This window comes from Barbus barbus (genome assembly GCF_936440315.1).
Source record: "Barbus barbus genome assembly, chromosome: 18".
NCBI classification, from domain to species: domain Eukaryota; kingdom Metazoa; phylum Chordata; class Actinopteri; order Cypriniformes; family Cyprinidae; genus Barbus; species Barbus barbus.
The window spans coordinates 20727695-20846476 of NC_136746.1; the positions used below are offsets into that span (position 1 = coordinate 20727695).

Below are 118782 nucleotides of genomic sequence, written 5' to 3' on the forward strand. Positions count from 1 at the left end.
GACAAAATTTTGTGTTTTACATTTACATTTAGTAATTTGGCAGACGCTTTTATCCAAAGCAACTTACAATTGGGGAATACAAAAAGCGATTCATCTTGAAGAGGCAATCAGACAGAGGAAGTGCTCGTAACACCAAGTCTCAGTCATTGTTCAAATAAGTACAAGCTAGTAAGGGAGGGAGAGAAAGATAGAGGGAAAGGATAGGAGTTTTTTAGTTTTTTGAAGACCCTTAGCTATGGTAAAATCACTGTAAAATTTGCAGAATTTTCTCCTCTATAAAAGAATATTTTTCAAAGTTGTAAATTAAGATTATTGGATTATGTTTTATAAGAAACTGTTTCAGTCTTTCTACTTCTAAATTTTATGCATAATACAATGTGCTACTTGCCATTTCTTTGTTACCATTTATAAATTTGCAACTATTTGTAACTATTTTCCTTTTCAGGGAGAACAATTAACAATTAAAAAGCCGGTTACCCTATTCTTGTGCAGTATCAGACTAAACCGTCAATGAATAAAAACACTAGTAATGAGTAAAAAAAAAAAAAGGCTAAGAAAGAAAAATACACTTACTACTACTGACTGATACAGATATTTTTTAAAGTTTAAAAAGTGTTGGAAAGTTGAAAAATGTGCTGCCAGACAGTTTCCAGTTACTGCTGTGTTGCTGCAGCGATACAGAGTGGGGGAAAGATGGCACAATCTGTCTGGTGGAAAAGAGGAAATGTGAGATGCACACAAACAAAACACTCTGCAGGGCTAAGACGTCATATTGAGAGAGAGATTGAGAGATATGTGCGTCTCGTGTCGTTTATATACTGTATTGTGTATCTGTACCTTGCTGTCTACCCAGGGCTCTGCTGGATGATCAGGCAGAAGTTTACACACACAAACAGACACAGCTCAGCTACAGGAATCTGCCGGCACCCATAAAAAAACATTCGCACCCCATTGAGCCAACAAATGCTCCCCAGAGACCTGCTGCTCCCGGTGAGTATCAGGTATGTCTAAAAACACCTGTAGATTTCTGAATGTTTTTGAATTGGTGATTAGATTCTGGGACACAAAAGTTTAAGACCACATTGTTGAAATCAATGTTTGTTTGTTTTTAGTAATTTTTTTTTAAGTAAGAAAAATACATATTTTTAAAATAATTTAAACTGGGAATAAATAAATAATTTTTTGGAAGATTTAAAATAAATATGGATTCTACGAATATTTGTAACACTGATATGAACAACTCTGTTGAGAAGATGTGTTTCAAGATGCGTTTCAGTTTCGTGCAAACTTGTGGAGTTCGTGCAGTTTAAGTGCTGCTGTCATTAAAGCAAAAGAGGGACAAACCAAATACAGAGACATTTTGTAATTCATTAAACATTTTCAGTTCCACTTCACTCAAACGGTCATGCTGATAATATCATTTGTATGTTGTATTAAATTAAAAAAGATTGTAACAGAAGCATTTTCACTAGTGCTCTCAGACTTTTGTAAGTCTGTCTGCTCTTTAGTAATGGGCTTAGATTCTTTAAAGAAGATTTCTACACAAATCATATTTGATTTGGTGTGAATATAAAGCAATACACTTTTGTTAGAGGAAAGAAAGGAGGACGAAAAACCCTGTCATACACACATATACACCAATCAGACCACTTGCTACCAAGAAATAAATGTGCATCAGGACAGACAGAAAGCCTGCAGGCAGAACGGCTTCAAAGCCTGCTCACAGTGTGTGTGTGTGTGTGTGTGCGTGTGTGTGTGTGTGTGAGTGAGTGCTTCCGCCCCCACACTGTCATTTTCACACCTGTTTCTATGTGATAAGACTCTTCTCCTTTATTTTACTCTCATGATAATAAGGGCTTGTGCCTCCTAAAACTCACACACATGCACACATACATTTACCTAAATTAGGACATAGCTTCTATTGTTTTTATATAAAGCTAACTATAATGACTCGAGAAAAATTCTGACCTTAAAATTATTTATTTGGTTATTTTTTGTTGGTTTCAGAATTTTATAAAAATTTTGGACCTGTGGTACTGTGGACTGCACATTCTCTCAACACACAACACAAAAGCTGTTGGCTCACAGGGATTCAGATTTGAATCGGACCTGGGCCGTGACCCAATCCCCCCCCCCCCCCCCTCCCTAAAAAAAATGCTGGGTTAAATAGAACCCAGTGCTGGCTAAAATATGGACAAACCCAGCGGGAAAAAAAAAATCATAGTTCCTTGAGCTACAGACTATTACTCAATCCACATGTTGGTGCACACATATTCATGCAAAATAAAATAACACACACACACACACACACAAAAGCCTGCAAAATCCACCAATATTTCTTCCTTGCGCTATTCAGGATAAACACAAAAAACAAAGACATTCTCACACACATAAACACAGACACAGATAAATGACAAACTGACCACACACACACACACACACACACACACACACACACACACACACACAGAGACTCTCTTATCCCTCTGCTTGGTTATGATACTTCCTGATTTAATCTAACATCAGCTTCAACAGAATGGGCAGCACATGAGGTTCTGTGTGTGTCAAAGAGATTAAGAGTGAATCAATATGAGTGATTGGTTGAACTTCTCGCTCCGTTAACCAGCATTAATCTCTGTGATTTATGAGTCTCTAACATGCACACACACATTCATGATTGTGTGTTTTGTCAACATCACTCTCTGATTAACGCATATGTGCCGCTGCTGTCCTACATCAAGCTCATTTATGGATCACACAAGTGAATCACACATAAGAAGCGATACCAATAAATGACAGAATGGAGAGATGGATGAGGTCAACACTTCAAAGGACGCCCAAATACTTGTCTAGGCTTGTGATTAAGCAAATCCATCTCAGTCCATTCCTGCAAATAAAAAACCAACACACTCTGAGGAGACGTCTGTGTAACCAAATTACAGATGCATTGTAGCTCCCAAATGGAAATGATTCACTGAGCAGACAGAAGCGGATCTACACCGCAGTTTAGAATCCAAACAATGGAAGATTTCAAGAAAAAAATATGAATGGAAGATCTTGAATTTCTGACTTAAACACTATGCTACAGCTTTACGGGCAACAATACTGCATATGGTTCAAATATTTGGGGTCAATATGAGAAGTCTCTTATGCTCACCAAGGCTGGACGTATTTAGTGATTCCATGAAATATAACTATTTAAATTACTTTTTTGTTTTAATATATTTAAAAATTGTATTTATCCCTGTGATGGCAGACATTATCCTTCAGAAATCATTCCAGTATGCTGATTTAGTGGTCAAGAAACATTCAACAAACACTGAAAACAGTTGTGCTGCCCAAATATTTTTGTGGAAACCACATTTTTTTTCAGAATTCTATGATGTAAATAAAGTTATTTATACAGCCTTTATTTACAATAGAAATCTGAAAACATTGTAAATGCCTTTACTGTCACTTTTGATCAATTAATTACATCCTTGCTGAATAAAAGTATAGTATTCAATGTACTTCATTGACACAAACACTGATGATTTTCTTACCCACAGTGCAGTGGAGGGTATGGGATAGTGTGCTGAATTACTGCAGGACCTCAAGGACAGAGGTCAGACGGAGAGGGAATTCCAATCAATCAGTTGGCTACAGTGGACGGAGACTGACCATGGGGAGCACCGGGACTTTTCCCACGTAGGCTGGTCAACTTGTGGTTCAGCTGTCCTGACTAAATTTAAGTAAAAGTTAAACAAGGTACACAACGATTTTAAAGGGAAAAGGTTTAAAGGGAAATATTGTCACACCAGCCCATTTAAAACAATGTGGCCACATCTGTTGGATTTTAAAACAATGTATTTCTCATTCTAGACATTTAAAAGATGTATTGTTTGCTGTCCAGTTTAATTGTGCTAAATGTGTGATGCACACTACCGTAAAGGTTTAAAACATTTTTAAAGAAATGTTATTATCAAAATAAGATTATTATAGGCTAATATTTCTAAATATTACTGTTTTTACTGAATTTTTTAATCAAATAAATACAAACCTGGTAAGCATAAGAGACTTCTTTCAAAAATCTAAAAAATCTTACCAATCCTTTGTACGGTAGTGTAAAAATGTTTCAGACTAGTGTTGGGAGATATACCGGTTTAAATGGTAAACCTGTTTGAATTACGCACACGGTATGGATTTTATTTTATTTTTTTAAACGGCATTCTGTTACAAGTGGCTAGACAGTGTCCTGAGTTGAGAGGAGATCCCTGTTAACTGCATACACTTCTGACTACCGGTTAGAGAACTTTTAAAAAATATTAATTACACACAACTAATTCTTAAATGGGCAAGTAAGCCAACTGTAAACGGACATTAACAGAGGCCGGAGAGAAAAGAGGAGAGAAAATGCTGTAGCAGGCAGAGCAAACTCACTTCATCATGTGCCAAATATTGGAGGAAATACTGAATTTGATTCAGGTATATAAATGTATCTCTGAGGGGAACTGACTGTCTTAAGGAAAGTTTAGATGGTATTTCCTTTTCATTTAATGAGGTAGCCTATTTAAAAGCTCAATGCTACTTTGTTTACAGCAGTAACAAAGGAAACGCTGTGCTGCTGTTCCATAAGCGCCACCTGCTGTCAGAGAGTGAATTTGCATTCTCATTTAGCCTGTCTACTGTTTCTGTTTCATGCAGGCATGTTTTATGTAGCATAATTTTACAAAGGTGAGGTCAGACTATTCTGTTTTTGATTCAGATTTTGAAATTATACAACCTAATTTATATCAAACTGCTCATGCTACATGTAACATGTTTGTTTGGATTTTGATTAAAATGCAGTGGTTCTGAAACCGTTTCATGCATTCTGATTCATATAAAGGGACAGTCAGCAAGCCCTTCAACCATCCTTCTCAGTCTCTCTACTCAGAATCTACAAACACAGACACAAGTGTAATCTTTGAAAAAGGCTGAAGTTGCAGATCTCAATCTAGAAAAGGATTATGGGATGCTACTCTACTCGAGGGGCAGACTAGAGTAAAGCAAAGGCTCAGAGAACATCCAAAACTTTAACCCTTAAACATGGCCAGCATGTTAACAAAAACCATAATAATATATCAATGATATAATGAAATAACACTGGCTGTGATATAGACGACTATTGCTTTTCACCGTCACAGCATGTACATAAATGGTGAATCTATACTACATGACTCCAAGAACCAAGTAAAAGCCATTAAACCAGCACTCAGAATCAGTGAGAGTAAAACAAACTGATATAACAACAACTGAACAAAAGTTTTTATCTAAATTCTAAATAGATTTTATCTAAATATTGTCTCACTCGAAAACTCTGGAAGTCTAAAAAAAATAATGAAAAGTCCTGCTGGTTGGTTACGAATGCAGAAACACTCTGCATGTACATTACGTGCTTGTGCATGTGTAAAATGAGCAACCTGTTGAGTCTGTCAGACTGTATTGATCATCATTGGATTAATGGTTCCCAGTGTGTAAACTGTAAGAGACAGACACATGCAGGAAAAAGAGTGATTATAGTGAACAGCATAAAAGTGACAAAGTGATAAAATGTTGTTGCAAAAATGAGTACACCCTCCTGAAAGTTACTAAATAAAACTAAAAAAAAAAAAAAAAAAAAAAAACGTGTATAGGTTTAAGGCTATTTTTGATCAACAGGTAAGTATATTGAACCAAAACTTTTAAAGACAAGTAATTTCCTGACAATTAAAAGTGTTATATAGCCCACTGAATCATAGGCCGACTTAATGCTGGCAGCAGTGGAACCACTTGGGAGAGAACTGCCAGTTGACCCATTTCTTAGCATAAAAGAGGACAATGTTACAAGAGGAATACTAAATTATTGTTTTAAGTGTGAAAATACAGCAGAAGTAGCACCGACATTCAAAAACAATGGACTTGTGACAAGGCTCCAGAAATAATCAGGTCTTCACTTTAAGTTTTCATTTAGTGATGAGTGAATTTTTGCTAGAAAAAGAGCAGGAGAAATAACATACAAGTGTCCCAGAGCCTGCAAAAGCTATGAAAAAAGTGACACTTTATCTCACAGAGTATGACGCAGCCTGCAGAAGTGACATGCATGGTTGTTGTCACCATTAAAATTACCTACTGTAGGCCAAAGCAAAATAAACTCATTTAACCACTTCCAAGGCCCATATTTACAAAATCGAGACTTCTGGGAATCCATACTCTAGTCTCAAGAGACCAAGTCAATCATTTTGGATTCCAAAAGCATCCAAAATTATCTGGTGTACAGCTTTTATATAGGGATGAATGAGTGCTGAAGGTGTGAGGGAGTTGTGCTTTATCAATACGGTCATGAATTCACACACTACTGTGTGATGGAATACAAAAACTTGAAACGGAAGATACTACCCTCCCCTCATTCCCTGCATTATTGGGCATTTTTTCAGCATGACAATGAAGATATTCATTCTCCCAAGGTGAAAATCCTTCAGTGGGCATGTATTTCACTCAATCTTAACACTCTTGAGCAGCTGTGGGGGATTCTGTAGAGACGAGCTGAGCAAAACTACCCATTAAAGAACAGAGCATTCAAGGAGGTCATCCTCCAGGAGTTAAACAAGACAGATGTGAAAATTTGTCATGTACACTCAATTTGACCATCTTTTCAAGAATAATATTAGTGATCATTAAGAAAATACATATTTTATATTTATTCAGAGGGGGTGTACTCATTTATGCTGTTCACTGTATATAACTGCATCAATCAGCCCTGAACATTTCTAAATAAGACACCTATACCTTATTATGATTGACAGATATGGCCCATCCACTTCCCCACTCCTGCTAAGCTCGCCTACTGTGAGTGTTTCTGAAACCAGCAGCATCTTAGAAAGCAGAGCTCAGCATCCCTGTGGCTGTGTTCATATATCGAAAGCTGCACTGATATTTCATGCTCTGCCAAGTCTAGGCAGTTCATAAGACACCTGCATGCTGTTCAAAAGTTATTGTTGATCTCAATGTGATACTTCTGTCTTTTTTTGTCCTTTCTCTATGGCTCAAGAATCCACAGTCAAGACAAGATGCTAGCAGAGTACGGTATTATTATTTCACCATTTTCTTTGCAAGATTGTTCACTGTCTCTTCTTGTCAGCTGGGTACCGAAGCAAGTAATCACATTGTCCTCGAAACCAATTAAATGTGACTTCCCATCATTTCTCCAACAGTCTCACTTCCTGCACCACTAAACAGGTTAATTGAAATGATCAGTTATTCAATGTTCTGTCCATCTGTGTAACATTCTCTCTCCTGCTCCTCTTTTTCTAAAGATACCAGATTAAATTTAGATAAATAATGAATCCTCATCAGTCTTCTGCTGCTCGCCATCCAGGCAGTGTGTCAACAAACACCAACATTATACTTTGTCTGTCTGTCCAGGAATCAGTCAATAAATCCGTGAGTTGAATCTCCTGACTGTTTTTATCTCACAGCCCACACACACTCACATTCATCTTGCCATCTAGCATGTTTTCTGTTCTCTCCACTACACAAAAACACACACATTCTATTATAGTGCATGGGGACTTTACTTTGGCTTCCAACTGTTTTCATCTGAGCTTTTTATATTTTCTATCCCTTAACGTTTAACCAAACCCTTGCAGAAATACTTTTGGATTTTAAAATAAATGTTTTAAAATTAAAGTGGCCATGTAAAAGTAATAAGGATGTAAAAGCCATGTCATAATATAAATTACTATTAAAAATGTAATTACTTCAATAATAATTGCAATTAATCATTCAGAATTTTTGAAGAAAATTATTATTAATATTAAACCTATCAATATTCAATATAACAACAATAATAATATATTCTATAAAGTTCAAATTAATGGTTGAATTCTTCCATGGAACACAAAAGCATACCCTAGTGAAAACTAAATATATTAAAATGCATTTGAAATACATTTATTTCATGCTAAAGATACATGCTAAACATACTACAAATATATTTACATATTTATGTGCTTAATAAAAATACCCTGCAATTGTACTTTAACAGGTAGGCTTAAAGTCTGATAAATTTGAACAACTAATTTCTTGCTTAATGCATTTTAATTGTGTGAAAGTGCTGAGGTCCAGCTAAAGATACACTGAAGTACATTTGATTGTTCTAAAGTGGAACTATAGCAAGTATACTTTAGGTACACTTTAAATACCTTGCATTTAAAGACTGATATTATTCAAAGATCATAAAACTCTTATTATTATAGTGACATTAAAACACAATTTAGGCTTAATATTAAGAAATGTGCATTGTGCACAGGTAATACTCTAAATAAATATTTAATTAGAATTTTATATCAGTAGCCTAGTCTCGAGCGATATGTCAGTAAATATGCTAATAGATTTGAACTATACATTTTTTCCACTATAGTTCTCAAATCTTTTTCATGTTTGCACACATCAACCAAACAGCAGGTTTGATATCAATGACCATAAATAATTCTCATAACCAATCGCAACATGCCAAATTTCAACATTGTTACACACAACCGCTTCAGAAAACTTGGAATGTGGTGTACATGACATACAGACCACTTTTCTTGTCTTTTTTTGGACAGTCCCTGGTCACTATTCACTTTCATTATACAGAAAAGATTTGAATGAAGGTCCTGCCTTTTCCTTTTGTGGTGTACATTAAGAAAAAAATTAATTCTAAAAGATATGAGGGTGAGTAAATGATGTAGATGACAGAATTTCTTTTTTGGGTGAACTCTCCATATAAGGCATTTTTAAATATCGCCTTTTTGCTGATAGGGATCATTAGCTGTTCTCAGCCATGCAGGTAATTACAGGTTGTACTATCCTTGTGGGCACAATTTGATCCTAACAACGATGGCAAAAGCTGACCCCACACACATCCTGCATACAGATAGATATAATGCTGAGGAAGTTTATAATGATGATACCCACAATGCCCCTGTGGAGTACCTTTTGCCCTCTCTCCAGGGCACAAATACTATATACACAACATAGGTGAAACAGGAATCATTCAAAAAGGGTTTCATCCATCCAGCTTTTCCTCTATTCATCTAATCATTTCCTTAATGGGAAAGGTGGTTAGGAGCACAATGTGAAAAGGCAGGTTTTTTTCGGTCTCTTAAAAGACAATCATTACTTGTTTTCTCTCTGGCGCTCTTTGAAGTAAAAGGTCAAGTTGTTCTGTCTGTGTGAAGGACTGCACCGTGTTTAAGTAATTATCTCGGACTGGAATTGCCAGAGTGTTGGACTAATTATTTTTGCTGTTAGAACCCTAACGAGCAGCAGAACTGTAGGCGTAAGCTGGCGGCTGCTGGCAGAACATGATCAGTGCTTACAAATGATCACTAACAATCAGACAGTCTCCTAAAATTTGCACTAAAACACACACATTGAGCCAAGGTCTAAATCACAAAACACCCAGCTGTGCTCCTAATGTAACCTTTGCTGCAAGAACAAGCTACAAGAGTGCGGCTGAACCAAAGTCTGGTCACACAAACCTTTCACATCTGATTGCTGTCTAAAGATGGAAGAAAAGGGATCTCATTTGAGCTTTTCTTTTCATGAGACTGAAGACGTTGACTAAAACTTAAGAACGGATGGATGAATGATTTCACCCAAGACCCATTTACCTTTCTTAGCAACAGCAGAATTCTGAGAATCAGTTCTTATTAGACATCTCCGTTTATACTGGAATGTTTTTTTCTTTATCCAGCATAATTCTGCAAAATTAGCAAATATTTTTAGCAAATCATTAAATGCCATTAAGTGCTTGAGATTACACCGAATTGGATGTTTAAATGTCAACAAACACTTGAGTCACATAATGGCAGTTACACACCCAGAGGATAACGGAATGGATGGAATTAATAAATTGCATATAGATAAATGAGTGAAAAAATGGTTCAGATTCTATCAGCATGGGAACATCACTTTTAGCAGTGTATTATTCTCTTTCAGCATTTGTCAAAAACACTTATTCTCTGCTGTGAGCGAACAAAATTGAGCTGAAGTTCAAGTAACATGACAAAGTATCAATACAAATATTTCATGAGCAAAAGTTACAAAATATTAAAAATTTAATAATAAAAAAATGCCTTTAAATAGCCATGCATTGCTTAGGTTCCAAAACAGCTCAGGTCATTGCTGTCATTGACCTGTAGAGTAAATATACAGTAGCTACTGTCTTTTTTTTTTTTTTTTTTTTTTTTGTCTCTCACAAATACAGTTCTCATTTCTAACCTGTGTGCATGAGTAAAAACTTTCTGGTGAAAATATACTAGGCTGTGAACACGCAAGCTCTCAAACTATTTCAGCGAGTGGAACAGCTGTAATCATGTTAGCACTAAATGGAAAGTGTAATCTTGAGCTATAAAGCATGCAGTCACTCTCACACTCTCACACTCGATTACAGCACAAAAATGGCCACTCAATCTCACGGTTCAATGCATATCCACTCACACATACAAAACTTCAGCCATATGCATACTTGCAAATATGTTCACATTGTAGACAGAATCTCACTAATTCTCTTAACTGCACTGTAATGCACACATACACTGTAAAACCTGAGAAGCAAAATGGTTTAAATGTAAATGTCTTTAAATCTTGAATTTGGTAACACAATACGGGTGCACTAATAAAAGCATTCATTTATTCTTAACTAATGCACAGATAATCGTGAGTTAATGTATGACTAATGAAGAACTAAACCATTAATTAATGATTACTACATCAGCAACTAATAGAAAGTTTATCTGATTAATTGATTAACTAATATATAAATTGCCAATAATTAAATGTGTCATTATGTAATTCCTTAACAACATAGTCTTAATTAATATTGTAAATACAATATATATCATTACAAAGATATCATTATGTTATGACTTTACTTGTTGAAGCACATGACTATTAACTCATTAAGTAATATTTCATTTTAGTTTTGACATCCACAATGAGAGATGGATTTCAGTCTCCAGCCATCTGCAACTGGGATTCCGCCGTACCAAATGAAATGGCATTTAGTCCCTTTCAAAAATGAACCAAGATTTTGCTACAACTTTAAAAAAAATAAATAAATAAATAAATAAAATGGTTACTATAGTTAAACCATGGTAACCAGAAATTAACCATACTACACTAATTGTGGTATTTATAGTAAAACTGTGTTTATACAAATGGTAATTAATACACCAAAAAGCTACACTTCTACTATAATAAAACAATGGCAATATTTTGCAAGGTGTGTCTTGTTGTTCAAGAATATGTCTGCTTGAAGCTTGAGTTCTACAATTCAAAATGCCGGACACTGAGAACATGCGGCCAGGCACTTTATATGAGACGCAAGCGGCACGGCACAACACAAACAAAAGACAAAAAAACCCACTATGATCGGTGACACTGTCTACACTAAATTTCAGCACGATGCCACATGACACCATAAATCCTAGACCGTAAACTGATGCCCATTTCTATTTCTGACTCACTCCAAGTGCTTGCTTTACTTCCGGTATGAAGGACAAATAGATTTGCAATGCTCTATCATGTTTAGTAGTTTAGACTCAGGTGCGCTAATGTGTGTAGCCCAACTCACCCATCCTTCAAACATTTTCTCTGACATTACATTCACTGTGCAACTGTCCAAACAGTCCCACAGACCTCAAACTTTGGTGGGGATTTCAAAACCCCTAACCATAACGACTTATTACTTAATTAGTTCATAGTCATGTACCTTAACAAGTAGTCATAACATGATATCTTTGTAAATCTTTAGCTAATGATTAATTAAAGCAGACAACTGGAAGTTGAAATGCATAGCTTTGACCCGTTGAGGTAATTAAGACATTAATTTACAATATTAGTTCAAATTATATGTTGTTAAGGAATTAATACATGATGGCATTTAATTAAATGGCAATTCATATATGAGTTAATCTATTAATCAGATAGACTTTTTATTAGTTGCTGATATAGTAATCATTAATGAATGGTTTAGTTCTTAATGAGTCATACAGTAACTCATGATTATCTGTGCATTAGCTTTATTTAGAGCTTTGTATAGATCCTGTTAATTGGCATAGATGTTCTCTAACCATAGTGATGGGGGCCCAAGAGAGCTGATTGGAGGACAGCACAGGTGGGCTCAACTCACTATGCAAGAATCAAAGCTTCAAACCTGTACATGTACAACAATATTCAATATAAACTTTCAGAAACACTAAAACTGTTATACAAAAGAAGTACACATTGCAGAGAACAAAATAAACGTACACCCAAAAGAAGCCTTTCAACTATTCAAACAAACCCACACAGAAGCACACCCATACTCCTCGCGATGCGAATTTAAACCATGTCAGCTATCTCATCACGCTTGTAGGTGCCAGGGCAGCCATCTTGTCGGAGCGTTTCGAGGGTGTATGTGAGAACCCCCTGCCGTGCAGACATGTTCAAATGCTTCTCTATATAACAAACACACACACATTCCCTCCATAAACACTCAGTATCGCTTCTCATGACTGACACTAGCCCACATCATGCTGGGGGTCCTATTCTTAGCCTCCAGTGGCTCTTCGCTGAATTCCGGCATGTTTGGGTGGATTCTGTGACTCATTTGTTTTTATCTCGGTGCTGGAATGTTGAGTCAGGAATTGGACATCAGGAAACGGCAACATAAGGATGAGAGTAAAACTCTCTCAAGATGTAAAGCAAAATGGTGAAAAAGCGACATTTCAGAATCTCAGCTCACTCAAACACCTGTTGTGCTGACCGCTTGCACAGGAGCAGTGTGCTTTTAAGCAAACCTGAGCAAATAGTGCACTTGTGAACAACACTATAATAAAAGGACAAATACTGTTATTTTACACTATGAATGCAATGTGGGTACATGCATTTCTGAGTACCTCCAAATGTGCTGCAAGTAATCACAATTTGTTTTGGACCCCATTTACAACTTTATATAGAACTGACCACTTGAAATCTGATCACTGTGCAGAGGTATAAGGAGACAGATATAGAGAGGAAGGGAGAGAACCAAAAAGTTGAGGACTGTGTAAATTATTTAATTTGAAGATTCATTGCTTAAAAGGCAAGACTCACCTGTAACTCTGCAAACACCTAAGTTGCACACTCTTCCTTCCAGAAAAAAATGTCTGAGAATATCTCTCTAGTGTCTACATGCTTGTAAGTCCTTATAATACTGAGAATGAAAAAGAAAAAAAACCACCAGTATTATAAAAATAGACAGACGGGTGGTCTTTTTCATCAGACAGTTGCTTCCTAGCAACCAATAAAATCTAAAATCTGCATTTGAGGAAAAATTTATATATTATATATATATATATATATATATATATATATATATATATATATATATATATATATATATATATATATATATATATATATATATATATATATATATATATATAATAGAAATTAGTCAAGTTCAAGGAGTGATCTTCTTAAAAATCTAACCAACTGGGAAGAGTGAATGAATGAACGAATGAATGATGAATGAATGAATGGCCTACACATGTATACAAATTGAATTTCTCTTATTGAATTCTCTTAATTTTTATGTTACACTCATCATAATTTTGACTTGACGCCAATTCATAATATCAATTTAATCATTTACCATTCATTAATATTATCTAAAATAAAATGTAAAAAAAAAAAAAACATCTCAAATTTGGTTTGTGTCCTGTAAATGCTTCATATTTTTACACTTACGACTTCTACAGTCACCTCAGGAGGTGATCATACATGATACTGATTTCACACTTGTAGCTCATTGTACGTGTGTGTATGTTTAGTATGATTCCGATTACGTTGATGTAAATGTTTTGGTTATCTAAAACACATACGCGTGAAGTTTGACATGCACTTTATTTAATAAAGACAAAATAACACTATTGAAGAGGAACTGACTTTTGATGTCCCGTGAAAACACCACAAACAGCTTGACGGTCACACTGCAGTACAGCAGTTTATAGCGCACAATGACCAAAATAACACAAGCTCTCGTGAAACGTAAAGTGCTTTGCAAGTTTCTTTCACTTTTGGCCTAGGTCAGGCTTCTCTTCTTCACGGGCTCCCTCTCAGTCCTGTGCGCTCCCAAAAGGAGCGGGATGTATGTATCGCTACGCGACGCGCGCAAGGCACCTTCCCACGCGTTCCCGGGCGCGTCAGACCTGCGCGAGGAGCTTTTCACCGCGAGCTCGAGCGCGCGTAGCTCCATGAGTTCCAGCTCGTGTTTGGCGGCGGTTTCTAGCACCTTCTGCTTGTTGTAATAGATGACGAAATTGTTAATGATGGGGTGGATGGGCAGCGCTATGGCGATCACCCCGCACAGGAAACTGATGGCCGCGTTGCACCGGCCTAGGGTGGTTTTTGGGTAGATGTCCCCATAGCCGACGGTGGTCATGGTGATGATGGCCCACCAGAAGGACTGCGGGATGCTTCTGAACAGCGTCTCCGGGTGGCTCTGCTCCATGGTGTACCCTAGCGCGGAGAACACGAAGATGCCCACTCCCATGTACATGAGGAGCAGCCCCAGCTCCTTGAAGCTCCGTTTGAGCGCGTATGTGAGCGTCTGCAGGCCAGAAGAATGGCGCGCCAGCTTGAAGATCCGCGCAATGCGCATGATGCGGAGCGCCTGCACCGCCTGCTGCACGTTGACCAGCTCCATCATGGCCGTGCCGAGATACGTGAGAACCAGCACCACGTAGAACGGCAGGATGGCCAAGAAGTCTACCATGTTCATGAAGGAGAGCGCGAAGCGCACCTTGTTTGGGGACGATGCGAGGCGCAGCACGTACTCTACCGTGAACCAGACGATGCACGCCGTCTCAATGGCATCCAGGGTCGGGTGCTCAACGCGGTTCCCCTCGGAATCCTCCACCTGGAGGTCCGGTATAGTCCCGAGACACATCACCACAGATGACACTAGAATGAACAGGAAGGACACGACGGCAATTACGCGTGCGGGGAGCGAGGACTCTGGTTTCTCCATGAACTTCCAGAGAAACTTCTGCCATCTTTCAGTGCGGCTCATGTTAGGGTCACAGTCCAGATCATCCAGGATCAGTTTCACCTTGTCTGCAATCTCTGCCAACTCTTCCTCTTTCTCAGTCAAGTCACTCTTGCAGCATTCGTCCAAGTAGCCCAAGTCGATCTTCCAAAACTCCATCTCTTTGATAAAACAAATAGGGCAGATTCCGCGCTTCATATGGATCTCTCCAAAGTAGTACACTTCCACGATGCATTTAAACGAGTCGGGATCTCGGTCAAAGTAGAATTCTCGTTTTCCAGGGTCGTAATCATCGCAGAGCGAGGAAATGACATCAAAACTCCGAGTTGAGCAGTTCACTAGTTCGGCGAGCCTGCTGTCCGGATAGCGGTTCAGAATGTCTCCGCACAGCACCAGCCGCACACCCCCGATGTTTACGGCGATTTCTTTCTCGTCGCTGCTCGACGAGCCGTTACAGTGCGCGAAACGGGTCCTCGGTAGCGTCCACATCCTCGCAGCCCTAGTCTCTAAACATTTAAATCGCGTTAAATGTTAGGAACGATGAGTTGTAAGAAAAGGCGCATGGAGACGCAGGGTTCTTTTATGTCAAAAGAGTGTGCTGATTAACTTCGTAAATACTAAAGGCATGCTAAGAGAGTAAAATTAATACATTTTGTCTTGGAAAAAAAAAAGCTTTGAAAAGAAAAAGAATCAAGCGAATGCGATCTTGATTCAAGCAGATAACATTTCTGTGCGCTTTTGCGCAGTGAAAGCGCGCAGTTGGCACAGCAGTAACAGGTCTCCCCCTCCTCCCTGTGCACCTCTGTCTTTCTCTCTCGCTCGCTCTCTCTCCCTCTGTAACCCCCGATGCTTTATTAATATATCTCGCCTGGTGTTTCCTGCCATTTCCAACCTGTTTTTAACAATTCTTTTGCCCAATTTACAAAAGACCAATAGTAGTGAATAGAGAGCGAATTTAAAGGGGAGAGGTTGACTTTTTCTAACGATTGATATATATTGTTTCGGGCTCACTTCTGCTATTGTTATTTATACTTTTTAAAAGTTTTTCTCGCGCAAGGAAAATTTTAATTTTCCATCAATGGTGCTGTAACCAAAACATTGGTTATAAACAGGTGAAAATGGGCTTTATCTTGTCATAAGGTTTTGTGATTACAGCTTGACAACTGTGGTAAAAATATATAGATGTGAAATCTTTTTTCTCTTTTCACATGCAATTGTTGTGAAGCTCCGAGTTAGACCGTTTATTACACCAATAACGTACTTAAATCACATGCTTGTGAAAAGACAGTTGTTCACTCACCTGTTACTTTCCTGTAGCTCAGCATGGCGCTAGCAACGCCAAGATCATGGGTTCGATTCCTAGGGAAAGCAAGAGCTGATAAAATGTAAAAACTGTAACTTGAATGCAATGTAAGTCGCTTTGGATAAAAGCGTCTGCTAAATGCATAAATATAAATGTAAATGTTACTTGCACAGCCCACGAGATACTGGACATTTCCATAAAGTCCAAGCTGAATCCCAGGCCTTTTTCACAGGAAGAACGTATGTGCTAAATAAAAACACTGAATAGAACGTTTCTGAATTAGCATTAGTCACTCAACATTTAGTTCTGTTTGTCGGGGAGAGGCGCTCACCGGCATCCATGAGTAATTGCGCCACCCTTAGAAATTTCACTAGAATTGCAATATAGACAACAAAGATTGATGTGTTTTTAATAGCTTTTTTTTTTTTAAACAATTGACTGACAACTGAACATTTCCATCATTACCTAAGGAACTTAGGTACTGACACGCTGAATATTAATTTGTCACAGTGGGAACCTGCTATTATATAGCTGCTGTTTAATGTCTTTTAAGCAAATTAAACTAAAAAATATGAAGGACAAAACAATTAATGGAACTGCAAGATTAAAAAGAAAATCTATAGTTTCTACTGGGCAAAAAAAAAATACGTTAATTAATTTGTCAATTGTATAAAACACACATGACATTTATGAATATTTCTTTGTCCAGAGAACAAAATTAGAGAAAAAGTACTTTAGTATCTGAACCTTCGACTCAATCTAGTTACCCTGTGACAACTTGCCCTAGTCTCCCCAATTCATTGAAGCACTGATTTGTTAAGCATTAACCATCAAGTAATAAAAATACATTATATAATGTTACTTGTTTTCGGTGACTCCTGTGGTCAGCAATGATTTCATGAATTGAATTGAGAATTCTGAGAATTCTAAAAGCAAAAAAGATGAAAGTAGAAACAAAAGTGGTTCTAGTTTAGAAAATCAGACATTTTAATATTTCAAAGTCAAATCAATCACCATGGAAACAAACCTTCAGATGGGCTGGTATGTGCAAAATACACCACATTCAAAACCACTGCCGCAAAACCGGACAAACCTGGAGAAAATCCCATATCTCCACAGGTATGGCTTCATTCAGCTTGTTTACAGTGAAATATTTAATCCTTATTCAAACAATGTTTGTATAGTAATACAGCACAGAAAAAAATCTTCATACTTTCCTGTAACGAGGCAGGTAGACAGTAAAATCCAACTGAGTTTACTCAAATAATGAAAGGAAAAAAACGTAAGCTGATTTAAATTGGTTGTGCTAAAAATTGGAAATAATTAAATAAAATCTACAACTAAGTCAAATGGAAAACAGCCAGCCAAACTATACTCCCCATTTAATATGGGCATGAAAGAAGCTTTCGACTTTTACACGGTGTTGGCAATGCAGTCAGACCAACTGGCACATGCCTATTATACACACACACACACACATCAGTGTGCACATGCACACACATTCATACACTCATTCATACCAGTAGCTGTGCAGTTAATCCTCTGGAGTATATAGGAAGAGCTGAAGTGCATCAGTCTGGGTGTTCATCCACCATACTTTAATTTAAAGGCTCTAAAGCAGGAGAGTGATGTCAGATTCACGTCATCCTCTCTCCGGCTTGTTTCCATCACTCTCAGTTCATGTTATTTCACCAGACCGATTTTCTTGGCCTCTGTTTCATAGATCAGAAGCCTCCACATTTTCACTATAAACACTTCTGCTTCCTCATCCAGTACCTGTAGGAAACACACCCATGATTTTCCACACAGTAACACACAGTAATCTAACAAAAACATTAACAAAATCTAGGTCATAATTCACCTCAAAATGAAAAGAAATTTTTTTTTGTAAAACTACTCTGGTAATGAGAAACTTTGGCACTTTGGTAATGAAAAATGTGCTTAATTGTCATGAAAAGAAATATGAAGGTATGAGATATGATACTAACATGACAGGTTTTGTGAGATTCACCCAATATTATTTATTAGGAGTATGTGCAAATATCAAACCACTTTTAAATGAGCTATTTACCATGGCAACGTCATCCAGAATTCCCTCTGGCGTGCTGTGAGCCATGACCTGCAACAAGACAAAACACATTAATACAGAGAATGGAAAACAGACAATATTCCCACTAAGATACAGTCACAAATACGCACCTTTGAACAGACAAAATCAACTAGTGTGGCTTCCTCTTCTCCAATGTATTCTATGATTTTCTTATTGATCCAGGGACGGATCCTCCTGTCCATCAGTGTCTGTGTGGGCAAAAGAGTCATCAATACATTACATGCACACGCATCTACATAAACTTTTCAATATCTATTATGAGCAATTACAAGCCACACTATACAAATAAACAGCCATTTAAAGCAGTCACACTAATAGCTTGTCTAATAGCTTTTCTCTCACCGTGTCCACCATGTTCCAGTCAAGCGGATAATTAAACAGCTCTTGTTTGACTGTGGGAATTTTCTCAATCAGACTCTTAATATGTTTTCGTTTCTCTTCTGTGTTTACACCAGGCCGTGACCCTGTGACCTCTGCTCCATCTAGGCTAAGGCCTCCCCTCTCATCCTCACTGTAGTCGAGAGGTACCAGCTTCCTCTTTTTGGGCGCTTCCTCCGCCTCCTCCTCATCAAACTTATTAAAGACGCTGTCCACTGCAGCAAGAGCCTTTCGTCTTCCTGCCTGGGGCAATTTAGGACTGCCTGCGGCACCTGAGAGACAAAAAGCAGTTTAAAACCAATGGATGCAAAGGAGATGAAAAACTTTCTGAAAACAAATGTATGACTACTGAATATCTTATCAATGTACACAACCATTTTTGTTTTGTTTTTAAAAGGAAGTCTCCTATGCTCACCAAATCTGTATTTACTTGATCAAAAATAGAGTAAAAACAAAAAATATTATGAAATATTATTACAATTTCAACTGTATTCTATTTTAAAATGTGATTTTTTTTCAGGATTTTTTGATAAAGAGAGTTCAATAGAACAGAATTTATTTGAAATAGAAACCATTTGTAACATTATAAATGTTTTACTGTCAATTTTGATCAACAATGCATCCTTGCTGTATTAATTTCTTTAAAAAATAAATAAAGTCGCCAAACCTTTGAACGGTTGTGTAAATAAAAATAGACAGACTAAATAAAAATAAAATAGATAGACAGACAGATAGATAAAATTATGCCAAATTTAAGTATGAAATCAAATTGTTCAGTGGTTCAAGCTGAAGTAACTACTATCAAGGGTTAGATGTTTAAAACAAGGGTTAGGGGTCAAGCTCAATCATAATAATAAAGTAATCCCGATATTCTTATTCCTATGTAAGAAATGTCTCACTAAATCTGATTTTGTTGCACATCAGCTCAAATGCTTTTGTCAATTCCTTACAGAAAGAGCTAAAAAATCGTTCAAGTAACACACTGACCTAGTTTGAGACTGAGGCCTATTTTAGGCCTGAGCTCTTCTGTGGGCGGGGCCTCATGTGAAGGGCTCTCATGCAACGTGACGGTGTGTGGGGATTCGCTGCCAGGTGTGAGGGGCGTGGCATTGCCACTGGCTGAAGAGATAGAGGGCGCCTTTGGAACAGGTCTGAGTGTGGGCTTCAAGCATGGCTTGACCTCTCGGTCATCATCGTCCTCCTCTTCGTCTTCCTCTCGGTCTGTGATGTTATTGTCTGAGGAGTACGCCTCCTGCTCCGCGCCTTCCTTTCTCTGATGCTCCTCATGGGAGATGCTCAGCACCTCCTCGCTCTGCTCTTGCTTTATAGGAGGCTGCCGCTGTTTCTCGGCCTCCTGCTCTATCTTTAAGGCAAAAAACTAAGTTAGATGCACAGACACAGACGAATGCAGACATAAAAATGCACACACATACGCACCCTCTGAAGTTCAGCATCAGGGTCTGGGTGTCCTTCTGCTAGGAGTCTCTGTCTGATCTCCTCCAACTCATCTTTCTCTCTTTTTCTGTCCCTCTCATCTAATTCCAGTTCTTTCTCTCTATCTCTCAATCGCTTCTGCAATGCACTGCCCCTGAGAGAGACAAAAAGAGAACAAGACAAGAATTATAGACAGGGCGAGATAATTTAAACCAAGGTTATTTTATTTTATTTTTTGGGGGAAGTTGTGGCCTAATGGTTAGAGAGTCGGACTCGTAATCCAAAGGTTGCGGGTTCGAGTCTCGGGCCGGCAGGAATTGTAGGTGGGGGGAGTGAATGTCCAGCGCTCTCTCCACCCTCAATACCACGACTGAGGTGCTCTTGAGCAAGGCACCGAACCCCTAACTGCTCCCCGGGCGCCACAGCATAAATGGCTGCCCACTGCTCCGGGTGTGTGTTCACGGTGTGTGTGTGTTCACTGCTGTGTGTGTGTGCACTATGGATGGGTTAAATGCAGAGCACGAATTCAGAGTATGGGTCACCATACTTGGCCGTATGTCACTTCACTTTCACTTCACTTCACTTTTCGTAAACGAAAACTAAGACTAAAACTGTTGGTCAAAAAAACATTTTCATAAACTGAAATAAAATTCAAATTTCTAAATAAATGAAAAACAAAGTAAACGAAACTAACAACAGTAACTGAAAAACTAACTAAATTTAAATAATAATTAGCAAAAATAAATAATCCTGTTCGTGATTTAATAAGCTCTCATTCTGTGTCAGAAAATCGGACCTGTGGTTGTTTAGGGAAATAGAGCTTCTTGCACGCGAGCTGCGTCCTAAGCGGCTATACACAGAGATTGCGTTTTTACATTTAAAAAACAAGACACGGGCTATGAAATGGGAAATAACTATAAAATATAACATGGGAAATAATAATAATAATGCACACCTTACAGCGCACGAATGTTTAAAAGCGTGCTTGACGTGCGAGAACAACATGAGAGTGAGTTAACAGCGGTGGAGCGCTGGAGCGGCTCGTCAAAGTAAAGTGCAAACATCATTTAAATCACCATATCGCATTTATTTTTGAGTAGTATGAGGTTGCAAAGCATTTTAGATTGTTTCTTCTTATTGTGCACGTTCATAGAGAGAGAGACGGGACATATAGTAGTAGTGTGCACCGGTGGCTCTATGCAAAAGATCCAACAAATTAATGCAATGAAAACACAGATGGACAAAAATAAAGTTTACAGAGTTTCAATGACGATTGCAAAGAACATGCCTGCGTCCCAATGTGCACACTGTCCATGCTAAATTCTGTGATATCAGTCATTTTTAATATTACCATATTGACCCGAATATAAGACAATGTTTTTTTTCTTGGAAATACATCTGAAAAAACGCGGTCGTCTTATATTCAGTGTCTAGACTTTGACATGTCTATAATGCACCCACAACAATAGGTGTCGCCTAAAACGAGTGTGCCGTGAAATATGTAATGTAATGTGTTTTGTTAAGATCGCGAGTGAAAACAAAAGAAAAAGAAAAGCTTACAGCGGCATGAGTCGTGACTGTCATGTTAGTCTGATGGGAACAAACTTCCTCTGTAAGTGATTTTAAAACATAAGAGAACCCAGATTTTTTACTTTCAAAACAAAAATTAAAATAGGAAAAATATGCAATATTAATTTTTTTAAGTGTTTTACAGAGAGAGAAAGAAAAAACAAGATTTGGTTTTCAAAAAACCTTTTTCTAAATGGTTCATCTGGAAAAAGGGGGGTCGTTTTATAATGAGGGTAAATTCGGTATATAGAATTTAGCTCCAACCCTGATAAAAACTCAACTGCCTGATACGGTCTAGTAACTCTGAAAACCTTGATTAGCTTGTTGGTTGTAAACTATTGGCATATTAAACAAGATTACATCTTTAATATGAATGAATATGAACTAATATGAATTAATAAATTGTATACATATAAGTTGCATATTTTAGTTTTTTGTTGAACTGTAAAGAATTATTTTCATTAAGAGGTTAACTGTAAGCTGCAAGCATTCAACTTAAATATCTTGGTTTGGTCTACACAGGAAGTGTTCCATTAACTCTGTTAAACTACAATTACTAAAACTAAAATATATAAAAACTTAATAGAAATGTGTTCACAAAATAAAAACTAAACTAAAACTAACAAAACCATTAATAAAACTAACTAAAACTAAACTGAAATTATAAGAAATTTGAAAACAATATTAAAATAAAAACTAAATTTAAAAATATAATATAAGATCCTTGATTTAAACAACAAAATATATGGGTTTGACTATGGTCACCTAATATAAAATGATAAATTAAAAAATCTTGCAGAATAAAATCTGCATTACTCTTATTGAACTACCTTGACATTTAAGTATTTGCATCATTTCATTGGGTTTGTACCTGTAGTATTTGGGATCATCTCTGTCATCATCATAATCCTCCAGGAACTCTTTCAGGCGCTTAGCTTCTTTAGTCTGCAGGAAAAAAGTTTTATTTGAATAATTTTCTCTTGTAACTAATTAGAGCAAGACATATATTGATGATTTTGTGGCCATCAAGTTTCCTACAGAGTGTGTCATTAGACTAATTTGCTTCCTTGTGCTATGACTCAAAAATATGACAAAAATGATCAGACAAAAAGATGGCAAAAATGTTTTAGTAAAAATAGTATGTACACCATTCAAAGGTTTGGGTACAGAAATATATTTTTTTTAAAAGAAATTATATTTTGATTCAGCAAGAATGCATTAAATTGATCAAAAGTGACCGTATATACATTTATAATCATATTACTTCTTGCATTAAACAGTTTAAATCTTTATTCGGCTACAATGGATGATTGCTTGAAATTATGGTTTGTCCAATTGAGGAGAATTTTTTTTTTTTTTTTTTTACCATTTCTGCAAAAATACATAGCTAAAATACATGTAAAATACATGTATAAATAAACTCTGATAGGTAATAGTTTTTATAAATTTATTCTTACCATCTCTCTGTGTCTTTCCTCTTCTCTCTCTGTTTCTTTACTGTAATCCCTTGCTTTTTTCCTCTCTCTGATCTCCCAGTTCTTCAGGCGCTGTAAAAGACAGACATCACATTATCTTACTGTGTTTGGTTACAAGCACAGATCTGTTTGTCCTGCATTTGAGAATAAAAGAGGGCAGATCTAAAAGCAGGACACTACAGAGCTCCAGTGACAGTGTCTTTCTGCACTTTTATTGACCAAACCCTCATACATTAGTTTAACATGACCATTTAGAGTAGATACATTTTTTAAAGTGCAAAGAGCAAGGAAATCCATGATGTTCCATTATAATCATCTAAAACGGTACATTTTTGATTCCAAACCTCCTGATAGGCTGCTTCTTTTTCACGTAGCTTCCTCTCCAGTTTCCGTCGTTCATACGCCTCTTCCTCATCTTCCTCACGCTCTCTTTTCTTCTCTTCTCGACTCTTCTCCCTACAAAACACAATGTGGCCACACACAACATTTATTCTGTACATTAGAAACTAGCAATTACACTACTTACAGAAGATAAACAACACTTACAAAGGATATAGAGACAAAGATACTCGCTGAACCTTTTACATGGTTCCAGAAATGTCTAAATATTCTACTTTAGAAGACTAAACCCCATGAAATTAAATATCACAAATATTAGCTTTATCTAACACCTTTATTCTATATTTTATAATCTTTTGATTTATTTTATGTAAAACACGTTACATTAATATTTTATGATGGACTGTTTTTGTTTTATTCACTCTTTTCACTCTTAGTTTTAGCTAATTGTTACTTTTAAAATTGTCGCATTTCTTTGAATTATTTATAAACTACAGTTTTGTGTGTTCTGCGCATCATGTCATATGAAGCAACATGAGAAACACTACTTGAAAGGTGCTATACAAATAGTTATTTTTCATTTGTTTTTCCCATAACTTTTCAAATGTGTACATAGCTGAACTTTCAGGAATGCACTAAATGCCATAAACTAATTCTGATTCCATGACATTTTTTAAAATAACATAGAATGTTTTTTGCTATGAATTTACTAGTTAATGTGAATTATTTCAAAGTGAAATAATTTAAAAATAAATAAAATTTTGCACATTGTCATAGTTTGCACAACTTTATTGTGCAATATTTTGGTCAGGTAAAAAATACATATGTTTGTACAGATTGTATAGTCATACACACCTTGATCTGCTTCTGTCTTTACTGTGATCACGACTTCTCTCTTTCTCCCGCTCTTTCTCCTTCGTTCGTTCGCGGTCTCGCTCTCTCTCTCGCTCCTTCTCTCTCTCTTTCTGTCTCTCTCTCTCCCGCTCCTTCTCTCTCTCCCGGTCACGTCGCTCTTTCTCTCGCTCTCTCTCTTTGTCTCTTTCTCTCCTCTCTTTCTCAATCTGCTGCCGTTCTCTCTCCTTCTCCTCCTCTAGTTTCTGCAGGGTTCCGGTGGGGAAAGAGAGATATTAGTTCATGTAAGTGTGAGAACATATATAGAACAAGGGCAAAGTTCCAGAATCTCCCTGGAAACAGAAAGAGGTTTAAATAATGAAGCCAGTGTCTCAGTATGATGAAAATCTCATGATTTCAACACTTACACTCAAACAGATGCACACAGAGTATTCCTCTCCCACATAAAGTTTCATCCTTCTACACATGATTTTGGAGAAACCATGAAAAAAAAAATCTGAAATATTTAAAATAAAGCAAATAATAATTTTCATGGTAGGATAAAAAGGCCACACTGCGCTAAAGAGGCTTTCTATATGAATGACTTGAAGAGACCACACATTTGTCTGTGGTAGACATCTCTTTTGTGTTCAGAGATGGTTTCATTGCCAGGCCTTTAAAAGAGGTAGGGTGGATCAGTTCACATACATACAAATATACTTAAACATACTCCCTACCAGGGTTGCTGTGATACAAAAAAATAACCTGTAATCTGTACCAATACGAGTAGAATATCAATTTCATTGCAACAGCAAAAACTAATATGCTTTATAAATTCACTATGTTCAAAAGTGTGGGGTTGGTGAGATCGTGTTAATGTGTTCTTCCAAAAAAATAGTATGTGTATATATGCATATGCAGTCAAATAGATTAACCAAGATTAATCGAGTTTAAAATAAAAGTTTGTGTTAACACATTATGTGTGTACTGTGTATATTTATATGTATATGTATGTATATATATATATATATATATATATATATATATATATATATATATATATATATATATATATATATATATAAAAATATACACACATACATGTATATATGTAAGAAATACATGTAACATATTTATAGTTATGTATAATATAAATCATATGTATGTATATATATATATATATATATATATATATATATATATATATATATATATATACACACACATTTAAATATACACAGCACACACATATATTGTGTAAACAAACTTATAATAGATGTGATTAATCGCAATGAATTGATTTGACAGCAGTTTATATATTAATTTGGACAGTAAAAATATGAATATAGATAAACAAAACTTAAAAAAGGAAAGTAGCAAACAGCAGTGTTTGATTAATAATAACAACACAATGCACAGCAACAAATCTATTTGGCTGCATTTACACTTCAATGGTATTCTTTGTCCATTCCTTTAAGACAAACTGACCCTTTACATGAATCATTCTTCAAGGCCCCGTTCAGACTCAGAAATACGAACCTGTCAGTCAGACAGTCCTCAGGAACCAAATTGACTGATACTACACTTCTTTATGTTAGTATCGAACTTGTACATCCTTACTCCAAACAAACTGTGCATTTCAACATTTTCATAATTCAACATCAGATTTTAAAACGATGTTCATTATTTCCAATCACTGATTTATTTTTAAATCAGTTTTGCAGCGATCCGTAATACACTGTATCATCCAAATAAATTCACTTTTGCAAAATGAATGAAATCAGAGAGGTGGAATCTCACCCAAGTGTTGTCTTCTGTTGTCCCTCTGGGCTCAGTAACCCAACAAATACAAACAAATAGAAATACAGACGCTGACCATGCAGAGACAGAGGTTACAGAAAAAACTTTTAAAAGTTTAAAATAGCTAAGTACAAGAACTCTCTGCTCCGAATGGTGAACGCTGACAAAAGAGAGGAAATGTAAGAAAAAAACAGAGAAATGAGGAGCATGACCAAAAGATGTGCACAAAGAAAATTGGGATTTAAAAGATGTTGGACTGATGCTAAAATTTAGTGAGCAAAAAAATTAATATGCAAAGTATATTTTTAATGAACTTACCTCTCAATAAAAAAATGAAAATTGGTTGAGAAAGTAGCTTTTATTTTATCTCTTATTTTGAAGGGGGGGGGGGTCATAGATAATACCTTTTATTATTCATTTTTTCCACTTACACATTTTGCAGGAAATTTGATTCCTCATAATATGACTGTCATACACAGAGAAGGGCAAATTCTATTCGGATTACATATCAGAGTTGTACTGTATTATTGTATCAAATGTAATGTAACAACAGAAAGAAAAACCAACTACAGATAGAATCAGAGAGAAAGGAGGAATGGGATAAGAAAGAAAAATGACTTCTTACCTGAGGAATCTTCAGCTTGGTGCGTGCTGTGAAAGGGCGCCCCCTTCAGACTGCAGTGAAAAATACTGCAGTGGTTATTCAGTACTGCATTTCTCACCAAAACCACGCTTTTACACAGAGGACTCACAAAGGTTCACTGAGCTCTGCCCACACAACAACTTCCAAAAATATGGTTTATTGAGCAACTTCTGCTGAACGCACACACTCAGGATTACAGTTTGTCTCCTGAGGTCAATACATCAAAGTGTGTTACATTTCAGCGGGTCTTTATAACACTAGGGCATCCTCAGTCACACATTTCTGAGACCCAGAGCCAGTTGCACCTTTGTGGATCCTCCAGAAGGGGGCGCCCAAAATATGAAGAATAGAAAAGGAAGCTCATACTTACATCCTCTATTCCAGCAACTTTTTCCAAAGCTCTGAGATTCATCTTGCTTTAGTCACCATATGACCTCTACCGTAATGGTGGGGTTTAATGAACAGATTAGCTTTAGAGGGAGGTTTACAGTTCGTTCATGCACTTCTTGTGTGGTAAATCTAGCCTGAACTTGTCCTGCCCATCTGCTGCCATTGTTGCCACACAGAGAAACAATCTAAGAGGCTTCAGCGATCTCTTTTCTATAATCATTCTTTCAGAGAACAGCTTCTAAAGTTGTAATCGGACCAATTTGTAAGCATTCGTTTTGTTAGATCTTTTGCTTGGATGCTGCTAGGTGAAATATCTCAACAAAAGAGGCATTCTTTGTAATAAACGTGAACAATGTTGTTTCTTGGATTTAAAAATTGCCTCATGCAGCTTGTCTAAAATGGGCAGGATATCTCAAATTCCTACAGATTTATGTGTGAATTTACTCTACTGAGGTGTATTCTCAGTTATAATAATGTGAGTTTAGAGTACTCTAGATGTGGCCGTCTTCAGTCCACAGACTAGGCTAAGAAAAGGAGAGAGAGAAAAAAAAGAAAGTAGTGTGTTACCTTGTGTGTGTCTCTGAACTTGCTAATCTCTCTGGAAATCAGGTCTCGCTTGTCATCTTCCAGTTCCATGGCATTTATATCATCCTGCGCGGGGGGGGGGGGGGGGGGGGGGGGGGGGGTTTGGGGGGTAGTAAAACTGATTAGACCATGTGAGAAGATACATTAAATCTTAATAAGTGACCTTTAAGAGCAATAATAAGATACTTCTTACAAAGTACCAGTTACACCAAAAATGTTAAATTCTGTCACCATTTATTCATTTCTATGTTGTTCAAAACTGACTTTCATCTGTGGAACACAAAATTAGAATTTTTAATAATGTATCAGTTGATGTTTTCAATACAATTACAATAAATGGAGACTGGAGCTTTCAAGAAACAAAAAATGACTACTGACTTCAATGCTATATTACTCTTCCGAAGTCATATGACAACTTACTGTCATATGATGTCTTTTGAAAAAGCAAGCAAATAAGTAATACGGGTTTGAAACTACATGAGGGTGAGTAAATGATGACAGAGTATTTCTTTAAGTAAAACTTTCTGGAGAATGTCCCAGTATTTCAGTTAAGTCATTATGACAGGGCTGCAAGGTTAGTATGGTTATCATGGTGAGAGTAAAAATACCTCCTTCTTCTCTTTACGTTTCTTGCGTTGATGGGCTTCAGCATCCTGTGAGGAGGCTGAGAGCTCACTGGAGTATTCCCGGATCAGACTGTCTATGGCACCTTTCACCATCTGATCACGCCGCTTCGTCTCCTCATCCAGAACCTCTTCTTCCTCTTCATCTTTAGCCCCTTCTCCAGTCTGAGGAGCCTGTAAAGGGAATATGTATTTGTATGTGACAGACAATTATCATGGTTTACAAACTCCTTTTAAACTGGGACGTTCTCTGAGATTGAGATGCACCAACAAGCTCTTTCAAATCAATGAATCAGGTAAGAAGCAATCATATGAAAGATGTGTTAAAATCGATGTAGAGAACACTACCATTCTACTTCAGTTTGAGTTTTATGTTTTAGAAATTATCTTACGTCTGAAACTATCTTTTGCATAACACTTTGTTTATTTAATCAAAAATACAATGAAAACAGTAATACAGTGAAATATTATTTCAATTTAAAATAATTGTTTTGTTATTGAATATATTTTAGAATATAATTTATTCCTGTGACATCAGCAGCCATTACTCAAGTCTTCAGTGTCACATGATCCTTCAGACATCATTCTAATTTGCTGATTTGGAGCTCAATCACGCTCGTTATTTTAATTAATGTGTCATAGCTGAATAAAAGTATACATTTTTTGGTTTACCCCATTTCGTCTCCTCTGACTGGCCTTCCAGGTATCCAGCTGAGCTTTGGTCTTTGCGTCCACCTTCACAAGTAACTTCTTATCACCCACTTGCAGCTCATGAAGCAATCGGAGAGCTCTCAGCGTGGACTCTGGCTCTTTGTACTCACAGAAACCAAAAGCTACACATACAAACACACACATAAAAATCTATGAAGTTCACGACGTTGGGTCAGACAGGGCTACAGAAGACAAGTTTAGAAATCTGAAGGTCTGATCTTTTTAAACAGATTCCTGTTTGCCTAAGACAGCCCAGGTTAACAATTACTAGCACAATCCTGGATAGAGATCATCTGGACTACTAGGCCTAAAGTAGTCAAACTAAATTTGAAAATACAGATTCTTTAAAAAAAAAAAAATTGCATTGCTAGAACTTACCAAGAAGATCTTTTGTCAATAACAGTGGACTACAAAAGACTGACACACTATGCACTGGTGATTAATATAGTCTTTCTTTATACCTTGCAGTTTTCCAGAAGCCCCCTGGACTCTTTTCCAGCTGAGGACTAAACCACATTTCTGCAGAAGAGAAGAAAAAGTATGTTGTGACAAGCAACAATGAAAACATTCTAAGCTAAATGCTACATAACACAGACATTCCCATGAACATCAGGTCAAATAATGAATGCATTACTCAACTTAAAAAGAACATTTAAATTCTGTCCTTATTTACTCACCCTCATATTGCTCAAAACTCACATGACTTTCATTTATCTTCGAAACAAAAATGAGGATATTTTTGGTCAGCGCACATACATAGAGCACATCAATCAGCAACAAACCTCACTGGTTCTCATGTGTCAAGCAAGTAAGTTTGAACTTCCGTTTACCATATTTGATGTGCTCTATAACATAACAGTGAGTAAAAGATGGCAGAATTGTATTTCTGGAGCCAACTAATTCTATACAGGTGATGTGTCTGAGATTTAATATTACTGCGCAGATAAAACTTCCAAACACTCACCGCCAACAGCTGCCGCACCAACATGTCAGAGGCCTTTTCTGAGATGTTTCCCACAAACACTGTAGTGGTCGGTCCTGTGTTGTTACCCATACCTTCCTCTGAGTCTTTGTTACGTGTGCCAATGGAGTCCTTAGTCAGCTTTTGAACCACTGGCACTGCAGTTTGTACCAAAACCTGCAGCATATTTCAAGAACAAACAGTAAAGTACAACTGCACAGAGTTTAATAAACACAACCTCTCTGACAGTTCCATGCATCTGGATTTGGATGCATAGACTTGCATGCTTATTATTTTAAATGGTCAGGGGTAAAGCACTCTGTATTTAGGATCTGTGTTTGGCATGATACCTTACAGACTTTACGCATATATGGCACATTGTAAAACTTGATTTTCTTGGAAATATTCCAGGAAATGATTCTAAGGCTGGTAACTGGGTTAATATTCAAAACAAACGTTTAAGCAGTTTCTTTACACACCGCTGGAGAGGGAGTCATCATTCGCACAGGGACTGGGATTATTGGACTTGCTGAGGAAAAATTAAAATAAACAAAGATTAAGAACTCCAATGTCAATATATAAGTATACATATTTCTTATCTTCATGACGTACCTGTAGGAACAGTGGTGGGAAACCCAGCAAACTGTGAGGGGGAAATGCCAGGGGGCAAATGGGCTATCTGGTTCAGATGAGGGAAGGACATGTCTGCTGATACACCGATCTGTCAAGAGAGATTTTATCAGCGTTTGGCCATACAAAGTCATCTTAACTGTGATTTAACCCTGGGTTTAATATGAATCATACGCATCAACATCCACAATAAATCTCTACACTTCATTATACCAAAATTGAACTAGGAGGCCGGCGGGAAATAAAGATGTTTCCTCTGTATTTACTATATTATTGATTAAGACTCACCCAGTTCGGTTTTAGTATCAACGCCGCTGAAAATAACAAGACCTCCTATCTGCCACAGGAATGGATATATAACGCCACGTTCAGAAAAAAAAACATATATGTTTCTCTTTTGATTTGGTCATGCGTTCCTCTGATAATAAAGAGCATCCATAAAATATCTTCAACGACAAGAACAGCAGTTCAGCATGAAACTGTACCCAGATGGGCGGGGCTTAGTGACCTAGTAGTATGGGTGGAGGGTTAACAATTATATTTCTCAAGTGTTGGCTGAGAATTTTCTCTTTATCGATTACTAAAAGTTGTAAATGTGTAATAGTTCGGGTTGAAAATACTGTCAAGAACGCTGCTGAAGCAGACGGCCTTGTCACGTGGTACCTGATACTTTTCTCATCGCAAATCAGGACCAATCACGTTTATGGTTTATTAATTTTTATGATAGATTATGGTGTTTTTTCAATGTCAGACACAAAAATCGCTTAAATTAATTAGTTCATTTTAATACTTTTTTTATAGATAATGTTGGGCAGTATAATAAAGCATCCTGACATGATTCTGCTTTTTGAGCCAGCAAGCGCCCCCTAGAGGAATGAAACTTTTGTGATTTGGAAATAATACTAAAAACATTCCACCCAACGAGAAAATATCCCGGAAATGCTTTTATATACAGCACACAACATCACATCAATGCTACAGCGCCACCAAACGTGCAAGCTGACTTTCTTTTTGCAGAAATAGGTAACTATTTTAATGCATTACCAAGGCAGAGACATCAACACAAATTCAACCTGACATTAAATGCCAAATATGGCCATGTAACGCTGCCATATGAATATGAGAGAAGCGAAACCATGTGTTAAAAAAAACCCTCAAAAAAAGCTACCACCAGGTGGATCCAAAGTGCAGAGAATATGGACTCCATTTACTAATTACTCTCTCTATGTGTAGTCATTATTAGCTAAACTAAACTGATCAATCAATAAATCTCAAGTAATTATCTATAATTATAGTTATGTTCATAAGTCAACCTCTGTGCATTTGCTAGTGCATATAAACACTGAAATTAGGCCAAAGATGTCAACAACTTGCCACATTTCTATAGAACATAAATATTCAGTCATGCTATGGACACTGGATCTGTTTTGATCCACTGTATCTGTAAGTTGGGAATTTGTTGACGAGACACTAGGCAAGCCAAAAAAAAACATGCAGTCGGCAGTGCAGAGATGGAAATTTCCAACGCCACAAAAAAGCACCCCATCTCTCACGCCACTCATTCGCCCAAAGCCACGCTCATCGAAACAAACCCACGCAGGCGGAGCTTCTGATTGGCTGGAAGGCGGAGCTTCTGATTGGCTGGAAGGCGGAGCTTCTGATTGGCTGGAAGGGAGGTGTGTCATCGGGTGTGACGCAGGGTTGCCCGCTCTATGAATAGAAAAACGTGGTTCACGCCGCACTGAGCGGACGACCTGTCTAAAACAATTGGATTCTGGAGGACTGTTAGATTTAGGGGGGGGCGGTCTTGAGATTTCACCCAAAGCGTGTGGCTTTGAGCTCTACCTTCCGCTGTTCACCAACTCATGAATATGAATTAAGTGGCAGATTTAAAGAAAAACGTCGTGGCAGTTATTTGAGATTCAACAGCCAGTCTTGAGCCAGAAGAGGAAAAGCCATATCGGGCGACAGACTATTCGTTTCAGATTTTGTATTTTATTCCAGACTTCTCCGGTTGAGTCAGCATGGCCTTGAGAGGACCACTGTCTAGGTTATTGAGATCCTCGTTGAGTTCCTGCCAGCAGAGCCGATCGCAATCTGTTGCTATTTTGGGAGCTCCGTTTTCCAAAGGACAGGTAAGAAATATAGATGTATTTAATTAGAACTCACTGATGTATAACATAGTGATGTGACGATATTTTTTTACGATTTTCATTCAGAAAAGGAGAGGGGTGGAGCATGGACCCAAAGCCATCCGGGATGCGGGTTTGGTGGAAAGACTTTCAAATCTGGGTAAGTACATCATTGGTTTTACTATGTGTTTTTCTATCTAGATAGATATAGGTAGATAGATTTATAGATAGATATGGATTGGAACTCAAAGGGTTAATTCACCCAAATATGAAATTCTGTAAGTTACCCTCCAAAAGATGGGGACTGACCGCTTAAGTAACCATTCACTTTATTGCATCATTTTTCGATGCATTGAAAGTTACATGATGTCCGAGCAAGGTTGTAATTTTGCTTATTAAATAATTTTGTAAAGAAGTCATTCATATTTAAAACAAGAGGGTAAATATATATTAGACTTTTAACTGAGTTTTTAGGGTGAACTATGTCTTTAAATAAATTGGTGGCGGGCTCACCGCTGCGGATCAGAAAGAGATTAAGTGTTACATCATCCAACGCTCCCAACACAATCTGTTTGATGTAGCAATAATAGTTTGGATGTATTATTTTATGACTGGAATACAGTACGTAAAGTGAAAAAGTATCGGTCAGTGGAGAAGTTTTGTATGTTGTCTGGCCGCAGTGAGAGAGAGGGGGGTATATTGAGTCACTGCAGTTCCGCCACGCATTCAGAGATGCTACGATACGACCTGCAGCTGCACATAACAATAGGCTATTATCATTCACAATAGACTTTAGTGGGGATGGCGCAGTAAAGCTGCAAACTCCTCTATTCAAAGCAGCGTTTAATTCAGGAAGGATTTATTGGTCCATTCGCACAGAACGCGCCTTTTCTTTTCACTTTTCTGGGTAAAAACGCGGCTTTCAGCTGTTAGTAATGTGTCTATGGGACTTAAGTTTTAAGTCATGTCCCTTGCCTGCATCTTGCTTTCTGTGAATGACCCTTAACTAAATGCATTTATTACAGAGGTACAGCAATGAGAAGAGAGAGAGAGAGAAAGAGAGGGTGCAGATACGTAATGTTAGGTGAGACAACAGGAAGAGATTAGACAGGGGCTTAAAAGTTTAATGGCCTTATTAATGTTTGTGCCATTAGGGTTGTAGAGTGTATAAGGTTTCAGATGACTCGTGTAACAAAGATGATGCAGTTTTAATACAGGCAGATGTTATTTTGGGTCGCTCCAGCTAGTCAGAAATTAACCTGAGTAAATGTGAAAGCAGTTCCCGCCAGGACCCTGGAACAAAAGCCCTGGGACGGCTGGCTTCAAATTACCGGAGAACATTCGTGGTTTTTAATTACAAGTTTCCATAATTAATTATTCCTTATGAACTAAATAAGCAATGAATGCGTCATGCATTATGGAAAGGAAAAGCTTCGTCTGTCTACAGTAGTCACGACAGCAATACCACTAAAATGTCACGATTTTTGACACATTTTCTATATACCTAAGCAAAAACTAATACTGTTTTTAAATGTTTAAGGCAAGCACTTAAGAGCAGTTAAACAAAATACAAGAAGCAGAACACAAAACAGTGCTTATTTATTTCAGTTATAAGCATTCATGCATTAAAGGTCATGTATAAGAAATATTCTATTCCATAAACGACTACTATAGTTTTTCCTCGATAATATTGTTATTATACATAACCTACCGTGTTTGTATTAATACACGAAAAAGATGAGCATTTTCACTTAATTTTGAAGTGTATCTGTCCTTGCCATAGACTGTAAAAAAACCACGCGAGCATCCATGTTACTGCGCGCGCATTTTCCACTACTGGTGCTGTAGAGAGAGAGTGATATCGTTACTTCTTTTTAATTTTAGTATCGACTTGCTATCAGAGTATTACTTTTGACATGCCTAACAGCTACTGCTATTACAAATAGTAATAATAAAATAATCAAATAACAGAAAAGGCGGCGTAATTCGTCTTTAAAGCCAAATGCTTCGGAGTCATGACATTGCAGAGCTCCTGGTCGGAATGCGCGAGTCACTTTGTCAGTCTCGCCTGCAGTCAGTCAGCTGTTAATCACATAAACACCCTGCCCAGCGCAGGCTTGCTTTACGTAACTCCGTGTTCTAAATGTAATGCGATAGTTCCTGCTATCTTAAGCCTGAGATTTTTTCCGTCGGCGGTTATGAACAAATGACCCCGTTTCACCTTAGATGTTATATTTATTCATTCATTTAATTTATTTATTTTCTCATAAACTCTTCTACAAACTTATTTCTCTTGCCCCTGGTTTCACAGACAAGGCTTAAGCCTAGTCCCAGACTAAAGTGTAAGTCTGAGCTGTTTTAACTGAAAGAAACTTGCACTGACTGATCTTAAAATATATCAGTGTCCTTGTTTTGTCTCAAGATGCACACGAGTAATGTTTTTTTTTTTTCTAAGGCATGTTAATAAAAATTACTTAAATTTCCTAATTGAACAATGGCCTAGACCTGGCTTAGTCTAAACCTTATCTGTGAAACCGGGCCTTGGACTTTTTATTGGGATTGTTCTCGGGACGTTGGATTGCTTGAGGAAAAAAACATGATATCAGAATATATATATTGGGAATAAATGAATATACACACAGAACCTAATGAGGCAATGATGATTTACTTTAACATCATTTTAGCAGGCGCTTGGCATCAGGTGTTTGGAGTTGTCAAAATAACCATAGCACCATGTATGGCAAGCATTCTTGACTAAACTATATCAGAGCTTACCTTATCCAATGCAACACATATAGATGTCTTGCTCTCTTTACAACTGTTGGTTGGAAATGTCTTGCATATGGCAAGGTGTTAGATTAATTACACAAAAAAGAGCTTGTGCTCACTCTCAAAATCCAAAAAAACTGGTTGAGCAAAACTGCACATGAACCTGAAGTCTTCAAATGCAGTTAAGTCAATACAAACTTAACCCTTACCTCTGTCCTAGCTTATGATGACCATCCCTCATGCTTCTGTCATGGTCAACTCCTTAATTCCCTCTTGTATTCAATCAAAAAACATCTAGTATTTTAAAAACACTTATTTAAACTTTAACTGGGCCACGGTGTTCATGTCTATTCCTGTTAAGAGGCCACTTGATGGTATGCTAGTCCATCATTGGTCATTTTAAAATCTGATGAGTAATTCAACACTGTCATGAAGTGGCTGGTCTGGTTCTGTCATCCTGGGCCCCATCAGCTGTTTAGACCTTCATCAGTGTCCACCTGTGGGGGTTCCTACCTACATTTCTATATGACACTACATGGTCAGATTAATGCTGGGATTCAATGACTGAACTTTGACCTGTCAGTCAAGCAGTCTTAGAAAGAAGCATAAGCTTGGTCAGAGTAGGCTAAAAGTATGGAAGCTTTAACACCAATGTTTATTGTAATGGTCATGTGAAGAAAACCTTGATGTCATTAGTTTATTTATATGTCCTGTCTTGTTGTAGACTACGCTGTGCATGATTTTGGAGACCTGACCTTCAAGCATCTGGAAAAAGATGAGCACTTCATGCACGTGCCGTTCCCACGCACAGTTGGACGTGCCAATCAGCTGCTGTCGGGAGCTGTGAGTGGTGCGGTGGGGGCGGGACACACCTGCATCATGCTGGGGGGAGACCATAGGTACACAATTTTTTTTCTTTATCTAAAGTCTTACATTTTTTAATGCAAAATCCTGGGCTAAAATACACACTTTTATCTACAAAGCCTTTTATCTTGGTATATAGTTATGAGTGCTTATAATTAGTTACTTATTCCACTAGTCTTTCCATTTATGTCTTTTTGGCACAAGCACAAATAAATGTTGTAGCGCTCTGGCTAAACTGAGACCAGCTTTATTACTTTGTTTCTGAAAGGTCACGGTTTGTCTTTTAGCCTCAAGATGCTATTTGTATTTCCAGCTAGCTTAATCGAGCAAACATTTTCCAATCAAAACTGGTCTGACAAATGAAAAAATTCAATGTAATCTAAAACTGGGTTGAATTTGTTCTATTAAAGGCCAAAATCATCAAACATTAACATTTGTAATGCTTTCTCCCCTGCAGCTTGGCGATTGGTTCAGTAGAAGGTCACGCTCAGCAGTGCTCTGACCTGTGTCTGATATGGGTGGACGCTCACGCAGATATCAACACCCCTCTGACATCACCTTCTGGAAACCTCCACGGCCAGTCTGTAGCATTCTTACTCAAGGACCTGCAGAACAAGGTGATTAGCATTCATGCATAAAATTGCGTCAACAGTTAAAAGAAATGTTGACATTATGGAATCTCTGACATGATTCCTTTCTCAAAGGAGGTAACGCTTGTATATGAATTTCCCACTTGCAAGTAATTTGGTGCCAGAAAACCATTTAGAACGTCTAAATCCATTATCTTCTGCTTTCCTACCTGCAGATGCCAGACGTTCCTGGATTTTCCTGGATGAAGCCCTTCCTGTCTGCCAGAGATCTGGTCTACATCGGCCTCAGAGATGTGGATCCAGGCGAGCAGTAAGCACACTATGTTCTGTCATCCAGGATTTGGAACCTGTTGCCTGTTCTCTAAAGCCTATGCTACTAAATCACCAATTGTGACAATCCATAGGCTATTTATACAAGTGACATTACCTGTAACCGCCAAGAGGGTTAGTGGTTAAAATCAAATGTTTATGATGAAGTCAACATGAGACTCGGACTAAATCAGACACAATTCAGTGGTGAATCCACTATAGTGCATGAACTGTGTATGTGTGCTGCATTTATAAAGATAAAGAGAAAACACTATCACTACTTTTATTTTACTAACCAATTTGATTTTATTGCTCTCCCTCTTAGTATAATCCTGAAGACCCTGGGAATCCAATATTTCTCCATGCGGGATATTGACAGAATGGGCATTCAGAGGGTAATGGAGGTCACTTTGGATCACCTCTTGGCAAGGTATAGTGATATTGCGAAAAACATACACGCTTATTTAACTAGTAGTGGTGCTTCTGTAAACAGCCAGCAGCAAATTGAATGTTGCTGTTTATTCTCTACATAGTCCTCCAGTGTGCTATTGAACCCTGTAAATGGGGGCAAAGTAGTTTTCTGGGGTAATACAAGCTCACAAGTGGCCTTATTTAACCTGACTCGCATGTTTAATGTCAACTTTAAATGAAATGTAGCACTTTATCTCAGTTTAATCGGTGTACACTATATCACAATCAAACAACCTGTGGTAATTTGTTACTGTTATTTGATTTTATATCAGGAAACAAAGACCAATCCATCTCAGCTTTGACATTGATGCATTTGACCCGTCTCTGGCTCCCGCCACTGGAACTCCCGTTAATGGAGGATTGACCTATAGAGAGGGCATCTACGTAACAGAGGAGATCCATAACACAGGTACAGATCTACCATTCACATAACGGATGATGACTTGGAAATCCTACAATTTTAATGCTAATATTTTGTTTCGTACTACACAGGTTTACTCTCTGTGATGGATGTTGTTGAAGTTAACCCCACACTAGGAGCGACACCTGAGAGTGTGGAGGCCACAACTAGCCTAGCCGTTGATGTCATTGCATCTGCTCTTGGTCAGACACGTGAAGGTGCACATGTCGCCTTCCCAAAGATTCCAGAACCAAAAGAAGACACCGAACTGCGGCTTTAAGAGCACAAGATATTCATCGAAGACTGACAAACCAACCACTTTGCATTCCAAAGTCTAAAAGAACGACACTGAAGGATTTGCAGAGTCTGAGCACCAGACTAAAGATTTAATTTGATGGTTACTGTAGTCTTGGTCAAAACATTGTCACCTCACTGGTGAAGTGCTGCTATAAGCACGAGTGAGATTTATTTTATTGTACCTACCACTAATTTTGCTTTGGCTAAAAAAGAGCTGGGATCTGGATGCTCTGTGTTTGAGGACTAATCTAGCAGAAACATTAATATTTTTAACTTTAGTCAGCAGTTATGGGATTAGTGGGTAACCCTGATCATGCTCTGGGACTTACTGCAAGAAAAGGTGATCTAAAAGAAAATGTGCATAACATATTTTTGCAAGCTGAGGTGACTCTTTACTATGGTGGACTAACTGATTTTCCTAGAATTTGAAACATGTTTGCACTTTTGGACCAGAACTGGTTTTTATTGTATTTCTATGTTTGTTTGTTTTGTATAGTAGGACTGCTTTTAATGGCTAATTTAATCCTACAGTTTTGGTTAGATTGAAACTGAGTGATTTTTTTTTTTTTTTTTTTTTTTTTTTTAAATGGCGCATTTGAAGTAAGTTATTTTAGTAATTTTTGTATCTATTTAAATAAACCTTTGAAAAATCATGTACGAATGCATTTTGTACACCCTTTCATATCTGAATTTACCACCAGTACCAGTATCTTCTTAGGGAAGGGCAGTTTGATTTGTCACATTTTCCTGTTTCAGTAAAAATGTTTTGTTGCAATAAACAAAAGTACTGGAGACAGACTGTGACTCCTCTTTGATTCATTAGATTGACTGATGACCACATCAAATGAAAATATTATATATAATATTTAATTATAATCCAGATCAGAACAAACATATCCACTTGACAAACAATCTAATATTTATATGAAAATAAAAAATTCTATATCTCACAAAAATGGAACACGTTTCACAGACATCTGATGAACAATATCAAATTAGCAGTCAGTATGTGGCTTGTCCACCAGCTGCTTTATGTACAGTGTAGATCAAAATTAGAGAACCATTTATGAAGACTTAGAAATAATGTAATCTTCATAGTTCAAAATTTGAAGGAATTTTAGTTGTGGCTATACCATGCTAGTAGAACAGTGTTTTACAAAATAGCCAAGGCATTTAAAAAAACCGCTACACCTCTGAGAACAGTAACCACTAGCATGAAGAAAGACAACTAAACCTTCTGAAGATTACAGCAGTCAAAAATTAGGAAGTGTAGAGGCCCTTGCATTGAATGACTTCAGCACATCTGTGGCCGCAGTACATCGCTAGTTTCTCACACTCTGCTGGTGTGATCTCGGTTCACTCTTCTAATCTCTGCCAGAGCTCGGTGACTGTAGTGGGTTTCTTAGCCATAACTTTGTCACCAAGGATTTTCCAGAGATTTTCAGTTGGGTTTAGATCAGGACTCTGGGCTGCCCATTTCATTATTTCAATGTTTTCAGCTTCAAAGAACTGCTTTACCCGTTTTGCTGTGTGACGGGGCAATGACCTGCATGAGAATTTCAGGCTGATTGGGTCATGAACACAGGGAAGGAACTGCATGTTGCCACAGGGGGTTCTGATAAACATTTGCATTCTCTCTGCTCAAATCCTGCTGCAAAAAACATCTCCCAAACCATGACACTACCTCATCCACCTTTCACTGACTTCTTTACACACTTTGGGTTCAGTCTTTCCCCAGTTTGACACCGCACATAATGTTTCCAATCTGACCCAAATAAATTAAACCTGTTTTCATCACTGAAGTGACCTTTGGACCAGTTCTCCTCCGTCCACACAGCATGCCCCTCAGCCAAGGTTAGTCTAGCCTTTTGATTCTTTCTGCTGAAGAAAGGTTCAGTCACTGCAGAGTGGGCTTTCAGTCCAAATTCTGCATAACGTCAGGAGAATGTGATGGGGATTATAAACAATGTATAGCAGGTGAATGACCGGCCACACCTCAGATCAATCACAAACACACAACTGTGTATGACTGCTCTCTACTGACACCTCTGCTGTTTTGCCCTAACATGACAAGACATGCTGGCAAAAAGTCAGTATGTCAAGGTGACCTGATAGTCCTGGACACTGGTATTTCCACTATAGCAGGTGTTGGTGTCACTTTATTCTCAGTCATGTTTACAGTAATCTCTACCCGCTGTATCTGAAAGGCTAAACACACCCCTTTCTCCTCCAACCAGGGCTTGTGAAGCAAGTGACGTGCATGTTTATAGCTGTCATTCTCATGACCTGGAATACACTCAGCTTTGTTTTGACTAATTGGAGGAAAAGCTAAAGGAAAACACACCCATTTTCTAGAGCGAAACTCTGTTCCTTTAATTTAACACTTGTCACAGAAAAGTCTATTACATAATTTAATTCATTTTGTTAAAAGTTCAGTATTATTTAAAGGGACAGTTCACTCAGAAATGAAAAATCTGTCATGATTTACACATTTACTCACCCTCATATCATTCCCAGCCTGTGAGAAAAGAAGACATTTTGAAGAATTAATTTTTGTTCATACAATGAAAGTCAGCAGGGTCCAGTGCTGTTTTGGACCCCACTGACTTTCACTTGTATGAACAATGAAAGGTTTGGAAAGGCATTAGTGTGAGTATATGACGACAGAATTATCATTTTTGAGGGATCCATCACTTTAAAATGATTGAGGTGTGTAAAAAATGCAGACAGGTTGTATATATATTATTTGTCACTCCTTTCGCTGTATCCTTCTGTTTACACTGTCCATCCATACATCCACTAGATATGGCACCTTGTTCAAGACAGCTAAAAATGGGGTGAACCCATCACGCTATCTTTGTACAGGTCCTTATCCTCCAGCAGTCTGAATGTGACACGGTAACCATCTTCTTTTCACCTTGAGAGCAGTACTTGCGCTAATACAGTTTAGCGCTTAAAATAACCACCCATACACGTCCATGTGACACTCACAGTCACAAAAGCATCCAGCACACTGTCATTGGGCCAGACACCCGTGGTCATCAGAAATAAGAAGAGGGAAAGGTGATGTCTTATACAGTCTTGTGTGTCTCATTGCCTACTTGCGAAAGAACTTCAAGTAAACCACCCCTGCCAAGATGGCCAGCTCCATGATGATAATGACCGATAGTAGCAGTTTGTTTGTCACCAGTCTGTAATGTCAGGAAAGAGAGATGTTTGACACAGTATATTCTCAGAAAGAGATTTGGAAACAATTCTAGTGATGTAAAATGTTTCGTAATAGTGTAAGTCTCACCGTCTGGACATTGCGCGCAGGATTTTCCTGCTGCGGCTCAGGTTCTCGCCAGTGTGAACCAACTGATGATGGAGTAAGAGAAGGGAGGGTAAGAGCAGAGAAAGAGAAGAAGTGAATTTATTGTAGACATTTTGCTTGTGCAGTTTATTATCTGCTTGTTCAACAACAATAACAATGGGCGCTGGTCTAGATATCTCTCTTTTACTCTGTCTCTGGTGCGGTCCAGTTGTTCTCTCTGTTCTCCGAGCTCCTCGATGATGTCTGTGCCAATCTGGTCTGTCTCTGCCGCAATCCGTTGACTTCGCTCAATACTCTTTGACGCATTATTTAGAGACTCTGTCCCCTGGATAAGCAAAGCACGCTGAGACTGCAGATGAGTCTGTAAAAACAAACAAAAATTCAAAAATGAGTCGCTGTTTAACTAAGACCTGCAGCATACTCAGTTATAAAAACCAGTGTAAACCATATTCACTCATAATTACAGACATAAAATACAGACATTACTTCAACAGAGCACAATTTTCAGTTTTTTGTTCAAATTTTTTATTGAATGGAAAGTGACATTCATAGTCATAGCAGTCAAAAAAATTTAGTCGGCGGGCAAGGGAGAGAAAATATGTTATGAAGCATTGGCATTTATAATGGAAAGAAACAGAGCTGCACTACCAGGAACATCTTATCTTTTCCAGCTTCAGAACATACATAGTACCTACAAGCCGTTGACAAACACCTGGAGGTTTGGTAGACTTTCCTAGAAATAAGATCTTCTATTTAGATAATAATGAAGAGAACGCTAGTACATCTAACTGACTAGAAGAAAACCAAGTCCAAACTTTGGGAATTCTAAATATTGCAGTCAAGGCAGGCATCAACCTTGACTTTAGACTAATAGTCTTATAATGGTTATTCCAATAGTTTTTAAGCATTGTAAGTAAAGGTATTAAAATAGACCTAGATAGAAATGATAAATTATAATAGACTTATATATTAGTGTAATTAAGAACATTATATAATACGTAATATAATATAATAGTTATATAATGTATCCTTGTTCTTGTTCCATTTACTTTATTCACACTGGATCACGGGATGAGTCTTTGTACTGTTTGATTTTCAAATACTTTTTTTTGGCTTGGATTCAAATTATGCAATGCTGACATTTATCTCAGTGCTGACTGGTGTGGTTCAAAACTTGTCTCGTCTAGAATGTCTTACAGAAGAAAGACGACATAAAAAAATGAATCTGAAAAATACCGAACTTCAGACTGATGAAAAAGTGAGCAGTAACTGTGGCTGACTATTGGTCTTTTAACTGCTATTGAATCAAGTGCTCAAACACACACACACACACACAAAACCTTCTCTTATGCTCTTCTTTTCAGGTCTTTCTGATGACCTTCACTTCCTCAGTTTCAAAGAGTTTAGAAACAGGACTCTTGGGACATAATGCATGACCTTGCTCAAGGCAACCTTGTGCGTATGCAACAGAGAGAGAAAAAAAAACTCCATTCCAGTGCAACAGGCATCTTTGTTTGTAGAGTGGTGTTTTGTGTGTTTATGGCAATCCGGGTGGATCTGTTTTAGATCCTAGGTAACCAGTTTTATTTTTTTAGAATTACATAACACTGACACTAACATTTGATCAACACACACAACTCGAGCTATCATTTCTTTTTTCAATCTATCTGAAATACTAATAAACCTACGTTGTTTTTCTTGAAGTTTTGTTACTTTTTCTCGTTTAGGGTCATGAACATGCATACAAGTTTCAACACACCGATGTGTTGTGAAATGTACATAAAGAAAACCATCGATTTTGTGGATGCAGTACCAAACCTTTCCACTAGGTGATATACAGGAAATCTTGATTTCCATTTATTGTTTGAGTATTCTAAACTATATATTTCCATAATTTTAAAAATATTTATGAAGTAGACATCCTATTCAGAAATAGTTTGGGCAGTAACTTTAATATTTGATTTGAATTCTCTCTCTAAAACACATAAAAACATACGTATAGAATAAAAGTGTGTTTGACATCACAAATGAAGAATCTATCGCTATGTATCTATTGCTCTGTCATTTCTTTGAAAAACAGTCAACAAATATGAAAACTAGAGTACAGAACCTTTCAAATTATACATAATTTGTCAAGATTACTTTAGGTTTAGACCAAGATATTATCATTAAAAAAATGTGCATTGAATCCAATACGGGTCAATTTGACTCGGACCATACAGGAAGTCACCTGTTTTTGAACAGTACATGAGGGTTAAACTGCCATCATAACTGCTTTCTATTTGAATATATTTGAAAATGTAATTTATTCCTGTGATCAAAGCTAAATTTTCAGCATCATTACTCCAGTGTTCAGTGTCACATGACAGTTATAAACAGTTATTTTAAATATTAAAATTTTTTCAAAATTGTACTGTTTTTGCTGTACTTTGGATCAAATAAATGCAGGCTTGGTGAGCAAAAGGGACTTCTTTAAAAAACATTAAAAATCTTACTGTTCACAGACTTTTGGCTGGTAGTGTATATATTGTGAAAAGCGCTATATAAACAAACTTTAATTGAATTTAATAATAAATAGATTGACAGTTATTTTGAATGCATATTTATGACTCAGAATCACTCACAACTGGTTTCATAACAGCATTACATGTAGCCTGAGGTGAGCAGGCTGTTACTGTGAATCACATAACTTGTGGAATGCAAGCAACTTTAAGGTGTGTCATTAAAAAACACACAGGGAGCATGGAGACCTAAAGAGGTCAACACATCTACGTACTTCCTGTAGGAATACCCATTTGTGGTGGTACAAACGGGGAGTTGGTTTGTAGCCAGTTCTAGCTGGATGAGAACTAGATCCAACTTGAAAGGTGCTGACAATTTCTAGAAATCATCATTGTGCAGTGGAGCAAGTCATGACCAAAAAAGCGTAAATTTAGCTTGAAATCAAACACAACAGCTGCTTTAAGAAAGAAGTTCAGTTCCTCATTACATAAATTTGTTCTCTGCTGTCTTTAAAGGGTCAGTACAACCAAAACATAAATATGTCATCATTTGCTTAGCCTCAATGTATGACCCTTCTTCCACCACAAAACATTTTGTGTTCCAGAGAAAGCAGAATAGCGTCACCTTCTAACCATAACCTTTTAAAATGTACCCAAGTGTGTGCAATTCATGACAGAATTTTCATTATCGACTAGATAGATAGATAGATAGATAGATAGATAGATAGATAGATAGATAGATAGATAGATAGATAGATAGACAGACTACTCCTTCTTTTAGTGAAGGTCTGGTTAAACTCAACTCACACTCTGGTCATTCTGAGTGGCATAAATCCCTTGTCTGTCATCTCCAATCTGACTAGAAAACCCTGGTGTTGCTGCGAGGCGTATTTCTCTCTGCAGTTTGGCCAGATCTCGCCGGTACAGTCGAATCTTTGTTGACATGGGGGTTCTGAAGGATGATGGAGCACCAAACAGCTCCTGTTCCATGCCCTGAAGCTGGGAGAGACATCGCATATACACTGATAAACACAAGAGGCGGTCAGTCGGTTCTCATATTACTGTGCATTTACAAACACTATTGTTCAGAAGTCTGGGGTCAAAAAGCTTTTTTATGTTTTTGAAAGAAGTCTTATGTTCACCCAAGTCAGCATTAATTAATAAAAAATACAAAAATAAATATAAATTCTTTATAACATTATAAATGTCTTGACTGTATCCTTGCTGTATAAAAGCATTGAATTATTTTTTAAAAACCTCACTGACCCCAGCTTTTTTAACAGAATAGTGCAAGAAAGAATGAGCTAATGTCCTGTGTAATCGTTTTGTAGAGTTGGATGTACTTACATTTTTACAACAGTAATGTCATATACAATATAACAGCAGTACAATGCAACAATAGTAGCTTGTACAGACAATGTGATTGATTCAAAATACTTAACGCTGACTGGTTTGTATGTCCTAACAAGGCAGACTCACTGGTTGCCTGATGCACTACTGCCACCTGGTGTCTAAAATGCAATAGTACAATAGTCTATAATTCAAATGAAACACAAACTGAATGCAAATCATTCAAAACCTTCACCTTCTCTGCTCCTCTCTGGTTGAATGAGCTGTCAACCTAAACCCAATCTGCTGAGACCATCACAATTTTGTTTCCTCATCTATATTTCTAATAAACTTGGCATGTTAAACTACTATGAATACAGTTGGCTTTGTGATCAATTGCTTATTATGTTTCCTCATTTGATTGTCGCACTGGATGAAAGCATCTGCAAATGTAATGCAAATGTCATCAAGGTTAAAAGTATATTTTTTTAATACAACAGTACTGCGTCAATGCCAAAATATTTTAATGACAGAATATCATGAAAGTTTCCCATTGTTAACTATTGCTTAAAGCTAATGACAGCTGGCAAATCAAATGTCATTTAATATATATACACACGTGGTCAGAATTGTTGGCACCAGAATTGTTTCTTTTCTTGATTTTTTTCTTGAAGCTCTCCCAAACAACATGTGGTGGTGTAGGAGCTGTTTGACAATTTGTTTAAAGGTTTTCTGACCCCGAGACTCAACTATTTTCGCCAATTCTCCAGCTGTGATCTTTGAAGAGTCACTCAATGCATTAGGATGATATAGACATGTCCTCTTCCGGGCAGATACATGACATTTTATGTTATTTGGATATTCTTAATTATTGCCCTGATGGTGGAAATGGGCATTTTTGCTGCTCTAGCTCTTTTCTTAAAGCCACTTCACTAATTTGTGAAGCTCAATTATCTTTTGCTGCACATCAGAGAATCAGGGAATTTGAGCTTTGTTTCCCCTCATATTTATATTTCTGTGAAACAGGAAGCCATGGCTGGATAATTTCATGTTCATAATCACCCTGGAGTGCTCAAAATTGTGAATAAGCATGGGATATACTTCAGCGATATTTTACTCATAAGAATTTCTAGGGGTACCAGTAATTGTGTCCAACGTGTATTTGAGGAAAAAAACATTTATTTCATAATGATTTTTGCCCCATTTTAAATTTTTAGTCTCCAATGAAAGCTTAGATTTTTTAAAATAAAAGATTATAAGGATTAACAATGGCATTTATTTCCACAGCCTTCTTTGATCACATTTACCAAGGTTGCCAACAATTCTGACCACATGTGTGTATATACAGGTCCTTCTCAAAAAATTAGCATATTGTGATAAAGTTCATTATTTTCTGTAATGTACTGATAAACATTAGACTTTCATATATTTTAGATTCATTACAACACAACTGAAGTAGTTCAAGCCTTTTATTGTTTTAATATTGATGATTTTGGCATACAGCTCATGAAAACCCAAAATTCCTATCTCAAAAAATTAGCATATCATGAAAAGGTTCTCTAAACGAGCTATTAACCTAATCATCCGAATCAACTAATTAACTCTAAACACCTGCAAAAGATTCCTGAGGCTTTTAAAAACTCCCAGCCTGGTTCATTACTCAAAACCGCAATCATGGGTAAGACTGCCGACCTGACTGCTGTCCAGAAGGCCATCATTGACACCCTCAAGCAAGAGGGTAAGACACAGAAAGAAATTTCTGAACGAATAGGCTGTTCCCAGAGTGCTGTATCAAGGCACCTCAGTGGGAAGTCTGTGGGAAGGAAAAAGTGTGGCAGAAAACGCAGCACAACGAGACGAGGTGACCGGACCCTGAGGAAGATTGTGGAGAAGGACCGATTCCAGACCTTGGGGGACCTGCGGAAGCAGTGGACTGAGTCTGGAGTAGAAACATCCAGAGCCACCGTGTACAGGCGTGTGCAGGAAATGGGCTACAGGTGCCGCATTCCCCAGGTCAAGCCACTTTTGAACCAGAAACGGCGGCAGGAGCGCCTGACCTGGGCTACAGAGAAGCAGCACTGGACTGTTGCTCAGTGGTCCAAAGTACTTTTTTCGGATGAAAGCAAATTTTGCATGTCATTCAGAAATCAAGGTGCCAGAGTCTGGAGGAAGACTGGGGAGAGGGAAATGCCAAAATGCCTGAAGTCCAGTGTCAAGTACCCACAGTCAGTGATGCTGGTGTTGGTCCACTGTGTTTTATCAAGGGCAGGGTCAATGCAGCTAGCTATCAGGAGATTTTGGAGCACTTCATGCTTCCATCTGCTGAAAAGCTTTATGGAGATGAAGATTTCATTTTTCAGCACGACCTGGCACCTGCTCACAGTGCCAAAACCAGTCATTTTGGCACTGTGATTTCTGCAAAAGGTCATTTCTGCAAAAGGATTCCCGACCAAGTATTGAGTGCATAAATGAACATAATGGCCATTCTTTTATTGGTCGGATGAAATATGCTAATTTTTTGAGATAGGAATTTTGGGTTTTCATGAGCTGTATGCCAAAATCATCAATATTAAAACAATAAAAGGCTTGAACTACTTCAGTTGTGTTGTAATGAATCTAAAATATATGAAAGTCTAATGTTTATCAGTACATTACAGAAAATAATGAACTTTATCACAATATGCTAATTTTTTGAGAAGGACCTGTATACAGAGAGAGAGAGAGCGCTTGCACTGTCAAATAACAACTACTAGCCAATTATTTATATAGGATTTCAGAAGTTTACAAATTACTATAGAAATTTTCACTTGACTTTTCTAAGCCTAATAATCATAATTTTAAGATTGTGTCCAAACTTTCAACTAGTAGTGTCAATCCAGACTGACAACTAACTTACCATTTCTTCAGCCTCTGAAACACGCTCATCAAAGTCCCTGACAATCCTCTTCCTTTCCTCTGGACAAAAAAAAATAAAATGAGAGAGTAAATTAGTCTCATTAATGTCTTAGTATTTACTGCATATCACTAATACCATAATAGCACAATGCAGATGACACTGAGACTGACATTGGTTCATAATGTTGAATCTGTAGCCTTTTAAGACGGCATACTAATAATAATAATTTTGAGTGACAAGTTTGAAAAGAAAAAATTGATACTTAAAAAAAATATCAAAACCGTGTTTCTGTCTACACTCTTCTATGCACTGTCTGAATACTCTCTGTGAGTCCAATATAAACATCTGAAACGTCAAATCCTGCTGTCATGGTTGAGTTATAGATATAAAGAGTTTATTTACCTCCCTGGCACCTCTGCGCTCGGTCAGGCATCAACTTCACTTCATTATATAGAGATTTGTACATCTCATGCAGATTTTCCATCTCCTCAGAAGACATATTGGAGCGATTATATCGAAGCCTAAAGCAAAGAAACGGTAGTTCTCGAAGTCAATGAGAAGATAATAAAAGAAAAGCAATTTGTTGCTTTTGATGTTGTCTGTAAATAGTGAGAATAATCGGCTTTGTAAGCAATAACAAGATCCTCGGGACAGCAGCAGACGCTTCCTTGTCGGACCTCGTGATTATAGGTGGCTTTGTTTTTGCCTGAAAATAAAAAAAGGGAAAAAGGCCCAAGAAGTTATTTTAAAAAAACATAATCACCTACACCGTAGTTAAATAATATTATTTATGTGTATTACATATACTTTAAGATACCTGATATTGCAAAATTAACAAACGTGTGGGACTGTTCAAGAGGGCAAACATATGGACAGCTTGCGTCATAAATACATTATGGGATCTGTAGTTTACATTTTCCAACAAACCTAAATAAACTGGTTTTGGAAAAATGATCGGCCAATCTACTCTTCATCTGAGTGACATCACATATCTGTAATTAACTTGCATAAACGACTTATTAAGATTATATTATGGCTTTACCCAAATAATTAAATAATAGATATAATATTCGTTTTTACAATTTTCGTTACTGGGGGAAAAAATATTTAATTTAATTTTCAACACACTTTATTGCCATTTTTTTAAATCACACACACACACACACACGCACACACGCACAGACGGACACACACACACACGTAAAAAAAAAATTATACATATTACAAAAAAAAGTAGTAGTAAATTTAGATGTAGTAAATATAACAGAAATAATAATTTTAAAATAAATAAATGTTTAACAAGAATGACATCCATGACATGAAAATCCATACTATGTTGTTGTCCAGACCACGGAAACTACAATCCCATCATTCCCTGGGATCACAGCTGTGGATGCGAGTGGGAGGCTGAACACATTTCACACCGACAGAGACAGACAGGAGTAAAGCAGGCAGTTTCATGATGCTTATGCTCGTGGTTATTGCTGCTAGTTTAGGGGTGGTCGCGCTGATTTTAAGGTTGTTTTCTCCTCAAATCAGGTAAGCAATTCTGTCTTTTTTGTTGAGAAAGATTTATGCTATTCAGCCTCATTCATTTAAAAAAGACTGCATGCATGCATTCAGTCAGGCGAGATTCATACATTCACAAGAGCATAATGTGCAGATTGGATGAAAACATGATGTGAGGGACTAAGACAGAAATCCCAGTCTATGTATGTAAAAAAAGCAATTGCAGCCACTGAAGCGTACAGCCCAGAGCAGTATGAATTACATTAAAATCCAGTTAAATAGTCACAACTGTTAATCGAACCGAACACGACCTTTAAATAACAGGTAGCACATTATACAATTAATACGATTTTATTTATCGAGTGTAAAATGCTCTCGCCACTATCTTGATGAAGGACCCGCCTCCACTTGACATGAGCTGCTCTAGAAACCGACCAATAGAATGGCAGCCTGGGCGGAGTCGCCCCGCCCCTCTGCGTTTAGGTGCTGCGTCATTGGCTCCAGTGGTTTGGTGAAAGCTTTCTGCGTGGGATGGATCCCTTGACAGCTAGAAGTGTTGGCTGAATACATATAATCATTGTTTAGGACTGCCTGTTCTGAAAAAAAAAAAAAAAATACAATAAAATAAACTGAATACAAAAAAAACTTTTTTTCTGTAATTATACTACTATTATATAACTGTATATATATATACACAAACACACATAGTACAGTTATTTATAGTACAGTTCTCAATACACATAGAAAGAGAGAGAACTGTAGAGAACATGGAATAACAGAACAGATTCTTGGATGAGCTGTTGGTTAGGCTTTAGATATTTGAGCCCTGAACAATCAGACAGCCATGAATAAATGTATTATTTTCACCTGTTTTCAGTCTTTCTGTGACGCTCTTTATGATATATTTCAATGTTTGTCTAGAAAATATGCAGCAGGAGGAGCGTGTGGATCCACAGCACGGTTAGATGGAAAAGTTGCCTTGATCACAGGAGCAAACTCAGGAATCGGGAAGGAAACCGCTTTGGATTTAGCCTCTCGGGGTCTGTCTGGCTCTTCAAAGTCTTTATTACATACCTTACATCTTTAGAAATGCCTAATTAAACCATTTTAATAATTCAGTTTAAATACACATTAACACTTCAGTTATGTTTGCTGACAGGCGCACGTGTGATTCTGGCGTGTCGTGATGTGGAGAAGGGGGAAGAGGTGGCGACAGAGATCAGTATACGAGTGGGTGGAGCTAAAGTGGAGGTGAGGGAACTGGACCTGGCCGACACCTGCTCCATCCGAGCCTTCGCTCAGAGATTCCTGCGAGGTATTGTCTTATGATATCCAATGCAATGCAAGCAACAACCAAGATACAACAAGTCTTAGATATTTGAGTTTACACCTAATGACTTTTGTTTCTTCATTCAGAGGTTGATCACCTGCACATACTCGTCAATAATGCTGGTATCATGATGTGTCCTTATATGAAGACAGTCGATGGCTTTGAGATGCATATTGGGGTCAATCATTTGGGTAAGTGCAACTAATACTTATATTTATATTAATACGTCAGCAAACTGCAACATGAATTTTTTCTTACTGTCAAAAACAAAAAAGCAAATGCCGCACACCTGTGATTTCAGGGCACTTATGGTCAAATCTGTCAGTTAATTGGCACATTTTATGTATGGCATTAAGAAAATCAGGAGATATGATAAAAACTGTGTTTACATTTTCTGTTATGCAGTGTTGTTACTGTTCAAACTAAAATGATTATGAAATTGTTTTTGTTTATTAAAATAAAGATTATATTACACTAGTCTGAGTACACTTGGTTTTATGCATGGCATTAATAATATGTCAGGATAAATAATAAGTTTAGAAGTTTAAAAATTTCCAGTGTTGTTAATGTGAACTAAAACAATTAAAAATGTAAAAATGTTTTTGTTATATGAAATGGAGCTGAAATAAAATTAAATATTAGATGAAAAACTTGCCTTGGCAACTAACTGAAATAAAACAAGTTTAAGATTAATTACTGAAACCAAAATTAAAGCTTATTAGAAATATTTTATCAAATAAAATAGTGCTGTGAAAACTATTAATCGCATCCAAAATTAAAAAGTTTTTGTTTACACAATATGTCTGTACTGTGTATATTTATTATAAATATATAAATATACACATGCATATATTTAAGAAAAAATATGCTATGTTTATATATTAAATATATTTATATATGATATAAATTATTAATATAAATATATACGTGTAAATATTTTTTTAAAAATCCTGTATGTGTGTGCATTTATATATACAAATAAATATACACAATACATACTCATTATGTAAACAAAAACTTATTTTGGATGCGATTAATCATTTGACAGCAGTAAAATAAAACTAGAAACTAAAAATGTACAAATAAAGTTTAGTTCAAAATATGAATAAATACTAATTTAGTGCATAAATATACAAAAATAAGTTTTGGCAACTCACTTCTGCACCTCATTTTTATTCAGGCCACTTCCTGCTCACATACCTCCTCATTGGCCTGCTAAAGCGTAGCGCTCCTTCACGAATCGTGGTCGTTTCTTCACTGGCACATAACTTCGGCTGGATTCGATTCCATGACCTGCACAGTCAGGGCAGCTACAACAGTGGCCTTGCTTACTGCCAGAGCAAGCTGGCTAACGTGCTTTTCACACGTGAACTAGCGCGCAGGCTCCATGGTGAGTACTGCTGCACATCAAACAAGAATCTAAAAAGAAAAGTGGAATCCCGCCTTGCAGAAGATGTCAATTTGACTTGTATTTCATTAGGGTCTAACGTGACAGTGAACTCTGTGCACCCGGGAACGGTGAGGTCAGAGCTGCTGCGTCATTCTACTGCGATGTCGCTGCTGTTTGCTGTCTTCTCCGTGTTCCTGAAGACCCCGAAGGAAGGAGCTCAGACGTCCGTCTACTGCGCCATCGCTGAGGAGCTCCAGTCAATCTCAGGCAAACATTTCAGGTACAGCAAACTTTAGAATGGGTTATAGTTTAAAGGGATAGTTCACCCAAAAATGAAAATTCTGTCATTAATTTCTCACCTTCAGTGGTGGCTCCAGGATTTTTTTTGTTGGGGGTGCTATATAACGAATATAGAAAAGAGAGAAAGTTGGGTTTTTTTTCTTTTTTCAATTCAATAAAAACTATTTCCAAGATAAGCATCAAGAATTGGCAATATTAAGAGGGTTTAGCATTTCCATTTAATGCAAGCCTGTTACATTCTTCTTATTATTAGGCCTATTATTATTATTATTATTATTATAATTAGATGACTTTTATTATTAAATTACTTGAAATTATGATGCGCTGTGAGGATAATAAAACAGGCTATTAGATTACTCCTCATTGAAAATGATTTTTAGAAAGATTTTTTTAAAACTGGTCTATTGAACAAATTGACAATTTAACGTTATGTTTAATCAAATATAATTTTATATACACTATTATTCCAGCCACAATTACGCATAATGTAAAAATAGTTGCCTGCTGAAATTGAAAAAAGAATAGAGAGTGCTAGAGTTAGATGGTCAAATAAAGATGGAAGAGATGTGTTTTTAGCAGTTTCTTGAATATGGCTAAGGATTCAGCTGCTCTGATAGAGTTGGGCAGGTCATTCCACCAGGTGGGAACAGTTAATGTAAAAGTCTGTGAAAGTGATTTTGTGGCTCTTTGGGATGGCACAATAATGTGTCGTTCACTTGCAGAACGCAAGCTTCTAGAGGGCAGGTCTGAAGAACTGAATTTAGGTAAAGGGGTGCAGAGCCAGTGGTGGTTCTGTAGGCAAACATTAATGCCTTGAATTTAACGCGAGCAGCTATTGGTAGCCAGTGCAAATTGATGAACAGAGGTGTGACCTGCGTTCTTTTCGGCTCATTAAAAATGAATCTTGCAGCAGCATTTTGGACTAATTGTAAAGGTTTGATGGAATTGGCTGGAAGACCTGCTAAGAGAGCATTGCAATAGTCAAGTCTAAACAGAACAAGAGCTTGAACAAGGAGTTGTGTTGCATGTTCCGTAAGAAAGGGCCTGATCTTCCTAATATTGTACAAAGCAAATCTGCAGGACCGGGCAGTTTTAGCAATGTGGTCTGAGAAATTTAGCATATCATCAATCACAACTCCCAAGGTTTCTGGCTGTTTTTGAAGGCGTTATGGTAGATGAGCCTAACTGGAAGGTGAGATTGTGATGAAGTGATGGGTTTGCTGAAACTACAAGCAGTTCTATCTTAGCTAGGTTGAGTTGAAGGTGATGGTCCTTCATCCAGCAAGAAATGTCTGTTAGACATGCTGAGATGCGAGCAGCTATCGTCGAATCATCAGGATGGAATGAGAGGTAGAGTGGAGTGTCATCAGCACAGAATACAGAATTTAAATTTTGGGGTGAACATTTCAATACATTCACTATAACCCAAGTCTTCTTAAAATCATATAATAGCTTTGTATGTTAAAAATCATCCATAGCTTCTTAGGTACTGGCATGTTATTAAACCTCTCTCTGTCTCTCCCACACAGTGATTGTGCCCCTGCTTTTGTGGCCCCTCAGGGACGGAATGAGGAAACGGCACGGAAACTGTGGGATGTAAGCTGTGAATTACTAGGGATCGAGTGGGACTGAAACATTCATTTGACCTGCTTTATTTCTCTTCTGTTTTTTTTCACCCTTCAGTAATTAGACTTCTTTTGTCTTGTTTGGTTCCGTTTAATACATTTGTGTACATTTTCTCAAATCCATGCTAGCACAACCCACCTCGGTTCTTTCTGCCAGTTTTCTTCTATCATGCCCTTGTGACAAGCAAGTATGAGTTTCTTTGACTCGAGAACAAATCTGTAAAGAATTTTAAATTCAGTTTTATTCTGTTTGTATTTTGAAAGCAGCTTTAACTCCCATCTCAGTATTGTCACATGATTCTGCATATTTGAAGTCTTTTATACAGATGTGCTTTTAACTACTGTGGTACATTCATGACCAGAGATGAATATTTAAATATATACAGTAAAAAAAGTATAATGTTTGTATTTTCCTTTATTTGCTAAAATATACAAATACACAAGGACATGTTGCAAATAATATTAACAGACAACTGATAGATCGAGTTCATTATTAAAAATTATTTTAATTTACTCAAAAAAAAAAAAGATAATTCATTATTAGACTGAAGTATTGTTTTGTATAGATTTTTTTTGTACATAATTATATTTTAATAACTTTTCATTATAATGTAATAACTTTATCACCCTTTAGGAGGCATTTGTTTGTGACTAATTGGATTCAGACAAGTAGATCCATTTCTTTGGCAACATTGCTGTAACAGTCTTATTGGTTTTAGTACATGCATAGGCCTTGTAAACAGACGTAGTTCCTAAAGGAATTGTCCACCTAAACATTTGAATTGTCATCATTTACATACCTGTATGACTTACTTTCGTCTGTGGAACATAAAATAACATTAAAGTCAGAGGTTTTGAATAATATGAAGATAAGCAAATGACATGACAATTTTAATTTTTAGGTGAAATATCCCTTTTAACATCTCTCTAATAAAGCAGAAATCCACCTCCCTTTTTAAACTGATTAACTTTACACAAAATTTATTCACAAAGTTCACAATATGAAACATTACAGGAGGGTCAGAGACAGTTTAATCTGATTAGCATACTGTAAATTATATACACACGTGCACATAATTTCAGGGCGTTAATTGTAAGGTAATTGTGTTATAGACAAACACGTAAGCAACATTTCACTGATACAGTATATTTAGAAAATTGCAACGTTATACCCAGAATCCCTTACTTTCCAATTGTAACTTAGTTTAGAGTTTTGCAGTATCTAAGACACTGCGTATATTTGTTCTCAGCGCTCCCTCATCATACTGCCTGTACACCTTCCCTTTTAACAATACATTTTGTAGTTCAACCATTTCTGATTGCAATCTCTCACTGAGGACCAAAATAAACTGCCTATTTTTTTTTTTTTAAAGAACTGAAGTGACACTAAATTTATAGTGACACCATTGTAAACTTGCCATGAACTCAGAAAATAATTAAATTTAAATGGCAGACTCCAGATAACTTCACTACCATATGACCTTGTTCCATCAGGAGGAGATTAATCACAGTGATTAGTCTTTTTGACATAGATGAGAAGAAAAATCCCTTTTCCAGAGGTAAGAGAATAAGCTCAGTCAAATACTAAAGAACGCAGATGTAAATGTTGCCATAATTGTAAAATGTTTTGTAAAGTTAAGCAGTTTTCTTTCTGATGGGGACCGGTAGATCGAGAGGCCTTTTTATCATTTCATCAGATTCTCAGTGGATGAGGTTTAGTAGTTGGACTGGTCCCAACTTGAGCTAGATTGTGAATAGACATGATGTAACAAAAGTGGCACCATGGTGATTCATTTCCTGGCATATTATTTCACTCCAGCCAATCAAAGCAGAGCAGAATACTTCAGTGACCAACAGGAATTAGAGTTCACAACATGGATTGGTAGTGGTTAAGAGTTATTGCCTTGTCATTGCCGTGACGATCGTTCCTGATGCTCCGAGAGCCACTGGCGGCAGATGTCGTGCATGACAGAGTCACCGGAGCTCTCAGCAGCCCGCATCACATCCTGTACAAATGGAGCCGCCTTCACAAGCTCAAGCTTCACAGCCTGGAGATACGCTGCCCGCAGCTTACTGCACTGAAGATATGCTTTTATCTACAGAGAGAGAAAGAAACGAGTGTGAATAAGGGCATGAGAAGTGTGTGAGAAAAAAAAAAAGAAACTGACTGCGAAAGAGAGAAACCACACCTTGTTTTCTGGACTCTTAGATTCCAGAATCAGGCCCTCCAGTTCTTTAGCCTAACCAAAAGAAAAACAATTTTCAGGCATATACACATTATATAATTATGTAATATAAATATATAGTGGTGGCCAAAATTATTAAAACACTAGTATTTTCACCAGCTAAAAATGGTTTCAAGTCAGTTATTTCTATCTTTTGCTATAGTGTGTCAGTAGGAAATATCAGTTTACATTTCCAAATATTCATTTTGCCATTAATTGTAATAATCCAGTTAGATTTTTGTTTTGCACAAGGTGTCTGAGAACAGCCAGTGCTCCACACAGAGATCTGTGTTTGTGTGTGTATGCAGTAATGCAAATCCAGAAAGAGATCATTAGTTTTGGAACTCACATCGCCTGGACTCTTATCAGCCACTGAGACACAGCTGAGCACAATAGCATCACAGTCATGTTTAGAGGCTGTCCCAGACTCCCCTACACATTTCAGAAGCTGCCGCACAGACGAGTACTGACGCTGCCGGACAAGGCGCTGTCCGACCCGTATGTACACTGCCAGTGCCTCGAGCTGGAAGTCCTGCATCACATTAAGGAAAAAGAGAATCAGAGTCAAATGTGAACGAGACAAAGATTCAGTGCGTAACGACTGTGTCATAACTGCTTACCTGTATTACTCTATATGCAATGCCAAAACCTTCTTCAATGTTCTTGCCTCCCAGCATCACCTGTGCAGTTTGCAGAGAGTGGTTAGAGTGTTTGTGAGATGTATTTATATTGGTTTCATTTATATTTCATCTTTAGTCTCCGTTAGATTTATGCCACAATGCACTGTCAGCCAGTTTTGACTTTTTTTTTTATATACACTGCCATTTAAAAATTTGGGCTCAGTAAGATTTTTATTTTTTATTTAAATAGAATTCATGCTTTAAATTGATCAAAAGTGACAGTGAAGACATTTATACTATGTTACAAAAGATTTTGCAAAAATACTAAGCAACTTTTTTGATCATCATATTAAATGTTTCTTGAGCACCAAATTAGCATATTGCAACGATTTCTTAAATATCACGTGACACTGAAGTAAAGGCTGCTGAAAATTTGGCCATCACAGGAATAAATTACATTTTTTAAATATATTCAAATCAAAGTTATTTTACATTGTAATATTATTATTATTATTATTTCACAATACTGTTATTTTCTGTATTTTCAATCCAGTAAACTTCTTTCAAAGAAGACCCCTTAAATCAACCCCAAACCTGAATGGTAGTGTACATATCTGGCACAGACCAGATCTTGTTGCATGCATGTAAACAGCAAAAGCATCTGATCTGGGCCACTTTCAAATAAATTAATAGATATTAATTTATATATTAGCACACATTTTCAACACTGCTTCTATTTCAGTATTCTGTAAGGTTAATGCTGTAAATCATATCCAAACAGTATCTCTTTTCCCACAGTATGCATTACTCATACACACTTAGTCTCGCGGAATTCAAAACAATCAGCTCACGCAATCAGTGTGAAATGCATTCAGGGAAATACTTACAGTTAAACACTTACAAACATAATATACACACAACACAAACCAGAAAAGAGCAGAAATGTATTTTAGTCATCCATTTTAAATAGTTCATCAAAATATTTCTTACATTTTTTTAATAGATATGCAGCATTTCCACTCTCCCCTCACTATAATATATTCTATCCTATAAATGCAAGACGTCAAGAACTGTCTTGAATGCAACCTACAGTGTGGTTGCGATTACTGTTTTTCTGTGAATTTTCACAGGTGAAATCTGGTAATATTAAATCCATCCACACCTTTAGAAACAGAGATATGGAAGGGGATGCTGCAAAAGGACTAGATTGTGTTTATACTGAAGAGCATGCTTTCCTAGCTCACCTTGCAGGCCACATCCACCTTCATGGTGCTGTTTCCAAACAGAGTGGGTGGGGCACTGTTCCCTGTCAGTACGGGGCCTACAGCTGTCCTGGATGGTGAGCTTTCACAGCGGTGTAAGAAGCGTGTCACCTCAAGCTGCAGCTCAATTGTGTGTATGTGTCTGCAACAATTATGTTCCATAACCACATTAAAATAGCCCAAAGCCAAAATACTGAGGAACATAATGAAAACTCTTTATCAGTACTGACTATATCATTTTAATTCAGTGTATATAATTAAATAGAAGTAAATTATATGAACTACAAGTTGGCTTGCAGTTTGCATCTGGCTGTTTCATTTCTCCCAAATAAATAGAATTCTAAAATCAATTTGACTAAGAAATTTAAACACTTTAATACCTGGAGACATCAGTGGAGCTCATTTTCTTTCTGAAAGAGGAGCTGTGTGATTTCCTGCGACTCTGTTGTTCCTGCAGGTAAGTTCTCAGGTGCTCTTTGGCTCGAATCAGCCAGCGCTGTTGTTCTCCTAGCTGCAGATATGACTGAGCACCATGAGAAAAGAAGCGGATACAGGTCATAGCGGCACGAATGTGATCCTGCAAAGAGAGGGCAGAATATTATAGCAGCATGCTATAGAAAAGGGAAAAATGTGTGCATGTGTATTTTAAGCACCATCATGAACTGCTGGAGTTGGTACAGAGAGTGGTAGTGTCCCCTGCGCTGGAGAAACTGACATGCTGAAAGAAGGTAACGGCCCCAGGTCTCTAGTGTGGGGTCCAGAGTTTCTAACAGACCCTGCAGAGCCCCCAGCCGTCCACGTTCAAGACAGGGCTGAAAGATGCCCTCCAGAAACACATCCTCTGAACACTCCTAGAAACAGACAGAGATTTTTAAAAAAAAAAGAGAGAGAGAGACAGAAACTTTATAAATATATGTTCCTTGTTTGTTATATAAAACATATTTCTAAAAAAAATAAAATCCGATTACATATACAAAGCTGTTCATAAACTTGGGATTGGAAAAGGTAATATCAGCAATATTGTGAAATATTATTAATAATTACAAATTTCAAATAATTATTTTCTATTTTAATATATTTTAAAATGCAATTTATTCCAGTGATGGCAAAGACAGTAATTAATCCAGTTTTTAGTGCCAAAGATACTTCAGAATTGATTCTTATATGCTGATGTATTAGCAATGCTAAAAACAGTCGTGCTCCTTAATATTATGTGGAAACCATAATAGATTTGTTCAGTATTTACTGATGAATAGAAAGTTTAAACAACAGTATTTATTTGAAACAGGCACTTATAAAATGTTGTTACTATCACTTTTGATAGTAGAAAAAAAAAGTATAAATTCCTTTCTTTCAAACTGTAGTGTAGTCCAAATAATAAAACCATGAGGTGTAAAGTGCTCTGTAACTTTGCAGAACCTTGTTCTGTATGTGAGTGAGTGCGTCTTTCAGGCAGTCATGGCGCAGGTAAAAGCTGATGAGGCTTAGGTGTGTGCCGTAAGTGAACAGGTAAAACAGACACTCCGGATAATAGCTGCACTGCTGAACTCTGCCTTCTGCTCCATCTAGAGGAGCAGAATCAGAGAGAGCCTCCTCCAGCTCACGCAAAGAGGCCAGGATGTCCTCATCCACCATCTAGATTTAAAAAAAAAAAAAAAGACAATAAGTTAAGAAACACTGCGTAAGGAAAGTCAAGGACCTTATGAAATCAAGTCTGTGTCTTCTAGGTCTGAGTGTAGCATTACCGTGTTCAGAGTGGGTTTGACTGTGGACTCCAGGTGCTGAACGATCTCCTGCAGAAGTCTCACTCCATGGTTCAGCTGGTTCCGATCTACTGGTGCTTTCAGACAGCGGCCAAACTTCTCCCTGGCCCCACTCAGATTTCCAGCCTTCAAAGACGCCATACCCCACGCCTGCCAAACTCCGTTCGGGTCTAGTCCACTCTTGGTCGACACCTGAGCATTATAAACAAAAACTAATTGCAAAAAAATAGCTGAACTCAAAATTACGACAGGTCACTAGATTTAGAAGCCACATTCAATTTTATTGTATAAAAAAAGAGCAGCATGAACTTTCTGCATGAAATCTCCTTTTGTGCTCAACAGAAGCAAGAAAATCATGAATGTGAGTGAATGACGTCATGACAGTCATCTTGGGTTGAATCTTTACTTTAAATCTCACCTCCACAGCTAGCTGGTAGTGTTCGGCCTCCAGCAGCTGGTTGCGCAGACGTGTCACTGCAGTCATTTCCTGAATATCGTCAAGAGATGGAATGTATTTGTAGTTTGCACTGACAAGGATCTTCAACACATCCACCTTACTGATGTAGCTGTGGACGAAGAGAAAAGAATGAGTTAAAAACAAGTGAAAGAAAGATACATTAGATTTCAAAAGTTTGTTGTCAGTAAGATTTTGTAAAAATAAATTTACGCGGTTATTCAGTAATGACACATTAAACTGATCGAAGACAAACAATGTATTTGTTACAAACAATCTCTGTGATTTCAAATATGATGTTCATTTAAATATTCTATTCATTAATGACAAAGTATCCTGAAAAAAGTAATGTGGTTTGCACAAAAATATTAAGCAAGCCACACAACCATTTTTTACACTGATAATAATAATAATAATAATAATAATAAGAAATATCTCAAGTGCCAAATCAGTATATTAAAATGATTTCTAAAGGATCACGTGACACTGAAGACTGGAGCATTGGCTGCTGAAAATTCTGCTTTACTATCATGGGAATAAATTACATTTTAAAATATATTAAAACAGAAAACAGTTCATTTAAATTGTAAAAATATTTCAACAATATTACTGTTTTTCCTATGTTTTTGACCAAATAAATGCAGCGTGGGTAAGCATAAGAGACTTTACAGAATCAATTTAATTCTCATCTCCCTCACAGTTTATGCTTTTAAAATTAAAATACAGAAAAAAGATACTACATTCAGAATACACATGTAAACGTGTGTGTTTCTCACCTGTCACAGAGTGCAGGCTCATGGGAGCATCCTGCATTTACGAACATGAGTTTGGCACTGAACAGCAGCTGACGCATCACATCTGTCAGCAGACGCGCATCCACCTCAGGATTGGTCAGTTTGCGGGAGAGTAAGCGGCAGTGGCCAATCAGCTGCTGCCCACAGGCTGCGTGATCACTGTGTTGTGTCAGTATAGCGACACACAGGGATGCACTGGGTGCCTTTAACATAAAGAGAGAAAAACTTCAGGAAATATAAATGAGACAATATAAAAGAGATCACATTTAAACCAATCACTGTCAAACAAGCAATCCTTCAGCTCCATTGTGAGTAGAGAATCACACCTGCTCATAGTAGAACTCGCTCTTCAGCTGCTGGTTCTCTGCTGGGTTTGGACTCAGGCGGTACTGCTTTCGTGGAACCTCAGGCAAACTGAGAACCCCATTTAGGACTCCATCAACAGATGCAGGGCTGCCAGCTACTGAGAGAACTTTAGTTTACAATCTTGTAATCATCATCTGAGTAAAGGCACCAATATTTTGCCATATAACCAAAAAAAAGATTTGTAAACCTCATGAGATGAGAATGAAAAATAGCTTTTGTGTGAGACATGAACCAAACAGAGACCAGCTTACCTTCCCCCTGATCAAGCTCCTCATCTGAGCTGCAATAAACACAACATGAGAAATCAAGGTACATAAGAATCCTAGATTAGGGCGAGAAGCATCAAATTTTCAGCTGTGCTACAACTAGATCCTATTCTGATTTCTCTTAATGATTCTTTTAGTACTTTTCACTAAAAGAAATACACAGAAATAGTAATGTTCACTAAAATAAATGTTAAAAAGTTTGGGGCCAGTAAGTCTCTTATGTTCACCAAGACTGCATTAATTTGATCATAAATACAGAGAAAATAATAGTAATAATATTTGTAAATATTTAATTTAAAATAACTATTTTCTATTTTAATATATTTTCAAATGAAATGTATTCTTGTGGTGGCAAAGCTGAATTTTCAGCAGTCATTACGTGTCACATGATCCTTCAGAAATTATTCTAATATGCTGTTCTGCTGCTCAGAAAACATTTCTTCTTATTGTCAATTTTTAAAAACTACAGTTTAATATTTTTGTGGAAACATTCTTTTTTCAAAAGTTTTTGATGTACAGCTTAATGCATAAATTTAATGCATCCTTGTTAAATAAAACTATTCATTTTTTAAATCTTGCTGACCCCGAAAAAAAAAAAAAAAGAAAATTTCAATTCCATTTTCTCAAATAATCAGGTGATTTAGACAATAATAAACATTATAAAACAATTCCTGTTTACACAGACTTTACAATGGCTCTTCAGTTTGTTCAAATGTGGCACAAATACAATCCAATGATTTCCCTTAATCAACTATTATGTAGCAATATCAAATTAAAACAAAATGTGGAACAGTGTTCCATTTGTACGCCAACAAAATTAGCTGCTGTTCAGTACTTTAAAATCAAACAGCTGGTACAGTAACTAAACTGATTTAAGTCTCATAACACAAGTAAATTTTAAGCTGTATGTGTTTTATTCACTAAAACAAATCAGCTCATGAGAGTCATTCACCAGGGAATCATTATCAATACCCATCATCTGGGTAACTACCTTGAAAAAGGCTACTAGCCGAAACGTTGGTTAATAAATATGCTTAAGTGAGTGTGCAGTTGTTCTCCTCTTAACTGACTCATATATTTTTTACTTCAACTTGCACCTCATAAGGTGTGCGTTTGCCTTGCCTCACTTGTTCTATTAAGGACAAAATCCCTATGACCACTTATGCACTTATGAAGTGTGTTTTTTAAAAAGGTGTTTGTGCATGTGTCTTACTCCATGTGGAAGAAGTTGAAGCACTGGTCACAAACTCTGACAGGCTCTTCAGAGCCCTCTACAACCATCTTCCTGCTGGAGCAGGAATGACACACCAGCCTGCCACAGCGTCTGCAGTGGTGCCGTCTGTTAAACTGACACAAGAGAAGATTTATGTTAAGACTAAAATTCTTAAAGAGAGGCCTAATAGAGAGCAGGAAATCATAGCAGGAGCACATCACATAAGCTTATTCACAGCCCATTTCACTTATACACTCTGCCTCTCTCACCATGGTGAATCTCTCCCTCTGGCAGACCATACAGATGTGCTTTTTGTGGTCTGGGATCCAGTCCTTGCGGTCAGGTGTTTTTTCCGGAGGGGTGAAAGGTGTGCCCAGCTGCCGGATCCTCTTCCCACTGGGGCGTCTCTCACTGGAGGGTGTATGCATGGGTGTGCTGCCTGAAAAATAGTGCGTGCAAACATGATTTATAAACTATAAGGTCTTTTATACCTTCCGGGTTGCATGCTAAATAGAGTGTGGCTAAGAAAAAAAAAGCATGGTCAGTTAAAGAGGTGTGGCTTATACCTGCTGATGGAGGAGGGGTGTGGCTTGGAGAAGAGGGGCCGCTCTCCTGGGCTGGACACTGCAGAAATGCGTCTTGCAGACTAATGACAGAGTCTGAGACAGAAAGAGAGAGGAAAAGAAATAAGTGAAAAGAAGAATTGCAATATAATGATTTCAAACCTCTAATAACACAAACATTGACAGGAATGTTTGTTTTCAACAAAGGACTGATCCACCATTCCAACTCACCAGAACGTGACCACTCTCTGGGTGCATAAGGAAAATCAAGAGCCTTCTGGGCGTAATCTGCCAGTAGGGTGTCAATGTGTTGGTTGGTGATGCCGGCGTCCTGAGTCGGCAGAAGGCTCCGTAGAGTACTGATGGCAACAGTAGCCCAGTCTACCTTCAGATTCATCAGCAGCTGCTCCAGCATGAGAAGTGGATCAGACAGCAGGGAAAAATAGTCCTGACGGGATGCTTCCGGCAGAGTGAGTAGAACCTGCAACAGGTACACACACACACCATGCTATTCTGTAACAAGCATTTTTTGTTGCATCTGAATCAGTGTGTTATTCGATTAGGTCAAACATTGTTACCTTGGAGCCAAGGTGAAGGGCACTGATGTGGCGCCTTCGCGCTGGGGACATCTGACTCTGGAAGTGTAGCGTGAGGTAGTCCGACAGGAAGTGGCAGGCAGCTAATCCAGGTCTTCGATCCAGGGCTCGCTCACTAACCTCCAAACCCACAGAATCAGAGAGAGCCTCCAAGAGCTGCATACAGAGGGACACACAGAGTCAAGCCTTTTTTCTTATAGGACTATTCACAATTAGTTTGTAATAAGACTTACAAAGAAAATCACAAAGCTAGTCGATATCCATATGCATATGTATAATATGGAAGGTCCGATTTGGGTTCAAGTCATTGACAGCATGAAATTAATTTACAAACCAAGTTTGTCAACTTGATATAGATACAATGGAAGCCAACAGAACACATAAAAACACACATACACACCTGAAAAGCATCTTCTGTGTGATTCTGTTCTAGGAGGTGTAGCAGGTGTTCGGTTTGCAGCTGCATTCGAGACTGATCGGAGACTGAATACAGCTGTACCCACTGGGTACACAACTCAAACTCCTAAAAACACACAAATTTATCCTTCATAATATATGCATTTTTTCATAAAAATTAACAAAATGCTTTCAAAAATACAAAACACTTTATACAAATTCACTCTGATGATATCTAATTTCCTTTGTTTCATACTCTACTCATACTCATTTTGGTCTGCTCTAAACAGCTGCAGATACAGTGCAGTGTTGCCAAATCAAGGCAGCATAACAAAAATGAGCTCTCTCCATTTCACACAGAATGGCTGTTACCTGAATTTCCTCTCATGATACAGCAGGGTCACAGAATCTGATAGCATTAGAGGTTATAGAAATCCATTACTTCTGTCTCTTTCATTAAAAATGGCTTTAATGCTCTCCAAATTCATTCTGGGATGTTTCGTACACATGAACAGCTGCTGATATACAGCAGGGTCACATATCCAATGAAGAAGATAACAGACTACCGAAAACTATTACCTCTCTCTATTTCACACAGAATGGCTTTAATGCTACCTTCTAACCTCCTCGGTTTTATATGTTAGAAGGTATATAGAGCAAATCTGACAGGACGGCATTACAGATTACCAAAACTGTTATTCCTCTCTATTTCACACAGAGCTGTTTTTACGCTCTTCAAATTCACTCTGGTGATGTCTAATCTTCTCTGTTTCATGCTCTAGAAAGCATTTTGGTCTGATGTGAACAGCTGCAGAAACACAGAATGGTGAAAAGGGCTAATTGTTCCCATATTACTGGCACAATCAAGTCAATACTACAAAATAATTCAGCACCAACTGGACAATTCAGTCACAGTAATGCAGCATCAATACATCATTCAATCATTATAGGAGATATAGCCATGTTTCCACTGCAATTTACAGTAGGTTCACACAAAAGTCAGTTGTACTATCCAATGATTGTTTTTCAAATCTTTCCATAGACTTACCCTGGCCTCCAGCATTAGACTGAATACAGATTCAGGATTTTTTGTAGACTCCTCCCTCAACTCCTGCCACGTCTCCCATGGCAATGGTGGCTGCAAACTCAGCATCTAAACGAAAAAATTATGTCAACAGCCAACTTCTACAATATGGACATTACAGTTTATATGTGCACAAAAACTGGCAGTGATTGTAATCCAAAAACAAAACAGTAATTTCAGCCTCTGTCTGGAGCTTATAAAAACAGACAGAAGATGACATGGTACTGCAGTTTTTTGTTTTTTTTTAATACTTACTGGCATGTTTACGCACATTAAAGTGTCTTAACATAAAGATATTATTTAAATTATGGGAACACAGTAATACATGGGTAAAAATACAAGTACATAGCAAAACAGAATTCCTTTTGCCAGTCTAATACTGATACAGTAAATAAGTAGAGCATTGCTGTGTCAGACTGACCCGCTGGTACATGTCCAGCTCATGTTTCCTCTGCTGAAGCTGCTCTCGGAATGGATCCTGTGTGTTCTGATCACTGAGACAGAATTGCAGCAGCTCTAAACACTGTTGTAAAGGCCAGCGGTCCAAACCCTGCAGAACTACACGTCCACGCAGCTCCCAGTCCCTTACACGAAACAACTGCTCTGCACTGCTAGATTCTTTACAAAGAGACATACACAAATATATCTGTAAAACATTCTATTTATGGTCTTGTCAAGGACTGTCTGAACTGTTTAATTTAGATTATTTATGGGACAATCCCCCCCCAAAATTATTTATTTTGTACTTTTTTTTTATTTATTTATATTTAAACAACAAGCTATCAAATATTTCAACCGAATAAATGAAATCAATTGATTAAAATGAATTCTCTGTCTGAACAAGTATTAGCTACAAAATTAAATTGACAACAAATACAAAAGATGCTGTAAATAATGCACGTGATACCAATATAACCCTGTTTTAAATAACTTTTAGTCCCCACTCCTTGAAGTTCCACACCCATATCTTAACATCCAATGAACAACTGACACAGAGTCAAGCTTCCGCCCTGTGTTTTCTTTTTTGATAATTCAGTTCACTCAGATGTACACCACAGTGCATAGAAGACAAGAAGAAAAAGAAGAAAAGCTGTTATCACTCCCATTTCATTGCAACTTTACAACAAAGTGAATAAAGATAATAAAGAAATCTGACTGTTACTGGTCACTAAACTGTCTGCAGAGGTACAGAAAGAATAGAATAGAATAGAATAGAATAGCTTTTTTGCCTTAAAATTTAATGCATCCAAGATATGTAACTTTTGACTATTTTTTTTTTTACTCCAAGATATATAACTTTTGTCACTGTCACTTTTGATGGTAAAACTGGTAAATCCAAGGGTAAAAAAAACTGTACCAGACACTGTGTCACCCAGGTAAATCTTACCTTGCAGGGCAGTGCATGCCAGTAGTTTGTCCCGGAGTGCCCCCTCCTGACTGCAGGGTTGTGCATACAGCTCTAGGAGGTCTAAGGCTCTGTTCAGATCACCCATGTTTAGGGCTTGCTGGAAAGCCTCAGCAGCCATTGCTTGTCCCACATTGCTCTGCAAGCCAGAGAACAACATTCCCACCACAGGCTTCCCACAGAGAGCTGCCCCAAGACCCTCATCTGCTTCCAATGAGACCCCTAGAACTGGCTCAGCCATGGTCCGTAGGTACATTCTCAGGATAGGGAAGTTTTTAAGCAGGGATTCCCCTTCCTTTGAGATCTGGTCTCCATCCAAAACCACTTCTTTACGCCCCGATCCGCGAAAATAGCCAGACCAGCCAGAGGAGGTTGCTCGGGTCACGCCACCCCGACTGGCACTAAGGCAAGCCAGGGCGGCGACGAGGGGGGAACGGGACTTCAGGAAAGACAGCGCAGATGGAGTGAGGAGAAAAGAAGAAGGCGGGCATGAAGACGGTGAGGGTGGGGAGGTGGAGAGACTGGTGGATGTAGCAGACATGTCCTCCACAGAGACCTCAGACTCAGAACTGGGGTCAGAGGTTGTGGCAGGATCAGAGAGGTCAAGGGAAGGGGCGCACTCCTGAGCGTACTGCTGGAGAATTGAGGTAATGCTGGCTGGGCAGAACGCACCACTGTTGAACCCTGCAATTCTCGGCTGCCCCTGAGAAAAGGTCATGGTCCTAGAATCCCAGAGAGGGAGAGTTTCACAGCAGCGCTGAACTACAACCTGTTGCACACTCAAACGGAGCCGCTCCTGCTGCAGGAGAGACAGAACCCTGCAAGAAGAGACATATATGACGGATATGTACATTTGTAAAATGCAGCACTTTAAGAAAGACAGATCCTTATTTACCTGTCAGGTGACACCTGTCTGTCAAACAGCAAGAGAGAGAGAAACTGGGTTGGCGACTGAAGCAACAGTAAAAGAGGATTTCCGAGTTTCACTTCCGTGGACTGATCTAAGGTCAGATCACAAATATCAGACTCCGAGCTCTTAATACTTTAAGGACTCCAGTCAACAGAATTATTGAAATAGCATGTCTATATTCTTACCTTCTGACCATTGACTGCGCACCAGTACTGAAGCCAACACATTGACATAATCAAGGAAGTTGCGTATGTAATCTGGCCTGCCAGGGGCACTATCAGGCTCAAACGGGCAGAGCTGGTCTAGATACTGTAGGAGTTGTTTCATAGCAGTCCGCACCGGGTGGGAATCGAGTTCAGACTGCTTAAGACCAGCCTGTTCAGCCAGCGCCGTCAGGAGAGAGCTCCCCACCAGACCATCTACTACAGGGGAATAGAAGAAGCCAAAATTAATAACATAAATTACATTTTAAAGGCTACAAAAAATGGAAAAACCTTGGAATGAGAGTTGCATTTGATGTAATATGGCATGTTATTGCATCAAGAATTTAAAAAAAGTCCCTCCGAAGTCAATCCAAACCATTTAATGAATATAAGCTGCAAAAACATTTTTCAATGAATTATAATTATGACATGGTTTTAAGAATTGAAATTATGACATCAAAAATAAAATATGACTTTTTATGTTGTGATGACTTTATCTCATAATTTTGAATTTGTAAATGGGCTTCCATTAAAATCAGCCAATGAGAATCAACAAAAAAGAATAATATTTATATATTATATACATATATTGAGTAATAAAAAGACTACTGAACCAAATTTAAGTGGACTTAAAATGTGGCCCCCTTAAATGTCTGTAGACTACAGAGCACAGAATAAAAAAAAAACAATTTACTTATCATCTCCAATGTTTTAGACAAGAATACATCTTACATTTCACTGCTGGTTATACACTGTATAATTGTGTATCTTGAATTCTATAAGGTACTTAACAACACAGTGAGCACAAATTTGAACAATTCTTGGAAAAAAAAAAAAAATCAACTAATATCATCATGTTTTGTGCCAAAGAGTTTAAATGGGTGCTGAAATGAGCACAAAGACAACGCCAAGCTCACTTTGCTAATACCTGATGTGTTGGTGGCAGAGGTCAGGGTTTGAAGTGTGACCTCTAGGCGCTGATTCAGGTTTAGCCGGGAGGCGATACTCTCCTCTGTTAATGTTGAATGACAAGACAGCAGCACTTCCTGGGCACTACAGCCAAAGGGACTGTAGACAGCATTCTCCTCTCCATTACAGTCTAGAGTAGAAAGATGTTAAAATAAAGAGGTTATGTAAAGTGAAACAAAAATATAAGTGAGCATGCAACTGTAAAAAAAAAAAAAAAAAAAAAAAAAAAAAAAAAAAAAGTTTTACTTGTTCCTTTGCTGGTGGAGGTTCTATTAAGGACCTTGCTGATTTGTTGCAGTACTGAAGTGAAGCCTCTAATACCACTGGTGTGAAGAACCTTTGGATCTACTCGCATACCTGCGGTAGGCAAAAGAAGTCAGGACTCAGTAATAAAGATGGCATAATAAAGTTGCTTGATGCAAACTCACCTCTGGTCTCCAGAAAGCTGCTAAGTCTTCTTTCGGCAGTCTCGAGCAGCTGCCTTGAAGTTTTCCACAGTGTGCACTGACAGCAGGAGAGGTCAAAGGCCGCCATAGCTGCAGGGCTCAACTCTTCCAGCAGGGGTTGCACGAGATCTGGGGAGTCTACAGAGCGCTGGGAGAGCCAGTAATTGTCCTCTAGACAGGGTATCGGCCGGCTCGAGGTACTGAGTAAACGTTCGGCCACATCAGAGATGGAATAAAAGGCCATGCCTGAAAAAAGACAGCAAGTAGGTCTATATATATCATTAATTCCCAAAAATGTGACCCACTTTATACTTTTATGGGTTAGCCTTAGGTAATTACACCACCCTGTATCATATTTATTAAATAAAATCCAATACTGTCTTACTAATTTTGTGGTGCCAGTTCCAGGTCTATGAGCCAGGTCATAACTATTTGTTCAATTCTAAACTGGTTTTTACATGTATGTCTGAAGACATAATTTATGCCAAATTCAGGGTTGTTATAATTAACAAAAACTGACACTAAAATTAAAACCATTAAAAAATTACCCGAAAAACCATTTTATTACCCGAAATAAAATAAACATTAACTGAAGAAAAAAAAATAAAAAATTAAATCATTCTTATTTTGTGAAAAAAAAAACCACTGTATGCAATATAGTTTTTTGACATGTTTGAACTCGGCATCATCAAATTCTTTTTTTTTTTTTTTTTTTCGGCTAAAAACAATCCTACAAGTCTATGGCATGTCCTCTTTAGATAGTTAAATGTGTTTGTGCAATACCTGCGGCTGCTGCGCTCCCAATGCTTTTAAGTGTTAATCTGCTGCTGCTGCGCTTTCTGGTCCTGCCTGCTGGAGCAACACCCACTGTGCCCAGACCCTCTGAAGACGAGGAAGATGAAGAAAGTGACTGGCTCTCCATCTTCTGCTCCACCTGAGCCAGCTCGGTCAGGACCTCCCGGTACCGGTCCATAAAGATCAGTTCACCTGCACACTCAGAGTTCTCCAAGCCATACATCGCAATCACCTAATAAACACACATAACACAAACACATGCCATAAGAAGCCCAAATGGATGGATCTGAACCAGCAAAGGCTAATGAGGCCCACACAGAATAAATCAGTGCAGAAAATGCTAAAAATGTTTCCCAGATTCCTTTTAGATCTGCTAATATGCTGTCTGTAATCATGATAGAAAGGGGTAGTAATGTCAACATACAGTGACTTCATCATCACTGGAATGACATCATCTCTGGGGTTTTATGGTAAAAAAAAAAATGACATCATATCTCACCTGCTGGGCCTCTATGTAGTTGCCTCTGCGTATGCAGGCGATGAGGAGAGACTCAGGTGGGGAGAGCATCGCAGGAATCAGCCAGCTGTGGGGTCCCCCACACGGACATACTTCACTCCCGTGGCACACAGCCCCAGCACACACCCCGCCATCTGCAACACAAGCAATGATCAATGTGAGTGTTTAGCCCGGATGTGGGAAGAAGTTTTAGTAGGTGTGTGAACTGACCTGAGGTGCTGGTGCTGACCTCCTCGTTCTGTCGTTCAGATGAGGCTTGACGTTCAGAGCGGTGCCGATGGTTTCTTCTCTTCCTCCGAACACCTGAACTGCTGCTGCCACTGCCCTGGCATTTCAGAGGAAGTGCCGGACTGGGGAGTGGAGATGGGAAGTATAAGCCATCTATAAACAAACACACACATACATTAATGCAGTGTTTTACTGTTAAAAAATTTGGGGTTAGTAAGATTTTTTTGTTTTTGATGCTCAGCAAGGCTGCGTTTATTTTATCAAAAATACTGTAAAATATTATATTATTATTACTACAACTTAAATAACTGTTTTCTATTTTAATATCTTTTAGAATGTAATTTATTCCTGCAATGGCAAAGCTGAATTTTCAGCACCCATTACTGCAGTATTCAGTGTCACATGATCCTTGTAATCATTTTAATATGCTGATTGGGTGCTTAAGAAACATTTTTTATTATTGACAATTGTGCTGCTTAATATTTTTGTGGAAATACTTTTTTAGGATCTTTGATAATTAGAACGTTTTCTAACATTATAAATATCTTTGCTGTCACTTTTGATTCATTTTAATGTATCCTTGCTGAAACAAAAAAATTACCCCAAACTTTTGAATGGTAGTATATGTATTAAACCCTTGCAACATGAATATCAAAATACTACATCACATTTCTCACCATTCCCATTGTCATGGTTGCTAGTAACAATCTGCAATCTCCACTGGGCTTCTGCCGTGTATTTAGACAATCTCTGTAACCGGGCGCTGAATGTTTCCACTGTAACAGAACATCCAAGACTCTCTGCCAACTCCACATCGGCCGCAAGAGCCCTGCCATCCTCCTGCCCGACCCCACACACACCCTCCAAGCCCTCCTTCACCAGCCGCAGAATCCCCTCCATAACACTCAAATCCACCAGAAAGCCCTGACACCCTGACGTCAGGTGACCCAGGTCAGGGTTCATCTGATCAGAATCTCTACTTTGGATCTCTTCTCTCAATTCCTCCAACTTTCCACCTTCCTTTTCTGCACTTAAGACGCTCTCAGCCTTGCTCATACTTATAGCACTGTTTGGTTTTATTTTCTCTATGTTTGTGTCTGCTTGGGTTTCTGTGGCAGTGCTGATCTGATCTGATTGTGGGCTGAAGTCAGAGTCAGAAAGGAAGAGGAGGGAGAAAATATTCTCCAAGAGTTCCAAACGGAATAATGCTGGAACAGCTTCCAGGTACAGCTGACATTCTGATAGGTAGTGCTGGAATAGATCAGAGCATCCTGGGAAGAGTAAAGAAAGAGTAAAAGGTAAACTATGTTATTACATTTATTTAAACTTTGCCATTCACATTTACATGCTACAGTGATGTCTACAATGGTAATTACCAAATTCATGGCATCACTATGGCATTTAGCAAATTATCAAAACCATTATAAAACCTAACGCCATGGTACCTTTTTGTTACTGCATTAAAAACAAAAGGTTAAAAAAATTTATAAAATAAAAATACAACAAAAACAAGTAAAAAGGTGAGACACTTATGAGGGATCTTTATTTTCTGGATCTTTAAGGTGAGGCATCTTTATTTTCACTATTTTCCACATTTAAGAATAATGAATTCATCAAAACTATGAAACAGGAATGGGAAATAGTAGATTATATTTTTGCTCACTTATTGTGACATTTAAATGAAAGCATTATGTTAAATTCACTCAAAAAGTTTTTAACTGGTTTATTATCAAGATCATCACCTTTGGGTGGCTCCTCCCCCTGACCCGCCTCTGTCTGCTGCTGATGCAGTGGCTCACAGTCCAGGCAGCCGGTGTGCATGTGTGCGTTCACACAGATGGCATAGAGGGCATACTTCATGGCACAAAAGCCTCGAAACAGAGTGATGTTCCGCTGGACAGAGCTGCTGAGTGAGTCCACTAATGAAGGATCTCCTACAAGCATAGAACAAAGATTTAAAGTTTCTGCAGATCTGTGTGAATTCAAATGTCCGCTGCGTCTTATACCTGTTCTTTGCAGCAGTTCCAGAACTCCGTGTTCCTCGTATTTGGCGAGGGGTGTCAGGGAGTGCAGCACATACAGGGCAGAGTGATGGTCCAGCATGTGTAAGTGACTCAGCAAGGCATCGTGGGATATCCCTCTGTACAAGTATGTATACCAGTAAATAAACAAACATATACTCTACCATTCAAAAGTCTGGGGATTGCAAGATTTTTTTTTTTTGCCATCACAGGAATACATAATATTAAAACAGAAAGCAGTTATTTTAAATTGTAATAATATTTTTACAATGCTTTTTATTGTATTTTTGATCAAATAAATGCAGCTTTGGTGAGCACAAGATTTCATGGTAGGTCAATACATAATATATTCATTAGGTTAAAACAACCATTTCGCAAAAAAGAAAGCATACAACTGTGTTTTAACTCACGGGTTGTTCTCGTCGCACCATTCCAACACACCAAGTTGAGAGGACAGAGTGCAGGCTAACTCACTCAATACGGAATCATTTTTCTGGGGCTACAGAGAGATAGAGATAAAGAAAAAAAGATAGATATACACACACAGACACACACAGTCATGGCCAGCAATATCTGCACCCTTGGTAAATAGGACCAAAGAAGGCTGTGAAAATTAATCTGCATTGTTAATCCTTTTGATCTTTTATTTAAAATTCACAAAAATCTAACCTTTCATTGGATAATAAGAATTTTAAATGGGGGGAGATATCATTATGAAATAAATGTTTTTCTCAAATACACATTGGACACAAGTATTGGCACCCCTAGAAATTCTTATGAGTAAAATATCTCTGAAGTATATTCCATTCATATTCACAATTTGAGCACTACAGGGTGATTATGAACATGAAATTATCCAGCCATGGCTTCCTGTTTCACTGAAATATAAATGGGAGGGAAAGCAAAGGCCAAATTCCCTTAATCATCCATCACAATGAGAAAAAACAAAGAATATATTTCTGATGTGCAGCAAAAGATAATTGAGCTTCACAAATTAGTGAAGTGGCTTTAAGAAAAGAGCTAGAGCATTCCCATTTTCACCATCAGGGCAATAATTAAGAATTTCCAATCAACATAAAATGTTACGAAACTGCCTGGAAGAGGAAGTGTGTCTATATCGTCCTAATGTATGGTGAGAAGGAGAGTTTGAGTGGCTAAAGACTCTCCAAGGACCACAGCTGGAGAATTGCAGAAAATAGAGTCTCTTGGGTCAGAAAACCTTTAAAAAAAAAAAAAAAAAAAAAAGTCAAACAGCACCTACAATCACCACATGTTGTTTGGGAGAGCTTCAAGAAAAATTATCCTAGCTCATCCAAAAACAAACTCCAGCATATTCAGTTGTCAGACACGACTGGAACTTCAAATGGGACTGGCTTCTATGGTCAGATGAAACTAAAAAATGAGGTTTTAGCAGCAAACACTCAAGATGGATTTGATGAACACCGGGATAAAAAGTACCCCATGTGTACAATGAAATATGGTGCTGTATTTTTTATGTTGTAGGCCTATATTTCTGCTGGAGGTCCTAGACATCTTGTTTAGACACATGACATCATGGATTCTATCAAATACCAACAGATAAAAAAATCTATAAGTGACTGACTCTGTTAGAAATCTTATAATGGACCATGGTTGGATCTTCCAACCGGACAAAAGCAGAAGCACCGTCATGGAGCTGTGAAACTGAAGGATCTGGAGAGATTCTGGATGAAGGAATGGTCTCTGATCTCTTGTCAGGTGTTCTCTAACCTCATCATAGGAGATTATAGGAGAAAATTTAGAGTTGTTAAACAAATGGAGGTTTAAAAAAATATTTAATAAAAGTGTGCCGCTAATTGTGGCCAATGTGTATTAGAGAAAAACATTTATTTCGTAATGATATTTCCCCCATTTTAAATTCTTATTATCCAATGAAAGATTAGATTTTTGTGATTTAAAAAAAAAAAAAAAAAAAAAAAAATCTAAAAAGGGTTAACAATGCAGATTCATTTTCACAGCCTTTTTTGATCATATTTACCAAGTGTGCCAATATTTTTGGCCATGACTGTGTGTATATGTATATGTTGCATAAGCAAACATAGCACATTTTAGAAATGCTCGTCAAGATCACACCTTAGCTGGAGGGAATTTTTAAAGTAAATATGGACTTCTAAAATTAGACTGTTCAAACTGAACATTAACTATACTGAGCATGAGTGGCCCCTTAGACAACAAAAAACTTTCTTGTAACATTAGGTTTATTATATAAAATCTTTCAGGAATTTAAAATCTTTAAAGGCTATTATTTAAAAACACAAAAATGGTTAAATCTACCTGAAATGACCATTTACAGACTATGGTGATTTTTTGACAATGTTATTTTACAAAGTACTGGGTTGCTAATACAACAAATGCTTTGTTGGTTTTTACTGTATAGCTGGTTATAGGCCAACATTTCTGTACAACTATAACCAATCTATTATTGTTCTAACAACCCCAAAGCACCTAAACTACAAAAAAATAATAATAATAATAATAATTTGTCTTGAATAAGCTGGAGAAGGGATGTGGCTTTGTACTGACAGTCATATACTGTATTTGACTACTGACCTGTTGGTTATGCAGGACTCTTAAAAGGATTTTGGCAGAATCCAGGCTTTGACAATGCATCCAGCCCAACAACAACAAGAGGCGGGACAAAGGCTGAAACTCAGCCTGCAATAGTGTTTCCAGTTTGGCAAACTCCTCTCGCTTTATGAGCTCTAAACCAGTAAGCTGCAAACAACAAGGATGTATCACTGCAATTATAAAACTAGAGGAAAAATTGTGTTGCGTTCATCTACACACTTTTATAAATGTTGTTTTTAAATTAATGAAACTTCTAATTGACTAACTTCAGGAATTAAGTGCAGAGAAAGACTGACAAATTCGATTACACACATTCACTATTTATTGGCCTCTGTTTGCACGTACCAAGACCTGCTCCAGAAAGTGTTTTCCAGTGCTCAAACACTCAAAGTAAATGGCTTTCCACACCAAACGCTTGTCACCATGACAGCACAAGCCAAACATGACCCTTTCCATATAAGGCAAGTCAACTAGAAGGAAATAGAGATGAGGTTTTGACTAGCAACAATACAATGATGTCTGATTAAAAAAAAGATCACATGCAAATGGTGTGACAACTGAACATGGTTTGGTAGGGAACTATGACCACATGAGCAGAAGTGTGAAAAGTCAAAGTAAAGGAGGTGGCACACACACCAGTAACAACATCCTTCACTTCCTTAAAACACAACACATACATTGGAATCAATAGGTTTGCTTTTAAGACTTTAAATTACCGTTGACCTACAGTTGCTCTAGTTTTTGTTTCCAGATACAATACCATTAAGACATTTACAATGTCACAAAAAATGTATTCCAAATAAATACTGTTCTTCTGAATAAAAATATTACGCAGTACATTGATCATTAACAAAACAGATAAATCTATTACTAGCATTTCAATGTCAGTATTTGGCTTCAAGATTCATAGAAAAAAAAAAAGACGGATTATTACAGAAACAAAATGTGATTCTGCACCTGGTTGTCTGTATGATCACAGTCAACTTAATTGACTCACCCTGTGTATGTGGAGCCTCTCTCAGCAGTTTCTCTTTGAGCAGTCTGAGCGCTGTGGCGCTGTAAGACGTCAACAGAGCCTGACCCTGCGGCCTCAGCAGACATCCCAGGATTCTCTCCTCTGTCATGGGCCCTTCTCTAGCCGACCACAAACCCTTCCACAGGGTCTCTAACTGAGCATTTGACCTCTCTGGCCCCCATGGTGCTAAGGCCAGCGCTGAACATACCTCTTCCACCCATTTCTCGTTCCTCTCTTCCACAGGCACGTTCACTCGCTCGGTGAGGTGCTGGATGAAGACGTCCTGTAAGGCGTGGTCTCTGGAGTGGCCTGAGTGCTGAAGGAAGCTGATGAGAGAGTGGCAGAGCCGTGGCTGCTGGCGGGTTAAAAGAGAACGGAGGCAGGATAGAACAGCAGCGCTCAGTGGAGGGGTGGAATCACCTGGAATCTTTCCCTTTACTTCCTCAGAGTACAGGAAGGCTTCATGCAGCTCCTATGGAAGATATAGAGCAAAGTAAAGACAGCATGAAACAAAAATTGTGATCATTGTTTCTTCTTTATTGTGACATATATCGGAGTGAAATGACTTCTCAAATGTGAAAAAAAATGTAAAATGACACTTGATTTTGTAGAATTGATTGGATCGTTGGATTGCTGTCAATCATTAACTGCTGTGATTGTTTACAGAGAAGAGTTGTTGTTGTACAATTAACACTAATATTTTTGATAAAATATTATGAGCACATTTTGCACATTTGAAAAAAACTAAAATGTAATGCAATTAATATAATTTAAAATTAATATAATTTAAAACAAACATATGACTTTTAGTGATGGTGTATATATCTTTCAGGACACACATGTCTATAGAGGCTGTCAAATAGAGTATACACATCTCAGTAAAAGAAATAATTGAAATTTCCACAAAGCATACAAGCAATTTTACATTTACCATTGTTTTGCGAAGTTTCAAGGGCTAAATAATTTCAGTAAGATTGCATAAAATTTGGATTTTTGCTTAAGGCAAAAGATTTTGCAGATTTGGGTTGATACTTGGCCACACTGACCAACAAAAAACTGCTTGGTTTGAGATTGACTTCTGTGTAAGCTGCACTTCATACATCACTTATACTAATGAAAATAGACCTTTTTTTAGACTTCTGGAAACACCGTCACTTAAAAATTGTCTATTGCAAAATTAAGATTTTTTTAACATGGCAAAGGGATGCAATATTTGTCAGAATGGAAGAGAGTGCAAAAGTAAAATGTTATTTTACTGTATGTCTTGCTCAACTGTGCACATGTGCACAACAGCAACTAATAGAGTAGAACCATATCAGAGTTGAAAGCAAACAAAAATAATCTGAGGTTTGTCAATAAAAAGCCATAAAATTGTTACAACAGTGTCTTACTTTATATGCTACACACTTGGAATCAACATACAGTAGTTGAAATTTGTCATACCTTAAGCACAGACAGTGGCATGTCTCCAAGATCCTCTAGAAGCAACATGAACTCCAGTTCTCTCTTCACAGACCCGCTCACCTGCAGAAAAGGTAACCATAATCTGCATCAGGAAAAAGAGTTACTAATAACAGTGATGAATGCTTCCTAATTGAAGCATCCATGAAAAATGATATCCAGTGGAAAACGCACACCTTTATTTTAGTCTGCCTTTCCAGAACTTGAAGCCAATACCAGGCCAGTCTGTGAGGACTACCCACTGTTTCCCACCTAAGTATAAACAAAAGAAAAACAGATGTGTTTCCTAAAATATCTTAACTTTGGCCTCTTGAACCCTCAACATAATGAAATGTTAAGTACCTCTTATAACGAAATGTTAAGTAGCCTACCACAGTTTCCACCAAAAGTTACTATAACTATTGTAACCACTATCCACAGAAAGAGGAAAATGAATTTGATTACATTTTTGTTCTCGGCATTGGTTCATGTCGTTTATGACTTTAATGAGCATTCCTGCCAGGGTCACTCACCTGAGCGGGTATGGGTGGGTAACGATGGCTTTAACGATGTTGTGTGGGCCATGGGGATCCTCTCCGCTCGCATCGCCGAGCTGACCCACGCAGGCTGCCGCGAGCTCCCACTCACCGCGCGTCAAACACCGCGTGAAGAAGCCGAAGAGCTCGCGTCTGGAGGTCTCTTCTTCACGGCCAAACGGATGCATGATAGACAGTCCGCTTTGATTCAGCAGTCTGTTGAGGTCCACGGAAAGATTACTGGCCTCAGATGTGCTATGAATTATTCCACATCTAAAGTAGAAAAGCGGTTTTGTAAGCTTGTAATCTCATAAGTGAGATCAAATCAAAATCAGAATGTATGCACACATTTTTGTAAAGATCCAGAAAAGCATTTACTTTCAATAAAATAACAACCATAAGATATAATAATACTAAATCCAAAGCCGACAAAAATGTACAGACTTCCAAGTGAGAAGATCAGAACCGGTTAATAAGGTTAAAAACAATTCTTAAGCAGAAAAAGTTACAGAATTGATGTCAGCAATTCTTGGATTTAAGCTGTTAACGACTTCTATACCGTATTTACATTGCGATTCGCGTGATTTAAACTTATGTAACAGCTCTAAAAAGTGAAATGATGACAGCAAAACAACAGACACTGTCCACTTCAAATAGTTTGGAAGAGAGCAAATTGACTACACTGTCAGTACATCGTTTTACTCTTACGTAAAAGAATGAATAAATGATTAAATTAGCACTCACGATTTGAGTTTGTCCTATATATGTCAGACTAGAGCACAGCTCGTTCAAATGTGTGCCATCAGCTGTGTGTGGCCATGAGAGAGCCGAGTCACGTGACTCAATCAGCTGATCCACGAGCTGTCAGTTCAAGGGTCAAATCAATAGAAATGAAAGAGGGGTAGGAATGGCAAATGCAATGAAGCTGTCGATCAATGGGCTGGGCTTCTAATTAAATAACAATACTTCTTTTTGGTGACAATTAAATTGCTAGTCATTATTTAGATGGAAATAACTTTACTGCGATTGCTGATGTAGTCAAGTGATACCTGATACTTTTCTCAGCGCTACATAGCTGAGCCAATCACAGTCGTTTGTGATAAATAAATGAAAAAATGTATTGACATTCCTTTAGTTGATTTCAGTTTAAATCTAGGTACCAAACATTTGGATTGACAGATTATAAATTTGTATTATGTTATTGTATGTTAGTAATCAATATGATTTAAAAAAAAAAAAAAAAAAAAAAAAACGCCTAAAAACTATTTTTTTTCGTACAATATTTGTCTCCCAGAGGTCCAAATAAGCCATTTCTCCTGCAGTACTATATCTGCAGTTAATGTTTTGGTAGATGATTGTTGTGACCTATAATCTTTTGGATTTATTATGAAACTGTGTTTGATAGTTGCGTGGCTTTACGCAGATGTAAATTGCGCATGTGTCATTCAGTTATTATGTCATTTTATTTAATTTAAACAATGAATGTCTTAATAGTCAGTAAATATCGTGAAGGTCTTAAATCGTAAATATTTTCTTGTTTCTGTTGCTGCACTACAGATTATTTGGGTTGATGCCACAATTGTTCGTATTTGGTCAAATCAAATTATTTTAATATGAACTGAGAAATGTAAATTGTAATAACAGCCAGAATGAAAAATGCTGACACTAGGAAACCTGATCAGTAATTTGCAGCTTATAAACCTTGGAAACTCTCTCTGGTGATAAAAGCATGTTGCAGAAACAAAGAGCCAGACTGGTTAGATGGGAACGTGAAACAATACACCTGATGAGACTTGGGAGCTAATTATGTCTCTTGAGTGTGTTGTCCATGTTTGTGAGTCCACCATTATATGAGCTTATTCCCAAGTGAATTAGCGTTTATATTGGTATAATTTGCGCCTTTAATGTATAAGAATAAGCATAAAAGTTATTCAAATCAATTGAAACTTACCTGGATTTGCGTAATTTGTATTTCTGGAATCACGAGGCTTGGTTTATGTAATAACGAGCAGAGATTCATTAATTAATTTTGATATGTGCTGAAGTCACTACTGTATTTATATCATCATCACTCCCTGCCTGCGATGGTTACTATGGCAACGCAGTGGCGCGAGGCGGGGTTCGCGGATTCGACGCCGGTCTCGCGCACTGCGATGATCAATTCCGCTATTGTCCTCGCGCTTGAAACGCAACACCTGCACGACTAAACTAAAGCCATTCGCGACAGAGGAAAGCATGACAGATAAGGGGAACATCCGAAACGTGAGTATAATGTTAATGATTTTAGAGTTTATCCGCCACAGAGATTGATTGATTGTGCTGGCGCCCAGGGACTGGTATATTTGACTGATAAATATGTTATATAGTCTATATTTGAGACTGCTACATTTATAAATGACACGACTCGGCAATTGGCATATTTATATATAATTTATATATTAAAATAAACTGTAAATTGTGAAAAGGATGTCTTGCAGCGATGGTTTTAAGATATAGTGATGATTTTAAATCAGTACAAATAATAAATAATCATTCGTATTTTGCCTGATTATAGCATTAGATATTTGAATGACGGTAAAGCACTATTCCTGCAGGAGGAGGACTATGCTGGGGAGATCAGAGGGGGTCTACGGCCGACCATGAGGCTGGTAGTGATGGGTATTGTTCACAAGCAGCCCAAAAGGTTCGTATCAGACACAACTGTCTATGCATTCTCCAGCACATGCGTTCATTTGTCCACTGTCACATCCACACACATCCTGAATGAGTCGGTTCATTGAGGATGAGATGCGTGACACAATGAGCCAGTTGTATCGGGGATTAAACCGTTTTAACGTCTCCAGTTCACACAGGAGCAAAAGAAAACATGGGTGCCAACAGAGAACACATAGAACTCAGTTTAAATGCATGTGGGAAAACACCCATTTAACTGCAATACCATGTGTGTGTATATAATATTAGTATATGTATATATGTAAAGTATGTATTTTTATGTAAATATATTTATTACTTTATACATACAAAAGTATTGGGACACCCCCTTCTTTAGAACAGAAAAAGGCACTTCCAAAACTGTGGCAAGAAAGATGGAAACATAATTCATGTATTAATTAAAACTGTATTTCCATCTCTGTTGCAACACTTTTGGAAGTGTCTAAAATGACTGTACGCATATGTACTACAAGTCATTGGTGTTTGGTGATGAGTTTTTGACTCAAGGTCTGCAATCAGGTGTTCAGCTGGGATTTGGACTTGGCCAGACCAGTCAAGTTCTTCCACACTGACTGAATCAATCATGTCTTTTTGAACTTTGTCTTATACACAGAGGCATTGTCATGTTAGAATAGAAAAGGGTCCTGTCCAAACTGTTGCTAACAAATTGGAAGCACACAATTCCCTAGAATATCATTATATGCTTTAACATTAAGATTTGTACTCATGGAAATAATTAAGTCAAACTTGTTTATTAGATGGGGGTGTCCCAATAATGTTTTCTATACAGTGTGTACTATACAATGTAGCCACATGCATGAAAAAAGTGATAACTTAAAAATGTAAACATTGAAATTATTTTATTCAAGTCAAACATATTATTTAACATCTCTGAAACAACTTGTATACATTATGTATACCAACTAATCTAACACGTTTTTACAGTGTATAACAAAAATAAGAAATAAATTATTAAAATAAAATCTAAACAAGTGTGATGTTTGAGCAGGGAATTTCGACAGGGAATACAAATATTCTCCACAAATTACGGAAATGTATTCCTTTTGCTTCTAAAAACATACTGTAAAATTGTATTGTCTGGTAACTTAAAGTTTTTATATATATTTATGGGTTTTTACTGTAACGTTTTTACATTTGTTTTCAATTAAATTGACTTACTTTTTTACAGTGCAATACATTTGTTTTTCCAGCTGTTGTTGTCCACTTCTGTTTTGCCAGTGTGGGAAAAAGGTCAATTCCCATGAAGGATTAGCCAGACTGATCTGGGAAAAAAATGGTGAAAAAAAAGATTGGACAATTCTGGCCATATTTGGCAACTAAGGGTTACCCAGAAACTGCTGGTTCATAATGTGATTTGATGTGGATTCCAGAATTGACACAGTCTGTTAAAATGATGCTGGTTTTTAAACTGATCTTTTTCTGTCTGTTTCTTTAGTATGGTAGTGTTAGTGGCATGCCAGTCTAAACGAGAAGGGGATGAGGAAATCGAGGGTGATGTGGGTTTAGAGTTGAAGGTGAACTTTTCAGAAAAGGCTGTGCTTCGCAACGCTCGTCTGTCAGGAAAGTGGGGCGCTTCAGAAACCGCGCTGTCTTTCTTCCCCTTTGCTCCAGGAGAGCCCTTTAAGGTAAAGAGTCAAAGTGTGTTTAAAGGTTGTGATCACAGCTAATAAAGCTCAAGTCTTTGGTAATGTCCCACCTTTCTGTCACAATGTTGTTTTTATCTTCTGTCTCTCTCAGATGGAGATTGTGTGCGAGCACCAGCAGTTCCGTATTCTGGTGGATGGGCAGCCGTTGTGTGGTTTCACTCACAGACTGACTCAGCTCGCGTCTCTCACTGCTCTTAGAGTCCATGGAGACCTACAGCTCACCAAAGTGGCTTGAGCAAGTGAAGAATTGCCTGCCATGATGACATAGACTTTTCATAGAAGCAACTTAGCTGAGGTTTTAGAATCCTGAGCGTACTGTACACAATTGTCTTAAAGTTCCAGAACTCCCTCAGTTCATTTAAAACACTTAGAATCAATTCAGTTGGGTATGTGTTTGTTTTGATAGGCTAATTGGCCGTTTGGTAAAGTTTCTCCAGTGATTTTTATTTGTAGTGGCAAATGAGGCTGTTCAGTTTAAAATGGTTTTGCGTTTGTTTGAACACATTCATAGGAGAAAATCTCTGAAGGAGCTGTGTTACCTCATGTGCAACCAGCTTTAATCAATGCAGATAGCATAAAAATTCAAATTAAGAACGATTTTCCATAAACTAGCTCAGATAGAGGATTTCTTTCATATAGTTTTTATAATACATAATGTACTACCTTTTTTGTTTGCTTTTGATTAGATATTTAGTTTCTTTGTCTCTTTCATACAGAAGCAAAAGTGCCTTCATTTGTTCCATTAGATGCACTTATACAGTAGAGAACTTTGGGTGTTTTTGTAGCAGTAATTGTTGTAGTTCAAATTCACTTGCATTTACACATTTGGCAGATACTTTTATCTAAAGAAACTTGCATTGCATTCAAGGTACACATTTTGATCAGTTCCTGCATTCACTTAATCAAACCCATAATCTTGATGTTGCTAGCGACATTCTCTACAGTTTGAGATACAGGAATATTTTTTGTTTGCCTGTCTAAAAATGTTGTTAAATCACTTCAACAGAACAGAATAAGTCAGACTTTTTTTGTTTAATTGAATGTACCGCAGAACAGTTTTGATGGCTTTAGGAACCTAAGGATTCATAACTGACACCCGAATGTTCACTTTAAAATGCAATTCCCTGCGACTGTATTGGTTTGAAGAAAAAGGACTCAAAGTCCATCTGAAGCCTGTACTTGGTGCTATCACACTTAATGCTGCAAATGAAGCATGTATTAAAAGCAAGGTCTACTTGAATGTCTTTTAACATCTAATAATTGCAATATGTACTGTAAACAGTAAACCTTTCTTAAAGAATTTTTAAGAAGATCTGATTATTTAGGTTATTTAATATGTGTGTGTGCACGCGTTTTTCTTACAAACGAGGACATACATTTGTATAATGACACGTATTACAAGGTGAAGGTGACTTTTCAGGACATTGACCCATGTCCCCACTTTTCAAAACGCTTATAAATCATACAGAGTGAGCTTTCTTTTGGGAAAGTTGAAATGCAGTCTCCTGTGAGGGCTAAGTTTAGGTGTAGGGCAATGGCACATACAGTTTGTACTGTATAAAAACCATTACACCAATGGGATGTCCCCACTTTTCACAAAAACAAACATGTGTGTGTGTGTGTGTGTGTATTTGGGCATGTTTGAAAGAGAGAGTGAGAAATATGCTCACAGGCATAGTGTGTGTTTTTAAACCATAGCAACAAAAAACCCAACAGATTTGTGAAAGACATGAAGTCAGTTCTATTACCTGACAACAGCCGGCAGGTAAAAACACGCTAACGGCTCATAACAAAACTGCAGGTATGCACAGATATGATTGCCAGAGGACAACTACACAAATGTAACTTTTATTTTACAAAATAAATTTCACAATGATCATCATTTATGCTTTCAAAGTACATTCACTGAATGTATAAGCTTATATCAAACATCAGATACAGACTTTATCAGGGATATTAAAACTTTAGATTTGGGGAAATCTGAATTTTATATGGAAATATTCTATATGTTGACTTGAATGAGGCCCCATGTGTATTACCCATTTCATTACATTTTTATATTAATATATTTTTTTATTTGTTACTAGCTGTATAACACTGTTTATTCATTTTCTTTGCACATACACAAATAACACATTTACAACTATTAAAACAGCACAATATTTCTAAATAGATGTGTGACAGACAGAAATATAAATTCAGGAAAAACAATAAAATTAACAATACAACCAATAACCTAATTAAGTCAGTTTTCTAATAGCTTGGATCCAGTCAATCCTCTCTTCGTGTGTTGGCGCCTGGATGTAATAGTGTGTGTCCGTCTGAGTGATGATTTTAAAGAGGTTCCCCTGGATTTTACCTTTAACCCCTGAAGATTACAGGAAAGTGACCATTAGCTTCTGTGTTCACAGTGTTTACCTGTAAATATTACTGCTACCTTGACAACAAGACCCAAATCATTGCTGTTCAGTGTTTTCGGTCTGTGGCAAAGCCTTTACTTAATTTTGATTCATATCTGGAATTGCTTTGTAAATACTCATTGTGAAACAGGTAGTCATCAGACTTCAGACACTTCCACAGAAGAGTTGTAAATCTGACTCACCTGATGGTATGCCGTTATCATCCAGAGCAGACACCAGACAGCAACGCAGAGATATACTGCCAACCGGAGTGATGTCATCCTGAGAAAGTCAGCACAAAAATAAACATGATTTCTTTACACTTTAGCATAAAATGTACTTATACAGTCTGTGAATTACAGGTCAGCGTTCTCACCTTGCTGGGGTCATAATAGTGCAGGAAACCAGGCTCCGCTCTCAGAACAAACAATCTCACCTTCCAGTTTTTCACCCTGTGCCCCTGACACACATAAAAAGACCATTAGCATCAAGATAAGCACTTTTCAGTTCAAAACTTCTTATAGTGGAGTGCTCACCTGTTTGAGCAGGTAACCTCTCTTCACCACTTTTCCACTGAGTTCCACCGCAGACCGAGACTTCTCTGCTTTCACACTGCCTCGCTTGTGGAAGTTTTGGGACTGTTTGAGAAATCATATCCATTTGGTTTAGGACATCTTTTATCTAGTATAAATAAAAAGCACTGAATAGAGAATAAAACAAGAAGAAAGAGATTTGAACCTTACAAAGCAGTAGAGTGCAGTGGAGTCATCGAGGAACTGTTCTCCTAGAGCTGCGTTACAGAGAGCATCTGCGCTCCTGATCCCGATGGGCCGCAGAGAGGCCTCATCCAGCAGTGCAGAGGCTAATGTTACTGCCTCCACACGGGTCAGAGCTAGCTTGTTAAACACAAGCCAGTCCACCACTGCTGAGCCTACACACATACAAACAAAAAACAGTTTGATTGTCTGTTCACAAGTTCCAGACAGCCTGTCAGTCAGTATGCTGAATCACTCTAGTTTCACAATTAGGTGGCGACAAGTCACTGTCTTTATGAGTGAATCATTCACTCAACAGATTGGTTCTAATACACTGAATCAAACAGGAAAAAAAAACAAGCAACTCATTGGAAGAAGAAAAAAACAGACAAACTAACTAGATATTGTGTCTAAAAGATTATACTTCACACACATACTGTCCACATAAGCTAGAAAGTGACTTAGATTGCAAATATATATATATATATATATATTTCAAAACTTCCTATTCAACAAAGATTTCTGAAAAGAATCACAGTTTACACAAAACTATCAAATGAGCATATTAGAGTGATTTCTGCAGAAACATGTGACACTAAAAACTGGAGTCATGGCTGCTGAAAATTCGGCTTTGCCATTATCGGAATAAATTACATTTTAAACCCAATAAAATATATATTTTGAAAAAACTTTAAATGGTAAAAATATTTCATGGTAAATGGTAAAAATATTGCTGTTTTACTGTATTTTTATCAAATAAATGCAGCCTTGGTAAACACAAGAGACTTCTTTCAAAGAAATTTTAAAATCTTAACATTCCTAAACATTTGAACAGGATTTTATAAAAATTAAGATTATCAGGAGAGAATGTAATGTCTTTAATAACTCACATTCATGCTTTATTGTGTTAGATCAGTGTGTTTTTGAGTATCTGACCTGAGAAACAGTTGGTATAAGAGCTGCCTTGCTCAACATGACTGCACAGCCGGATTCCATTGTGCACATCATACATGGAGTCCACCACCTGACTAATATACAGACACACATTTAGATATGACGTCACAAACACATATTCACATATATTGACAAACTACATATATAGCTACCTGAGGTTGACATTGTGAAGCTGGAGTGATGTGGATCCTTTAGAAGGGGAGGTGGTCAGTGCATCACGTGGGTTGAGGTTCTGTACCACTGCACCAATCGCCGCAGCCCATTCGTCACGTTCCTCTCTTGTGCAAGCCTCCAGAAAGTGTTCCTCTGAAGTGCTGGTCTGCAGCTTCATCACCAACTGCAGGGTGTAAAATGTGGTTACCATGACAGAAGCCTTCAGTCACAGCACTAAAGCATTATACATGAAACTGGCATAAACAACATGCCACAGAAAACTCCATTACTTGGGGTTTGATTACACCTCTTAAACAACATGGACTATAAATCAAAGCCATTGCAAAGTTTTACCCGGAGAAAGTTTGCTCCTGACATGCTAGTGCATGTGAACAAAATTGCAAAACAAAATAATGAAAGGTTAATGCATATTAGCCATAACCAGAGGCTGTGAACATCTGAAGCACTTACTAAGACACTCCCAGTGTTGGGTTTAAGGTTTAACTAAACCACTGATAAGCCACTTCTCAATACTATTTGTTTGTTGACTGTGGAAATAACCAACTATTGCGTTATATTGAGATATGCCGTTACTCTGTTTTAAATTCCTTTACAGCACATTATAAAACTGCACTATACTGTAACTTGTAATGTAGTTTTGTACTTACCGGTCTGTTCTCGTACTCCAGGTAAGGGCATGTGATTTTGCAGTCACGCTGCGGTATCGTCCCTCGATGGCAGGAATCCCGTTGGCCGCCCTCATATTTATAATACAGAAGTCTGTCCGATTTAAGTACAAACCAACGAACTTTCCAGTTTTGAACCACATGACCCTAAAAATGATCATCATTTGTTAATAAGCCAATAACAATTAGGAGCTCATTTGTCAGTATGGGTAGATTTTAAAAAGGTTTAAATGTCTCTTACCCTTTTCACCAGAAAGCCCTCTTTAAGCACGCCGTTATTTTCTGACTCAGTGCCCATGTTGTTAACTAACTGTAGTCTCAATAAGCAGGTAAGCGCTTTATCAGGTGTTTTATAGCTGCTGCGGAATTCCTCAGAATGCGCGTCATTGCGCGCACCTCCTATCGGCGCCCCCGGGTTTAGGGCACACAATCAACGCTGAGCAAGAAAACTTTGTCTGGGCGTGAATTTGATGAGAAAAACAAAAACAAATAATGTAAAATTAATAAAATAAACTATTAGAGCTAGTAAAGTTTAATTAGGCAATGATAGAATTAAAATGAATATGATTCTGTTAAATCTTACAAGAACACAACTCTCCGTTGGGACATTCCTGTTGGGGGCTGCTTTCCTGAGTCACTGACGCAGACAGATTGAGTCATATTGATCTAGTTCAGGTGAGATTCAGGTGACCGGATGTTTGTTGCTATGGCAGTGCAGCTTAACATTGTAAAACTCATATACTAATTGTATTTCCTTAGTAAAAACTGTAAGCTTTACCCTAATAAACCATAACAGTACAATTAATGAGTAGGCAAAAAATTTGTTAGCCTACATTAATGTTTCATGTTTAGATTAAATTCAGATTTGTTAGAAATGTTATGAATTGTAATTATTTTTAGTCTAAATATACAGAGGAGCCCAATGTTATTTTTCCTTTTCTTTTGTTCCGAGTTTGTCAGTATATTAGTTAGAGGCTATTGTACAGCATTGTTCTGAATGTTTCTTCAGAATATTACAGAATTCTAAATGTTACTGTAAACACGTTCGGACTGTTATGAAAAGATTCTAAGATTCTAAATTACACACACACAAATTTGGAAAACTGGAATTTGCCAACAGGCATGAATAGCTGTGCCGAGACATTCTTACACAATCTGTGTGTTGCTCAGAAATTAGCGGCCATGTTCCTACATGAACTGTGTGAAGATGGTAAATTACGACGGGAACACGGCCAAACAGCAGTTACCAAAAAAACAGTAGCCCCTCACTGCAGAACAAAGATCCAGGGGGCGGGGTTGGATCCACATCTAGGGGGTGGAGATGGTAGGTTTAGGGCTGGGGATGGGTGGGTTTAGGGATCAGGGGGTGGAGACGGGTAGATTTAGGTCCATGTAAGGTGGGAGGAGTTGGATCTAGATGCAACCACGCCCCCTGGATCTTGAGTTCTGCAGTGAGGACCATCTAAGAAAAAACGCTCTTTCATTGTTCATTCATTTCTATAGTGCACTAGATGGTGCTCTCGCGCAGCAATTGAGTATACTCAAAACTGATTCTGGGAAATTTTGGCCCAGCTTCGTTTTGTTTTCTGTTATTTGGGGTAAACTATGTCAGTCTATAACATAGACAAGATATCCATTAAAAATCCCCTCATTGTTTTATGTGCTTGTAAAAGAGCTGGAAAATGTGAAAACTTCAGTTTGGGGAAGGTGTAGATGGTGTGATGATGCAAATGAGCAAATTCTCAGTTTGAACAAATTTGTGAGGATTGCAGATCCTGGACACGAAGTTAAAATCCCGGACCTGCTGATCCACTTTTAATTGAAACACACAGGACAGACAAAGGTACACAGCCCCCTGGTCACAGCTGTGTGTGTGTGTGTGAGAGAGAGAGAGAGAGAGAGAGAGACTGAAAAACAATTCTGCCATATTAACTTTAATGATTACCATATTGACTTTTTTCTAATATTTTTAAAAATTATTATTATTAATTTTGTCACTTGGCTTCTGCCATTTTTATTGTCTTTTATATGACCATTTTTAGTATTTGATTGTATGGTTGCTATGGATATGACACATTACACAAATACTTTCACACACAAAGATCAGCTGTTTTACTGGGATTTGCTGCAGCTGGGGGTGTGTCATCAGAAATAACCATTAACACTGTTCAAACAGTGATCCCGAAAGTTCTGACGTAAATTAACTCACACCCGGATGTAGGCCTTTAAAACAGCAGCACAATCAGAGGGGTTAGGAGCACAAACATTCAGACCCACACAATCATCCTTGGTCTGTTTATAATGTTTCCTCTGGGTTGGAGAATGGTGGTAATAAATCACCATATTATGTTATCAAGCCATAGTACAGTTGTCAAATCATATAAAACATAAATGAAAGTGTCTTTTATGAACCTACACTCACACAAAAACCCATTAAAATTTAACACAATGGATTCTTTTACAAGCAATGTTATCTTTTTTATTTCTATTACATCAGGATGCCAGACTGGAATCAAACTATCTTTGTATGTATGCATACAAAATACAGTCAATATGAACAAAATATTAGCTTTTTAAATATCTGCCTTACATAATATCACATGTCCGCTGAACTACAGCATTACTTAACACAATGTACTTAAACATGAATACAATGTACACTTTTAGACAAGCTACTGTGACCTGTGCAAAAATAAATTCTTAGAAATGACAAGGCCTAGAAAGTTAGGTCGCCTTGAATTAAGGGTAGCACAAAAGATGTAGAGAAGTGAAATGTGTTAACAAAAGTCTCTTTGTTGCACTTTCTAGTGGCCTTTCTCTTTTTCTTGTGTTTGTGAAAGGAAATAGGGCACAATTTGAAGAATTGAGAATTGTCCTCCATGGAGAGGAATGTAACCCAAACCCTTCTAAAAATAAAAGCTTTTTAGATAGTGTTCACCCCAACACCAACACAGTTTTTACTGCACTTAAAACAGGTTTATCATTCTCGAAAAGCAAGCGAAAGTGCAACAATCTTCATTAAATTGCTCAGAAAATGCAAATATCTGTTTTTGCAGAGAACAGATTCACATTAACTCAGTAGCACTGAAATTGTATGGCGATGATAGAGAAAAATACTGAACATAATACTTCATTCATGAATTCTGTAAAGTAGGCTAATTAGCTGACTGTCTCCTCTTTATTTGGCCATGTTGCTATACTGACAGTTGTAGAGCTCTGTATAATACATTTTATTGCACATAATGTCTACGTATCCTGTTCCTGTGCTATGTTTTAGACAGTTGTGTGTTTTCAAAGTTACACCACTGAAGAACATAGAACGTTACATCTACAAACAGCTGAATACATGATTATCTACACAAGGATCTGAGTGTGTGTAATCAATTTAGACCTGTAAATGAGTCATTTCTACCAGAGAGTTTTATACAAGCACTTTTTTTTTACCCTACAATAACTATAATTGAAATAACCATACAATACTTAATTATTCAAAGATAAAAAAGCTTTTGGAAGCTGCATTTAAAAACCATCTGCTAAAAAAGCTCTTTTTATTCATCCTCTCAATTTAGAGTCGACTAAGTCTGTGCCAAGACGTCACCACTTTTTCAGGTTTAGCCATGGAATCCTTCCATTGCTCCACTGCCTCAGGAGAACTGCTGTCAAAACCCAAGAGGACCTGGAAATGAAGGAATACATATGTGACCCTGGACCACAAAACCAGTCTTAAGTCACTGGGGTATATTTGTAGCAATAGCCAAAAATACATTGTATGGGGCAAAATGATCCATTTTTCTTTTATGCCAAAAATCATTAGACATTAAGTAAAGATCATGTTCCATGAAGATATTTAGTAAATTTCCTACCGTAAATATATTAAAACTTAATATTTGATTAGTAATATGCATTGCTAAAACTTCATTTGGACAACTTTAAAGGCGATTTTTTTGCACCCTCAGATTCCAGATTTTCAAATAGTTGTATCTCGGCCAAATATTGTCCTATACTAACAAACCATACATCAATGGAAAGCTTATTTATTCAGCTTTCAGATGATGTATTTAATCTCAATTTAGAAAAATTGACACTTATTACTGGTTTTGTGGTCCAGGGTCACATATAAAGACTGAAACTTGGGGCTTAGTAAGATTTATGAATGAAATTAATACTTTTATACAACAAGGATGCATTAAATCAGTCAAAAGGGAGAGTAAAGTGATGTATAATGTTTCTAAAATTACATTTCAAATTAATTCTGCTCTTTTGAACTTTCAGTTCATCAAAGAATCAAGTTTTCTACCAAAAAAATTAAAAAGTAGCACAATTGTTTTCAACATAATAATGTTAAATGTTTTTTGAGCACCAAATCTCCTTATTGAATAATTTCTGAAGGATCATGTGACACTGAAGCCTGGAGTATATTACAAAAGAAAACATTTTAATATTTTACAATGTTGCAGTTTTTTTAATCAAATAAATGACTTTAAAGGTGTTCCATACTAAATGTAGTGAGTACTGTATGTATTTTGCGCCAAACTGACCTGTCCAAGCATGTGTTTTCTCCGAACAGAGCCACGACTGTAGAGTTTGACTGCCAGCTGCAGATTCTGGTCCTGATTGGTGATGGGCAAGTGTAGCACTTCATCCCATTGGATCTGCCCCTCTGATGACTTTATCACCTTCGTCTTCCTCTTCAGTAAGGCCCTACCCTCACTCAACAACTCAACCTTCACAAAGAAACCTAAAGAGAACATCCACTTGCACAGTTCATTTTATCAACATTGTCGTATTTGTCATATTCATTCTTCCACAACAATAAACTAAGGGGGGAAATAAATAAGAAATAAGAGGGCTTTCAGGAGAACAACTTAACTTATAATGAAAATATATTTAAAATGGACTAGGATGTAAAAAGTTATGTTATTGAGAATGTATGAAATGATGATTAAAGCTGAAAGACTCACTCTGTGTAAGAGGTGAGGAAGATGATGGAAGGTTTTGAGCACTGTGGATCTGGAGTTGCATTCGACTGTTCACTGGCTGAAAGCACAAGGCCAGCTGAAGCTCAGCATGACACACCTACAGAAACACACAGGCAGACACAAAACAATCCACAATAGGGTTAGGTGTTATGTTGCACACACGTGTGCGTGTGTGTGTGTGTATGTAATGGCAGACTACCTGCTGCAACTGATTCACTGATTTATAGTTGAGTCCCAAAACAATTTCTGACCCAGTAGCAAACATACACAGCCATTATTCATGAAAAAAAACTTCCTCTAGACCAGATTCCACTGACTTTCATTCTGGAGCACAGTTCTGTCAAACACCTCATTATTGAATGAAAAGACTTTCTTTTCAAAAAAAGCAATTTTCCCTGTTAAGTGTTTGATTTCAGTCACATGCACATACAAGCAAGACACGCTGAACCACTGTTTCCAAATGTTCAAAAAAGTTGGCAAAATCAGCAAATAGTGCCATATCTGATACCTGTATGTGTGTTTGGCAGTATTCAGTAGGCCAAACAATGTTTTGATGACCTACTTACAGTGAAATGATGTACAAAGATGATAAAGTGACACAGTAAGATTCATTTTGCAGAATTAAATATCCAAATTTTTATATTATGTATAGGTATTTAGATGTTACTAATGATCAACTTGTAAAATTTAATGTATATAAATGTGAAATATTTCTAAATAATATATAAACGGGCAAGTGTATGTGTATGTACACAGACTACTGTTCAATTCGGGGTTTGGTAAATTTGTTAATGTTTTTGAGCCTTTTATGCTCACTAAGGCTGAATTTTTTTAATCAAAAATACAGTAAAAACAGTAATATTCTGAAATATTTTTACAATTTAACATAACTGTTTTCTATTTTAATATATTTTAAAATGTCATTTATTTCCTGTGATGGCAAAGCTGAATATTTAGCAGTCATTACTCCAGTCTTCAGTATGATCACATGATCCTTCAGAAATCATTCTGATATACTGATTCGGTGTTAAAGAAACATTTCTTATTATTATCAATGTTGAAAACAGACATCCTTATTTTTTCTGTGGAATTTCAGGATTATTTAATCAATAGAAATGTAAACAACATTAATTAACATTAGTTAACAACTGAAATTTTTCTTGAAGTTAATTCCTTCAAGGAGTGCTTTCAGCAGTATGGAAATGGCTGGTTTCAGTACATTGATTTCTTCCCCTCTCTCTCTCTCTCTCTCTCTCTCTCTCTGTCTGTCTGTTTCAGCCCCAGTGACCTCAATATCACAGAAAAGACCTGAGCAAAACTAGTGCAGCTGTGTAATTTGTGATGCAAGTAAAATATGTGGTCCAGTGGGTGAGTGAAGCACTGTGGGTAATTGAAGGTGGAAGTTTAAATTTTTTTCAAAGAACCTTGCTGTCAAAATTAGGAAGGCTCTGTAGAGAGAGAGACATTTGGGATTAGATATGCAGTCACACTGAGATACAGCAGGTGAGGACTCACATGTGTTTTAGTGTGAGGCTTGAACTCCAGCCAGTGGTTTGTTTCCTCCAGTCCAAGGGTTCGCAGAGATAATACACACTCTCCCAGCGTACGCTTACGTGGTGTGTGAGCCTGCAGGCGCAGCACCAGCGCAGATCTGCGTATCTGCTCTAAGTTAAGAGTGAACACGAATGTCTCCATGAAGACAGTGTCCTGAAAGCGAGACAGAAAGAGAGACAATATACCCAGAGGGATAATTAGCTACAAGCTCTACATGTGTTTTTGCTTATATGAGGAAGCATGTTTTTTTTTGCAGCTTTGGATTTGTGGGACTTTTCAGTCCAGCTGGAATGGTCATTATTCAAGAAACACAGGTGGGACTTAAGGGAGGGCTGAATAAATCATCACAAATTAATTTAAATAATGGCAGAGCTGCCAATCTTAATATGCATTTCTTGTAATATCAATCTATGAGGTCTATGATTCCTGGGAAATGTTTTTCTCATTCATCGTAATGGAAAAAAATGTGATATATGTTTTTGAATGAAGACTCTTAAGCTCACCAAGCCTGCATTTATTCAACCAAAATACAGTATAACTATTACAATATAAATTCATTTTTAATTTTTTTTGTTTTTATATATATATATATATATATGTGATCTTGGACCACAAAACCAGTCATAAGTAGCACGGGTATATTTGTAGCAATAGCCAAAAATACACTGTATTTATATATTTTGTACATTTCCTACCTTAAATATATCAAAACTTAATTTTTGATTAGTAATATGCTTTGCTAAGAACTTAATTTGGACAACTTTAAATGCGATTTTCTCAGTATTTCGATTTTTTTGCACCCTCAGATTCCATATTTTCAAGTAGTTGTATCTGGACCAAATATTGTCCTATCTTAACAAACCATACATCAATGGAACGCTTATTTATTCAGCCTTCAGGTGATGTATAAATCTCAGTTTCGAAAAATTGACTGGTTTTGTGGTCCAGGGTCACATATATCTATATTTTAAAATTCAGTGTCACGTGATCATTTAGAAATCATTCTGATTTACTGATTTGGTACTTTAACATTTCTTATTATAATGTTTAAATGTTGAAAACTGTGCAAACCATGATACGTCTTGTCAAGATTCTATGATGATCAAAAATTTCAAAACATTTAAAAAAAAATCTGACTTCAAGCTTTTAAATAATAAAAAAATATATTAAAATATTTTAAATATATATTTTAAATATTTTAAAAATATTAGCAAAATATTTCATTTCATCAGAGTACATGGCTAATTTTGAATGGCTGCCAAAGCAGAAAGGCACCTTTTAGAAGCAGATGGTATAATTCTGGCATCTACCAGCAGGGGATAATGCTAATCATTTTAACCCCTTGATGAAGCTTCAATCGAATCTTGGCTGTTGTATGTTTTATGACGGCTGGATTTTACTCACTGCTGATGCTTCCTTGGCGGTGCTCTTAAATCGAACTGGCTTGGTCATGGTGATGACTCCTTTGATCCCAATCTTCTGCACCTCCACCCCATCACTATACACACTCAAATCTGTACACTAAAAGAGAGGGAGTACCAAAATGAGAGAATAAATGAGAAACAGTGAGAAAGCAACGTACAGTTTATGAGCTTTTACAACCACTAAAACCACTGTATGTCAACAAAGGGCATTTCTCAGTGGAGGAAAAAAGAGGCAGGGCCTTGTTTGTATTAAAAAATAACTGACAGAAATAAAACTAAACAAATATTATGAAATGAGATCAAAAAGTTTGTTAATATTATAAACAACTCACACTCTAAGATACAACCCCATTTGGTCACTTCCAAACATAAATTAAATAATGTAAATAAATTAACATTAATATGTAACATTAATATATTATGTACACTATATATTGTGTAAAATAAAGAGGCAGAGACAGACAGATATACACATTAAGTTATTTTCAATTATTTGAAAAAGAGAGATTAAAAATAGCTGGTTGGAAATGTGATCACTTGTTAAAGGTCTCTCAGAGCAACACAGAGGCACCATTCAGCTGGACTAGATGGGACACAATGGCCTGTTGTAGACTAGCAAAGCCTCTCCTGGATGAAATCATACCTTCACTAAGGTGATCCACACCTGCTCCACCGCCTCTTCATACTTCAGGTGCACACACACTTTTCCTGGCTCACAATCCCGCTCATCACCAGACAGCGTGATGGACCCTACGCGCACACACACACACATCCATGCAAACACACATAAATGTTTTATATAATATTCAGTTAATGGGATAAAGAAAAAGAGGGACAAACCAAATTTAAAATCCAACTGTTTGCTGAGTGTTAATTAAAAACACTTTCAATTAAATTAGAAAAATGCAGAATGGTAGACAGAAATGCAATGTATTTAGATTTTTATTATTTGTGTTATGTGTTTAAAGATCCACAGACCTACATTCTGAAAGTTATCTGAGGACTTGTGTACTGGACCTCAGGGAAAACATTTGGAAGCAATTACTGTGTCTGCCCTTTACGATTTCACAATCTGCAGTCATCTGAGTCTGTCCTGTGTGTGTGTGTGTGAGTTTGTTTGACAGTCTATGTTTATGTGTGTACACGGTGAGGAGAGAGGGGGTAAGATTGTTGGGAAATAAATGGTCCAAAAAGCCCCTGAAAAAACAAAAGGAAAACCAAACAAATAAAACTGTAGTTGAAATTCCAGGTGATAGTGGAGCGGAACCCTTTCCAGAGAGTTCTATTGGAAGGGACTTTTGAGGGTTCTTTTGGAATGTGCTTGTCTGCAGTTACGATTTTAGTGTTCCGTCATGAATGGTTACCTAGACTACGGCTGCTCCCAAAGGAATCCTGAATGGAGGATGTGCTGCTCTGGACACTGGATACAGAATCATAACGCTTGGAGGAACAAGAGAGGAATAAATGTTACAGAACAACAGCACTGCTAATCATTAAATAGCAAAGTATTATGTATACACCACACTTCAATCGGGAATTTAATCTGATCTAACTGATAAAAGACCACAAAAACTTTGAAACTTAAAAAAAGAAACAAAAATAGAGATCTGTTACAGAATAGAGAAATAGAGATTCCAACAGTAATAATGATTTCTGGCATACTAACAATGCATGTAGTATGATAACTAAAGTTATTAATTATTATTAAGTTATTAACTAAGATAAATATTGAGCTAATTATTCCAGTAACAAATACAACAAACCAGTTTTGAATTAAAGTTAGCAGTTAATATATCTTGCCTTAAAGTTCAAAGTTGATATCCAGACTAACTAGTATAGTGTTTATATAAATAATGATAAATAATAGTCATAAAAATGTTTACTAATTATTATATCCCTCTATAAAATACACTTCACTTTAAAAGTTTGCTAATTGTTAGGACTTTGTAAAGAAATTAATACAAAGAAATTAATAAAAATGTAGAAATTTCCATTAATCAAAGAATCCTAAAAAATATATCATGTTTACATAAATATATTAAGCAATGCAAACTTTTTCAACATTGAAAATAATTAAAGTCTCTTGAGCCCCAAATCAGCATATTAGAATGATTTCTGAAGGATCATGTGACACTAAAGACTGTAATGACTACTGAAAATTCAGCTTTACCATCATAGAAATAAATTACCTTTCTTTTTATACATCAAATATTATATCTCACATGTGAACAGGTGTATGGGATCTCAGCAGCATGTGATCGATGTAGTTTTAATTACGATACAGTTTAATGGATTGGGTTGTTAAGTGTGTGTGTGCATTTGTGTGAACTCACCTGTACGTGGCTCTGAGGGTTTGACAAATCATACATGGAGAGACTGAGTTTCTGTTTGCCACTGTGTTCCAAACCTGTAAAACAAAGAGACACAAATCATTTAATTCATTTTCCTCTTAGAAAGAGTCTTAAATACTTGCACTTCTGCAGTTGATTCAGTACAGCACATTATGTAACAAAAGTGATTCCATTTATGTATATATGAAATGTATATAAATTCTAATGAAGCATTCTCAACAATATGATCAGGGACATTGTCAGTGCAAATCTGCCATGAACAATTGGGGATTTAGGAGCAGGAATAAAACATAAGGATTACGCACAGGTGGTTAGGAATGTAAATATTTGAGGTTACATGCTGAGAAGTTACGTGATGCTATGAGGAAGTGAAACTGCACTCTTTGAACAGCACACACAGGTAATAAACAGGTTTGAGGTTTTAGGCAGATCTCACCTGTGCCAGGACTGTTGATGGGTCTGTTTTTCAGAGTGAGGTGTCTCAATGAGCCTGGTGACATGTAGCTGATCATATGACTGCTGTTTAAGGTCAAATCAGGGTCATACATCATTTGACCGGCTCCTGCGAGCTCTGCCTTCCTTTCTCCATAAGTGGTCCTTGTGGCACCTAAAATCATTTGTATCTAATTAAATATGTACTTAAAAAAAAAATAATTTAAGAAAATAAAAAACAAATATAATTAATTAATTTAATTAAACTAACCAAATAACTCATAATAAGTCATATTGCTTACTCTGTTGCCCAATGTTGTAGCCAGAGTGCTGTGATCCTCTCGGCTGGATGTAGGAGGGTTTGAAGGTTGGGATGATGAATGGAACGTCCCGGCCGTCTGGAGGCAGTTTAGACAGCAGATAATCCTCTGATACTCCAACATTCTTCTTCACATTAGACTCAGCAGTTAATTTAGCAGGAGGTCGAAACTTAATCACTATAAAACATTTAAATGTATACAAATACACCTTTCATAACTCATATAAACATGTACATTTATATACAGTATATTGTATGCATGTATAACGAACACAACAATCATGAGGAGGTCTATAGGGGAGAGAGATAATCTCTCTTACTCTGAATCTCTGGTTCATACTTCTTGGACATAAATGTCCTGCAGCAGTTTTTGATGCATTCTGTCATATTGAGGATCTGCACAAAAATCACAAACCAATCACATAAAAAGGCTGAAAATAGGATATTTATGTGAATTTACATGAAACTGTCGTAATAATGTGAATAATTTTTCGTGGTAAGATTTAAAGTTGTGTTTGGGATAACGTTACAATAAAACATTACAATCTACACATCAAAGACATCTAAAATTGAAAATTGAGGAAACTTATGAATGATTAAAGCATTAACAACAGAAAAAAGCTGAGGCATGAAGTGCCCACAGTAGCCCAAAGCTGCAGAAATGCATATATAGCCTAAATATATATAGGATATATAATACGGTTAAAATTATTTTAACAATCAATAGTAACCGCGTTTTTCATTTTTGACCAAGAATATCATGTTTGTGTATAAGGTTGTACGCACCTGTGCTGCTGTCCGCGAGGAGATGAACTCTTGAGTTCTCGAGAGCTGCAGGTGCTTCTGAAGCCTCAAGTGAACGGCAAAACTTCTGCCTACGGTTGGGTCCTAGTGTCCGAAGGTCCTTAATAAAAATACCGCTGTCTCTTTGATCACTCCCATACGGAAGCGTATTGCATTCACTTGAGGAAAAAAAATCTACTCTGTTTTTCTGAATTAACGAGTTAATTATCTCAGAATTACGTGATAATTTTTCATTAAAAAAAAGTTTTTGCTCTGTTTTTCTGAATTAACGAGTTAATTATCTCAGAATTACGAGATAATTTTTCATTAAAAAAAAGTTTTTGCTCTGTTTTTCTGAATTAATGACTTAATTATCTCGTAATTCTGAGATAATTAAATCATTAATTCAGAAAAACAGACCAAAAACTTTTTTTTTCTTTAAAAATTAGCTCGTAATTCTGAGATAATTAACTCGCTAATTCATAAAAACAGAGCAAAAACTTTTTTTCATTAAAAATGATCTCGTAATTCTGAGATAATTAACTCGTTAATTCAGAAAAACAGAGTAGATTTTTTTCCTCCAGTGAAAGCAATACTCTTCCGTACTCCCACACAGTCACGCATATTATGTATATTGATTCTTCAAATCTTTACACATTCAAAACCTCATGTTACTGACCCCTTGTGATGACTAATATGTAGGCCTACATCAAAATTCAGGTCCTTATTATAATAATTGTCTCATTTTAGCAAATGCCAAAACTTTCTAGAAATGAATCTAAATTTGCTAATAGTAAACACAAACCAACAAAAGTTCAGGTCATCAAATTTGTGTTTATTGATTGACCAGGCTCTCTTTACCTGTCGAATAAAAACAGATACACACAGATGCAATAAGAAATTCTGGGCCAAAATAAAGACTTTTTTTTTTTTTTAGACTTCCCTGGGAAACAAGTGCGGAAGGTGCGCTGCAGACTCCTGTCAGAGATATTTAGAACATTTTCAAAAACGTGATTTTGTAGCATGTGCAAGCCTGGCAGCTCTCTCACTGCTTGGGGTCATCAAAGGTCAAGAACAAATGAAAGCGGCGCTCAAATACTCACATTCACAGTGAGAAAGTGTGACACAGGTGCCACTAAAAGTAGAAAAACAAATCCAGCTTCACAATACAAAAAAAACAAGACACTTAAGGATCTGCAATTGTGGCAAGAAAAAGCACAATGGGAAACAAATGAGAACAAACAAGAAAAAAACACAACATAAATATTCTTCTGTGTACGGGTACATGCGTGTGACTGCAGACGACAATGACAGCCAGGCAGCCTAATGAAAAACCTGCATTATGAAATATCAGACATCAGCACAAGCTCCGCCCACTAGAGAGCAGACACAGAGAGTGATGACCACATGAGAGTCCACATCCACAGAACAAACAAAATGAAGAAATGCAGCTGCCTGATGGGTAGTGCAGTAACAGGAAGTCCAAGATAGAGGTATGGGGCCATGAAGAGGTGAGAGGTCAGAGGTTCATTTGTAAATCCTCAGAATGGATGTTCAGAGACAAATATTGTGAGGCGGATGATTGAACTGCCTCGGAAGTTGATGACATTGTTAACGGTAACCATCTCTAGATCTAGAACGATAGTCTTCGGTCCTTTAATGGGCCGGGCCAGAACCAAAGTTGCACTGATATTACTGGTTTGCTGTGGGAAAAAAGGAAAAGGGAAAGAATGTTTTCAGATTTTTTTAATTCATTCTGAGTCTGTCACTATTTCTCTTCAGAGTTGAAACACTGCTTGCCCACACGGACAAATTATATGAAAACAAACTCTTTCAACAATTTCAACTGGTATTGGATTAGCTAAGGGACTCATAGGACCCATAAAGATTTTGTGGTTTGGCTTCAGAGTAATTTTGAGGGAAAGTCTCACAGAAATCCTACAGCTCCCTCTAGTGGTCACCTTTATATATATATATAAACTAACATTAAAACGTATGCTGTCTGTAAAAAAACTCACCATGGCCGCATTTATTTGATAAAAAATACAGTAATATTGTAAAACATTATTAAAATTTTAAATAAGCGTGTTTCATTTGAATATATTTTAAAATGCAATTTATTCTTGTGATGGCAAAACTGAATTTTTACTTCAGTCTTCAGTGTCAAATGATCCTTCAGAAATCATTCTAATATGCTGATTTCCTGCTCAAGAAACATTTTTTTATTCTTCTTAATATTACCTTATTATTATTAATTTGGTGCTCAAACATTTCTTACTATTTCAATCAAAACAGTTGTGCTGTTTAATAATTTAATGGAAAGCGTGATACATATTTTTTCAGCATTCTTCAAAAGAACAGCATTTATTTAAAATGGAAATATTTTGTAACATTATAAATGTCTTTACTATCACTTTTGATCAAATGAATGCATCCTGAAAAAAAGGTGGAACTTTTGAACAGTAACGTAAGTGTTTTACAACATGCATCAGTTATACAAACAGAAGTCCATTTACCCGCATGTAAAACTCTCGCCCCTCATTGCCAGACTTGATCTGAAAGATATAAAATGCTCCAGGGTAACGTGTGGTGGCCTGCATTTGAAATATATCGGCAGGAACACTGCGGCCAGAAGACAAATCCATATGCCTGTACAGGACAGTGAAGGGTCGTTCCCGACAAGCGGGATTCTCCGCAGAGCACATGCACTGACTGAGAGAGAAAGAGAGAAGTATATTCAGAACATGCTGCAAATGTTCAACAAAAAGTCAAATGGCTGACTAAAGCAAACAGGTTTTCTTTTGCCAACATTCATGAACTCACTTGTCACTGAGCTCTATGTAAGGTGGATCACATCTAAGAGGGTCCAGACATGTGTAACCTCCCTGGAAATTGAAACACACTTGTGCTGTTGTACAGGTGTTGTTACCAGACTCACATTCATTGAGGTCTTGAAAATCAAACATACAAAAGACAGAAGTCAGGTTATTAACAACATCATGATCATTAACAGCAGCAACAATGACTACAACGTCAAGGAAGCTAACTGGTGCAGCAGATATGAAATAGCTACTCTTGTGTTCAAAAACAATTGCTCAGGTAAATGGCTAATGCCAATAGCAAATTATCTGAAAAAATGGTCATAAATATTTCTTATTCGCTATGAAACTTCTTCTTGATTTTATCTTTTAAAAAGTCTCGCTCTCTATACATACATAATTATTACTATAGACTCATGATGCATATTATGAATACTGAAGGCAAATGATGCATCATATACAACACAAAACTGTTTGTCTCTCTGTAAAAAAATGTGAAGACACATTTTTGTTTTATTGGTTTAATATGATAAATATTCCACATTTGTGTCAACAAGGAGAAATGCACTTAGGAACACTTAGAAAAACATAAAATATAAATGATTCAACAAAATCACATTGAAAGAAGCACACAAAATAAAAATGTAGAGATACCTTCACAGCTCCTTCCATCCTCATACACGTAATATCCAGGCGGACAAATGCAGGAGAATGATCCTGGTGTGTTCACACACGTGTGCTGACAAAGGAAGTCTGAGAAACTGCACTCATCCAGATCTATGGATGGGTAGTGAAAAAGACAGACACATTACACACTATAAATGCACACAGTCACATATGAAAATTCAAGCAACACATATGGAGCGAATTTTGTGCCAATATTCATCAAACAAATCCAGTGTTTTGCAAATAAACACAATCTGCTTTGCAAAGAAAAACTCGACCTTCAAACAAACACAACGTGGTTTGCAAATACAAAACTCTATTTGAGAGAAAATGCAGAGGTATGAACAAATATATGTATTGTGTGTTACAACTGTGAGACTGATTTGCCTTTTTATGAGGAAACTTGGCTTGATTTTCTCACAAATGCGTGCTGGAAGATTTTCTCACAAATGCAATTGAGCAACTTCCTTTTCTAAAAACAGCAGATGGCGCTGTTGGACAATTTATGCTATTCTCCCGAGACCCGAAACACCTGTTTACATTTTCAAGGAAAATACAGCAGACCAACATGAGTGGGGAACAGGTGAGTTTCTGTCTTACTAGTCTTACTATATCTGTAATTAACCATTTCGATGTTTTCACAAAGCGACCTTACTACAGTGTCAGTGAAATTCACAATAAGTGCTGTAAAGTTGTGAACCTGATTGATTAGTTAAAAAATCAGTAGTGACACGCTAAATATTTAACTAGGCAGTCTTTCCCTATAAAAACCATTCCATTCTCCGTACCTCTTATCCACTTGGGATATAGAATATATAGGCTACATATGTTGATACAATTGTTCAACATTCAAAACAATGCAGGGGTATAACAATTTATTGTGCCGCAATATATTGTAATACTAAAATACAAAATGTATTATAGATATAATAATATCACCCAAAAGGTCATTAATTATAAATAAAACATTGAAAACAAATCACATTATATAGTACAATTACAATATCTAAAACTTTTTTTAAATGTTGTAACACTGTGCAATCATTTGTGTCTGAAATTATTGTGTTTTTTTAGCTAAGCAAAATGATGAATATTTCTCTTCTGTTGTAACTCTTGTCCTGTGAATTAGGGAGAAGGATCAAGTTCACGCTGATATAATACTAAATTCAGCATTTTAATAAACAGTGGTTTACCAGTATTTCAGAATGATTTTAACAATGTAATGATTAGAAAATTATCTTTGGGGTGCATTTTCTTACGTTTTCTTGATGACCACGGAAATAACTAAAAATACAAATATGAGTATGACATCGTTTGAAGGTCTACTTTTGTTTGTATATAGTCATCATAACAACAAAACAATGTGCTTTTATAAAATAAAGAAAACAAACAACTTTCTTCACAGGCACATGAATAAAACAACCTGAATCTCAGTGAATATGTGCCTCACATGCATGATACATATATGTATAGAAAGTATTTGTATTTATATGTATTGAGGTATTCGTCCATACCTCTACATTCTCTCTCAAATAGAGTTTTGTATTTGCAAATCACTTTGTGTTTCTTTGACAGTCGAGTTTTTCTTTGCAAAGCAGATTCTGTTTATTTGCAAAACGCTGGATTTATTTGATGAATATTGTCACAAAATTTGCTCCATAAACACACATCTTAAACCTCTCTCTAAAAGCTCTAAATTGTTCTTGGTCCCCTGTCTCTCTCTATTCTTATCGTCTCTTCTCCTCCCCTTATTACCATTGCAGGTGGTCCCATCAGAAGCGAGCTCGAAGCCCTCATCACAGGTGCACATGAATGAGCCGTATGTGTTCAAACAGCCGTGTGAGCATGGGTTTGTCTCACACTCGTCCACATCTGGCGAGGCAGGAAGAGGAAGGAGGAGGCAGATGTCAAGATTTTCAGTAAACTATCAAACTGAACAATAATGATGTTCCTGTGTATGTGTGCACCTTGGCATGTCCTGCTATCAGCATTAAGGAGGAATCCAGGGCTACAGGAGCAGGAATATGAGCCAGGGACATTAGCGCACAGCTGCTGGCAGTAACCATAGCGACACTCATCAATGTCTAAAGAAAGGTGAGTTAGAGAGCACTAAATACGCAAACAGTAGTCACAAATTAATTAAGACATTGTTTGGTGTCAAATAAGACTGGATTATTTCATTATTTAAACATCAAACAAACAAAATAACAATTTGAATGGTCATATAATTAAACTTTTGAACAAACAGTAACTGGACTACTGCTGTTCAAAAGTTTGGGCTCGGTAAGAATTTTAATGTTTTTACAAGAATATATTGTGAAATATTATTAATAAAAATAATATTATTAAAATTTAAAATAAATTGTACTATTTTAGTGTACTTTAAAATTATTGGCAAATCTGAATTTTCAGCAGCCATTACTCCAGTATTCAGTGTCACATGATCCTTCAGAAATCGTTCTAATATACTGATTTAGTGCTCATGAAACATTTCTTATAATTATTAATGTTGAAAACAGTTGTGCTGTTTAATATTTTTGTAGATGCATTTTTTAGGATTCTGTGAGAAAAAGAAAGCTCAAAGAACAACATTAATTTGAAATAGAAATCTTTTGTCACTTTTGATTAGTTGTATACATCCTTGCTGAATAATAGTATTAGTTATTTTAAAAAAATACTTACCACAATATTTTGAAAAGAAGTGCACTTTAACACTAACATAATGAAAACTGGTTTATTAAAGGATTTAGAGTGCATATGTTGTGTCACATCACAAATAACATCAAACTACCCATTCATAATGTCTGTAAATCTTACCTTGACACTGTCCACCCACCAGCCAGTAGCCTTCAGTACATGAGCAGGTATATCCACCAGCTGTATTTATACACACCTGAGTCGGGTTACACTGGTGTGACTCTGCCTCACATTCGTCTACATCTAAAAAAAAAAGAAAGATAGCTACGGTCAGCTCCCACTTGTGCTTTTCCCACCACTATCCACTTTAGAAACTCACCTAAAACAATTCATCTTGATGTATGTAACTTCACAACACTTAAACATTTCATTATTATCAGAATACTGATACAGAATACTTAATCTGTCCCACTGATAGTTTGCCCTCTGTGGACAGATGTTCTTTACTTTAAGATTAGCAGGTCTGTTACACCTCGAACTCTATCCCAACCTCATAAATCTTACACAAATAGCTAGTCTTACAGAACGCATTTCCAAAACTGGAGTTCATATCCCTATGTTCCACTCTCGCTCACACATTATCAGCATGATTCCTTATGAGGGCATCATATGCTTTAAAAATACCCAAAAATGCACCCTTGGTTCTCAGACCATGAAGTCACATGTTTTAAATGTAAGCAAATGTTTCTATGAAAGTGATGAGGGCGTGATGGATTGGGGGGGGGGGGGGGGGGGGGGGGGGTCGTGTGAAAGCCAGATAATTAGTTTCTTTTGGTTAAAGCTGCCAACAGTCCCACTGTTACTATATGGGTAGAGTGATGCAATGGGTCCTGGCAAACCAAGCTGATATTCCATAATAAGTTACTTGTGCACTGTAAAATTACCCATACACTTGCATTTGGCATTTCAATGAAAGCATCTGACTGTACAGTATAATCGTCACCTCTTCTGCATTACACCTACCTGGAATTGAACTTTTGTGTTAGCAGCTTAACTATTATATACATCACAAAGCATTATTATGAGGTGGAATCATTACAGCCAGGTCTGATAGCAGAGATGCGGCCACATGAGACATGAGGCCCAGCTGGGCCCCGGAGAGTGAAGGAGAGCATCTGGATTACATGTGTAGCCTACTATCACACACCTCTGATCTGAGGTGAAAGGATCTGGAGCATTCAGGGATGCCAGCATTTTGGAGATTAGATCTGATCCAGACACTGAGCAGTAAATTTTGCACAAGATTCAAATGAGGGTCAGAGGAAAGACATGGTGTGTAAATGAAAGAGAGGGAAACATGTCTGCATGTAAAAGAGGAAGAGAGATCAATGATATAAAATGTTGATGGGTGATATCATTCATGTGGTCAGAATCATGACTTTTACTAGACTTTTAACAAGTTTACTACGGTACAATTCATTAAATTTAACAAGAGGCCCACAAACCAGATGTTGCTGAGGTCATTAAATCTAATCTTCACATCAGAGGTATTCAATCCCTTAAAAGTAAGCCTAGATGAAATCTAAAGACTTTACTCATATTACTCATAAAATGAAATGGATTTACACATGGTAAATGTGTTAAACTGTGTTCATAACTTTCTAATTGCTAGCTGAAAGCAAAACCAACAAATACGCAAGAGGATGGGGAATTTATAAGAATGACAGGTATTATAATTCATACTCACGCAACATGCTTGTCTCATTAAAGCAAAACAATTCATCAAACAAAAAAGACATATGCAAGACTAAACTTTTCAGACATGGAAAACGTGTAGATGATTAATATGAACAAACAGGTTGAGGTCAATCCAGGACCCAAGAATCTGGCACCAGCTCCAAACTCTTGTTTCTATACGCACATCTTCATTCCAGAGATTTAATGTCCTTGATCTGTTGCCACACACTGATTGTTTAAATTATATCAAAGCCATTTACAGTCCACCTCTGCAATAGTTCAAGCAGGCCGGTCAAGCAACACTTCACACAGCCTATGTGAATTAGCTGGAATCATTATACTAACATGAGGTGTACAGTGAGCCAGGGTAGCAATTATATTTAGTGTGGAATGTCTAGTGCAGCCACAAAGAGAGTCTTATTTGAAAGTGAAATACAGTAAAACAATAGCAAAAAGTACAATGAGAGAGTGAAATTTTACAACCCGAATTCCGGAAATGTTGGGACATTTTTTTAAATTTGAATAAAATGAAGACTAAAAGTCTTCAAATCACATGAGCCAATATTTTATTCACAATAGAACATAGAGAACATAACAAATGTTTAAATGGAGAAATTTTACACTTTTATCCACTAAATGAGCTCATTTCAAATATGATGCCTGCTAAAGGTCTCAAAAAAGTTGGCACGGGGGCAACAAAGGGCTAAAAAAGCAAGAAATTTGAAAAGATTCAGCTGGGGGAACATCTAGCAACTAATTAAGTTAATTGACATCAGGTCTTTAACATGATTAGCTATAAAAAGGATGTCTTAGAGAGGCAGAGTCTCTCAGAAGTAAAGATGGGCAGAGACTCTCCAGTCTGTGAAAGAGTGCGTAAAAAGACTGTGGAATACATTAAAACAACGTTATAATACATTAAAAGGCTTTGCAAATCTCATCATCTACAGTGCATAACATCATCAAAAGAATCAGAGAAACTGGAGAAATCTTTGTGCGTAAGGGACAAGGCCGAAGACCTTTGTTGGATGCCCGTGGTCCTCAGACGACACTGCATCATTCATCGGCATGATTCTGTCATTGACATTACCAAATGGGCCCAGGAATACTTCCAGAAACCACTGTTGGTATACACAATCCGCCGTGCCATCTGCAGATGCCAACTAAATCTCTATCATGCAAAAAGGAAGCCGTATGTGAACATGGTCCAGAAGGACTGTCGTGTCCTGTGGGCCAAGGCTTATTTAAAATGGACTGTTTCAAAGTGGACAAGTGTTCTATGGTCAGACGAGTCCAAATTTGACATTCTTGTTGGAAATCACGAACGCCATGTCCTCCAGGCTAAAGAGGAGAGAGACCTTCCAGCGTTCAGTTCAAAAGCCAGCATCTCTGATGTTTTGGGGGTGCATAAGTGGATACGGTATGAGCAGCTTGCATGTTTTGGAAGGCACTATGTATGCTCCCCTCCAGGCGACATCTATTTCAGGGAAGGAACGAAAAATCAAAGACGACCACAAACTCTTCAGCAGCTGGAAACTTATATCAGGCAAGAATGGGACCAAATTCCAACACCAAAACTCCAGAAACTCATAACATCGATGCCCAGACGTCTTAAAACTATTTTGAAAAGAAGAGGAGATGCTACACAATGGTAAACATGCCCCCGTCCCAACTATATTTGTGCATAAAATTAAAAAATTTCTCAGTTTAAACATTTGTTATGTTATCTATGTTTCTATTGTGAATAAAATATTGGCTCATGTGATTTGAAATTCTTTTAGTTTTCATTTTATTCAAATTTAAAAAAAAATGTCTCAACATTTACGGAATTCGGGTTGTAAAAGCAATCACTTTTTCCTTATCTGAAGAATCAGAAATATCTCCAGCAACTCTTAGGAGCTGTTCAACTCTTTCAGCTTGATCTACACCATCCTACACTGACTTTGCACAGAAAATACAAAATGCATAGTTGATACAAAAAAAAAAATAAAAAAATATTAATCAAAAGTTATTAAAAAATCTTTTTAGTAAAGATTACATGAATTAATCAATAGTTACAACAAAGACATTTAAAATTATTTAATTTTTTGATAAAGATTTCTATCTCAAATGAATGCATTCATTATACAATCCTGGAAAAAAAAAACATATCAGGTTTTCCATAAAAATATTAAGCAGCACAACTGTTTTCAGAGTAATTGCTGCTGAGAATTCAGCTTTGCCACCATAGGAATAAATTACAACTTTAAATCTACAAAAATATTGAAAATTGATTTCATACGCTGTATGTTGATCAGATAAATGCATGAGAGACTTCTTTCAAAAACATAAAAAACATACCAACCTCAAACTTATGAATGCTAGTGTATATAAAAAAAAAAAAAAAGAAATAGCATTACACAAAGTTCAATGACTCAGAAATAATACTGACATCATACCTCCATTTCCAGACGTCCCACTAAGCTAGAACACATTAATTGGTCTGCGGTAATAGAGCCACTCCACATTTGCTGACGGACACCAGTTACAGTCTTACAGTCCTACAGTCTGAGTAGGCAAGTTTCAACTTGACAAATCAAATAATTTTGGACATTTTTCAAATTCTCACCCAGAATAAGCTCTTGAATTTTAGATGTTATGCAAAGCATCCACATTCCTGAATCACAAGTGAGCTTTAGATCTTCTTTTCTCAAGTTTCACCTAAACTGAACTGTCTTTCAGAGGTTTGAATGCATTTTAGAAGTGCCTATAATCTTTAGGCTAAACATAAGACTGATGGGATTTATGATGGTACATTTCAGGCACTGGCTGGGTTGACTGTTTTAATCCTTTGAGCCTTAGTCCCACTGGCAAGAAGAGGGCATTCCCTGGCTTTTAAAAACACACACGCTAACATTAAGATGAATGATGGAATGGTGTAACACAACGTACTTCCTGTACGATTTCTGTTCCATAACAGCATTCCTTAACATAAATAACAAGCACACTGTACAAAGAACACAAATTGCACAGCTGCTCAAGGACAGATCTCATTCAACAACCACTGACTTCATGTCTGGCATGATCAACCACAGATGCTGAGATCGCAATGGTTTGTCTTTACGAAATGCTGTTGTACTTAATGTGTCAGTGGCTGTATAAGACCATTATCTGTGTCCAAATTTTAACACAGCACATAACATTCATCTTCATTACTCAGTCCAAGTTTTTCCCAGGTCAGGACATGTGCATATCTGCATAAGCGCATTCATGAGCATATCTGTGTGTGTATCTTCTTTATAACATGACTGTCTTGGGCTTAAAAGGTAACAAATCTATCATTTTGTGATTCTGCAGAGGAGCAAGAGAAGACTGGAGAATGCATTAACTGCAAAGGCTGGCACCAATTCGAGACAAATCCGCAGACCATATCGAAAAATACAGCAAGCAGCCATTTATGCTACCATTTATCATATGGCACGTGAAATAGGTCACCACGCTGACACGAGTAAAGACTCCGACAGCACAATATATAACACCTATCTAGATCAAAGCAATAAATCCCAGGAGATATAAACAACACCACATTCAGCTCAACAGCTTCAACAGAAGCAGACCACATAGAGTCAGTTACAAACTGATGATTTACGACAGTGAATAAGACACTCTAAAACCGTCTCATTGAATTGTAAAGTTGGATCAGAGTAAGCAGGGCTAAATGCCAGTTCCTGTGTGTCTTCCTGCCTCTTCACAAGATGTAGTTTGTTCTGAGGTTCCACAGTATTTTGTGGTTCCACACTAATGACTGATCCAGTCCAAATTATGAGATTCATTCTGCTGAAGTCTTTAAGATGCCACTCAGCCCACCACAGCCATTACTAAATTACAGTCCAGGACTGAACTGGGTCTTTGCCTCATTTCAGAGCGAGAAGACCCATGGGCCATTGCAGAAAATGAAGTAACCATAAGACCACAACCTGATGTGACCCAGAGTGAGTATCAACCACGTCTCAAAGAGTCTTATTATTAGCTTGTGTTATTTATTATAAAAAATGGCTTAAAATATTCCAGAATGTATGAAGTTCTTCTTGTGCACTAAACTTGGATTTGGTACCTTATCATGGGCAAATAATCGGTTCACATATTCTTTTAAAGCACTACGACAAGGCATGATAATGTTTAAACATCTGTTTTGTTATTATATTTAGTTAATAATAGTGACTAATGTCTATTAAAATTGTCACTAGTAGGGTACTCTTGTTCATCAGATAATATAATATATTCAGTAACTAGTTTCTATTCTGTTAGTCACTAATGCATATTTATTAGATACTAGCACTTACTACTAGTCACAATCCCGATTCACTAAAGTCACTCTCATTCTGACATATAAGCACACACAAAAAATTGCTGAGTAAACATCTACAACTAAAGTTAATCTAATAAGATAATTTGGCATTAGTTGACATATATTGTTACAGTGGCTCTAGTAATTTATGGTAACATTTTAACATATATGGTAACTTACAAAATACCAGCCAATTTACAAAGTCAGCAAACACTAACTAAATGAATTTATGTTTCTCAAGACTTTAAAAGCCTTTTAAATGTTAATTAAATTAAATTGTTAATTAAATTAAATTTAAGTAATTGTGCATGCATATACAGTGCCCTCCATAAGTATTGGCACAGTTAAGACAAAATTGCTCTGTTGGCTGTGGAGTCAAGACATTTGCAAATATGATTAAAAGATGAATATGAGACAAAACTACAGAATGTCACATTTTATTATTAGCCGTTTCAACACATACATGTTTTACCAAATAAAAAGAACAGCACTTTTAGAGTTTATCCCACTCAGTGATGTGAGCATAAGTATTGGGACAGTTGAACATAAGGCAGATATAAAAGATTAAAAGCTATTATTTAGTTGCAGATCCCTTGCGCACAATCACAGCAGTGAAGCATCACCAGACTCTTGGTCTCATCCTTTGAAATACTTTTCCCAGCCTTTAATGCAGCCAATTCCAATTGTTGCTTGTTTTGGGGAGTTTCTGCCTTTACTCTCCTCTCCAGCTGGTGAAATTCATGTTCAATCGGATTTAAATATGGAGATTGACTTGGGCAATCTAAGACTTTCCATTTCTTTGCCCTTATAAATTCCTTGACTGAATTGGCAGGGTGTTTTGGGTCATTGTTCTGATGCAATATGAAGCACTTCCCAATGAATTTGGTGGCATTTTCTTGAATTATTGGTAGGCAAGATGTTTTGTACCCTTCCAAATTCATTCTGCTACTGTCATCATACATTAAGTCATCAGTAAAGTTGAGAGGGCCTGTTCCAGAGACAGCCATGCATACCCATGCCATGACACCACCTCCACCATGCTTTACAGATGAGGCAGTATGCTTGGGATCATTTGCAGTTCCCTTTTTTTCTCTCCACATTTTTGCTTTCCCATCACTTAGATAAAGGTTCATCTTTGTCTCATCGGTTCCAAAACTCTTCTGGCTCACCTTTGTGCTTTTTTGCAAACTCTAATCTTGCCTTTCTATTTTTGATGCTGGTCAGAGGTTTGCATCTTGCTGTGTAGCATCTGTAATTCTGTGTCAGTCTCCTGGGGACAGTAGATTGTCAGAGCATCATCCCAACTTTCTGGAAGTTGTTGGTGATTTTACAGATGTCTTTTAGGGTTCATTTTCACCGCTTTTATGATTTGTCTGTCATCAACTACTGTTGTTTTCTCAGCCGATCAGGTCGTTGTTGGTTGCTGGTGTCGCTGGTGGTTTCCAAACTCTTGATTTCTCCATGCCCTTTGTTTTTGCTATAGCTCTAATTGACTTCCTCTTTTCTTTTAGTATCCAAATTGCTTGCTTTTCTCTCAAAGTCAGCTCCCTCGTCGTCATCCAGGTTTGTGTGTATCCTCATCGAATGCAAGATTCAGAATACAGAAGTAATGGATATAACTGATACGACACATTCCCTGCTTTTAATATCTGAAGAATTAATGCAACAGGACACAGCTGATCACTTAGAAAGACCTGTGAGGCAACTGTTCCAATACTTATGGTCACATCAGATAGAGGGATGAAACTCTAAAAGTGCTGAACTTCTTAGCAATTTTGTCTTTACTGTTCCAATACTTATGGAGGGCACTGTATATATTTCTTTACAAAACTAGAATTAAATATAATTTTTTTTAAATGGTTGACATGGTCTGGATGGTAAACTAAAAGCAGTCAAGATCATTATTTGGTGGGTCAGGCGCACTAAGAACATACAATAGCAATATAGTAATACAAGCCAGGAATTTGTATAAAATCTTCTGGATTTGAACTTGAATCCTTTCAAATCCCATCTTTAACTAACATTATCAATAAGTTTGGGATAGAGGAATGTATAGGAACATGAGGCAAACTTACCAACACAAGTGCCATCGGCACCAAGTGTATATCCAAGGATGCAGGGAGTGGACCGGCTCACTATTGGGTAGCTTGGACCGGGGCCTGGACCAGGACCTGCTCCAACAGGAGGAATGTTAGGAATGAAGGGTTCAGAGTATCCCAACGATCTGTCAGGGTAGGACTCTTCAGGATAGGAAGGCTCGGGATAGGAACGTGGACTGTTTCGGACATAGGATTGAGAGTAGAGTCCGCGGGGAATGCAAAGGTATCCACCATTTTGATTTACACACTGCATGTCACCCCGACATGGGTCTGGCAGTGTCCGGCACTCATCAATGTCTGAAAGCATATGTTAGAGGTAGCATAAACAGCTGTATTTGAAACACAAGTCAATGAACATTTAAATAACATGGCAGAAGTGCCACTAACCGATACACTGTCTGGAACGGCGGTCATAAGTAAATCCATCTGTGCAAGTCTGGATAGAAACAGGCATTTTATAGTCAATCCAATAGATGAAAAGTAGTTTGTTGAGTTCTTTAAGTTGTTATGATAAAGTAGCTTGATATAACTATTGTATGTTAAAGTTAATGTTTATGTTAAAGATGTACAACAGAACTGGAAAAGCAAAAAAAAAAACAAGTAAGACACTCTTATTATGACACACGTTGAGCAACAGTGCCAAGCTTGAATGACTCAAAACAAAATTCACTTACCTGACTTTTCCCGGAGTGAATGCAGCATATGATACATATTAAAACGGACAACATTCTATAAATAAAAAACAAAATACCTTGGTAAATCATTCTGAAAACAAAAATCACATGAAAATGTTGAAGTTTCATTCATTGGAATGAGCACCGAATGCCCATTCAAAACCAGGAATTTCAACAAACACTCTTTTATAAGTTGGATCATTTTTACAAACTTATTTTCATGGTTTACATATTCTTTTGAAGCACCGTGACAATGATAACATTTAATCCTTAAAATTATCTAATATCTGTTTTGATATAATCTCTTATTGTCTAGTAAGTAATCCACTAGTGACTAACATCTGTCAAATATGTCACTAGTAGGTCTTCTTGTTGTTGTTTTTAAGGCAAGGACTTATTTCAATACTGACAAGTATCAATTGATTTACATGTTCATCCCATACCAGCATTTATTAATTTGGTACTAGTTACCATCCCGACAGTGACAAGTAACTATTCCATTGCTACTTGTAACAAAATAGAAATGTCTTACCACAAAATGATTTTGGGATCTGTGGTTCAGATATTAACTGTTCACTTCTGACTAGTAGGTATTAGTTATTGCTAGTATCCTTTCCAGTTTCACTATAGTAGCTATCCATTGGTGTTAGTATTGGTTCTATAGAAATTGAAGACAGCTATTTATTGGACATTAGTAGGAATATGAATAATTCAGACTACTTAGTACATATGAAAAGCTATTAGATAAGCATATGACAAGCAAGAATAGGAATTAAATCAATGGCAGGTAGCAACTTGTCACTTGTGGAATGATAGCTAACAGCAAATTAATAAGTACTGTTGACTAATTGAATAGAAATTAGACACTATTGAAATAAGTAATAGTATCTAATCAATAGTCAGTTGAAAGGTACAGGATTAGTTAGTAGCAAGTCAGAAATAAGCACTGTGGCATAAAATAGATACAAATTAGTTGTAAGTAATTTATGCTAAAACAGCTTGCTATGAATCACCAGCTGACTAATTAAACTCACCTTTTGTTGGTCGACCAACTCAAGCCACGTAGTTCAAATAACATGTTTATGTGGATTCTTGTGGTTCCCTTGGAAAGAACGTCACACCGCCGACCCGTAAACCCCTCGCAGTAGGAAACGAGTTGATCTTTGAGGTTTTACTACCTTTACGGGCTCGCAGGACCCAAAGCGCAAAACGAAGTGCCCAAAGCGCCCCCTCCGCGTACGCGCGTTCACTTGAATGTCGAGACACTTGGCTTTGGTCACCCGATGCGGCCACCCTGTCGACCGATGGCAGGAACGTGTGAGAACATTGACCAATAGTAAGAGGAGGGTCTTACTATATAAAAAAGGGAAAACTTGCTGTATTTCTCCGTACTCGGCCCACTCCACGGATTGTTTAGCAATGCAAATAAACGGGCCCCCAGAGCACTTGGCCAACAGCTGGATCCCATCAAAGACAGACAGCCCCCTTTGGAACGAAAGCGCGCACAGGGAGCTGCCACAGACCCAAACGAGGAGAAGGAAGGAGGCAGTGAGGAAAACCGAGCAGAGAATCTATAAAATGACGCATAATTAAATTGTAAGGCTCACCAGGCTGCTTAAATTTAGAGGAGGCTACTGTACGTTATGGCGTGGAGTCCTCACGTCAGACAGACCCCTTCAACCATCATCACTATGAAATATTTGTTCAGGATGATAGCAAAGTCAAAAAAAAAAAGTTACTTTAAGGACATCAAATTCTGACTATAGGTGTGTAAAATAAACTCTAGTTAGTGTATTCACTTTTAATTATCAAAACTGTACAAATCTCAAATAAGCCTTTTTTACAAAATAGTTTATTTCACAAAAAGTTTTTTTTTTTTTAATTAAATTAAATGAATATTAAACTGTGTTAGTGACACCAGAAAAACGTTTTTCAACGGCTCTGAGTGACACTAAATGACAATTTGTGGAACCTTAATTTTCTATTAACCTAAAAAACAGAACCTTAATAGATCCTTGTCCAAAATTACCTATATAGATTTATTTAAAAAGTTGACTTCTGCCCACTGATTGGACATGACCACAATAAGTGTCACCATGACCTGCATCTTATTAGCAATTGGCCAGTGTAAATAAGCTGAAATAGCCTTGTACCGCTAACCTTTGAGCTGTTGACACACTCGGCCCACACACTTGACTGGAAGGCTGCACATACACAGGCAGAATTTGTTTTTATTGTATCCTTATGTCAACTAGCTTTACGTTTGCTTTTGTCTATTGATTAATTGGGTTTAGAATAGGTTTGGCAGCATAGCAGTCCAGATGTGGACTGAATTCAGCAGGGAAGACTGTGCTGGGAGACTGAGACAGTTTATCAGAGATTTTTGGCACAGATTAGGCTAGAAGATGGAGTCAGTGGTCACATCACTGGGTAGCACACTGCCACACTCCCTCTCTGCTTCTCTCTTGAAATAACTCAACCATTCAGTGGTAACTGTGTGAACCCAAGCACCAGGCTTACTACAGTATGGCTAAAAAGCAAGTTTTTTTGAGAGTTGCTTCAGTTACGAGTACAGTGAGCTATTGAATGCATCAATGATACGTTACTAACCTTTTTTTTTAATCGTTCAGGCATTCATTAGACTTTTAAATACTAATATTTTCAAGTTCGAGGTGATCAAAGTCTGCCAGATTAACACACCCTCTAGGCAAAAGCCCATTTGGATTGAGATCTTGAGATATAAAAGAGGTTTAGATTTGATCTGACGCTGATAAATAGACAGCAGAGTTATGATAGTTCAAATATACACAATCTATGGCTGCAAAAAATGGCTGCAAGGAATGTGGGAGGCTGGAGCAGGTGTTCCCTGGTGAGGGCAGGGTTATTTTGTCTGGCTTTGTGAGTGCTGTGTGAGGAGAGTTCGCATTAAAATCTGACACCTGCTTACATTCACTATATCCAACAACCTCAAAGTGTTTCCAGCATCTAACGCAATGCATTTGCTTCAAAGCAGCACATATACTTGCTATATCAAATGTGCCACTACAGCATAATAATTGAAATGTTTGTTTATATGAGGAATTAATAGTAATGCTTCTT

The 118782-nt window shown here is 37.2% G+C and overlaps 10 protein-coding genes across 14 annotated transcripts; 3 read left to right on the top strand and 7 right to left on the bottom strand.

Annotated features, from left to right (window-relative positions):
• Positions 1-14092: 14092 nt before the first annotated feature.
• LOC306884521 (voltage-gated potassium channel regulatory subunit KCNF1-like) lies at positions 14093-15547 on the bottom strand (the record flags this gene model as incomplete). The annotated part of the gene is made up of 1 exon (XM_079440453.1): positions 14093-15547. One exon carries the CDS (start codon positions 15545-15547, stop codon positions 14093-14095), a length of 1455 nt encoding a protein of 484 aa, XP_079296579.1.
• A 1775-nt stretch (positions 15548-17322) lies between these two features.
• Positions 17323-31305, bottom strand: LOC306884519 (RNA-binding protein 25-like). The gene is made up of 18 exons (XM_079440451.1): positions 31129-31305; positions 30823-30931; positions 30690-30739; positions 30214-30387; positions 29711-29768; positions 29211-29371; positions 28524-28712; positions 27898-27981; positions 24522-24763; positions 23672-23783; positions 23310-23399; positions 22724-22797; positions 20287-20437; positions 19837-20212; positions 18814-19121; positions 18561-18659; positions 18433-18480; positions 17323-18137 (listed from the first exon to the last, which is right to left on the bottom strand). Exons 2-18 carry the CDS (start codon positions 30911-30913, stop codon positions 18045-18047), a joined length of 2400 nt encoding a protein of 799 aa, XP_079296577.1. The 5' UTR covers positions 30914-30931; positions 31129-31305; the 3' UTR covers positions 17323-18044.
• Positions 31306-32539: 1234 nt separating this feature from the next.
• LOC306884524 (arginase, non-hepatic 1-like) lies at positions 32540-39469 on the top strand. The gene is made up of 8 exons (XM_079440456.1): positions 32540-32975; positions 33060-33132; positions 36466-36640; positions 37063-37222; positions 37411-37505; positions 37830-37934; positions 38248-38384; positions 38468-39469. Exons 1-8 carry the CDS (start codon positions 32865-32867, stop codon positions 38653-38655), a joined length of 1044 nt encoding a protein of 347 aa, XP_079296582.1. The 5' UTR covers positions 32540-32864; the 3' UTR covers positions 38656-39469.
• A 59-nt stretch (positions 39470-39528) lies between these two features.
• On the bottom strand, positions 39529-49403 carry LOC306884528 (vesicle transport through interaction with t-SNAREs homolog 1B-like). Of its 2 annotated transcripts, XM_079440461.1 has the most exons (6): positions 49114-49403; positions 48712-48770; positions 45294-45485; positions 42173-42346; positions 41968-42029; positions 39529-41863 (listed from the first exon to the last, which is right to left on the bottom strand). In XM_079440461.1, the coding sequence occupies exons 1-6, from the start codon at positions 49208-49210 to the stop codon at positions 41770-41772; spliced, it is 678 nt and encodes a 225-aa protein (XP_079296587.1). In that variant the 5' UTR covers positions 49211-49403; the 3' UTR covers positions 39529-41769. The 2 variants fall into 2 exon arrangements, with proteins under 2 accessions (XP_079296587.1, XP_079296586.1); XM_079440460.1 differs by having other exon boundaries at positions 41024-41863; positions 41968-42346.
• A 675-nt stretch (positions 49404-50078) lies between these two features.
• On the top strand, positions 50079-55381 carry LOC306884527 (retinol dehydrogenase 11-like). Its single transcript, XM_079440459.1, has 7 exons — positions 50079-50250; positions 51142-51260; positions 51380-51535; positions 51637-51741; positions 52731-52940; positions 53031-53220; positions 54770-55381. Exons 1-7 carry the CDS (start codon positions 50171-50173, stop codon positions 54870-54872), a joined length of 963 nt encoding a protein of 320 aa, XP_079296585.1. The 5' UTR covers positions 50079-50170; the 3' UTR covers positions 54873-55381.
• LOC306884513 (zinc finger FYVE domain-containing protein 26-like) lies at positions 55287-80402 on the bottom strand. 3 transcript variants are annotated; one of them, XM_079440438.1, is made up of 41 exons: positions 80304-80402; positions 79557-79832; positions 79221-79296; positions 79027-79107; positions 77566-78055; positions 76914-77038; positions 76551-76715; positions 74372-74460; positions 73947-74080; positions 73683-73874; positions 72618-73211; positions 71923-72093; positions 71695-71846; positions 71184-71427; positions 70383-70646; positions 70201-70311; positions 69914-70084; positions 68968-69204; positions 68768-68873; positions 67855-68690; positions 66889-67085; positions 66432-66536; positions 65388-65510; positions 64970-65143; positions 64623-64872; positions 64395-64487; positions 64098-64267; positions 63829-63962; positions 62601-62629; positions 62310-62443; positions 61966-62186; positions 61154-61301; positions 60718-60927; positions 60392-60607; positions 59626-59823; positions 59353-59549; positions 58955-59114; positions 57711-57770; positions 57440-57622; positions 57055-57105; positions 55287-56961 (listed from the first exon to the last, which is right to left on the bottom strand). In XM_079440438.1, exons 2-41 carry the CDS (start codon positions 79745-79747, stop codon positions 56773-56775), a joined length of 7671 nt encoding a protein of 2556 aa, XP_079296564.1. In that variant the 5' UTR covers positions 79748-79832; positions 80304-80402; the 3' UTR covers positions 55287-56772. The 3 variants fall into 3 exon arrangements, with proteins under 3 accessions (XP_079296564.1, XP_079296563.1, XP_079296565.1); XM_079440437.1 differs by having other exon boundaries at positions 62310-62446; XM_079440439.1 differs by lacking the exon at positions 65388-65510 and having other exon boundaries at positions 62310-62446.
• Positions 80403-81665: 1263 nt separating this feature from the next.
• Positions 81666-85243, top strand: LOC306884532 (galectin-related protein B-like). 2 transcript variants are annotated; one of them, XM_079440466.1, is made up of 4 exons: positions 81666-81821; positions 82154-82242; positions 83728-83917; positions 84030-85243. In XM_079440466.1, exons 1-4 carry the CDS (start codon positions 81795-81797, stop codon positions 84171-84173), a joined length of 450 nt encoding a protein of 149 aa, XP_079296592.1. In that variant the 5' UTR covers positions 81666-81794; the 3' UTR covers positions 84174-85243. The 2 variants fall into 2 exon arrangements, with proteins under 2 accessions (XP_079296592.1, XP_079296593.1); XM_079440467.1 differs by having other exon boundaries at positions 81685-81821; positions 82114-82242; positions 84030-85237.
• Positions 85244-85771: 528 nt separating this feature from the next.
• LOC306883898 (pleckstrin-2-like) lies at positions 85772-89252 on the bottom strand. The gene is made up of 9 exons (XM_079439403.1): positions 89127-89252; positions 88868-89032; positions 88199-88383; positions 88029-88120; positions 87081-87268; positions 86874-86975; positions 86714-86797; positions 86541-86619; positions 85772-86306 (listed from the first exon to the last, which is right to left on the bottom strand). The coding sequence occupies exons 1-9, from the start codon at positions 89181-89183 to the stop codon at positions 86179-86181; spliced, it is 1080 nt and encodes a 359-aa protein (XP_079295529.1). The 5' UTR covers positions 89184-89252; the 3' UTR covers positions 85772-86178.
• Positions 89253-91345: 2093 nt separating this feature from the next.
• LOC306884173 (tandem C2 domains nuclear protein-like) lies at positions 91346-100795 on the bottom strand. The gene is made up of 12 exons (XM_079439891.1): positions 100731-100795; positions 100265-100340; positions 99928-100122; positions 99630-99800; positions 99176-99249; positions 98207-98282; positions 97486-97592; positions 96823-96939; positions 95380-95571; positions 93847-93961; positions 93424-93623; positions 91346-92561 (listed from the first exon to the last, which is right to left on the bottom strand). Exons 2-12 carry the CDS (start codon positions 100329-100331, stop codon positions 92451-92453), a joined length of 1425 nt encoding a protein of 474 aa, XP_079296017.1. The 5' UTR covers positions 100332-100340; positions 100731-100795; the 3' UTR covers positions 91346-92450.
• Positions 100796-101543: 748 nt separating this feature from the next.
• Positions 101544-117230, bottom strand: LOC306884291 (fibulin-5-like). Its single transcript, XM_079440033.1, has 11 exons — positions 116718-117230; positions 115684-115738; positions 115397-115445; positions 114986-115306; positions 107030-107152; positions 106180-106296; positions 105968-106084; positions 104201-104323; positions 103551-103677; positions 103244-103439; positions 101544-102430 (listed from the first exon to the last, which is right to left on the bottom strand). The coding sequence occupies exons 1-11, from the start codon at positions 116759-116761 to the stop codon at positions 102269-102271; spliced, it is 1434 nt and encodes a 477-aa protein (XP_079296159.1). The 5' UTR covers positions 116762-117230; the 3' UTR covers positions 101544-102268.
• Positions 117231-118782: the final 1552 nt, after the last annotated feature.

Excerpts from the sequence above, each read along its gene's own strand:
- LOC306884519 (XM_079440451.1), bottom strand. The coding sequence starts at position 30,913 with ATGTCCTTCCCTCATCTGAACCAGATAGCCCATTTGCCCCCTGGCATT. Across the intron at positions 19,122-19,836 it reads AGGCCTCAGTCTCAAACTAG|GTGCCGCAGGCAGTCCTAAA; the intron begins GTCAGTGTGTTA and ends TTTGTCTCTCAG. Across the intron at positions 18,138-18,432 it reads TTCTGGATGACGTTGCCATG|GTACTGGATGAGGAAGCAGA; the intron begins GTAAATAGCTCA and ends TGTTTCCTACAG.
- LOC306884524 (XM_079440456.1), top strand. The coding sequence starts at position 32,865 with ATGGCCTTGAGAGGACCACTGTCTAGGTTATTGAGATCCTCGTTGAGT. Across the intron at positions 37,223-37,410 it reads TCAAGGACCTGCAGAACAAG|ATGCCAGACGTTCCTGGATT; the intron begins GTGATTAGCATT and ends TCCTACCTGCAG. Across the intron at positions 38,385-38,467 it reads AGAGGAGATCCATAACACAG|GTTTACTCTCTGTGATGGAT; the intron begins GTACAGATCTAC and ends CGTACTACACAG.
- LOC306884528 (XM_079440460.1), bottom strand. The coding sequence starts at position 49,210 with ATGTCTTCTGAGGAGATGGAAAATCTGCATGAGATGTACAAATCTCTA. Across the intron at positions 48,771-49,113 it reads AGCGCAGAGGTGCCAGGGAG|AGGAAAGGAAGAGGATTGTC; the intron begins GTAAATAAACTC and ends TTTTTTGTCCAG. Across the intron at positions 42,347-45,293 it reads CCACTCAGAATGACCAGAGT|ACTCATCTGCAGTCTCAGCG; the intron begins GTGAGTTGAGTT and ends TTGTTTTTACAG.
- LOC306884527 (XM_079440459.1), top strand. The coding sequence starts at position 50,171 with ATGATGCTTATGCTCGTGGTTATTGCTGCTAGTTTAGGGGTGGTCGCG. Across the intron at positions 51,536-51,636 it reads CGCTCAGAGATTCCTGCGAG|AGGTTGATCACCTGCACATA; the intron begins GTATTGTCTTAT and ends TTCTTCATTCAG. Across the intron at positions 53,221-54,769 it reads ATCTCAGGCAAACATTTCAG|TGATTGTGCCCCTGCTTTTG; the intron begins GTACAGCAAACT and ends TCTCCCACACAG.
- LOC306884513 (XM_079440437.1), bottom strand. The coding sequence starts at position 79,747 with ATGCATCCGTTTGGCCGTGAAGAAGAGACCTCCAGACGCGAGCTCTTC. Across the intron at positions 70,085-70,200 it reads CTCCACCAGCAAAGGAACAA|ACTGTAATGGAGAGGAGAAT; the intron begins GTAAAACTTTTT and ends TTTCTACTCTAG. Across the intron at positions 59,115-59,352 it reads AGCTCCACTGATGTCTCCAG|ACACATACACACAATTGAGC; the intron begins GTATTAAAGTGT and ends TAATTGTTGCAG.
- LOC306884532 (XM_079440466.1), top strand. The coding sequence starts at position 81,795 with ATGACAGATAAGGGGAACATCCGAAAC. Across the intron at positions 82,243-83,727 it reads GTTCACAAGCAGCCCAAAAG|TATGGTAGTGTTAGTGGCAT; the intron begins GTTCGTATCAGA and ends CTGTTTCTTTAG. Across the intron at positions 83,918-84,029 it reads CTCCAGGAGAGCCCTTTAAG|ATGGAGATTGTGTGCGAGCA; the intron begins GTAAAGAGTCAA and ends TGTCTCTCTCAG.
- LOC306883898 (XM_079439403.1), bottom strand. The coding sequence starts at position 89,183 with ATGGGCACTGAGTCAGAAAATAACGGCGTGCTTAAAGAGGGCTTTCTG. Across the intron at positions 86,798-86,873 it reads GAGGTTACCTGCTCAAACAG|GGGCACAGGGTGAAAAACTG; the intron begins GTGAGCACTCCA and ends TATGTGTGTCAG. Across the intron at positions 86,620-86,713 it reads ACTATTATGACCCCAGCAAG|GATGACATCACTCCGGTTGG; the intron begins GTGAGAACGCTG and ends TGACTTTCTCAG.
- LOC306884173 (XM_079439891.1), bottom strand. The coding sequence starts at position 100,331 with ATGACAGAATGCATCAAAAACTGCTGCAGGACATTTATGTCCAAGAAG. Across the intron at positions 99,801-99,927 it reads CTACAACATTGGGCAACAGA|GTGCCACAAGGACCACTTAT; the intron begins GTAAGCAATATG and ends AAATGATTTTAG. Across the intron at positions 93,624-93,846 it reads TTCCTCACCTCTTACACAGA|GTTTCTTTGTGAAGGTTGAG; the intron begins GTGAGTCTTTCA and ends TGTTCTCTTTAG.
- LOC306884291 (XM_079440033.1), bottom strand. The coding sequence starts at position 116,761 with ATGTTATTTGAACTACGTGGCTTGAGTTGGTCGACCAACAAAAG. Across the intron at positions 106,297-107,029 it reads GGTGGGTGGACAGTGTCAAG|ACATTGATGAGTGTCGCTAT; the intron begins GTAAGATTTACA and ends ACCTTTCTTTAG. Across the intron at positions 103,440-103,550 it reads TACATAGAGCTCAGTGACAA|TCAGTGCATGTGCTCTGCGG; the intron begins GTGAGTTCATGA and ends TTTCTCTCTCAG.